At 41.5% G+C, this 144,179-nt stretch overlaps 2 protein-coding genes across 4 annotated transcripts; one reads left to right on the forward strand and one right to left on the reverse strand.

Annotated features, from left to right (window-relative positions):
* Window positions 1–603: 603 nt before the first annotated feature.
* Window positions 604–65,915, reverse strand: CMC1 (C-X9-C motif containing 1). 3 transcript variants are annotated; one of them, XM_061586417.1, is made up of 5 exons: window positions 65,789–65,897; window positions 64,116–64,179; window positions 53,973–54,065; window positions 16,759–16,849; window positions 604–835 (listed from the first exon to the last, which is right to left on the reverse strand). In XM_061586417.1, exons 1-5 carry the CDS (start codon window positions 65,792–65,794, stop codon window positions 715–717), a joined length of 375 nt encoding a protein of 124 aa, XP_061442401.1. In that variant the 5' UTR covers window positions 65,795–65,897; the 3' UTR covers window positions 604–714. The 3 variants fall into 3 exon arrangements, with proteins under 3 accessions (XP_061442401.1, XP_061442402.1, XP_061442404.1); XM_061586418.1 differs by lacking the exon at window positions 65,789–65,897 and adding an exon at window positions 65,734–65,782; XM_061586420.1 differs by lacking the exons at window positions 604–835; window positions 16,759–16,849 and adding an exon at window positions 41,285–41,469 and having other exon boundaries at window positions 65,789–65,915.
* Window positions 65,916–75,060: 9,145 nt separating this feature from the next.
* On the forward strand, window positions 75,061–77,165 carry LOC133365124 (uncharacterized). Its single transcript, XM_061586558.1, has 2 exons — window positions 75,061–75,109; window positions 75,927–77,165. The coding sequence occupies exon 2, from the start codon at window positions 75,935–75,937 to the stop codon at window positions 76,670–76,672; it is 738 nt and encodes a 245-aa protein (XP_061442542.1). The 5' UTR covers window positions 75,061–75,109; window positions 75,927–75,934; the 3' UTR covers window positions 76,673–77,165.
* The last annotated feature ends 67,014 nt before the right edge of the window (window positions 77,166–144,179 follow it).

The raw sequence follows: 144,179 nt of genomic DNA on the forward strand, positions 1-144,179 counted from the left end.
CTAAAAAAAATCAACCAACTTCTTAATTTCTCTTTGAAGAACCCATACAAGAAATGTTATTTGCATTCTATCCAGCTATGAAACTTCACAGATCTTCTCCTAATAGATATAACCTCTTTGAAAGATTCACAACCAGCAAAAATTCCACTGCTCTCAGCAAAAGTTAGTATCAAACAAATAATAGAAAAAGCATTTTGGTGAAAGGTGCTTGGCTCCATTACTTGCAGAAAATAGTTACTTTGTAACTGTTGTAGCTCTCTGAGGCAGGGTAGCAGCTGGAATATCTTGAGGGAAAACTTGTATACGCTTCTGCCTCTTTCTAGTAATTCTGGCCTGTTATAAGCCACCTCACATACTTCAGTCTGTAGGCAGAGTATAAATACTCCAAGGAGAGGATGGATTATGCACAGAGCTTTTTTTAAAAAACAAACTTAGTATTCTGAAAAAAATACATATTTAGCTTAAGGTGACTGAGAATTTGCTTCACATTAACTGAAAATTTCTACTGTGTGTAAAGTTAATTAACTGAATGGGAGGAGCTTCTTTTGCTGCAGGACCATACCTTCTGGCTTCCTGTATTATCTAGGTAAACTTAAAATATAATAGCATAAAAGCTCTATTTATTTTAGTAACAAAGGGATTGTAGATCTATTCAATTCCATTATTTAAAGGCATACGAAGTTCATGTTTAAAAGCCTAAGCGAAAACATATGACTACGTGCTCGTAGAAAGCTTCTTCTGCTTTTCAGCAGAATGGATTCCTATTGCTCTATACTCTTCCCTTTGCTTCAAATATTCAGCCTTGCATTCTTCAAAAAACGATGGATCAGAGTAGCTGGAAGACAGGGAAAATGTGATCGTTAGATTTAGTAATTTCTCTGTTCAATTTTACTACTTAAAGTAGTAAATTTTGAACTACTTAAAGACATGTACAAAATGTTGCAGGGAAAGCACTCACACCATAACAATACTTAATCTTTGGTAGATATTCTATGTGAGTATATAATCATAGCTGGTGTTTGCTTTCATTTTTAAGAGAAGCCAACTCATGAGCCTGTTGTTGTTGTGTGTAGGGGAATGTTTTCAGGTTTCAATACCTGCACTCCTTATCCACCTAACCACATATATGCCTGGACTATACTTGTTGCATTGCCTCAAAGGATAATTGGGGGATAAATCAGCTCCCTTCCAATGCTTAGCAGTTTTTTAAAAAAATCTTACTTCAAGTAACTGGGGGGAAGGGTAGAATAGAAGGTATTGTTGGTACTCACCTGAAAGATGTTTCTGAGAGGCACTAGGACACCACCAAGTGGGTTATCATCCACCAATAGCTTGAAGAGGCAGGAAGAACATCAGAGCTTCAGTTTGCTTCTGGGAAATTCGTCCACCAGGAGCCTCGTTCACCTTCTAGCCAAGCTTGACTTCAAATTTAAAATCACATTAATCCTTTCCCCATTCACACTTTCATATCAGTATACAGCTTAGTAACTATTTACCATACCCGCACATGACTCTCTCCAGAACCCTGCAAGTGTGTATGGTTTTTCTTTTTGTAGACTTTTTTGTGGCATTTATCAGTCAGCTAAGGGTGGGCCTTGGTGGTGTCCTAATGCCTCTCAGAAACACCTTTCAGGTGAATACCAATGGTACCTTCTTGAGCGGCACTAGGACACCACCAAGTGGGATATTTTAAAGCCGACACTTCAGTTCCTGGGAAGGCCTGGTTGATTATTTGTCAGGTAAAACATGCTGGAGGACCTGTCTGCCAAAGACAGCCTCTGCCGGAGCAAACACATCTATTTTGTAGTGTTTTATGAATGAGTGTGGGTTAGCCCATGTTACCGCTCTGCATATTGTTGGAATAAGCAAACTTGCATGTTCCCCTGTAAAAAGGGAGATGTTCCTTCTGACTACTATTTGGGGAATATCTCTGTGTACCTGTATACAGTGATGTAACTTCCTAATGGGTGGGGTTAGTTACCTGGCTTCCTCCTCCTTTGTCTGGGGATTTATTGTACATTCCTGTATATTTTCCATTAAGCTTGAGGAGAGAGAAGCATCCACATGCTTCTCTTCCAAGATGATCATTATCATGGATTGAGACTTCTACTTTTCTATCTAAGCTAGAGCCTATATTTCCTGAACATGTGAAAGGTCGTGAGTAAATATTCTTTATTCTTTTTACCAAAGAAGATCGTTTCTGTTGCTCATTTTATTCAACTAATGTGCATATGTAAAGGTGGGCTGGTTTATTCTCAAACTCTGCTGTTGTTACTAATACTTCTGCTGGAAAATAGGACTATAAACAATGTTCCTAATTTTCATTGGTTTTAAAAAGAAAAAAACCAAACACATATCTCCTGCAGTGGAACATTTGTGGCAAGTGCCACTGTTGCTGCTGCTGATCTATCCCTGCAGGGGGTGTTATCCTTTGAGATGTGTATGCCTTGGCAATGCGCCTTTAACCACCTGGACAGAGTAGATGAGAATACCTTCTGTCCCATAGACAATAGGTGAAAAAAGCCAAATGGACTCTGATTTCTCAACTGGACCCATCCTAGAGATATACAGTTTTATTGCTCTATGATGTCTAGAGAATGCCATGCATGCTCAGAAGTGTGTCTAAGATCTGGGCTAAAGGTAGGCAGGACTAATTCTTGCTATATGTCAAAGGCCAAACTGACTTTGGGCACAAATGCTAGGTCTGTGCACAGTGCCACTATATCCTTGTGGAATATACACACGTTTTTGACTACTGATACAGCCTGCAGTTTGGAGACTCTTCCTGCTGATTTAATGGCCACTAAGAAAAGGACCTTGTATAACAACTGTTTCAGTGGGCTCTCCTTCAAGGGCTGGAGGTCACTGCAGCACTCTCAGTACTGAGTGTAAATTCTAACAGACTAATAAACCTGACTAGTAAGCACTGTCTCCCCTTTGAAATTGCTTTAGATATAGATGTAAACACATGGATCTTGACATCAATAGCCCTGAGGTAAATACTGATGCTTGCATTCTCAGTGTATTTGGTTTTAGTCTCATTTTCAGTCTATCTTGTAGAAAGGCCAGTTCTTCTAGGAGGCCCACTTTTGAGGCTTGTTCCTTTTTCTTCTTGCACCAAGATACAAACTTTCCCTATGTGTACTGATAAATGTATGTTGTGGACCATTTTCTGGAGGCTAACATTGTTGCCACCACTTCTGGTGCCAATCTTGCCTTCAGCAGGCATTGGCATTCAACTTCCAGGTGGTCAGTTTCAGCCATTCTGGTTCTGGATGAATTATTGGTCCCTGTGTCAGTAAAGCCTTGATTACTGGTACAGTCCACGGAGGTTCTACAACTAGTCGCATGATTTCTGAGAACCACAGCCTTCTATGCCAAAATGGGTCTATTAGGACTACTGATGCTCTCTCTTGTTGCACCCTCTTTAGTATCCATGTTATCAGAAGCGTTAGCAGGAAGGCTTATAGCAGACCCATGGGTCATGAACAATTTAGTGCATCAGTGCCTTCCACCTGCAGGGATTGGAACCTGGTGTAGAATCTTTTGAGTTTACGATTGTCTGATGCAAGAAGGTCCACCCTCATCTTCCCGAAATGCTGTTGGACTTTATTGAAGATGTCTGTTGAGACAACATTCCCCAGACGTTAATTTCTTGCGACTCAGCCAATCTGCTAACACATTATCTGTTTGCTGTACATGTTCCAAGACCAGTAACTCCAAGTTGTTCTCTGCCTATGCCAGTAGAAGAGTTGTTTCCACCTTCGTGCCTCCCTGCCGATTTATATGAGCTTTTGTTGTGGTACTGCTCATCCAAACCCAGCACATTCTTTAGTCCCAGGGCTGACACAAAGTGACATAATGCTAACCTTGCTGCTCTCAATTCCAGCCAGTTTATACTCCGGCTGGCCTTCATTTGGGTCCAGGAGCCCTGCACTGTCTGGCCCCTGCACTGTGTCCCCTGTCCAATAAGACTGGCATCTGTGGTTATGGTTTCCTGCACAAGCTCCCTTAAAATCATTTCTTTCTTGGTGTCTATTTCAGCCCCTCAATGTTGTATGCTCTGAGTTGGGTTGAGATGCCTGTGCTCTGTGTTTATAAGGTATCCATGGGCTCTAATCAGCTGAAACCCTGGCCATCCACAGGCTGGTCTATAGTCTTGAGTTTTGATCCCAAATCTTGAGAAACCAAAGGGCTGGTATGGTTGAAAATGCTTTTGTGACCATTTATCAGCCTTCTTTTGATTTGTATTCAGAATTGCTTTTTCCCCCCTTTGGTCTCGACCAACACCTTCTCCAACATATGGTCCCCTAACAGCTTCTTACCATCAAACGGCTTTGTCACAAGAATCAAGCAGGAGCATGGGCCTGCCTCCCAATGGCGCAGCCATACTATTCTTCTTGCCACTATTTCTGCTGCTATGGCTGTGGATGCAAACCGTATTGCATCCATAGATGCATCTACTATAAAGGCTGTGGCCCTCATAATCTTGAGGCAGGTCTTTCTAAGACGATCCAGATCTTGATTTGGCTCTGCCAAAGTGTCTTTGTCCATAGTTTGGCTACTCTTGCAAAAACTGATGCTGTGCATGATACTCTTAGGCCAATGCTGCTGCTTTGTGTACTTTAGTGTAAAATCCAGTTTACGTTCTGTCATATCCTTCAATTGACTGTCCTCTTCTTTGAACGGGTAATTTGACAACAAACGGCTTGTTATGACGGCTCGGCTAATAAGCCCCATGTTGGTTCAAGTGGAATCAAGGAGGTGCAAGGCCCTGGAGCATTCTGGACTATAATTCTCACCCCACACCCCGTTGCCTTGCTGGTTATGCATTCCTGAGGTACTGGGCAGCACAAGGTCTTACTGTGGGCAACAAAAATAACCAAGAGAAACTGAAATAAATGTTATCTTCTTCCTTGGCAGACTTCCCTCAAGCCCAGCAGAACTATCCTATTTTTCAAAGAAAGCACTGGAAGAAATCACTGAGTTTTCTCAGTGTCGGCTAGAAACACACACACACACAAATGAAATCACTGCATACCCAGACCCCTCCTTTTTCAGGGGAGTTGGAAGAAAAAAAGTGTCTTTAAAAAGCAAGGCTTGAGATCCAAAGGGAGGTAATGGTGATCTGAACTCCAACACGCGTAACTACGCTCTCAAAGAACTCAACGAGGGACTGCAGGGACAGAACAGGCAGGAATTCTGTGTCTCGGCACAAGCCTTGAGGCAAACGGATTCCTTCCTGCTTTGGGGCCAGAGCTCCTTCACATTGCTTCAGCTGTATCCCACTGCCCACTCTCCTACCTGTCACTCCTTATAATAATAGGGTCCTTTGATCTCTTTAGTTTAAAGTTGTAAATGGGTTAGGATATTAATGATTAATGCTGTCACGCACCCAGTAATTTTGTGATGCTATTCTTCTCTTTTCTCTCAATAAAAGAAAGCTTTGCTTTAGTCTGGTTTGGACATGCATCTCTTGGGTTATACACACACCATTTAGGCACATTTCAGGGCAAAGTGCTTGTTTTATCCCTAGCAAAAGATCCCCCTCCTCTCAAGGTGGTGTGTTTCATGGGACATGTGGGTAGCAGGTTCCCACACTCAGGTTCCCAAGGACACGTGTCGTAACAGGCTCGTCCATATCCGGTACCTTCAGCTGATCCATTATTTCTTCTAGCATGTAGTATTTGTTTGTGGATGACAATGATTTCTTCTGTTGTAATGGTGCTTGCCACCATGCTCTTATTAGCTTCTTTTACAGGTTTGGCACCTTCACTGCTTTCTCAAACTCCTTTGTTTCTGGCAAAACTGTTGCCATCCTGGCTGACGTGGTTGGTGTGAGTTCTGGTTCTGTTCCCATTAGCTCCAGTGTCATCATGGCTTTCATGAGCATTAGCTAGAAATGTGCATCCTGAAATAGTCATGTCAAAATTTCTTCCACATCTGGGTCATCACTCTAGTCTGGGAGGCTGCTGTGCATTTTGTTTTCCCCTTCTCTGTCATCCAAGAGTGGATGTCCTGCTCTTTGTTCGGTTGAATTCTCTCTCACTTGACTCCTAGAACTACTGGGGGAAACTGTAATTGGCTTAGAACATCTAACAGCACTGCACATGGTTGTGCATTGCTGGGTTGAGTGCATTAATTACAATTAGTATCAGGCCCTGGCACATTTCTTGACAATATCCATGCTATTAAGGTGTGAAATCAGTGCTGGAGGTAATGACTAATTTTCCTGCTGCTGCTGTGGTACGCCACGTTGACCATAATTGCATAAGGCCTCCGTGTGCCTTCATGGCTCATTGGGTTATAAAACTTGCTTGGCTGTAGTGTATTTGTTTGGCCACCAGGTGGTGATTCAGTCCTCATACTGTGATTTCCATTTACAGGGTGAACTTGTCGCTCCTCACCACCAGGGGGAGCAGTCAGAACTACATTGGGTCCAGGGTGTTGTAATTTAAGTTGACCATAGGGGGCAGCAAACTCAATGGTGTTTGATGGAACTGAGTTCTCTTGACGAATACCACTCATCTGGTTGCTTGAATGGGAACCTGAAGTCAATGGTGTTTGTAAAACTGGAACCCTAGCTCTTCTTCTGATTCAGAGAGCTCTTCCAGATCTAAGGCTTTTAATCTAGCCCACCTGATTTGCCTCACTGTGCCTTGATCTTCACTAGTTTGTACTATTGCAGATAGGCTTTGAATCTTCAATTCTCTATTTTGAGCCACTACCACAGTTAAATTGAGAATTTCACATGTTTCAAAGCTAGCTGCCATTACAGCTACTGCTGAATCACTAACTCCACAGTCCCCTGTTGGTGGGTTTTTAAGCCTCCAACGTGGTGGGAGCTACTTTTAGCACTGTGGCTGAGACCCTCGGTATGCCTGGAAATTTCTTTCTCCCCTTTTCCGGTTTTAGTCATGCTTGCTTCAAGTACACAGAGAGGCTTTAATTGGAACATTAAGTACTGAAGTGTTTACTCCCTGGGTACAGATAGGAATTGGGAGCTAGATGAAACAGCAATAATTCCCCCGAAAGTGGTCCCAAACATCCATGTATGCACTCTATTTCAATTATAACTTTTTAATGGACTCACTCAAAAACTCCCACAGATTCAAAGGCCAGAAGAACTTCAGCGAAAAACAACCTGTTCAAGCAAGGTAGAAAAAAATGAACTGAGGCTCAGGGGAGGAGTTTCCCAGAAGCAACCGGGAGCTCTGTTTTTTTTTCTGCCTCTTCAAGCTTTTGGTAGATGATAACCCCACTTAGCGGTGTCCTAGTGCCACTCGAGAAGATCAATCAATCATTTATTACAGTCAAAGACCAACACTACAAAATATTAAAAAAATAAAATATATCAATATTATACAGAGAAAGAAACGAGGAGCTGCAACATAAGATAATATGGCACTAATGGTGTTGGATAAATACACCAATGGACAAAAAGCCCCCAAAAGGTTAGCTATTATTATTGCTTTCCATCATCACTCTCCTACACGTAACAGCTGATGCACAAAATCTTGCCACATTAGCTGTGACCTGCAGGTTCCCATCTGGCAGTAAATATTCTAAATAAAATGCCTCAGACCTCCCTGGGATTTTTTGAAGAATTGGGATGCTGAGATCAAATTGGGAGTCCTGATAAAAAAGGCAATACAGCAGCACATGAGCAACAGTTTCCACATCTCCCACGTCACAGGGGCATAAGTGCTCTTGTACTGGCACCTTGTTAAATCTGCCTTCTAGAAGCACAGGAGGTAAAACATTGAGCCTACTGAGCATGAAAGCTTTTCTATACTTGGGAATTGACAAATTTGTCATATAATTTGTAATTTGTAAACATTCTTGCATAATCTCCATAGTTAAAATAAAGTGTGGCCAAGTTCAAATTATTTTGTAGGTCAATGTCCATGATTCGCTGGGAGACAGCAGTTTTAGCTTGGGTATAGCCTAATGCCATAATAGCGGCAGTAGAAAAACCCAAATACAGCAATTTCACAGACAGTTCTCTTTTCCATCTAGATTGAAAGGGATCTGTCAAAGTTAAAGAAGCTAAACCAACTGAAAAAAACATCAGCTTTAGCCAGAAGTTTATCTTATATATCAGTGCACGTGCCTCTACAGCGTTTTGGCCCACCTCCATCCGCACAATTATATTTGGGACACATAACAGGGTTCCTAATATTGCTAAATTTAGTTTGTACAACCTCAAAGGGGGCAAAATCATCAAAAACACATAGCTGGGAGCTGTACAACATCTGGGCTATAACCTTTTAGCAAAAAAACTTGGATGGTTGCGGGGATATATTGACCACCTTTGGTATAAAAAAAGGAGTGCCTTTGTGCTTCTCTGGGCATTTGCAATGGCATTTTTTGTTTGAACTTTCCATGAACCTGTTGAATGAAAGGTTACACCTGCATATCTATAAATAATAACCTGCTCAATTTGATGGTCATTAATCTGTCATCGGTTCTTAGTCCTCCTCCTATTAAAAATTAGAACCTCATAGTTAATTGTCAGTCATTCTTCTTTACAAAGAACTTAAAAGACATCTCAGACCAACACTCAACAAAGATACCGCATCATCTGCATAGGGAAGGACTGACAAGAGTCTTTTTGCCAATTTGGGAGGATGTGAATTTACCTTTGCTAAGGATTTAATCAAAGAATTAATATAGAAGTTAAACAGAGTGGGAGCTAAAACGCATCCCTGTTTAACTCCATTAAAGGTGGGAACAGGTCCTCTTAAATGACCAACACAATCACATTTAACCCTCAAGTGTGTGTTTTCATAGAGGCTACGCATTAATATAAGGAGTCTCCTATCAATGTTTGTGGCCTCAAATTTTTCCCATAGTCTATCTCTTGAAATCAAATCAAACGCCAATTTGAAATCAATGAAAGCTGCGTGAAGCCCCTCCTTCGTTGATAAGGCATACTTTTCAACAAGATGTTGAAGAACAAATCCTTGATCAACTGTGGAGCATCCCGTCCTAAAACCGGCTTGCTCGTCATCGAGTATGTTTTCTTGTTCTAGCCAGTTTAATAGTTTCTCATGCAAATGAGAAGCATATAGTTTGCTGATCATACTTAGCAAGCTAACCTGTCTGTAATTTGCAGGACTGGAACTTTTTTCTTTTTTGTATATTGCGATAATAACAGCCAGCGCCCAGTCCTCTGGGATGCATCCTGTGTGATCTATGCATGTAAATAATAGCACTAGGATAGGAGCCCACCACTCTATATTTGTCTTAAGGAGTTCTGGTGGAATATTATCGCTCCCAGGTGCTTTACCAGCTTTCAATTTAAAAATAAGGTTTCTGACTTCTTAGGTGGTGACTAGCAATCATTCAGGGAAACTATTTATATTTGTCTTTGATGTCTGGTGACAACTTTGCCACATTGCATAGATAGCGCTAAAATATAATTTCCAGGAATATGGCTGTCCATGTTAACTGTTGTTTTCGGGCAGCCCCTCGAGACCACTCTCCAAAAAGTTGCAGAATCATTTGCTCTTGTCGCTTTGATTAAGCTTTGCCATGTCTCCCTTGTGGCCTACTTCTTTTTTACTTTAATTAGAGCCTTATATCTCCTCTTTAATTGAAACCATTCGGGGTTAATGCTGGCAGATCTTGATCCCTATATAACTGGTATTCTTTGGTTAGGGATTTTTTCATGTCAATACATTCATGATCGAACCAGTGTTTCGGTTTACTAAAATTTGGTCTTGCTGGAATTTTAGCTTTTAAACAGTTTTGTAGGGAGGAAATCAGATCTTGAAACAAGATTAGCACTGCACTCGGGGAATCTGCTGTTAACATAGCTTCGCGATGACATAGACTATCTTCCGAGTACAACAACTCTGTTAAAATGTGCCCTATCTTATTTGACCACTTGACAAGTGTAGCTCTTATCTCTGCCTCAGAGTTTAGCAACAATTCATAATCTGCGTAAATGTTTTGAGATCCTAGTTTTAAGGATAAAACCATGGGTAAGTGCTCGCTCTCAATATGCTTGCCCATCTTGCAACAAGACACTAAATTTAATAAATCATATGAAACAATGAAGTAATCAATTGTAGAGGCTCCCAACCCTGAAAGAAATGTGAATTCACTGTTACTATCATTTTCTACACTCCCATTTAGAATGTCTAATTCCAGTCCGTTAACCATTTGCATTCGACAAAGGCCAGCATAATTACAGCCCTTATCTTTGGACTGTCTAATGGGAACCATATGGGTCTCCTCATTGTTGGGCAGGCATTTGTGGAAATGGGGGTACAGTGCATGGTTGTTCTGACCTATTCTGGCATTTAGATCACCTGCCACTATCACAAAGGATTCTGGATACAAAGCAGCCAATTTGGTAATATACTCTTCTAGTTTGGACCAATTTTCCTTGATCTGCTGTTTATATTGCTGCAGGGGCAGGTAAACGTTTATTATCAATAGGCTGATGGACCCATACTTGATAACCAAGGAGTTTGCAAGGTGAACTAAGGGGACTGGTATACTAGGGGCCACTCGAATGGCAGTGGATACCAGCACCCCAAGACCTCCCTTAGGGCAACATCCCCTAGAACTGTGGTCGGCATCAAGACAATATGCAGCAAAGCTATTTCAAACCAGGCCCTCCTTTGCCCACATTTCCTGAAGCAATATAATATCATGCATATTTATAAAGCCCAAGAAGGTACAGTCGGCTTGCTGCCAACCTGCAATGTTCCAGGACAGTAATGTCAGATGGATCCTGGGCTGCTGTGGTTTTTGTCATTCCTGGCCTGCCATGGACCACTGGGGATTTTTCTGGGTCTTCACACTTTCAATTTGGTCTTTGTTCATGTATTCTTCCCTTTGCGGGCACTGCCCACCCATGTTTTCTGAGGAAAAGTCCTTCTTTCTCTGTTTGAGATTTTTTGTGGGGAGCATCTCGAAGGTTCCAGATTCTTCCTCTAAGTATTCAATTGCTTCAGTACTAGAGCTCAGCTTGATAATATTTGAATTCACCTAGGGTACTTGATTTACTAAGCAACCAACAGGGTTAGTTGACTTTGCTGGTGAACCACATTCTTCCTCCTCTTGGAATCTCATTTCAAGCCAGGTGGCAGGCTCGTTATTCTGAGTGTTTGTAGCAGGGCTGTGGAGTCGGTACGCCAAACCTTCGACTCCGACTCCTCTATTTTTCTACTGTCTGACTCAAACTCCACCCAAAATTGCTTCCAACTCCACAGCCCTGGAAAGGGCTGTAAATGTCTTTTTAAATTGGAAGCTCTCATAGGAGCATTTTTATCGCTGTTTGAATATGCGCTGATCTTGGCATCACAGCATTTGTCTTCATCTGGGTCCTGTGTCATACACTGACACACAAAATGTTTTCCATCTTGAGTTATGGTGAAATGCTCAACCACAGCTGACTTCATGGGAAGCTTCTTTGACATTTTGAATTTATATTTTAAAAAATTTGTCAATCAAAATTTATTTTGAAGCCGGAGTCGGTACATTTCTACTTCTGACTCCGACTCCACGACTCCGACTCCACAGCCCTGGTTTGTAGTTGACATTGTAATGATTAGGTCATTCCTAATGGGACTATCCTTTGGTGGTAGATTGAGCTCTGCAGTAACTTGAAAACTCAGGGTGGATCTCTGTACCTCTACAGGCCCTAGGGCAACTTCTTCACTCCTTTTTGTGTTTTCAAGCAGTTGCACTAAATCACCATGTTCCCTTACTTTGTCTGGGCAATCTTTTGTCCTTATCTGCTTGTCTACCAAATACTTTTTAAAGGTCTAGTCTCAGTGTGATTTCATCTTGGGCCTCTAGAGGCAATACACAAAAGGAGTCCAATAACATTTTTTCTTAACGAATTCTTCCTCCTCAAAGAGAGGTTGCCTTGCTACGTGGACCCAAGCATCTTCACGCCCATTGTGCTCACAAGTGTGCAGGACTTCATTATTGTTAGATGTTTCAGTAAAAGTATCAAAATCAATTATATTGTTGGGTCGTCTCTGCAACTGAGGTGGTTTCTGAGCTTATTTTAAGTATGTAACCAGAGCCTGGGGGGAAGCTAGGTTCTCAAAAAATCTTGAAACTGAGATATTGGTCTCAATAAAGGCATCTCTAGAAGCAAGTACAGCACTGACTAAACTCTGTTCTCTAAAGGTAGTCACTGCCCGTTCATGAGTGTAGTTATAAAATAGGTATTCCACATGTACTATATCAACTAGAGAAAATAGGCCCAGGAGAACTGTCTCCAGGATTTCCAAAAGATGGGATTTACGTCTGTGCTGAGTTAATAACCCATTAGGTTTGGGGTAGTTGTTTAAAACTATCTTTTGACGATTCAACACTAAATTTCAATTTTTGCCAGTTTGGGTCTGCTTTTGAAGATTTCTTGTCAACAGAGTATGTGTCCAAGGATATTGTACATCAGTCTTCCACACCTGGGCCTGAGATTGTATTGGTATAGTGTGCTGTGTGGAGGAGCTAAACTTAGTTTCAGAAAGGAACTTATTGTTGACCTCCACAAGATCCTTACTCTTAACTTTCTCCTTGATATTTAGCTCAGCTTCCTGTTTAGGACTTTTCCTGGTGTTTTGTTCAACTTTTTGCATAGGGCTTTTCTCTAATAGTTTTTAAAAAATTCAAAATCCAATTTCTTATAGTGTGTTGACTTTGTATTTTAATATTTTTGCTCTTTTTAAAATTATTTATCCCCTTCTTTGAAATACTGGGCCTTTTCATGGTCGACATTCTCCTGCACGCTTTTCTGTTCAGTACAGTTTGCCTATTTGTTTGGAGTTACACATATCACACAAATCCTTTTTCAAGCTTCCACCATTCTTTTATGTGTTTCCACCAGAGTTATTAAAAGATTGTTGCCCACAGATAAAAAGGATTTTATGTGTTCAATCTCTTTCATCAGCAAATAAATCCAACCCTCAATTGGTAAACAATCACCTTGTGGTGACTCACTTTGAGTTGAGGGATCATTTTGATTTATCTTTTCTTCATTGATGGTGAGCTGCTTGAATTGCTTAAGCATTAGATCATTTAATTGGTTATTTAACTGATTGTTCTTTGCGAATGACTGAATTAACCCCACGGATGTCTTATGCAAAGCAAACGCCAGCTCAGCTGCTAAATTTGCGCAGGTTAAGGGTTCACTATGATCTTGAGTATTTCCTTTACAGTCTAGAGTCCACTCTATGATGAAACTTGGGGTACGCGAGGGCGTATGATCAAGCTCTTTTATAACTTCTCTGTTTGTAAAAAATTGAGTGATTTTCGTCTGTTGTTTAGGTTTGTTTAAAGGGATGTACCCTTCGAGGGGGACAATGCCCCGAGTCCTGTAGCCTTTTCTGGTGAGTACCATATATTTTAATGCAAATTCTGACACTGGCTTCCCAAGGTGCAAGTTTGAGCTTTTAAAACTGTTTAAACTACTTAAACTGTTTTCAGCAGTATAAATGCATCTACTCCAATTTACACTGCTCACTGTTGCTTGCAGCTGGAAGGGCACCTTATCTCTTGTTTCTCTCCTCTTCTTCTACTCAAATCATTATATTTACAAAAATAAAAGAGAGACGTCCTTGTTTTCTCTTATTAAGCCAGCAGAGCTAGCAGAGCTTGTTCCTGCAGCACAGAGGTGAGTAAGAATATAAAAGGCTGCCGTATACCAGATATAAATCTTGTCGAGCTCAGACAAAGTTAAAATAACTGGAGTAAAAGTTTAAAAATTAAAAGTTTAAAAATTAAGTTTTGAAAAGAAGTAAAAAAACATACATACATGGTGTCCTAATCAACCTCTTATCGGCAAGTGTAATAAAATGTGGAAATTTGTGGATCTCCAACCAAACACTCCTGCTCAGGCGCCATTTTTCCACCCATCCCCACTCAAGAATATATGATAAAGTTGTACGAAGAGAAGAGTACAGAGGAATGGGACTTCAGTTTCCTTTCTTCCCTCCCCCTTGCAGTCCTCCATACACCCTCAATCTGCCTCAAAGGTTGGGGGCAGGCAGGCAGGCAATGAAGGTGAAGCTGGACTTAGGGTCGCACAACCCTGGATTCCACCCTGGGTCAGCCACCAAAACTGGCAAGTTCAATTTAAGCAGTGGAAGGATGCATCTCACAATAGTTGTGAGAGGGGAGAATTTAAGGGCGAGTTGAAGAAAATGTGAGTAACTTTTCCAGATCAGCATATTATGTATTAAGAATAGGTCCATTAATGATTTACTACTTTTTTTGCCAAGACATTAGCTGTGTTTCAACCTTAAGACAAACCCTATGAGGAGAGACTAAAAGAACTTGGCATGTTTAGCCTTGAGATGAGAAGACTGAGGGGAGATATGATAGTACTTGAAAGGCTGTCACACAGAGGAGGGGCAGGATCTCTTCTCCATCATCCTAGAGTGCAGTGCACAGAATAATGGGCTCAAGTTACAGGAAGCCAGATTTTGACTGAACATCAGGAAAATCTTCCTAACTGTCAGAGTGGTACAACAATGGAACCAATAACCTAGGGAGATGGTGGGCTCTCCAACACTGAAGGCATTCAAGAGGCAGCTAGACAGGCACTTGTCGGGTATGCTTGAAGTTGGATTCCTGCACTGAGCTGTCGGAAGGCAGAGCTGGGGTCCCAATCCCAGGGAGCTGGATCCCGGAGAGTTGGGAGAAGAGTATTCGGATGGATGGCAGAGGGAAGGGGGAGGAACTTCCCCCCTTTGGAGCGAAGACGAAACAGAGGAACTGCCAGTGATAAGGTCGCTTAGCGACGGGGAGCCTGAGCCCTCCCTGGACATTCTCACGCCTCCCCCTCTTTCAGGCTCAGAGCAAGAGGGGAAAGAGGGAGGGCTGCTCACAGCCGAAAAGCGGGGAGGCAGTTTACCATCAGCCCCTCCCCTATCCCCCATCCTGGAATCGGAAACTTCAGAAGAGGAGGGGGTGATGCTTCCCCCCTCACCGCGCACACGCAGACAGCTGAAAAGACAGGAGAGAAGGGGGGGAAGGCGGGCAGTACCTGAGGGGCAGTTAAGGAGGAGCGAAAGATTGCGCGCCCGTTTGGCCCCTTCTTAAAGAACAGGCGGGAAGAAGTCCCTTGCTCTGTCAACTTTCTCCCAATGCCGCAGGACCTGTATCCCTGTATTGCTTCATGAGAAAACGCAGTCTTTGTTTGGACATTACCCTAATAAAACACAAATTAACTACAGCCGTTGGTCTGGTTCCTGAGTCACATCCTGGGCCTGACATGAGCAGGGGATTGGACTCAATGGCCTTATAGACCCCTTCCAACTCTATTACTCTATGATTTCTGGTCAGTAAACAGTTTCAAGTTTTACTGTTAAAATAGGTCCAATACCTTTAAATTTAATCTCACTCTTCAGATCTTTCATATAATTAAGGAATCATGGGATAATACAAGCTGCATTTTAACTGCAGCAATTTTCTTGAAAAGCTTTGGGTTTTGTTTTTTTTAGAACTACTACATGATACATATAACTGCATTTTTAGCATTTGCCTGAAGATCTAGGCTGTTTTTCCATTTTCTTAGTGTAAAAAATGGAAGTGGACTGCCTTCAAGTTGATTCCAACTTATGGCAACCCTATAAATAGGGTTTTCATGGTAAGCGGTATTCAGAGGGGGTTTACCATTGCCTCCCTCTGTGGCCGAGAGGCAGTGACTGGCCCAAGGTCACCCAGTGAGCTTCATGACTGTGTGGGGATTCAAACCCTGGTCTCCCAGGTCCTAGTCCCACACTCTAACCACTACACCACACAGGCTCTCTTCTTAGTGTAAAGTACCATTAGTGTAAAGTACCATTAATAAGCATCAAGCTTTCTTAATACTTGGCAAGATAAGCAGGGTCACTTTCATATATAAACTAAAGCAACAAGCAATAATTATGCCACAGTATTTCCCAATGTGTCTAGTTGTATCTATTTATAGCTTTCAAATATATTGCAATATTTAAGTAATAGTGAAGATTGGAATATGACATTCATTACCCCCTTCAACATGCACACAAATTGTGACAGCACTGCCTACCCAGAAAAACACAGAATCGTAAGAGTTGGAAGCAATCTCAAATGCCAACCAATCCAACCCCCTTGCCAATGTAGGAAATCTACTTCAGCATCCCCCAACCTACCCAAATTCTTCTTAAAATGCTTAAAAAACAAAGGAGGATCTCCCACCTTCCAAGGTAGTCTCTTCCACTGTTGGAAGTGGAAGTTCACATACTGTCAGGAAGTTTTCCTAATGTTTAGTCAAAATCCCATTTCTTATAATTTGATCCAGTTTCCACCCCGAAGCAACAGAAAACAAATTTGTACCATTATATGTATGTGACAAGCCTTCAAATATGTGAAAATGACTATCATATCACCTCAATCATCCTTTCTCAAGGCTATACATTTCCTCACAGGATTTGGTCTTCAGGCTTTTTAAGGCGATAGGATGCCACGATGGTCTAGGGGCTTTTTATAAAGGATCAGATAAGTGCACCAGAAGGGTAACTTCCTGTACAAGTTATACTAGTAAACATACAACATTTAGTTGGATACAGTATGGCACCTGTTACTAAAGACTGAGGCCAAGACCAGCTATCTTACCAGCTTCTAGAGGGCACTGTATTTCTGGTCTGATTTTAAAAATTTTTTTATTTCTGGTCCAATATTCAGAAACTGCACAGCAAGAGGTATTAAATGACTCCTCTTTTAACTATTGCTTGTTGTGGACTTCTCTCCCTGCATTGTACTTACTAGCCAGTGAGACATTCTTTCAGGGCTGTGTTTTCCTCTCTGCATTTTATCACCATCAGAACACCCGAATCTTGACAACACTGGGTAAATGCTGAAACAAAATTTGAGACAAAGGGGCTGTTATACTGAATAAAGTGTCAGGAGAAAATACCTTCAAGTTGCTCTTGATTGATCATCTAATGTAACTGTACTACAGCAAAACACACATTCAGATCAGTGGTGAACTTTGTTTCTTAAAAATGGTATAGTTTACCAAAAAAAATTACCAGAGGCTATGCAAGTAAGTGCATAGATTGGTACAGCTTGAGTGTGTAAGTACTCTTGTGGTAGAGGCTTATCACACAACTGTACCACCCCAGAACACATGTGGAATGCCACTTATTTGAAATTGCTATGTACACTAAAGCACAATACTCAAATGGTAATTTTTGGATACTAGCAGCTATGGACAAATTGAGTACGATTACCATCAGGCCCTGCTTTTGAGCTTCTGACTGTCACAGTGCTAGAGACAGTACCGGTCTCCAGGAATCTTGGCTTGATTTAGAAAGACAGTTCTCATTTCAAGTGCATCTGCATTAAGATCTTCCTTTGAAATAAGGTTTTATATCATGGGCAAAAAAGTTGTGGCCCTCAAATGTTGCTAGACTCCAGCTCCCATTAGCCCCAGCCAGCATGGCCTACAGTGAGGAATGAAGGGGGGATCTGATGGTAATGGCCATGCCCAGTTTGTCCCCAGCTACTGATATTTAAGAGACAGTTTGAATATCAGCTTCCCTTTCCCTGCTTTATGTGTTGTGTAGCATTTTGCCTAATGGCTAACCCTTATATATACAAGAAGATTTAGACATGTGGATATTTTTCAAACAAGCAGTTTTGCCCTTGGACTGTCTGAGGACTGTACCACTAAGTATGGCAGAGGCAGAGAACCTCCACCACCTCAGGGCTCCAGTTGGGCCCCAATGCCAGTTTTTTTCAAAACCACCCCACCTGTCAATCGGTTGACATCACTCTGACGGGCAGGTTATAGCATGTAGAAGTTTTAAAAGAAAAACCACCAGTCTACTCTTCTCAATCTTTGCACCATAGGAGTTTTATAGATTTAACAACTAGTTTATTACAAAGTGATATAATCTTCTATACAAAAGGCACTAAAACCTACAGTACTTGCTTCAAAAATAGTACAAGATATGCAGTGTTTATTTGGGGGCAGAGGTAAAACACAGTATATTTTGCCCAAATAAATACGCTGTTCTTTATCAAATGGGCTCGGCACAATACTTTGCTAACTGGAATAACAAACACAACAGATAACAACCCTTTACCTTTTCATTTGTGTTAGCTTCTGCTAGGGAAGTTGTGGGATGGGGCTTGAATGGGGCTAGCTGTGGACATTTTAAAATACTATCTGCAATATTACAATACTCTGCCATCTCCCCAAACTTGCTGAATAATGTACTCCCTCTTCACCTATCCCTACCCACCCTTATATCATATTTTACTAGACCATAAGGGGAAAAAGCACTTCCTCTCATTCTTCTCAGGAAGCCCAGTCTCATACTGCCTCTTGCCTGCTACATAGCCTCTCTAAAAATATCAGGCCCACTGTTTTTTCCCCCATGCAGAAGCAACAAAATGGTGCCAGTGAGGATCTGTGCTGCAGCAACTGCTGGAAACTAATGTGCATTTCTCATGACTGCCTAGTGATGAAGCCCAGTCCAGCTCAACTTGGAAGGATTCCAATTCTATCAATACCTTGGTGCACTAAAAAAAAAAAGGTGGGGAGTGAAAGAAGGGCATCCCTTTTCTGGCTGTGTCTGTTTTAAGGCAGTTTTATCACTACTCTCCAACAGCATCATTATTTCAGTCATTATAACTTGCATTGGGAAGCTGTCCAAGTCACCAATAATGTGTAATTACATTAGTCAAGAATAAAATAAGTCTGCACAGAGAAGTATTTTCTCACTCAGTGACCCAATCTGATCTTCAAGCTTAGCCACTCCTGGCCTGCTGCCTCAAGCTTTTTGTAAGGTCTTTCTCACTTGTTTAGCAGCAAGGTTGTAATTAGGATTTCCCCCTTCACACTATGAAACAAATTAACACTGCTCATACTTGGAGTGATCTTCAATACTACTAAACTATTTATGAAACTGTATTTATTCTATCACAAATTCAGGAGGTGAAACCCTTCTCCTTTTCATACCGCTTTCAACAAGTCAGAGTCCATGTGATAACACAACTAGACTTTGATTAGCATTTTGTACTGCTGCTAGTCCAATGAACCACTTCACACAAGGCTATTTTCTTTTGCAGATATAACGTCCATGTCTGAAAGCCCATTGTGTCTCATAATGTGCAATAAACATACATGTATTTTCTCACATATGCAAAATCCGGAAGGTGACTGGCTCTTGTATGGCTGTCACTCAGGATTGCTGGCATGCAAAAAGCATTTCTAGCATCTTCTACATAGCCTTAACAAGAATTGGCTCAAAGTGCTCAGACGGCAAGAGCGCTATTCTTTATGCTTAGAAAATATCTGAAAACGGACCTCCAACATAGGTTTCTATTGGGCTTGCAGTATTCTAGTAGGGTTGAATAGTGAATCTAAATGAGAGCTGCAATGTTTAAATGGGCTGGATTAAATAAATGAAAGAACACTTTTGATCAGCTAAAAAGGTACCCTGCTTAATTGGATTTTTTAATTAAAAAATACAAGTATATTTATAAAAACTGCAAATGGCAAGCACAATGTTAAGGGGCATTCTCTTTTCTCTCACACAATAGGGCAGGGATGGGAAATCTGTGGCCCTTCAGATGCTGGACTCCCACCAGCCCTAGCCAACATGACTGAAGGTAGGGGATCAATACGAGGTATAGGCCATCATCATCTGGAGGGTCCCATCCTACAGTAAGGAATGCCTCTAAGATTTTATTTAACAAAGTTTATATATTGCTTAATCAAAAATATCTAAGGGATTTCCACAATAAGAGGCCTACTATGACAATAGATATACATTATCTAAAAAAAAGGATGCTTCTTGCTTCAGTCTGTTCTTTATGGAAATTTATGCACACTGAGGAATGAATCAAAAGACTCAGGCTTCTATCATATATACATTTATCTGGGAGCAGACTCCATTCAACTCCATAGGGCTTACTTTGGTGTAGTATGTTGGATTGCACTGTCAGAAGTAAGATGTCTTCTCTTAGGTGACATTCTCACTTTAAATACAACTAACAGGGCTGCATGCTCCGTATTAAGACATGTCAAAGTTCTCTGCTGGTAACCAAAACTGTGACAACAGCAAGATCTAGAAATTCAGGCACCTTGCATTTTAAAACCCTTGCTATCACATCTTGTACATGGGTTCTTAAACTGTGATGGCGACTGTCATGAACCTGCATATGTTCATGAGTTATTAAAAATAATTGTATGCAATACCTTGGCTCAAGCAAAGAACTCTGGGAGTTTCAACCGTTAAAAAAGACAGGCCTCTGAAAGAGTAGAATGTTACGTTTCGGTTTCCAGCTGAAGACGGTTAAGGGAAGCCTAAACAAGGAACACCTGGCTATCTGTGCTGATTAGCAAGTGCCTGGCCTTCAAGGCCATCCTGGCTTGTGAATTTTGAAACACCGTTTGGGAGGGGGGCCTGGAAGGCGCGCAAAAGTGGAGAATCATCTAGAAAGGGATTACATCAGTCAGCCCCTGATTGGTTAATTAATTTTGGACCGTTGGGATTCTTTTCCTTAAGTATAGGGCTGGAGACCCATAGCCTTTGTTCCCTCAGGAAGGTTCTGAAAGGTTCCTTCTGAGTGTTGCCTACGGGAGGTAACCTATGCAGGGTTCCATTGTTTTGTGAATGATACCAATCTCTCTTAGGAGAGACGCCACTTCAACCATCTACCTCATGTGTAAGTATCAGGTTAGCAAGGTTGTTATTTTCTAGTTGTGTGTATGAACTCTCTTGTGTGTACCTAAACCCCTGTTTGGCTGTATGGTCTTAAAGGATTACTTGCTGCTGTATTTTAATGTGCACTTATATATTTTTGAATAAAGCTACTTCTATTTAACCTGGTGTGTTCATTGAGAGAAAGGGTGGTTCTCAATTCAGCACCTTGACCAACTCAGCTACACAACTACCAAAGAGGGAAAAGGAGTAAAAGCTTAATTCTAATTTGTGGGGTTTAACCAGAGGTTTCCTGACAAGGAGTGTAACTTGGCTCTTGTCTTATAGGACCTTGGTTTACCTATTGTCTGGGCTCAGAGTTCCCCTAGCTCTGAGTGGAACCAGTAACAGGGGTGGTGGCAGCCTACTTTCTACCTTGCAGGGTTGGTGTTGGTTTACACAGCCTTGGCAAGGGTGAAATTTGACAGCTGGTTTCCAGATCAATTGCCCTAAGGGTGGGAATTGGGTCTGAAGCATGACTTCTGGTGCCTTGAGGGGCTCAGGGGCATGACAGCGACCAATGTACTTGAAGCAAAGCAAACATTTTATTGCATCAGCAAAACCACATTCAGTATTAAATTTAACAAGTGCCTCAATGCACATCACATAGGTACATTGTTTTGTATCAACATAAGTGGATAAAATAAGCAGGAAAAATGTTGATGGGACTCTCAAGCTTTAACACTTGGTCTAGAGAGCAATTGGATTTCTGCTTCCCACTGGCACTGCCCAAACTCTCTTCTTCCTTTTGTAATCAATTCCTCCTGAAAGCTGTGAAGTAAAATACACACACATACACACAACATTAAATAAAAGCTGAAGACAACAGGAGGTCCCTCTCACTTGTTAGCTCACCAGCTTCAGTTGGTTAAAGGTGTGATGTCCTGGTGAACAAAGACTGAACTACTACAGAGAGCACAGCACAGCTTCTTGAACAGCCTGGCTTGAGCTATACAACAGCCATGGCCGCACATACAGAAAGCATCATTACAAAGTGATAAAATTGCTTTCAGCGATATAGCTTTAATGTTGTTAATGCTAACTAAACAGGAAAAGAAAAGAGAGAAAGGGGCAGACACAAGAATCCCACCATGTGAACATGCAACACAACTTAATTGCTTGGCTTCTGAATCCCCAGGCTCTTAAAATCTCTCTCATACTGGAGAGAGGGAAGCCTACGTCAGACTAGTTACCAATGTTAACTAGAGACTTTCAATGAGTCTAAAAACACTGCACCTCTCATTTTTATTACCCAATTCTGAAATTTCTCTTTAGTTTTTCATGCAGAAAATTCAGAATTGCTTTAATTAAAATCCACTTTGGGGAGGGAGAAAAATGGATTCAGAAATCAGGTGGAATTTCAGATAAATAAAACTCCCAAACATTGAGATTAACTTTCAGGAAATCAACCTCCTTTCCCCCTCCAATTTCCTGTTTTACTTCTTTCCCATGTTGTTGATACACAGCTTAACTACACGAAGACAGATCAAACACAAATAATATATTTCAATGTTTTCACTATATTTCCCAGATGCTACCAAACGAGGTAATAACTGGAGGGCACTACCCTTTTCACAATCAGATTGCAGTCTGCTGACATATATTGCATGCTGGGTGAGGAACTGTTGGCCTTTCGGGTCTATACTCGCACTGCAAGGAGGGGAGGGACAAGGCCATCCAAAAATCCATAAACAGTTATTATTTTTGAGCCTACTCTTTCAAAAAAAACCTCACAAGGCTTGTAGTAAAATAATGAAACTTAGTTTCCTGTGGTTTTTTTTTAAAGCTACCATATAGCAGATGTTAAAAACATATTGCTTCTGTATGGCTGCATATTTGTGTGGCTTACCTGTTTAGAAATGTCACTTTTCATTTAAAAAACAAATTTCATTTCTAGCCTTCATGATGTAGAGATATGTTCAGAAGTGTAGTGACAAAAAAAGCTATACACAGGGTAAAGCTCTCTCATTTCATAAGGGTGGGTTCACACAAAATGTTCTTCTCACAAGTGTATCCTTGGGACACATATATAAAGTATGAACGGAATGGTCACAAATACAGCCAGCGACATAGTCTGCTGGACAGACTGGCTACTGTGACCACCCATTTTACACCCTATACCACCCATGCAAATACACACAAGCACAGATGAGACTGCCTGCATGTTAAAAACAAAGCACATTGTGTGAAAGACCCTCAGATTTTTACTACCTACCTGGACTGATAGTTTACCAATAAAAAGTCTTAGCCTTTGCATTGTCTCTTTGGTGTCAGTCTTTAGGTCTCCTGCTGCCTCAAAACTTCATCTTTTCTCTGTACCTACTCCATATGGTAGGATCTGTCTTCCAGAACACCTGCATGATATCATATCGCTTATGTCTTTTCCCATTAAGTCTTCTATACATACCCCTAGATCCATATCCTACTCTAACCAAGCCTAAGTACATGTAGTTGACATTAACACATTCTACCACATCTTGTTCTGCCTCCATCTCTTTTTTCTTTACTGTCTCCCCCTGACCCAGTGTGGTGTAGTGGTTAAGGTGCTGGACTATGACCTGGGAGACCAGGGTTCCAATCCCCACACAGCCATGAAGCTCACTGGGTGATCTTGGGCCAGTTACTGCCTCTCAGCCTCAGAGGAAGGCAATGGTAAACCCCCTCTGAATACCACTTACCATGAAAACCCTATTCATAGGGTTGCCATAAGTCGGAATCGACTTGAAGGCAGTACATACATACTGTCTCCCTCATGTTAAACTTTAGATTGAAAGCCTTGTAGGACCATGTCCGCTTATACTTTACTAAGCACCATGCAGATTGATGGGGCTACATAAATATTAACTGCAGTGTAGCCTTTTTGACTGTGGGTCCAGCGAAAATATACCTAATAGTGCACCTGCAAAAACATTTATTTATGCCACAAGGTTTTGGAGGTACCACAAGCATAGATGGATAAAGCAGAATGTTAAGATTGGAAAGCTGTTCGAACACTTAGCGTATGCCAATAATCTCATGCCACAGACTCCTATTCCAGAGTCCTATTGCCCTGTTGTGATCACATTAATGGCTTCCAACTATATAATGGTAACTAAATGCTTATGATATGTGAATCCAGGCATCTTTAGTTTTGTTTGTTTGGGTGTGTATGTGCGTGTGTGTGCATGCATGCGCATGTCTTCCCAGCAAGTAATGCAGTTAGCTTTTACATTTCAGTCAATTTGTACTGCTATAACTACTGGTCAGTCACTTACTGGAGTAAATTTAATGATATATATAGACACACACACACACAGAGAGAGAGAGAGAGAGAGAGAGAGAGAGTTATAATAATATGCTATAATACAGCTATAATATTTTTGTGGGGGGGCCCCCGGCAAGCCACTAACAGTAGCACTCCTTCATTTGACAGCATATGAGCTAAACCAGAAGGGATGTGTGTGTGGGCTTGTCCAAACCTATCAAATCAATAGCTAGGATTTACAGCCAAATATCCCATGTACAAAGCCACATCTTAGCTCTCAGGTATCTATCTACAAAAAGGAGGTTTAATGCATACCTATACAAGGATTTTTTAAGGGGTAAGGTTTAAAACTGAGAAGTTACATACTTTTTAATATACAGAATGGGCTCCTACTACTGGTTATTTTCGTACATAAAATTTAGACCAGCATTTTTTTGGGGGGTGGTGGTGGTGAGACATTTACAATAAACTCTTACTGCATTTAATTGTTTTTGGAATAAGAAAGCTAGCGCTAATCTCATGTCAAATTACTTAATACCATCTAATATTCTTTTGAGAATATTCAAAGTACTTTAAAATATGTTAGCTCCAGAATCCCTGCACCAACCCTGTAAAGTAGGTCAGCGTTGTTATCCCCATATGCATTTTATTTAGTATTCACAGAGTTTATATACATTCCATATTGCCCAGACAGATTGTTTTTTTTATATATACAAAACATAAAATAAATTATGAAATAAACCTTGTGGAATGGTCCTCCTGGACCTAAGCAGGAAATGCATTCATTTGGGGGAAGCTGAATCATCCCATGGAATGATACAAATGGAAATTACTACCTTTTTTAACCACTTTGCTAATAAAAGTTGCTGTTCACATTAGAGAAACCAATCAAATATTTAAATGTTCAAAATGTTCAAAACCAAGTGTCACACAGATATACAGTGCCTGGCAAAAATAATCAGACCCCTGACCCAGTGCTTTCATATTACTGAATTATAAATGACACATTGTAATTTTGTTCTGTGTGATTTTATTTTGAAACAGTGAAACTCAAAATCAATTACTGTAAGGTGACATTGGTTTTATGTTGGGAAAAGTTTATAAGAAACATAAAAAAACCTGAACATCCCCTGTGCTTTGGAAGCTCCCAGTTTACAGAGATGAAAGAAATTGCCCTATTGAGGACATAATTAACTTACCATTGGCCTCCACCTATTAAAGTTGCTGTCACATTGTCAAGATAAAAACCCCACTGTTGAAGGATCATTGGTCAGGCTGGGGATCTGAAGGAAAATTAAGACCAAAGAGCATTCTACAGAAGTGAAAGATAATGTAATACAAATGCATAAATTAGGAAAAGGGTACAAAATAATATCTAAGTGTTTGGGTATCCCAGTGAGCACAGTTGTATCGATAATCAGGAAGTGGAAGCTGCATCACACCACCCAGACGCTGCCAAGAAAAGGCCGTCCCTCAGAACTCAGTGCTCGAACAAGGAGACTTGTGAGAGAAGCCAGAGGCCAACAATCACTTTGAAGGAGCTACAGAGTTCAGTGGCTGGGAGTGGAGTAATGGTGCACCAGTCAACCACATCAAAAGCTCTGCATAACACTGGCCTGTATGGGAGGGTGTCAAGAAAGAAGCCATTATTCAAAATGTACCATCTGAAAGCACGTCTGGAGTTTGCCAGAAAGCATGAGAGTGCTCCAGCTGCCATGTGGGAAAAGGTTTTGTGGTCAGATGAGACCAAGATACAGCTTTCAGGCCAAAACTCAAGTCGCTATGTGTGGCGCAAACCTAACACTGCCCATGCCTTAAGACACACCATCCCTACAGTGAAGTATGGTGGTGGCAGCATCAATCTGTGGGGATGCTTCTCATAGCAGGGACTGGGCATCTTGTTAAAATTGAAGGAAGAATGAATGGAGCAAAATACAGAGAAATACTGCAAGAGAACCTACTTCAGTTCACTCAAAAACTGAAGCTTGGGAGGACATTCACTTTTCAGCAGGACAATGATCCCAAGCACAACGCCAAAGCAACACTGGAGTGGCTCAAGAACAAAAAGGTGAATGTCCTACAGTGGCCCAGTCAAAGTCCTGATCTCAATCCCATTGAGAATCTGTGGTGCTATCTGAAAATTGCTGTCCACAGGCAATGTCCAACCAAACGACCTGGAGCAAATCTACCAAGAAGAACAGGCCAAAATCCCTCTGACACTGTGTGCAAAGCTGGTATATATCTATCCCAAAAGACTTAAAGCTGTTATTGTTTTTAGCTTTTTGTATTTTTTGTATTTTGTTGTATGTTATTATTGGATTTTATTGTATATATTTGTACTACTTTGTTGTACACCGCCCAGAGAGCTAGTGGGGCGGTATAAAAATGCAACAAATAAAATGCAAATAAAAAATAATTATTGCAGTGAAAGGTGGCTCTACCAAATATTAATGTGTGGTGGTTGAATACTTATGCAAGCAACATATTTCAGGTTTTTCTTACAAACATTTCCCAGCATAAAACCAATGTCACTTTACAGTAATTGATTTTGAGTTTCAGTGTTTCAAAATAAAATATACAGAACGAAATTACAATGTACCATTTGCTATTCAGTAATATGAGAGCATTGGTCAGGGGTCTGATTACTTTTGCAAGGCGCTGTATTATTTAATTACAATTCCGCCCATACACTCAATAAGTAAACCATTATCTATCACCATAGTAACACTGATGATCTTAGGACCTGCTCTGTAGTTTATATAAAGGGTTTACAATTTTACTACTTAAGAGCTGGTCCTATGGAGGTGTTATCTCACCATTTATATTTTCTTCAACACTTATGATATTGCTATCACACTCTTAAAATAGGAAAACATCTACCATGAACCTGAACAAGCTTAAAGTTATACTCCCACACTTTTGAACAAAAAAGAGGGAGAAGTATATCCCCCTAAGATTCACATCATTCTTTTTTCCATATAATTCAATTTGGGGGTGAGGAGAGAGAATCAGCCGTGATTAAGCACTATGAAGTGTTTTGGGTATTTGAAATCATGTATTTTGTAAGACATCTAGAGGAAGATACTTAATGACTGAAACTATAAACAAGCTGGCTTTTTTATACACAAAGTTATGTCTTTAACTTTGTATTAAATTGCGATTTATTAGCTTGTTATTTTGAAGATTACACATTGTGCAAAGAATGGATTTATGGGTACACTTAATGAGGCAAGCAGAAGGTATGGCAAACCTGAAAATACTGTTTTGCATTGTAGTGCACAAGCTATTTGATATTTCTGACACAGTACAAAAGGCAGCTTCTCTGTAGATTGATCATGGTTCAGTTAACATCACTGAATATCTAATACCTCCAACTCAATTAATTCTCACCTGATTAAGATCAGACTGATATTCAAACTAAATCATCTCTCCAGTCAAGTAGAAATCAATATTTCTTATTTTACTTTTAAATTATAGCAACAAATAAAATATACACATCATCAGTGTGCCAGGAATGGTTTTCCCAGTCTGGCCCACTATGGCATGCATAACAGAGCTGATTAAAGAATTATTCCAATTTGAACAAGAACATATAGAAAAACAAGATTAAATCTGAATATGGTGAGTAGGAAGGAAGTAATTATAGGGCAACCAGATTGGCATAGCATAAACTCTTATTCTCTAAAAGTTTGCCTCATTTGTCAGATCTGAACATCCATTTGTGTTCATGTTCATGTCAGCTGCATGATGAATAATCCCATATTAAACAGTAATCTTTTACCCCCATCCTCAGAGGCCCTAGAGTAAATTCAGCACATCTTCCTTAAAACAACTATTTCAAAATTTGGCAGATGTATGGGGCACTCTATCTAGAAGGACAGGAAACAAAAAGACCATTTTCCCCCCTAAAAATCAAATCCTACTAATATGTAACAGGATTTCCCCCCACTCCTACAGTTAAGTGAGCCAGTGTGGTGCAGTGGTTAGAGTGTTGGATTAGCACCTGACAGACCAGGTTCAACCCCCCACTTTGTCACAAAGCTTGCTGGGTGACCTTGGGACAGTCTCTCAGCCTAACATACCTCACAGGGTTGCTGAGAGGGTAAAATGGAGAGGAAGGAAACTATGTACGCTACCTTGAGCTCCTTGGAGAAAAGATGGGATATAAATATAATAAGTAAATAGTCTGGGTCAGGAGTAACCAGCCTAATGTCCTCCAGATGTTTTATTTTATTTATTATTTGATTTATATCCCACCCTTCCTCCCAGCAGGATCCCAGGATGGCAAACAAAAGCACTAAAAATACTCTAAAACATAAAAACAGATTTTAAAATATATTACAACAAAACATATTTAAAACAAAGTGTTTTTTAAAAACACCTTTAAAAAAGCTTTAAAAACATCCTTTTAAAAAAAGCTTTAAAAAACATATTACAAAGCAATTTCAACACAGGTGCAGACCTGGATAAGGTCTCTACTTAAAAGTTCCCATTATCCCTGACCACTGGCCATGCTGGCTGGGGCTGAAAGGAACGGTAGTCCAAAACTGCCTCCCCCAGGTCTAGAACCACATAATCTAGCTGTGCCAGAACAATAGTACAGTAAGGTCTACAGGAAAAGGGCTGAGGAAAACTCACAAAAAGAGATTGGTTCCAAGTCTTCCATTTCTTTCTGAACCTTCCTCTACCAGAAATCCATTTGCTCTCAGGTTGCCAGGTCCCCCAGCTGTAATTAGGTCTTGAACATTCACAAACATAATTTCTCCTTCAACACTGACTCATCCATGTAAATGTAAATGTACTGCCTTCAAGTCGATTCCGACTTATGGCGACCCTATGAATAGGGTTTTCATAAGGCTGAGAGGCAGTGACTGGCCCAAGGTCACCCAGTGAGCTTCATGGCTATGTGGGGATTCAAACCCTGGTCTCCCAGGTCATAGTCCAACACCTTAACCACTATGAGGTGTTTCCATGCTAGGCACGTATCATGAAAATGCCACGTTTTGTTCACTTACTTTTTATGGGGCACCCACACAATGCTTTCAACCAATAACTGTGGTCCTGTATTTCCCTTATGGCTCTTCCATCTTTTCTCAGATTACAGAAAATCCAAATTTTTCAGGATTTAAGAGTAGCACAATCCTGAAAGATATAGATGCCTTTAGTGCTACTCTTTTTTTAAAAGAACGTAAAAATATAAGAAGAGCCTGCTGGATCAGGCCAATAGCCAATCTAGTCCAGCATCCTGTTCTCACAGTGGCCAACCAGATGCCCATGGGAAGCCCACAAGCAGGACCTGAGTGCAAGAGCAGTCTCCCTTTCTGCAGCTACCGGCAACCGGTTTTCAGAAGCATACTGCATCTGACTATGCTGGCAGAGCACAGCCATCATGGCTAATAGCCGTTTAGCCTTTTTAAAAAGGTGAGGCTTTGACATAGGCAGTTACGAATTGAAAAGACCAAGAATACATTATAATATTTGCAGTGGATGCCATTTTATGACCTCTTTTTATATATAAAAATAATTAAGACACTTTGCCTCTTATAATTTTTTAAAAAATGAAAGAAGTACAGCATTATGGTAGTATAGCACTATAGAACCATAGTAAGTTAACATTATAGTAGTATGGTGTTATAGCACTTTACCTCTCATTTACATAAAATCCTTAAAAGCATTTTAGCAATAATTAAAAGCCTGATTTTTGGTTTTTTAAAAAATAAACAAGGGAGCTTAAGGTGACTTCCACCACAAATATAGTGCATGTGTGTAATGTTTCAAATAGTCCTATGTTTCAAGTAGTTCTGTCCAAAGCAGCTTTGTCATGCCTATTATGGGACAGAACATAGTGGGGTGTAAACATAGAAGACATCCAATACTCCTGATAGCGTGAAAAGTCAATTGCAAGACCACTTCAAGCTTGCAATGTGACAGCAAAAGCCACCCATCTGGAAGCAGACTAGGTCAAACCATTTTGCTGTGCTCATGAAGTACTCACAGAAGTCACAGGTGTGACGAAAGAGTGCTCACGTTGAGCTGAAGTAGTAGTACACCCATAATACATGAATTAACTGAGAATAACCTTTCAATTCCCCAAAAACATTTCTACACAAGGATGAAATGTATCCTTTCATTGCAGATCTTTGGGAGGGGGCAGACAAAGTCTGTATCAAGCAGACTTCCTGATTTGTTTGCAGGAAGGTGTTAAGGTCATCAGAGGGGGTCCTTTTGGTAGTTCGGCCACCCTCAGAAGTTTGAGGGATGTTGGCCTGGGAGAGGGTATTCTCCATTGTGGCCCTTAAGTTGTAGAACTCTCTCCCCACCAAGACGCATCTGGCAACTTCCCTGTAAACTTTTCAGCAAATGCTGAAGATGCATCTTTTTACTCTGCCCTTTGACCCTTGGGATGTATATTTTTAGGACCCATCCTATTTTGTGATTGTAGGTTGTTTATAGTTGTTTTTAATGTTGTATTTTAAAACTGTTGTGACCCCCCCCCGGGGATCTTTGGGTGAAGGGCGGCTAATAAATGATGATAAATAATTATTATTCATCTTAGTGGGGTGTGACGACCTTCCCTGGTTCTCCCTGTCAGGTTCCCACCTGCTTGTGGCTACTGCCTTTCACTAGGCACCACCAGGGACACCACCAGTCAGGACCGTCCTTTATATGGTTTCTCACTCCGCTCTAGCACAGATCTCACTAGATCCCACTGCTAGGCAGCACCACCAGTCACGTCCTATAACCAATACTCCCAGAGACTTTGCCCGAGTCTCTCTCTAGCTGGTTACTTTTGTGACTGAGTGCTTATGCTGTTCCCAACCCCCTTGTATCTTTATATAAAAAGCATACAACTCTGGGTTGCTCTGGATACTTGACTTGTTACAATTTCTCCCTTCACGGCTGCCACCATTAGATACTGTTTCTGTTCAGCCTTGGTAATTACCTTGCCCTCCCTTCTGGTCTGTATATTCCCCAGCCAAGGATCAGGCCTTTGGTAAACCAAAGAAGTATTTATTTACTAATAACAGGAAATAACAAGATTACTTTAGGAATGTTTCACAAGCGTATGGTTTCATATATGGTTACTCTTTATGTTTCTGTTCATATATATCCTCTTTAAATATCCGCCAAATCCAATCCAAACTTCCCTCAGAACTCTGCCAACCAACTCAACAACCTCTCTCTAACCGACTCTCTCTCCAACTCTCTCTCCCCCTCATCACTCACCAACCTCCATTTATACCTTCAGCCAGCCAGCCACTCAGCCAATCATCATCCAGCACACTTCAGCTTCTCACCCATGTACTCCCCCCTTCTCTCTCAGTCAATTACCATACATCACCTAATAGACCCACACTTACCATATTTACAGATGCTAACTTACAGGAACATCACATGGGGAGGTTAGACAATGTTGCCTCAAGCGTTATCATGCATTTTCCAGTGTATTTTCCAATTAATTTCCTTAGTCTGATCTTTTGGGAAAATGGTTTGTTGCACATGCCCTCCCAGTCAATTGTAACTGTGCAACCTGAATTTGCCATATGTGATAGAATCCCACTCAAAAATAGGAACAGATTGTAGTTGTCCTGTGTGTATGTGTGCACACGCACAAGCACCTGTCTAATAATGACTGTGAGGCATTAATAGGGCAATTCATTACTTTTTCTCTGAATATTTGCTTTAACTATTTATATGCAATCCTTCAACAGTACTGCCAGAGCAACTTACAAAAAGAGTACAAAAGTCACGCTAAAAATCTAACAGACACAACATATTTAAAAGCTTGGGAAAATAAAGACATCATCATCAGGGACCAAAAAGATAGTACTGCTGATCCCAGGCAAATGTCTTTGGACAGACAATGCCATAAATGGGGCATAACTTATTATGAGAGCCCTCTCTGCTCACCATTCAACAGATGGCATTAAATGTTCACCCTCAAATGGTATAAATACATTTATATACTACATTAAAATCCATGTAAAATATTGTGATCAGGGATGAAGCCACTGAAGACCTAACCACAGACCTTTTATCTCACAGAAATGCTACCTGGTTGCATTCAGCTGGAACAGCGAAAACACAGTTTTTCCAGCCCATGTCGTAAGATTACCCAGATAAAGCCAGTGTGGTCCCCATGTGCAAGTTTTCTATTAGCATCAGACAAATTCAAGCAAGCTCCTGCACAAGACAACACTAGCTTAGGGACAAAAGGGATGGAAAGGATGCTATTAGGAGGTAGCCCAGCCCCAGGCTACGGTTACTTGCTCTCTTTTCAACACAAAGAACTTCAGGGAAAGCAGGGAACCCTGCCACTTCACACTATTCCATCTTTTTGGCAGAACAGCATTTGCTAGTTATCTCTTACTAACTTCAAGCCCCTTTCTCAAGGCCATCCATATCTAACCACAAAATTTGCATTTTCCTCGAGATCCATACATAACCTGTTTGTGGTCAGATCATTGGGAAAACCCGCTTATCAAGCATCCATACGTGTGGACTTTGTTGTTGTTGTTTGCTTTAGCATTGGCCACTCCCCTTAATCCACCCCTTTTCAGTGATTGGTCCATAACGGCCATTAGCTTTTTGTGCGCTTTTTGGGAAGAGCACAGAAACATATATCTTTTTTTTTATTCCCACGTATGTGCAGGTTTGTGGATGTGCAAAAGGGCAACATTAATTCCCCCCCCCCAAGTGAAAGCAAAATAAACGTCTGGGTTGTTACATATAACATAGTGCATACTAAGGATGGGAGCTGCTGGTTACTCCCGATTCCATTGAATTTGTCGAACTGGGAAGCAAATCCCTTTCCATGTTCTATTGTTTCCTACTATCTGCTGCTGTTACTGTTTTGAAAGGGCTTACCTTCTGCCCAGTGCCTCCTCCTCCCAAATTGCATTAGATCCTCCACCACCCATCATGGGAGAAAGCAAGAGAACCTCAATCATTCAGTTTCAAGTTAGCAAAGGGAGGACCCAGATTAGTCAGTTTCAGGATCGGAGGGAAAGAACACAATTTACAGTGCTGCACTCACATTCTCTCTCTCTGTCTCTCTCTCTCTCTCACACACACACACACACACACACACAGACACACACACACACAGACACACACACACAGACACACACACACAGAGAGAGAGAGAGAGAGAGAGAGAGAGAGAGAGAGAGAGAGAGAGAGAGAGAGAGAGAGATCTGGCTGCCTGGAGGTGAGAATCTGATTTCCCCTACCTCTCGTTCCCCAGTTTGTGGCTCTTTGGTATGTTTGGCTCCCCCTCCCATCCCCATCAGCTGTTGGGCAGGAAAAGAGAGGCTTTGCCTGCTTCTGGATCGGCTGCAAGATCAATGCCACATTAAAGCACTAGAGCTTGCTCCTCTCCTCTCCCTTCTCCCTAAGGAATCTCAGTTAAAAACCTCCTCCTTAAAACTCGTGTTTTCAATGAACTGTTTGTGTAACATCACAAAATAGCTTTTAAGTGGAAACATTATTAAACATTTGATTGTACGTTTGATTGCAAACTAGTAGGTTTTTAAAAAAACAAAAAAAAAACCAATGAGATACAGTTGCAGAAGCCAAAAGGAGGAAGTACCCCAGTTCATTACCAGAAGCAGGAATGAACTGTAAGAAATGTCCTGCCCAGAGTGAGAATCATGAAATGGAGGCGAGACTGGAATTAATTCCTGTTTTATTAGAGTAACATCGAAAGCAAGGCATCTCATAGTTTTCGCTAACTAGCTCACTGTAATCCCTAACTAGACTACTCAGGCTTACTCTGCAGCATGTAAGGGGAGTTGACTCAGCACCCTCATCAGGGGGGCGCCGGCTTAAGTAGGAAAGGTTTTCGCTCGTAATCTCTGACTCCTGTGCGGGACCTCCCTCTGGCCAAGCCTCTTTTCTCGGCAGCACACACGAGGTGACAGAGGGCGCACACACGTCTGCTCATCAGACAGTCTAGACTCCTCAGGTGCTGGCTCCATTGAAGGGGGAGGAGATGTTTCTGGCAGGGAGACATTTGAAGGGCCAGACAAAGAATCCTGGGGTGGAGTTGGCACGCGCAAGAGGTCTTGCTCCAACGGCTCTCCTGGGTCGCTTGGCAAGGGAGGGGTCTCCACATGAGTGGGCAAATTTCCTGTGGGAAGCAGAGAGTGGTTGGTCATGTCTCCTCCCCCCAGATCTTCAGGAGCATCCTCCACATCTGACAACTCTCTCATCTGCAGGGCTGGGGGTGCGCCCTCAAACAGCTCCCCCCTAGAGTCACTCTGTGCTGGGAAGGGGCCCTGGGGGTCCCCCACCTCCTGATCCAGGCCCCCCTGGGTCACCTGGGGCTCGACAAGAAAGGAGGAGGAGGCATGGAGAGGAGAGATGGGGTCTGGCATATGACAGAGGAAAGCCCATGGACTACCTATTGCAGGAAAGTCCCCAGCATTGCGTCCAAGTTCACAGACGTTAATGTGATTCATTATCGGTTTAGAAAAGCTTATCATGTTTTTTTAAAATGAGTGAGCTTAATGGATGAAGCTTCTGAGCTATCATTTTCTTTTTGTGCCTCTTTATAATACCTATATGATGTGTAAGTGTACAACAAATGTTCTCTTGGGCCATTTGTCTTGTTGTGGCAATCTTTGCCCTAGATTCTGGAGGTTGGAGACACTTCTGACAGTCAAAATTGTCACCACAACACAGTTCAAAAGATTTTGAAATCCCTCATATAATGTGCCCAGCTGTATCTTAAAACAAATGGTTCTTTGGCATCCCAATATTAAACCCCCTAAGAGAGCTGGTGTAGTATAGTGCCTGAGAACAACAGCTTGGGACAAGTCCCTCTTTGAAATCTTGCCTCAGCTAAGAACCCACAAGCGGCCACTTCAAAATTACTAAACTAAAGAAACTTGCTACACTCCCAATGCGTTTACCCCTCCAATGTATTTACAGAATGTGAGAACATGCCCTCTTCCCTTGCACCCTCCTTTCTAGCACGCTAAACAAGCCCACTAGGGTTATTATTCTCAAAAACATTTGTGTTATAGACTTTTTCTTCCTCACTTCCCAACATCTGTAAAAACGAGGCAGGCTTTGTCAAGAAGCAGGTCTACACTATATGACAAACAGATCTTTTTAGCCTATTAGACTGGTCCCTTTCAAGAGCACCAATACATTCCAAATTCATTTCTTGTCTCCATATTTAGAATTCTTGACATCAAGCATCATAGCATCAGCCTCTCAAAGAGGCAGAACTAGAACACACACACAGTTTCCCTACAGCTATCACCCATCAGTGGCTATTGCTACATTAACCTGTGTCGAACTCAAACATAGCAACATAGCCTCAGTCTCAGTTTTCTCATATCCTGTAGGAAGAACTGCCATGATTGGAGGAGGGCAGATGGGCAACAGCAGGTGTGGTACAGAGTCTAAAATGTAGACAGTTCATAGCACTGAGGCTTCTAGTTGTAGCCTTAAATTGGTCTGCTATAAGAAAACTTCAAAGCTTAGTGCCTGTATCCAAGGCAAAAAACAACAACCCACCAACATGCTTGGTAGTGAACACACCTCCTTTCACCACAAGATGGGGATAAAACCGATTATATTTAACTCATGCTTTTCAGTTTATCTTTACAGATGCTTTGGTACTCCAAACCCATGCCAAAGCTGTTTCTCTAATCTGAGTCATAACATTCCATGATTCATTAACATCCCTACTATTCTTCATGACATAATACTTTTTCAACAGAAAAGGTGGAAGACAGAGCCTTTCCTACCTATTTAGCTGAAACAGCAGCAGCTAGCAGACCCACATCTAAATGGAGCTCCTGGGATTTTAAAAAAGCAAGAAAATGTCGATCACATGTTTTTGTGCACTCATCAAGCATCATACTTAAAAGGTGAGGCTATAACTCCTTTAATAAAGAAGTATAATACACATTTATTAATCATTTCCCATAAAATATACTGAAGCAATTTCACATCACCAATAAAAACAATTACATAATCTCATATATAAAAATAATTTTAACAACACAATCAAAAACAATTTCATATGTAAAAAACATTTCATATCCAATACAGACTGGAATACAAATCTCCACTTGAAAGACTTGCTGAAAAAGGAAAGTCTTAGTCACCGAACGGACAATAGACATGGTATCTATTTGATGTGTACATGAAGTACAAGGCGTAGCCATGACCAATGCCACACAAGACCTTCAAGTGAAGAACACATGATAAATACTTGAAATAAATAAAAATATAAATAAATAAAAAGCAATTTGCCAAAGTCAAAACACTCTCAAGTTTAAGTAGTACATTATTCATTCAATTTACCCTAAACATATATTAGTTAAATTACTGTGCTTTCCTAATTGTCGTAATCACTGAATGGCATCCTTGACTGCTTTGCAATGCCAGGTGTTGGCCTCGCTCAGAGCCCCAATTAAATAGGAAATGCATTTGGGCATGGAATACGTTTCTCATCAAGGAGAGTATCCCCATCCTGCCTTTTAAACTGAGTTTTTAAAATTTCTGTAGCTCAGAAATGAGCTGCTTTCCCTCATTTAAAAGAGAAGGGAGGCAAAGCAGAGAAAGCATAAAAATGGGAATCCTATTGGTACTGTAAAATATTTCAGAGGGAATACAGGATGGAGTAGACAGGGAAGTTGTGTGTAAGAGCTACTTTGTACATGACAGGCAAGTGCCAATACAGTTAATGCAAGCGACTGCACATCCTTTTTCAAGGCAATAATGTGAAGAAAGGACACTGCCTCAGCCACTCATGGCCTGGCTACATCCAGATTATGCTGTATGTGGGCCTGCTTTTTAAAATGGTTAAGAAGCCACAGCTGGTGCAGAATGTAGCTGCCCAGCTGCTTGTGGTGGAGCCAACCTGTCAGAGCAATTAACACCCATTCTATAAAAACCAGTTTGTTTCCAGGTCTAATTTAAAGACCTGGTGGTTACCATTAGAGCCCAAAATTATTTGGAATCATTTAAAGCCAGCACCCCTATGAATCTGTCCAGACACTAAAATCAGCTGCAGAGGCCCTACTCTTATAAAAGTCAATTAGTTTGGAGAGTACAAGAGACAGGGCCTTTTCAGTGATGTTTGTGTAGAACTCCCTCCCACTGGGGGCATATTTGATTCCTCTCTTAAGTTGCTTTTAAATGGGCCTTAACAAACCTTTCCATTCTAATTGGCTTTTAATTGATTTGGAGTTCTAAGACTGCTGTTGCTTCGCATTTAACCTTTACTGATCTGGATTGGGATGTATTTAATACTACTGTTTTAAGTTTAATGCATTTCACATTTGTTTTATATTTTCAATTTGTTTTTATGATTATTATTTATGAAATTGGTTTTAAAAGTATTAATACTAGTTTGATTACATTGTAAGCTGCTTTGTGGAGGCTATTTGCCTGGAAAGATGGGATATAAATAAATATAAATGTAAACAAATAAGACCTTGGGTGCCTTCAGGCTGTCATTATTTTGTGGAAGGGATTGAAGCACATACCAGAATTTAGGTTTGCACAATTGAAGCAGATTACAGCACTCTGTTGCTCTAGCACAACAAATCCAGTTTAAAAAAATGTGGTCAAGAAAGTGACAGGGAAATGCAAAGTGTTGGATGAACAAATGATTAACAGGAAGATATATAAACATCCCATTAACAAATCAGGATGAATGGTCAATAAACAGGTTGTCTGGAGGAGCCCCTAATGTGTAAGTCCCAATATGGGAGGTGCCTGTACTCCTGATATCAGGCACATTACACTGAGAACACACACAAGCCTGCCTGCAAGGGAGATGCATGGGTTCCCACCTTTGCACCCAGAAGCATGGGAAGTGGGTCCATGAGTAATTCACACATTCTCTGTTGCCATTTCCATGTGAAGAAGCTGAGACAGTCAAGATGGCAAAAAAAGTAGGAAGGGCAGACTGTGGGACCCCAGCATACAGACCAGAGGAGAAGACTATACAACAGAGTCAGGAGTAACGGAAAGAAAAGCCACAAAAAGTGATATAACCACTCACATGAGAACAAGAATGTAATCATAAAAGCAGATGAGAATCAATGAAAATATCTATCATACACAACATTTTAAAATATATTGGGAATGCTGGGTTGGACTCAGCCTAATCTGAACTTAAATCTAATTGAAATCAATGGAACAAGTTAGTCATGACTTAACTTATCCAATTGATTCCACTGAGAATTAAGTGCAACTAGCTTACATAGTAATCCTAACCATATCTATTCAGTTCTACCAAATTCAATGGGATTTATTCCCGCGTAAATGGGGTTAGGATTGCTGCCTTATGCTTAGATCCATCCAGACACATGTACTAAATTTCCTTCCTAGAATTTAAGACTCTGGAAAAGATAAGCCATTTCACCACTTGATTTGTATTGCAATTATGAAAAGAGTTGCAGACTGTTTGAAGTTTTGTACTTTACCGCTGTCAAAGTCAAATGATTGCAGACTTCAAACAGAAAACCAAAAAGTGCTAGCCTAACATTTCCTTTGTGGCAGTAGAAAAGCCCAATACATACATCCAAGTCCTAACACTTGGAATAGGACCACTGATGCAACAGAGTTCCCACATTTTGTGTTCAAGATCCGGATATTAAGAATTTCCCCCAAATAAGTTCATCTAAAAAAACACTATATGATCATCAGAGATAGTTCAGACCTCCCTCCTAGCTAGTGTAAAACTGGATGAGAGCAAAACTATTTCGAGGTTGTTGAAATAAAATGCCTCTAATACTTCCTAACACTTGGATAAATGAGAGTCTCTCTCTCTCTCATACATAACAAAATATCCTGTTTTTAAAACAACGACAAATATGTGTTCCAGTGTATTTCTTTTTAAAACAACGACGACAAAATATGTGCTCCAGTGTATTGCTATATTAAAACCTCTAGAGGGCAACTACGTTTCAGGGTAGATCTTCCTACACAATCAGTTCCTTAATAATTTTTAAAAGTTTTCTTCAAAAATTTTCAAATTTCATCAAGGCTTTGTTTCCAAGTATGCAACGCTATGTATTCTTACCTGCAAAAAAGCCCCAATGAACTGAAATGGACTTACTTCTGAGTATACTGTACATGTATAGGTTTGTGATGTAAACTGCCTAAAATCACTAGGGGATGTACAAAGTTAATTTAAAAAACTGCAAAAGAAGAGTTGCAGTGATTATAGTCAAAACTATAATCTTGGGCTTATAGAGAGACTAACTGTTTTTTGGCAAGAACGTTAGGAAATAACATCCCTGAGAGAATATGGTGGAAGATCTGTGTGTTGATTATATAATTTCCTCCATGGTCATCTATGGGAGACACAGTACAAGTTAAGCAACCAACACTCATCCAATTTTTTTTTTAAAAAATGCATTTTTAGATTTTGGAAATGGCACAATGAAGCAAATGTTTAGCAAGCTGAACCCAAGCTATACAGATAATTCAAAAGAAAAACTAGTACTTTTTTTAGCCAGTTATTTGAAAAATTACTTATCTTTTAAGCAATTAAGTCATTGTTGCAAACTACTTTGTTGCTGCCAAAATTGTATTAATTCATCACTGGAAAGCTGCATCAACCACAGCAATTCTGGAACAGTTAAAGTTCCACATATCATCAAGATGGGTAAATGGACAAATAAAGTGTGATGAAGGAACTCCTCTGAAGTTTCTGTGCAACTAACTGAAAAATGCTGTCCATTTATTCTATACTGGAATACTCAATGTAATATAATACTGAAAATACATTTAACTATTTTTTCTTATTTTTCAAAAAGGAAATAATCTTAGAATACCAGAGAAATGTTAAAATAAAAGGCTTAGTTACATGACATTTCATAGGTTTCTATTAAAGTCACCTACTCTATCAGTTAGCAGCTGATTTAGGCAGGAAGCCATATAGGTTGACAAAAAACGTTACCAATTTGCTGGCTATTTTTTTACCAAAATTATGTTGCTTTTGCTTTCTTGCTCAGCAAAATTTAGTTCTAAAAATACTTCCTGCTATGCCAGTTATAACTAAAGAGAAGTATTTTCCATCTGACAAAGCTGATTATCAACACTTTGAATATACTAGGAACTAAAATATACATATCATTGATTCTTCTTATATACTACTGCAATTAGTTCAGCATGGGACTCACTCGAGCAGTTCATAGTACAAAACCAGGGATGAGGAAGCTCTGGCCTTCCAGATGTCACTGGTCTCCAACTCCCATCATGCCTTGCCATTGGCCATGCTTGCTGAAGATGTTGGGAATTGGAATCAAACATCTGAAGAGTCACAGGTTCCCAAACTGTGCTGCCTTAATAAAAGCCATACGTGTAGAAATTCAACATGGAGTTTGTGGCAGTTTCCTGGTGGTTCAAGATAATGTACATATCCTGTAGGCCAATAACATATGCATCATATTTCAAAAGGAACACTGTGTTTTTAGCTAGGCAAGATCTGGCTGAGTGGTTTATTTTATGCATGCCACATCTCATTCTTCTGCACATGTCTCAAGTAAGCCAGAAAAGAAAGGGTTTATGGAGTACTAGTATGTCCTAGAGAGGAATGGTGCATCACATATGGTGGAGGGAGTCTAAGCTTCACAGGCAGAGCTTGGAAAAGCTACTTTTTTGAACTACAACTCCCATCAGCCCAATCCAGTGGCCATGCTGGCTGGGGCTGATGGGAGTTGTAGTTCAAAAAAAGTAACTTTTTCGAGCTCTGTTCACAGGTATGCAATTCTTTGCAGTATCTGCAGTTACAGGTTAACATTAAAACTTATTTACATGATTGAAATACACTGACAACTTACCGAGAGGTAACCGTGTTAGTCTGTTGCAGCACAACCAATAAAGAGTCTTGTAGCATAAAGGCTAGCAACTTTTATTATGGTGAAGTTTCATAGACCACAGAACAAGTTTGTCAGTTTTTAAGGTGCCACAAACCTCTTTGTTGCTAAGAATCCAACAGAATTTTGAATTTAAAAAAAGTAAATTTCTTTCTGTGATGAAGCCAGGTAGTAGGCACAATCCTATGTCTACTCAGACGCAAGTCCTATTAAATTCAATGGGGCTTACTCCCAGATAGGTGTGATTAGGACTGTATCCCAAGCTGTGGAAAACTTGAGAGGAATAACAGTTGCTTTATGAGATCTATTGATATCACTTGTTGGAAAGCCACTCAAGTAGCTAGTAGCTTTGAATGAACAATGAGAATTACTTAAATGGGTAGCTCTTTGATCAAAAGCAAAAGCAATTTTCCAACACTGAAATAATTTCCATGAAAGATGTAGTGGATTCAACAGCAGGAAAACAACCTATTTCTAGTGTGAAAGCAACCTTAAGGCAATGTAAATAATTTATTCTCTATATAAATATTTACACATATGTACAGCAGATATAGTAGAACCTTTTTGGTGAAATTTCTCTCCCAGCACACAGATGACCACATCTGTTCAGACTGTAGAATGAAAAAAGGGGGACTGAAGTGGCTTCTCGCAGAATTCTTTACTGTAAGAAATGTGCAATAGCTATAAAGTAGATTTCTTTACTGCAAAGCATAAGTAGTTACTATAACTGAGTTTCTGTGGAAACAAACTCTTTTCATATTTTCATATACTGTTGCAAGCATTCATCAATAATGTGCATTCCCACGCAGCTATCATGGCAACATGTCACTGCTATATTATTTTTGGAGTGTTGAAGTGGCATATGCCACAGTATTTGCAGATATTTCTATTCTCACTTAGATGTGCAATACTAATTGCTCTGAAACAGAATCAACTAAAATCCTCAAGCCACCAACAATGACAGACTAACTAATATAAACAAATAATTGAGTGGTACATTAGGCGGGGGGGGGCAGACAGAGAGACTGGAGAATCAGCAGATGCTACCTCCATATACCAAATTCTTTTTGGTCAGATTTTATGGTTTACTAAGGTAACTTCTAAATGCTTTCCCAGATGGAAGCAACCTGGAATGTCTACAACTCACCAGTAGAGCAGGTATTCTGCATATGTAAAGTCCCAGGTTCAGGTCCCAGAGAGAGGGGGGGGGGAAGAGAGTGAGGAAGCATACAGTGAATACAAGGGCTCTGCAGCACCATCTTCTGAAACCATGAGGCATTTTGGGCAGCAGGATGAAATCTGGAACATTCTCAAGGAAATCTGGCTAACACCTTCCAATACAGAAATGTTTTGCAGATGAAGTCAAAACAGGAAAATCCAGAGCTAGGGGGGAGGAGGGAAAGAGACCGTATTGGCATAGGATATTTACACACCGCTGAAACTTTTTCAGCATGGGAAGTTGAATTGGTAGGGACCGTAGTTCTGGGCAACTCTTCATTGTACACATGAGGGAAGGGATAAATGTGACCATGACAAGCCATCTCTGACATCCACATTTTGATTATGGCATTTGTACAGAGGCCTACATGCAGAAGTGTGATCCATACCTTGAAATGTTATGGCATACAGGTCATGCAATTGAATCCTATTCACGCTGTGGTCTGCATGTGTGGATATAGAGTACTTGAAGTGGTGCAGGACAAGCTCATGTAATCACAATTCACACCCCTACCTACACAGAACTAGTTTACAATTCCTGTTATTTATTGTTTATACTACCCTACCACCTGAAAGAGTTCTGGGCAGTGCACAGTCTAATAAAATACATCCATTTACACATGATTAGCAAAACATCTATAACTACAAAGCTAAATGCAACTGTGCGACTTCTCTTAAGTTACAAGCACAGTTTAATAAGGTCCCCAAATATAGCTGTCCTATCCAATAAACACTACAATTGGACTACAAAACTATTATGCAAAGTTGCTAGATACTGCACAACTTAAATGCTTTAAAGTAGTGGGGGGGTTAGACTGGAGTGGTTCTAAAGCCCTCTTCAATCTGTGTGAAGTGATCATATGATGGAATGGTCATAGAGACGAGCACACTTAGTTCTTTTCAGATTGTAAAACCTACAGGAAGCCTACATGAGCAGAGGAGGCTCCCTGCTTCAGAATGTTGCCCTCCAACTTGGAGAGGGTAACAAAATGCTAAGGGCATGAAACTAGTGTGCTTCTCTCTCTGTCTCCCCATCTGATTACACAGATTCTCAGTGCCTGAAGAGGGCTTCCAAGAGATCTGCGAGGAGAAACAAGCCCAACTGTTGTGCAGTATCAAAAAAAAATCTGTTTCAGCATCTGTTGAATTGTCTTGATGACTCACAAAGGGTTTGGACATTGCAGAGAGAAGGTGGCATACTCCAGTTGCAGATTTCTCCCATTCATCCACCTTACTTTGAAAGCATTCCTTTCAATCCCTTACCCTTCTCAGCTCCTTTGCCCTTCTGACCCACTGTTTACTTAATTGATAGACCTCTTCACATTTTTTAAAAAAAACCTTTTGAGCTACTTCTCTCAGCATCAGATTCTTATTGGATTTAGCAATGCAGAATATAATTCTATGTATAAAGCATAATTTTCCCCCTATGCATGAAGGAATGCATGAACGCACCTTTACACTAAAATCTTGGACATTAAATGAATCAGCAACAATGGAAGTAAAGAGAAATCAGAGAAACACAATACACAGGCCATGTATACCTTCCTTTTTCAGGAAATAAAAGTTTATTACCAGCTGTGGCATATTTGGGCATTTTTAAACCAGAGATAAAGCAAAAATGCTGGACTCAAAAACCTAGGTAACACTGAGATGGTGGCACTCATCTCAGGATGATGGCCATATTCTGGAAGGGAAATGTTTCATTGCTTTTAAGAGCACTCTAAAACTGGTGATGGTTCAGTAGATAGTTTATTTCTCTATTCACTGAAACACTATGATGGAATGAACTGCATCTGTGGAACTTCTATAATCTTAACATGACTAAAACCCTCTCTCCCTTTTGAAACATGTTTACTTCCTACAAAGATAATAATGGGAAACATATGTAATGGAAGCAAGGACCAGCCTCAGTCATATTATAGGTCAGCCTAGAAAAGAGGTCTTACATGTCAGCAACAATATTCGAAGGGCAAGATGTTGCTGCATAAGAAACAGAGAGGGTCTGAACTTTTCCCAGAAATCCTCAATGCGGCTTACTTTCAAGTAAACATGCATAGGATCAGGCTGCATGTGTTTATGGCCTCAAAGAATATTCCTGCTTCTGAACCTAGATACTCACGTTAACACATCACCGCACTGCTCGCATATCATCAGAATAGCTAATGATGAAGATGTACTTAATTAACAAGCTACTGTTTAAGCCTCAGGAGTTGGCTGTATCAGAGTTCTTGCTGTGGATATTAATGCAAATATATTCAGAGAATGTGTCAGGATTAAACACCTCTCAGTTAATGGCAGTGTTTTAACTTGATGGCTTAACTACCTACATTACAATGATTAAGATAGTAATGGCATATTGACCTCAAATTACTCAAGTCTCAGTTAAAAACCTAGACAAATGTCAATTGTTTAAAGAATCAAAATGAAAGATAATTGAGGAGATATAAGTAAATCTGTCATCATCCTTGCCTTCTTGGGACATTATACTAAAAATCTGGATAATTATAGAGATGCAATTAAAACTTTATTGAAGGTAATATAAAATTTAAGGCAGTGCTGATAGGAATACGGCAACCTGGCTGAAATTGATATTCATTAGGATACTCCTTATATGAATAGGAACCATTTGGACTTGGGTGTCTTTATAAGAGCCCCAGCTGGTAACGGTTGAAGGTTAATGCCTTACCCCATTCTGTTCAATTTTCTGTCCTAATTAGTCATCTAAATCTATAGCTGTGAGCACCAAGTGTCTGTGCTCAAAAGAAACTAATTAATGCTAGCAAATTAGATCAAGTCCAAAGATCCAACAGCCAAACTCTTAAACGCTCCTTGTTAATAGGAAGTGTAGCTGTCAATAACTGCTGTTGGTAGCTATAATGAGGCCTCTTTCTTTCAGTGAAAGTGATTTCATTTCTCTTTGTCCTCACAAAAGCTGTTCCATTCCCTTTAAGAAAAAAAAATACATTCGGTTGCAGTGGTGATGTTAGCTGTCTGACCCATTTCTTGTGATCAGCTGGGTTGAAATGACAAGAAAAAAACATGAAAAGGAAACCAGGAAAAGTCTCCCCAACCTCACCTTACATTTCAACCAAGTTTCCTTGGAAGCCTAATGCATGCTTGTGAATATCTAGGTTTTCTTCATCACTGAACACAAGTATCTAAATGATCCGTGGCGGCATATAACTGTTTAGTTAAAACAGAAGGTGATATTATCCACAACAGAAGTAATTGGATCCAAAGCTTCTCTCTGAACTGCAGTTTACATAGAAGAATACACACTGAGGATTCAGCATGGACCGTTGTCTACTCTGTAACATGAGATGTGGCTATCTGGGTTTATTTCACTTTGCATATGCTGAAAGACATGCTCCCTGAATTAAATGATGTAATAATGAGCAATCAATGTAGCTTCTCATGGTATGGAGTTCAAATGGCTACATATCAACTATTTAACATATAGCCCAACATGCTGTTAGTTTGACAAGCCAGCTTCACAACCCATGGTTTGAAGTTAGCTCATTTCAAAACTGATGAGAATTTATTATAAACAACAATCCCTGGGCTCAGATAACACAAACTGAGATTCAGGGGAAAATAAACTGGATACTGCCAAAGTGCTCCCTCCATCATGCAGAAAAGGAAAGGGGCAAGGGAAAGAGTGCAAGTGCAGGGCTCCAGTCACACACATGATGCTAAACCACAGAGAACACAATCTCTCTTCCACTGTCTTCTCCTCTCTTATCCCATACTGTGTTAAAACAAAACTAAAATTAAACAAAAGAACAACAGTGATGCCACCACTAGTATGGCTCTGACTTAAAACATGAGCCAAGCATTAAAAGAACAACCTTGCAATATAAAGCAAGTGAGGGATTCTGCAATAGCGAATAATACACTACTTGGCTCTTAAGAATTATGTAGCTTTATGTTGTTTCTCCCAAATAGGATTGGCAAGGTTTTTAAAAGGGGTATCCATTTAACTTTTTTCAATCTTACAGAAATAATATAAAACAGTAAATTTACAGATTTTTAAATACTGCTTGCCAATTTGCTAGCATCCCAGGCTCTTAATTATTCATTCATTATATGCATATCCCACCTTTCCTCCAAGTAGTTCAAGATGGCATACTTGGTTCTCTCTGCCTCCCAGTTTATCCCTACAATAACCCTGCAAAGTAGGCTAAGCTGAGAAATAGTGACCACCCAGTGACCTTCATGGTGAAGTAGGGATTTGAATTCAGGTTTCCCCAGTCCTCACCTTAGCAGTGGACGGCATGGTGGGGCTGCACCACTTACCTGACCTCTGTCTGGCTGAGTCACTGCAGCATACTAGGGACGAGTGGGAGGGGCACAATGGAGAGATTAGCACAGTGCAAACACATCAGTGGAGCCAATCCAGTGCTCCTGTCACACATTTGCACCACACCCCTCCCCATCCCAGTATGTTGCAGCAACTCAGCTGTACATCAGCTGTTGCCCAGCCTGAAACTCTACGCCACTGCATCACTCTGGCTCTCTTAGAACCTCAAGCCCTCACAGCAAACTATGCTAACTGCACTTTAGAACCCCAAGTAATTGTGCCCAGATATTTTCTCTGTCCCATGCTCTGAAGCATATTATGTTCAGTCAATATAACCTGGTTTTTTTTTTTAATTAGTAAAGAGTAAGTGATGGCCATAAACATATCCCAGCATGAGGCTACTAAGTATTTCACATATTTCCATATCTATGTTTCTGATGAGAGTACACCAAGACATTTATGAGGTGCTATTTCCAGTGTCCTTGGGCATTTAAACAGGCAATGCCAACATTTGTCCAGGCTTTAAGATTGCTTTCCTTTTGCGGAGCTTGATGTGTCAGGTGCAAGGGTCATGCTCTGGTGTAGGTGGCCCCTAGAGGGACAGATATGATCCCAGCTATTAGTGGATTGTTGATTAAGTGTGTATTACTAAAACAATGGTTGACATTGGCCTTACTCTACTTTAGGAAAGTGTGAAGTGGTGTTTCATCCCATCAACTTTATTACATATTAATTCAGTCCCGGAGAAAGGAAGAACAGTGGCATTTGGAAATGGCCCTGGCAGGAACAATTTCCTAATTCTACCGATTCAGCTTGGCCAGGTATTTACAACTGCATGGGATTATTTAGCAATTCACAGATATCCATAACTCGCAGATATTCACATTTTAATAAAAGCAACTGTATTCAGAATATTTATACTGCCCATTTGATCACTGAAGACCTGATAAAAACAGAAGATGCTCCGCTTTTGAATTCCTGATTTTCTTACACAACAACTGCCAATACTAAATTCTGCCAAATACTAAATTGAGGACAAGACACAAACAGAAAATAATTTATATTTTGGGTGTTCTAGGGACTGACTGTCCAACCTGAGCATTGTTACTTACAAAATGATTTTTGGCATTCACAGCTCTCCTGTTCTGGGAGAAACCAGACTACAACTTCAAAATTGGGCCCTGGGCTCCTGCTGGGATGAAGGCCGGATATAAATCAAATAATAAATAAAATTGTCTGACCAGATTAACTGTTCATACCTTTTAGTTAGCAGGAACCACAAGAGAAAATAAGGTTTGAATGGGATTGCCCACCTAATTTGCTCTCTCACCTCAGTTGTTTTATTTATCCAACCAAAAGGTCCTATGCTCAGGAAAATAATGCAAGTTAATTTGAGCAAAGACTGCTCTGAAAAAAAGCTTATATTCAATATGTATCAGTATAATCTCAAGCTTCCCCAATTTGTTTTGTAATCAGACCATGTACTGAAGATTGCTTACCATAGTTTACTTACCTCTCAACAAGCTTTCATTGCCTGTTGTACTCAAAGGGGATTGCAAAATGCAGGACCAGCCCTACCATTACACAGAATGAGGCAACTGCATTTGGTTGCAGATGCTGAGGGGCAGCATTCCTGTTAAATGGAGGACAGAACCGTGTGTGCCACACAACCTCTTCTATACCCCTTAAACTAGCTTGCTACTGTCAGGTGCTATGGATGATGCTATCTCATTGCTAGTGTTGAAGCAACATTCAACTGCCAGTCTAGCTGGCTTCTACATGTGGAATGGTGAAAGGGTGCCATCTTATCCTTCACCTTAGGCACAAAATGCATTGGACCTGCCCTGGCAAAAAGATGAATTTCCTCTTTCAAAAGCATGGATATGGACAAAACCAGGATTCTAAATTCCTTTTATTTATTGAGCATGTAGTTCCTCCCAGAAAGAAATATCCTGTCCTTGGGCACCAAAAAACAGCTTGGATAAAAGTGCCCTAAACTGCTGCCAGAAGGCACACAGGAGCACTCCCTTTTTGGTGACTCTCCAGGAAAACAGAATTCTAAATTTACCAAGAACATCTCCCCCAACACCCTTGCAGATTTGATTTGGTAGATGGATAGCGTATCTAAGAGGATATTACTAGTTGAGCTTAAAGATCATGTTGATGGAACGTCAGGGGGACATGTTGGGGCCAGATAATTTAGGGCTTCCTAGGTCACCATCAACACCTTCAATAGAGATTAGAAGGCAACAGGAACCAGTAGAATGAAGACAGGCACAATGTGCTGTTGCTAATCCATCTCCTTCAGAAGGCAGGACACAGCAATCTGTGCACATACAAAAGCCTCCAAATAATCATCAAGGGCAACCCTACATAAAGCACATTTTAGCACAATTTTTGAAAGCATGCCCAAATCACTACTGTAACTGAAGTATTCAGATTTTAGTGACAGCAAGCCTAGCAGACGACAAGGACAGTTCTTGCAAACTCATTAGTGTCCAGTGCATGAATGATCTTCTAACATGGAATTTGAATGCTTTTGCTCTGAAGTGTCCATTTTATTTCTAAAAAAGGTTAATGTGCAAATTACACAAACTTGAATAGAGAGTCTATGTTTAAGACAGACCTGTAAGCAAGGTTGGTTTAATACATTATATAGCTTGATCTCGGAAGCTGGAGAGAAAATGAAAAGCCTGTTTGCAACACAGCAATCAGATTAATAAAAATATACGGAAAGGGAATTCGTCTTGTTTGTGTTTTAGTCACACCTAGACAACATGATCACAACACATATGTGGAAGTGTAAACTTGAACGCTGTGGATTTTACAATGTATCACAATTATATGAACACCTGTATTCAATATTCCATAGCTTTCTTAACAGATTTCATTGCAGTTAGGGATTAAAATGAAACTTTTCAATGTAACAGCAAAATCAACATGAGAGACACCAGAACACCCATGAAATCAGCTGTTATTTGGTATGGAACATACAATGGCTTTGATCTTAAGTTGCTCTTTTATTCCCACAAAGAGGAGCAATTTCTGTCCAACTCCTCCCTCCCCCATCTGCAGTCCTCCGCACCACATCCCACATCATTCCCAGGGCTCCCCCAACTATCAGGAACAGATTTTCAGGAAAGGGAGAGTGCTCTGTGATCACTGTTGGAAAAGAAACTTAGAATCCAAGGGGTCACTGTTGGAAAGGAAAGTTAGGATCCAAGCCATTGTTTAGATGTGTTAGTAGAAGTTAACAGTGTATAAGAGCATCCATATCAATTGTGAATGTTGCACGAAAGGCAATATTTCATGTCATTCTACTTTGAGATGCTATTCTAAACTTCTTCAATTAAGGTTGTGTTTGATAAGTGATTTATTATGCTTCAGTCATCATATTGTTATTCACATACCTATCATTTATAAATCTGTATTTAGAAAAAACCACACACCAGTTACACTAAGGTGTTTCGAGAATTTGCTTCTAAAAGGAAGTACCTTGTAGAAGAGGTAGCTTCTATTTAGGATTTAGAGCCATTGTTGCTGTTAAATATTTTGGCACAAAAGAAGCTCTACTTATCATACCTAGTTTATCTGGACTAGGAAGTGATGAGGAGAGGGATCACTTCACCCACTTTCATATGAATTTGAGGGTGATCACAACTCTGCTTCAGTGCTGATCAACTGCAAAACTATTCATTATTTTATTTATTGATTTGTTAAAGTTATATCCCGCCCTTCCTCCTAAAAGGAGCCCAGGGTGGCAAACACTAAAAACATACTAAAACATCTTAAAAACAGAAGACTTTAAAAACATTGAAAAAAACATATAAAAAAGTAATTCCAACAGACACAGACTGTGATAAGGTCTCTACTTAAAAGGCTTGTTGAAAGAGGAAGGTCTTCAGTAGGTGCCAAAAAGATAACAGAGATGGCGCCTATCAAATATTTAAGGGGAGGGAATTCCAAAGGGTAGGTGCCACAACACTAATGGTCTGCTTCCTAATTGTGCAGAACGAACCTCCTGATAAGATGGTATCTGCTGGAGGCTCTCATCTGCAGGGTGCAGTGATCAACTGGGTTTATAAGGAATAAGATGATCTTTCAGATATCCTGGTCCCAACCTGCATAGGGCTTTGTACACCAAAACCAGAACCATGAACTTGGTGTAGTAGCTAATGGGCAGCCAGTGCAATCTTTTAGCAGTGGGATAACATGCCCCAATAAGCACTTGTGGTGCCACATTATGCACCAGCTGCAGCTCCCAGACCAACCTCAAAGGCAGCCCCACATCGAGCGCATTACAGTAATCCACCTTGGAGGCTATCAGTGCATGGACAAGGTACTTCTCTATTCACAGAGAAGAGCTTCTGTTGGCTGGCACTATATCTGATGGACACTTGTTACACAGATCACCCATCTCATTTTTTAAATGCTATGCAAATTTTTCTAATCTATTGATGATTTTATGTATTCCAAACCCAACGTTCTTCTAACCTCCTTCATGCGAAGCTTTCTACACATCCTGGTCATTTTTGTTTTCCACCTCTGGAAATGTCAAGTTTCTTTAGGGAGGGAGGCTTTACAGAAGGGGAGGACTATGGGCTCCTGCTGGGAGGAACGGCGGAATATAAATCAAATAATAAATAAATAACATAAAATAAACACAGCACCCTCCAGATAATGTTTGATAGCAGATCCCAACATGGCCAATGGTCTGGGATGACAGGAGTTGTACTTCAACAACATCAGGCAGGCACGACATTGGCTACCCCTGCTTTAAAGTAGGATTTATTATATTTATATCCTGCCTTCCCACAAAGGAGCTCTGAGCAGCATTTTAGCTTTACTTCAAAGCTGGAAGTATTCCTAATAACCCCTAACATTATTTCTCTTCATGGTGGCTGCAGCTATTGGGTTAATCATTTTAAGACCAAGTCATGATGACTCTAGAATACCTTTTTTGGTACCAGCTACCAATATCTTGTGCCATTATAAAATTTCTTAGTTTTTAAGCTGATATAAGACTCTGCTTCAACGGACTAACATGGCTGCCCCTCTATATCTCATAGAAGTTAATGGTAAAGCTCCCACTGATAAGTAGAAAAGGGATTCATATGTATATTGAACATTCTGTGTTAGGCATTAGTACACCAGAATTATGAATATTACTAAACTACTAATACTAACAAATATTTGGAAAAAATCTTACATGCACAAAAACATCACCAAGCAAAGCATTTAACGTTGTAGAACCCAAAACTATACAATTTTTTTTTTTAGTTTTTCTTGCACAGATTCTGTTTTCAGCTATCCTTAAGTGCTTAACTTGGAAACATTTACTGAGCATGTTAAAGAGTAACATACAATCTTACTTTGTACATGTAACCATTGAAAAACAATAACACAAATGTAAAAGAATTGAAACAGGGTCTTGCATATACAATTTCAATAGGTATGTGGTTGTTCTTTTGCTTTCTATTACATGGAACAACTCTTTAAAATGTGTTTCTGGCTTTTCTTCTGACAAAGCAAAGGAATAATCAAACAGATGCACACACACACTTTAGGTGGATAGATCTCATATTGAACACATTACAATACTGAGCTACTTGTATTCTTTCTAATACTACAATAAATCATGATCTCTAGTTCCTTAGGTGTCAAACATTTCAATAATAAACACCTGAAACAGATTTAAGGTCTCAAGTCACTGATTGTCCTTTATGCTGATCTGCATACCCAAGGTAACAGCTATAGTGCCTGGAAGTACAGGAACTACCCCCAGTTATCTGACCTACTTCCCCTGAGTGAATGCTTTCAGCCTCTCTATTTTTCTCCTGTTCACAGGACTTAGGTTATTTTGCAATTTTCACAACATCACACCTCTTTCCCCTGTAATTCCAAAACATATGGGGAGTTGCTCTGCATGTTGGCAGTTCAGCTGAATGCAGAGATGGGAGTCTTATGCCATTTTCTTCAATGTTCTTGTTCCCTCAATTGCCATGCACTACTAATCAAATTTAATTTTTCATTTTATGGCTCAATCTACCTTAAGAACACATAACAAATGTACACAAGGATTCAGAAACAGCCCTAAACTAAGAGAACTCTCCGTGCTAATTAAAGGCAACAAAGAAAAATACAGACTGCTATTATTATATACAGGGTCAGTGTGCAATGCTCCTTACCGAATTTAAACAGGCAAAATATAAACAGGTCCCTGTCCTCAAGGACTTTCAGCTTGCTTTCTGCTGCAGATACCTTCCTGGCTGCCACTGGAGATTCCTCCACCTCCACCTCTGAGGATTATTGAAGTATGTGAAGGAGGATCTTTCATAGCCTCAAATGCACCAATGTAATCTGGTGTACAACAGTATTCTCAAGACCACTCCAACTGAATCTGAGATAGTACAATACTAGATAATCATAATCAGCTTCTTTTTCTAAGGTACGTGAATGGGAATCATTGTAGTATAGAACTGGGTTAGCGATTCCAAGTGGATTGCTGCATTTGACAACTTTAAAAATTATAATGCAACTTCTCCACTAACATGCTTGTCTGAGGATATATAAAGATTAATTGGGAAGGGAGATGGGTGAAGGAACAAGGTTACACCCTATACAGCAGGCCCTTACTTATACAGTGAGTTACGTTCCAGGCCCCCGCAGAAAAGTGAAATCCACCATAAAGTGGGACATAGTGTGCAATCAGCTGTACTGTACAGCTGATTGTGCACTACAGCTAATCGCTGTCAGCTGTAGCGCGGGGAGCTCTAGCTGGACAGCCACCAGCTGTAGCGCACGATCAGCTGGAGAGTGGGGAGCTTCAGGAGCCAAACGCTGTCAGCTGCAGCATGGCGGCTGTAGCTCCCCGCGCTACAGCTGATCGCCCCGCTAGGGCCGTATTAGCAGAACGCCAGAAAGCAGGGCGCCGGAAAGCGGGGCCCTATTGTACTGTTAAGGAATTTGCAAACAACTGCATATACCCAAAGATTTTCAGATTGCCTGAAAATCAAGAATAGCTGGCAATGACCTGGCTCTCTAGCATAAATTCAGTGTGAGTATTTGTCATCTGGGTTTATCATTGCGTTAAGTTGCAGCTACAAAGTTACCAGAGTAAACAGTGTGCTTAATTTGTTTTAATCTATTTTGTGTTGCAGTAATAGTTACGCTCCTGTCCAGTGTGGCATAGTGGTTAGAGTGTTGGACTACGACCTGGGAGACCAGGGTTCGAATCCCCACACAGCCATGAAGCTCACTGGGTGACCTTGCGCCAGTCACTGCCTCTCAGCCTCAGTGGAAGGCAATGGTAAACCACCTCTGAATACCGCTTACCATGAAAACTCTATTCATAGGGCCACCATTAGTTAGAATTGACTTGAAGGCAATCCATTTCCATTTTTCCCCAAACAAAAGCACTGAATGATCCCTTCGTTCATTAGGGCATCCATGTCACAACAACCTCATTTTAGCAAATTATTTAAACTCAGTATTATCATTCTACAAAGAACAGTCCTGAGCTTACAATAAATAGAAGAGATAAAACCATACACCTACATTCACTGCTTCTATGGCAGCCTGGAAAATGATAAAATTCAGGTCACATAAGTGATTAGATGTCATATTTTGATGAATTTCACTCTCACCTTGCACTTTATCAGAACAGAGCTCCCTGGCCTTCTCCCTCATCAATTTTGGAATCAAAACATCCTTTTCCACATGTCTGAGCTTTGGCTCCTCTGCAAGAAAACAATAACATTTCCTATTTAGATGGCAAATCGCAGGTGAACTGAAAGAAAAAGAATTTTGTTTATAAGTGACAGAGTCCTAAAACACAATGCATGCCATCAATCTATCATAACTTCCAATTATCAACAATTGAGATGTCCCAGTGGCAACTAATACAGAAGCACTGAAAATTACAACATTTTTATTTATCACACTTGTAAATAATACATCTAAGAGTTTGACACACCCGGGGTCATTCCCATTTTTATCCTCCAAAGAGTTAGTGACTTGCCAAAGCTACCTAGTGACAAGGATTTAAACTCCAGTGTCCCTAGTCCAGTTTCACTACTATACCTTTACCACACTGTCTCATGACAATTTTTTCACAGGTAGGTTTTAAGAATATGGACCAATCACATAGAAAAAGCAACATAAATACATTCATCTTTATATAGTACCTAACATCGAGATACAAGATCCAGAACCAAGATAACTTTAGCTCAGGGATGGAGAATCTATGGCTCTCTTCATGCTGTTGGACTCTAACTCCCATCAGCCCCAAACCAGCAAAGCCAATTGTCAAGGATGATGGGACTTGTAGTCCAACAACATCTGGATAGCCACTGGTCCCCGTTTTTTCCTGTGTGCTTTTTTCCCGGGCCTTCACATCTCTATTCGCCATCTCTGCTTTAGCTAAAATGACAAAAGCAGAGGGCATGCATCACAACAGCTGAATCAGCATCCCTTTGCAGAGCAGCCAAGGCAAAACTGAAAGTAAACAGTAAATAATCAAATGAAATCTTCCTTTAGCGTTCAAAATTATAAGAGAAGGGGCCCTAAAAGATAGGAACATAGGACATACCAGGTCAGACTGTTCATTTAGCCCAGTATTGTCCAACTGACAGCAGCTCTCCAAGGATAGTACTTTTCCATCACTTGCTACCGGATACTTTCAACTGGCGGTACTCTACCACAAGGTATGGGCACTTCCCATACATGGGCAGAACATGATGCAGCCACCTTTATTTTTCAGCCAAACAGCACTAAAGTCACATGCATATCAAGGAAATGCATAGAGCAAACTGCAGTTTATCAAAGAGCACTTTCACATCAAAGGTGGCCTATGACATCCTCCATGTACATTTTCCACCTAATTGCTTGCTGCACTGTCACAGAACACCCTAGGTGTTCATTTCACACTTACCAGCAGCCCACAAGCTAACATCTCATAAGTGTGCAGGGGCTGCCACCAGGCTCACAGCCAGGGCTCATGTGGAGGTGCCATTTGGGAGAATGTGGGGGGCCATATACACAGCCCCAACACAGGCAGTGTGTGCAAGGTCACCCTATGGCACAAAACTGACTGTTCGCACACAAAGTCCTAAGATACCTTTTCCAGATTCCCTGTGGGGAACGAACAGGGAATCCATGAAAACGGACTGTTTTGCACTCTATGTTAGAAAGCTATTAAACATTACAGGAAGTGAGAAAAGGCAAGCAGTTGAAGTTGTTAACCAGTCCTCTCTGGGCTCTTTTATATGCAATTCATATCATGACTTACTTTAGAAGAAATGTCATTATTTCAATTACTTAGGTTCACTTTTTCGCATTTTATTAAGCTACACTATTCAGATAGGCTGCATTTAGGATACTGGCTCATTCCTGAATCAGTTCTTTAAAAAATCTTCACTGGTCTGCAGTTCTGAAAGTTTATGGAAAAGATGGAACAATTAGTATAGTGTTGATGATGCACACAACAATGAATAGCTCCTTCCTCTTCTATTTTGGTACAGTCATCATATGCATTATTATAAATATGTATATTTGGACAGATTATGACATTTACTTCTAATGCACAAATAACTTGGTTCATTTTAGTGTCCATAGTACAGCAAATAAGTAAGAAGTTGATAAGCACAACCTTGCTGTATTCTGAGTAATCTTTTGTGAGGAAGCCAAAGGGAGCATAATCTTTTAATCAACTTAGGCATAGCAATTTGTTTGGTCACCTATGGTGAATAGTGTACAAAGGGGAGCATTTTAAATTCAAGAAGGTGGTTTTTATTCTCTTTTTCTTTAGCAAACCATCAGCGTGTCACATATGATCAACAAATGTGGGAGTAGATGAGCCAAATAAAATTGCTCATCACTTTGGTGGGTTCATTTCCAAAGCTGCCTTTAATGATTTCTAGGCCAGAAGAAGAATGCTATCATTTTCTGAATATAGCTAAACCTATCGATTGATGTCCACATTACATTTTTATGCCCAAATCTGCCAAAGGAAACTTAAAGGGAAGCATGTTGCACCCACACCAAGTCACAATGAAGTAAAATCACAGTAATGCAGTCCTTTTACATCACAGTAGTATCATCAGGGCACCAGGGCTTCCACTTTGGCTGTAGTAAGTTTGCTATAAAGACAGAATGGCATGTTTAACAACTGTGTGGCACAAAACCACCACATTTGCTGCAGTTTTAACGTTTCTAGTTGACAAAAAAAAGATAACATTAAACAGCATCAACGAGCAAAATGGTGGGTAGGGAGAATGAAATTATTTTAAAAGGTCTAGAATTTTTTTTTAAAAAAAGATCTTCACATGGTGCCAAAAATGCATGAAAGCAGACGCCAAGCAACCATCCCTTTTTATTATTGTCATTAAATTTACCAAACAAGCTAAGAAATGCTTGGGGAAAACATTTCAAAGCCAGGACACCACAGGCCTGTCACTCACTGACCAGTACCTGTGTCATTTCAGAAAGGGGTGCGTAGGAAGACACCCCAAAAAAAGGCTCTCTGGTGACCAATGCTTGGGCAGATACTTGAAGAAATGCCCCCCCCGGTACCCATTCCCAAGCTAGAGAGGATTTTAAAGCATTTTAAATTGTGCATGGACACTGACTGACAGGCAAGTGAAGTTGTTTCAAACATGACAAGAGGTGCTTGCTAAGGATTGCCCCAGTTAGCAGAATTAAGACAAACTAACTGAAGTTTCTGAAACATCTTCAAAGGAAGTCTTTCATATAACGTATTGTAGTAAGCTAATCTGGAAGTTAGCAGGGCACAAATGATTTTTGCCAGGCTCTCTCTACCTATATGGGGGTTGCAGCTGATGCACCTGCCTAACCTGAAAAAAGGTCCTGCATGCCATGAAGGCCACCTGGAGTTCCAATGGCAGGGCTGGGTCAATCAGCACTCCAGACTAGGGACTCGATCCTTTGAACCAGTGACCTTCCAGATGGTGTTGGATTCCAATGCCCATCAGCATCAGCCAGCATGGTCAATAGGGGAGCTGTTGTCCAGCAACATCTGGAAGACCACAGGTTAGCCCCCTGGCTTTAAAGGGAGTGCAACCCCATTCAGAACAAGCTGAATATCAACTTCCAAGTCATATAAAGTATCCACCAATACTGCCTCAGCCTTGTCAGGACTGAGCTTCAGTTTAGTGGCCTTCACTCAGTCCATTAATAATTCCAGACATCAATTCAGCACTTGTACTCGGGAAAAGGTGCATGTTTTGGGACATGACATTTTTTTCCCCCTCAACAAAGAAAAACCTACAGATTGCTTTCTGGTGGAATAGGTCAGAAGTTAAGGGGAGGCAGCCATTGCTAAATATGAGTGGCTTATTAGAACTTTGAAACTGTCATCCTATCAGCCATTATGCAACTTGTGGTACAAGGCAAAAGCACTTCCTTGGGAGATTTCCCAGTGAGAAAAACATGAACAGGACTAGGCTGCAAGCTCCCTGGACCTGCATTTCTATATGTTGATTTCTCAAAATAGCTCAGAAAATTGTATATATCTGTGTTTTCCATTAGTTTCAAATTTTGAGATTTTACTACCTAAGATTCGCATCAATTCAAATTAAGAGAGAGAGCAAAGATGACAACACCAGGGGAAAAATTTCAAAGCTTTAACTTCTCACTATTCTATCATCACCTTGAAGTCAATTTTCACCTTTTTCACTGGCTGAATCTGTTATCTTACATTTTGCTTTGGGGCTCATGTGTTCTTGCAATATAGCAGTACTGGATTATGAGAATAGTGACAAGCATGTTTGCTAAAAAAAAGTCACAATGCTTATATTCTTGCAGGTTGGGAATCAGATTTTGTACCAATTCTGTAACATTTGGGAAAATATAGAAGAAAGAATATGAACAGAGAGAGTGCAACTACATATGTTTGACTAATTCAAATATAAAACAGTACGAACAGAATAACCAGTAGAGAAGGAAAATGTAAAATAATGCTGGTTTCTGCAAGTAGTTTCATCTATAGATATTTTAGAATAACCAATGTAACTGTTGAGAGATGACTGATCAGACCGCCTCTTTGGACCTATAGGAACTTCAAAGATGTTGCACAAGATTTTGCAGTTATGCATTCTCTTCTAGCCGTTTGCCAATTTTTAAAAACCAAAACATTCTACTCTGAGCCATGCACCTCACTTACACAGCATCCTACTGTACACCCTGTAGCAGCAGTGGGGAACCTTTGGCCCTCCATGTTGCTGAAATACAACTCCCAGCAACCCCAGCAAGCATTGCCAATGCCCGGGGATTATGGGAACTGTAGTTCAGCACCTTATGGAGGACCAAAGATTCTCCACAGCTGCTCGATAGGAACATACTATATTTAACCTCTTATTTCCTTCAGAACCAATCAATTCAACAGTGAACTGGAGATGCCTGTCCAGTATGAGCAGGGCTGGCACCAGAGGGCAGCCATGTCAGGCCCTGGCCAAGGGCTCCCTGAAGGCACCTCCTTAGGTTGGGTGGGTAGCACTCCCTTCCATGATCTGCAGCAGTGTCGGCTCCCAACCCTGGCATGGATTGTGAGGGAACTCCTAGGCACACACCCCTACTGCTGTGCAGGCCCGTGACGCCCACCTGCATGCCCGACCTACCTCTCCCTTGACGTAAATGCTGGTTGCACTGTGGGCACAAGCCTGCCAACAACCAAGATGGCAACCAAGGTTTCCCTAAGGGGCCAATGTCCCTGCCGCCGTGTTGGTTGATGGCAGGGATGCACGTGCATCGCATGCACACATGCCATCCACCAAGATGGTAGCAGAGGCATCAGCCCCTTAGGGAAGCCTCAGTCGCCATCTTGGTTGATGGCAGGTATGCGCACACAGTGAAGGTAGCATTCACCAAGGGAAAGGTAGGTAGGTGGGGCTTGCATGCAGGTGCCAGGGCTGGTGCACAAGGGCTCTGGCATGCCTGGCACCGGCCCTGAGAATGAGATTTGAACCCATAATTGTCACAGACTGATAAGAACTGCAAAAACAAAACAAGCTTTCTCCATCGTATTCCAATACTGATCAATATGAGGAGGATGGAGTGGGGTGCAAGAAGATTTATCTAGAAGAGTTACCTTCCTTCCATTCCAAACCAGCTTTTCCATGTGGTTCAACCTTCAATTAGTACGCATAGCTATTAAACACAAGTTGGACCCACAACAAAACGTTGCAGTGTGGAATATTCCTGCTCAAGTTGCCAGCCATTCCCTTTCCTAGTATGTGCCATTCAAATCCCCCTCCCCACCACCACAGGCCGTAAGCATTCTTTGACCACGAAACACATTCCGACTGAGCTATGTTTGGGATTTTTGTTTCTCCAAAGACTTTTTTAGTACTTCTGCAAAGCTTGGGTCTCCCAAACTGGCTAATGTCTTTTATTCATATCTGGGTGTTACTGTTTTGACCAGATAAGGATCCACACTCAGATAAGTTAGTTCGCTATTTATATATAGCAAGAGACTATTCTGCTGCAAGGCTCTGTGAGTGACATGCAGTAACGAGCAATATACAACATAAAAATAACGAAGGCAAAGAATAAGAGAAAAACAACTAAAACGCTATTTCAACTAAAGCCCTTTTAAATAAGTGCTTATTTAAGTGCTGCTGAAGGCTACTAGCCTTCCAATTCCCATCAGACCTAGCCAGCAAGTTTAACCATCAGGGATGATGAGAATGGTAGTCCAGTAACATCCAGAGGACTACAGATTAGCCACTCCTGATTCAGAGACACTAGATCCTGATAATCAAGGAAGCTTGCACACCAGGTAAAGCTGGAAAAAGGCCCTCTTGACTGCAACCACCACTTGAGATTCCTAAAATAAAGCAGCACTAGGGGAAGAGGAGAAGATACACCAAGGCCTGGCAGCTCCCTACAGCAACCTGTTTTCCAAATAAGTATACCTAGGACTGCAGCATTAGTAGAAGTCATAAATATGACTCAGCAAGTTACAGATTGAGCCAAGTGGCTTGCAAAGTAGACTTTAACACAAAGCACTTTTTCTCTTTGTAAGAGATACACCACATACATCACTGCCACATTCATTGTAACCTCAAACAGAGATATACATGACAGCAAAGATAAAGTGGCAATGGCAGTCACTTAAGGAATTTAACATTGCCAAAGCCAAACACAGCATTTTCAGCACATATTGCTGCTAGAGAGAATGGTCCCAAGAGGAAGATCTCTAACAACCGTGTATCAGTCATACACTTATTAGCACATCACCAACCACAGGTGAGAATGTGCCTTGACAGAACTGGCATGGTGAACTCCTCAAAAATAAAAAAGTGTGTGTTTTTATAGCAAGGGTGAAAACATCAGAGAGGTTTGCACTCCCTTGTATGATACTGTTGTAGTGGGGGGGGGGACAAAACAAATAAATAAATAAATATGCAAGCTACGTGATGAACATAAAATATGTAGCTAGAATCTGGATGAGAATAGCAACAACCGAAGCCAGCACTGCTGGGCCAGTATATGGTTCAGTAACTAGAGGGTTAGCTTTTTGAGTGAGAAGCAGGCCTGGGAATTCTATGCTATATTGCCACCCCTCTCCTGCAGCAACTTCCCCAGCCCATGTTAAACATGGTTAAAGTGTACACGGGCACTGACGTTAGCCATGGTTAATGCTCGCCTGGGTTTGCTATTAAATAGTGTTTTGAAACCAGCTTCAAATACTTTAGTGTTAACCACAGTTAAGTTTGGTGTTAATTGCTTTGAAGTCGTCAGATCCTGTTTTAGGCAGAGTGGGTACAAGGTATTTCAGATACTCTTAAGAAATAGGCAACTCCTCATTATGGCTAAAATAATCGAGGAAATAAAACAGAAAGAGTTCTGTTTGTTTTAAATAAAAACACAGAAAAGTTGGTATGCATGGGTATATTACACAGGAATTGAAGAGCTGTTGATAAAATATTTTGGAGAGTCAATTCTGAAGAAAACCCTGATGACAAAATAGTGAAGTCTCAACTGTTAATTTGTACAATACTACCCTTCTTCCCCTGACATATTACTTCTTGATCAGAGAAGACAAACCCATAAGATTGTGTTTTGTCAGTCCCACAGATATAGGTTAACCATCCTAATTTTCAATGGACCAATTAAAGGGCAAAGCTAGATGCAACTTTACCTGAGTGAATACAATTAATGTGCAAGTTATTTTTTTTTAAAAAAACATAAATAGCAGCTTTGGGGGTTGCAAGTAGCATCTGGGATGGATGGGGAAAGTTTAATTTGCACACACACACCAACCATAATCATAATGAAAATTGCCTTCCTGAAGTTGCTATTTGCAAAGGAATGGAAGCCTGCATTGGCATACCCAGCAAAGCCATTAACAGTTAAGAAACTGTAGGAAAGGTAAGATTGTGATGTTATACAAGTTAAAGATTATCTACACCAGCTGCTAATGCTTGAGAGAATTTAAACAAATGATTGCATAATAAAAAAGGCAGAGCCCCTACCCTAAGAACTTGTTATAGAATGACCTATAAATAGTATAAACAAACCCACAGGCAAAAAGATCAACAGAGATGAGCACACTCTACCGAAATGTCAGTATATCACAGATTCACAACTAATGAGAGATTTGTCAGATCTGTCCCAGAGGTGGTATACAAACTGTGTATTTCATCATCTTTCATTCCACCAATGTTTGGCTGGTATAAGATTCTTCAGGCTTGCGAGTTACACTCAGCTCTTCACCATACTCTATAAAAAGAAGTTCTTGACACTCCAAACCTTACACACTCCTATACGAGGAAGAAATTGGTTCAGCAGAAGACAAATTTAGCAGATATAAATTACATTAACAGCATAATGCCCTGTTAGTTAACTGTAAAATCTGACCAAAAATCAAATGCACAAAGAGATGTTAATACATTTATCACTGTGCCCTGTAAGCACATGCTTAAAGAAACAGCACAGAGGTTACACATTCAGTTACTGCTCTCATGGTGCATTTACACTGGCTAGGGATTATGGGAATTGTAGTTTAGTAACATCTGGAAGCTCAAAGGTTCCCACCCCTGATTCATAGACAAGGCTTTCCAGTCATAACAAGATAGTCCAGCACTGGTACAGCACACAAAAGAAAGAAAATTCAATACCAGGCCATTATGGAAAACAGAAAGAATGTGTATCCCATATCCCTCTCCAGACGGCACCTTTACCTAGTCTAGGAACAGAAACTTGTCCTTGATTAAGCAGAAAGGTTAGGGCTGGACAGCGGTATCTACTCTCCATAAATCTCTGGCCTGCTGAGTACCTTCATGTGGATGTCAAATGTGGAGGTGAGACAACCAGGCTCTGTGTGTCCCATAGCAAGGGGTGGGGAACCTATGGTCTTCTAGATATTCCTGGACTACTACTCCTAAGACCCTCGAGCATTGGCTATGCTGGCCTCCAACAATATCTGGAGGGCCACAGTTCCATTGAAAAAGGACCCCTTCATGCCTACTGTAGCCAGGATCATGCCATTTATTCTAGACCTGGAGACAGAGTGGCAATTTCTTGCACTTCCTCCCATCTATGGCTGCCACAATGGGATGATATATTGCAGCAGTGGTGTGGTGGAGCAGGGTCAATGATATCATTTTCTGGAGCACTATTTGCCAAATAAATAAGCTTCTCTCAAACAGAAATCCATCATGTAAGCTAAGCAGATATTAGCATGTATGGCTAAACCACTACTTTTATTTTGAAAACAAAAACAACCAAACCCCCTTTATTAAGACAAACCAAAATGTCACAAAATAGTGAGTCCACCAGGAGTCTTCCTTAGGCTGAACATTAAGCAAAGCAAGAGGGTGGTGAAAAAAAAGCTGGTTTGGTATTAAAGCCATGTCTGCATTGGTCAAAAATTATTTTTTGTTGTACAATTTTAGAAGGGGCATGGCTAAGGAAGGAGGGCTATCAGGGTTGTCATAAAGAATGCCTGCACTCCAGAATTTACCCTGACACCACTGTATGGCAGTTTACTTTTATTTATTGCATTTGTATACTGTCCCATAGCTGAAACTCTCTGGCCTTTTAACACATACAAACAATTGTGCTGGCGTGTTGTTAAATCTAGAAACTGCAATGTGTGTTGTAGCCACACATATTGATTCTTTAGTTTAATTATGTAGGGAAAACACAGAAAAACTGTTTAGTATTATCACAGCAGTATGATGCTTTGTTTTCAAGAGACTTCCTCCAGAACATGATTACATAATGGCTTTATTCCTCTTTTCTAAAGGAGCATCAAAGCAGAAGTCAATAGTAAAAAAATTCACAGTGTAATCCTATGCATGCCTAACTCAGATGCAAGTCCAACTGAGTTCAGTGGGACTTACTCTCAAGTAAGTGCATACAGGATTGCAGCCTTAGCCACTACATGCTTAAAAATCGCCACTTAACTACATGTAAACTATATCCACCCATCGGTGTTTCAATTGCCACAGGCTCTATGATAGGATGATTGCAAAGGAAACAAGTATTCTGGAAGATTCGATATCACTGTTTTGACACTTGTCCATATATCTGTTAAAGTTGCCAACCACTGAAATGAACTTTTCTCATACCTTGGTGAAGCCATCCAGCATTTCTCCCCCAACCCACCCTGGGTCAGACCCTAGCACAAAAACTGTGTATTCACCTAAGGTACACAGACATATATATGAGGGTGGGAACTAGCCCAAAAGCAAAACAAAAACACCCTTGGGATTTTTAATCCTTAGTCAATTGGACAACTCTACAAAATGGAAATGTCTACCTACCGCCACTTGCTTTGTCATGGCATGGGGAGGCTGCAGAAGGTTCCAGGTTCAAATCCATGCATCTCTAATTAAAAGAATCAGAAAGGAAAAAAGGTAACTAGTGACAGGGAAGACGTCTGGCTAAGACTCTGGAGAGCTGCTGCCAGTTACAGCAAATAATACTGGGCTAGATAGACCGATAATCTGATCTGGTTTAAGACAGCTTATGCTCCTATGAGTGTTTACCTACTTGCCAAGATATATTTGTACAAACCACACCTAGCAGTAATAGTACTCTAAAAGAAGGGGCCACTGCTAACATACAAATAAAATGTACAAGTGAATCCTAAGAAACAATGTGAAATAGCAACAAAGACACTAAAAGCAGTACCCAAGTACTGTGGCTATTTCACTAGCCCCTCTTAGTATTGGCACAATTTAGAGACATTTGATAACTAGTATAGTGTAGCTGAGCTACAAATCAGGAAGTCTCTGGTTCAAATCCCACCTCTGCCATGAACTCCCTTGGTAAGCCACTACCTCTAGCATCAGTGCTTCTATCACCACTATGTAACATAATAATACTAGGCTTATTTTATTATGTATTATAAGTATTTTTATACCACCCTTCACTTAATTTCCAGGGTGGTTTCCAAAAAGATTAAGTCAATTAAAGTGTAAATACAAAAAACAAAAAAAAAACTAAAACACACAAAAACAGTATAAAACCATCAGCAGCATTAAAATAGTATCTAAAAATAGCTTGGGAAAATAAGAAGGCCTTTGCCAGGCATCATAACAACAGGCAGATGCCAGACAAAACTTTCTGAAAAAGAGCAATCCACAACTGGAGCACCACTAAGAGATATCCAAGCTGTTTTGTAAAGATTGTGTGTGTACTGCCTTCAAGTCAATTCCGACTTATGGCGACCCTATGAATAGGGTTTTCATGAGGCTGAGAGGCAGTGACTGGCCATCATCCCATCACATTAAATCACACGCCTTAACTTTGGCTTCCATCATCCCACTTATAAAAAAATGAAGAGAGAAGAAGGGAGGGAGGATGAGAGGCTGGATGGTCTGCTGCTGTTTTCGCCTCTTCTATTGACACCCCCTGCATCAATGTAAGTCCTTGCCTAGCTGTAGCTTCTCTGACAGAACACTTGCTTTTTTTAGGCAATCCTAACTCCATTTACCTGGGAATAAGCCCCACTGAACTCAGTGGGATTTACTTCTGAGTAGACATTTTCCCTCAAGCACATTGCTAGCACAAAGAAGCTCCACTCCACTTACTTCTGAGTAGACCTTTTTAAAATTCAAATGTGATTTCTCCAAAGCTTTTCCTCTCCATTTTTTTCTCCCTTCTTTCCTCAAACTCAATCACTGCCAGCACACAGAAGCATTGCACTCAATGGGACTTACTTCTGAGTAGACTTTTTTAAAAATTGCAGAGAGTCCTTCAAAGCTCCCCCCCCGTTTTTTGCCTCTCCCCCCCCCGTTTTTTGCCTCTTCCCCCCCCCGTTTTTTGCCTCTTCCCCCCCCCGTTTTTTGCCTCTTCCCCCCCCCCGTTTTTTGCCTCTTCCCCCCCCCCCGTTTTTTGCCTCTTCCCCCCCCCCCCATTTTTTGCCTCTTCCCTTCCCTCAAGCTCATTTGCTGCTCCAGGCTGGTCTCCCTTTCCTCTTCCTTGCACTTGCCTCCATTTTAGCTTTATTCTTCCTTCCCTCTCCGTGGCTCCAGCAACTGACGTTTTTCTTCAGTCCATTTCTGATTGGCTGCTGCTGCTGCTGCTAAAACAAGGCTCAGGCTGTCCCTGGGGAGAAAAACTAATTGCTCACGATCAGCTGCACAGGGACAGCGTGCAGGGAGAATCACCATGTGAGCAGAAGACGTCTTTTTTCAGGATGTCTGTACACGTGGTGATTTTTGAAATCACCACGTGTAGACTCTTTCTCACAAGCAGCTGTACCCAGGTAGAGGGGGCTTCTACCTGGGTACAGAGTAATGTGTGAATACCACTAGTGTTAACTATGAAACTATAGATAGCAATAGAGATTAATTATCTATTTCAGAAGTCTCAACACCTTTTGCTTCTGAGAGAAAGGAGAATTATAATCTGTTCAAAAGGTGTGGTTATAAAAAATAATAATAAAATAAAGCCAAACCACTCTGGTCAGTGAGTTGAACAAACATGGTCAAATTGCACCTCTTCAAAACAGAAGCTGTATTTAACTTTTTTTCCTGAGTCAGTTTCTATGAAACACATTCCGTCTTGAAGAAATATGAAGCAAAATTAAATTTTAATGGCATTAAAAGGCTGAGGGTGTTTTGAGAAGTAATGGCAGTTTTCTGATATATCATGTCAGCCACCATTTTGTCATTATTTTCTAAAACACTCGTTGGTGGGACTCTTCCTTTGTTAGTTCACCCTAGTAGACTTACCTGGAGTCAACAGGCACTTAGGGCAAACCTCCAAGCAGCACTTGGACAGCTGGGGCTAGTCACTGTGTAAATTTCCCACAATGCCCCAGAGACAGTACACCAGGAGCATTGTGTGAAATTAAAATGGTGACCAGACCCAACCAGTTGGTAATGCTCGGAGTGCTGGGACAGAAAAATAAAATTAAAGGGGGACCTAGAACAGGATCATCAGTAAACCCTGGGGCTCTAGTAGTTGTTCAAGGATTCCATGTGTGGACAGAGCCATGGATATTCTATGGATTGATGAGAGAAACTGTATGTGGCACAGGAAACAGTGCACTTGCTAAATGGTGTGGGGCAGGAATTGAGAACATGTGACTCTCGAGATGCTGTTGGATTCCAACTCTCATCAGCCCCAGGCAGCATGATCAACGGGCACACATCATGGAAGTTGTAGTCTAGACTCCAGCAATATCTACAATGCCACAGCTTCCCATCATTGGTGTAGGGTTTAACCTGTTTCTTGATGCACGTTTAACAGATCAGGTTCACACATACGATCTGCTTTTAGCATTAAATCAAAATAAGTATTTCCTGGTAAACTGGAACATGTGTCAGTTTCCCTTTGAGCTGAAACTAATGCCCAGGAACCAGGACTAACCTCTATGGCTCAAAATCGGGAATCAATTCCTCAGAATTATAGGACTTACTAATTATGGTCTTCTCTAGAAATGTTTTTGGAGTGATCACTATAGAAGCAGTGGCGGACTGGGTCTAAAAATATTGGTTGCTAGGAGACAAAGGGGGCCCACCGACAACTATAAGGCTATCATTTAATTTTGGAAAATTTGGGGTAAAAGGCACAATTAATTAATTGTGAAATAAATGTATATTTTTAGTAATTACAGTGTACATATATTGTATATACTGGCAGTATACAGTAGATACTAAATGTAAATACAGATTGTTATAATTGAATTTTTAATTTTTTAAGAAATTTTAAATAAATGGTGGATAGTTTGCTTGTAATGAACATTTTACACATTAACAGGTAGTTCAAAAGCATATTTCATGCAGTCCACTATATTAAGAGCAATCGTTTGAATTCACTAGATGATTGTGCAAATCTGTCAATAATTATTTCTGCATCCAATTCATCTAACAATTCCTTTTCACTGGATAGCAACATGTATGATTCCAAGATCTCCTCAGACAGTGAATTTCTTAGCCTTGTCTTTATGATCTTTAGCTTTGAAAATGTCCTCTCACATTGGACTTGAGTAACTGATAAGTGTGCAGATGACTTTATAAAGTTCATAAAGGTTATCATATGCCTTGTCATGAAGTCTGCTGGATGCCAGAATTTTTAGTACACATGATGGGCAAGTGCTACATATTTTACACTTGTTGCAACTGGAATCCATATTCTCACCATCATTAAGCAATAGCTTTAATACATCAAAGTTTGAAGCAAAAGAAAACAATTCCAATATTACTTGATTGCGCAGTCGCAATAGTAAAGATCCGAGCCTATATAACGTATGCGTCGGCCTCACAAGACCCGAATCAGACTTATTTTTTCAGAGTTATTTATTATATTCTTAAATATAAAGTATCCTCGAAAAATGATTTTATTATTATTTTTAATTAAAATAGTAATACAGCGTAAATTTTAGTTGCATACAGTAATAATATTGGAACTTCTATTATATTTTCAAGCTACTAAAAGGTGATTAACATTTTTAACATATTGTCTAATGTTAAGGGGCCCCACTTCATCAGGAGCCCACAGGGCCCACTTGCCATCGGGCAAGCTGACACCCTGACCTGTCCGCCACTGTATAGAAGCATACATGACAAAAGTGTAGTATCAAAACTGGGTGTTCATGTAAAATGTTAAACTCCTGGGAATCAAATAACCTGCTTGGGGAATCTTTCTTGGATCCACCCCTACAGTTCGTCATGGAAAGCTGCATCAGTTAGGAAGCAACTCAGTAACTTGATCTGAGAGAAAATAGTTCAGTGCTGATTTAGGCCATATATTTTATGGGAAGAAATGTCACTTGCATGTTTGCTGGACTCCAGTTTTCAGACTGCTTTGTCCTTAAGAAGCGATTATTTATATATAGCCCAGCCACAAACTATTGTTTTCTTACCTGTATAGCAATGTGTGTATGCCTATAATATGCTGTAAGTTGGGTGGGAAACCTCTGGCCCACAGGCCAAATTTAGCTTGCCAGGCATCTCCATTTAGCCTGACGTTACACACTTATTTATTTTATTTATTTATTATTTTATTTATATCCCACCCCAGAGCTTGGAAAAGTTACTTTTTTGAACTACAACTCCCATCAGCCCAATCCAGTGTCCATGTTGGCTGGGGCTGATGGGAGTTGTAGTTTAAAAAAGTAACTTTTCCAAACTCTGTCCACCCTTCCTTCCAGCAGGAGCCCAGGGTGGCAAACAAAAGCGCTAAAAACACATCAAAACATCATAAAAATAGAGATAGGGATAAAAGAGAATTGGAGTGGCCACTATTTTGTTTCCCCACATATCTCTATTCTGATATGCTTTTTCAATTTAGAAAAAATCAAAATGGCCTCCTCCTTCACCGCTCACTGGGGGCCACCACTATAGTAAACAGCAGTGAATATTTACAAAGAAAACGCTTTTACAAAGCCAGCAGATTGCTCCTCCAGCTCATTTTTATTATGATGGCAATGTTGTTGTGGTGATGGGTTCGGTCTCTCCCACATTCTTCTTCATCAAATAATAGTTGATAGTGAGGCTGGTTTTTTTAAAAAAAGTGGTAGGTTACAGGATTCCTTGGCAGTTTGAAGGCCTTTTGATCTTTTTTTTAGGCAGGCAGAAGATTGTTATTTCTCTTAGGCTGGTGTCTGTTCTTTTCCCTTCTCTTTCTCTTCTATCTTAAAACCAGCCATAGAAAAGGAAAAGGATATTTTCTCTAACGAGTCTTGCGGGGGGGGGGGATTTCATCTGCTCGATTTCCTTGCTATTACTTCTTTCAAAGAGCTTTCCACATCTAGAGAAATAATCTGTAGACGCTCTGTTTCCTGGAAAACCTTTTTCTGGATATTGTCTATGTGAGTACTCAGTATATTCCATGCGTGTTTAGGCATTTTGTTCTTCGTAGTCCAAAGCCTCTTTGGCAACTGGGAGCGAATTGATCGCACTGGTGGCTTCCGCTTTCTGCATCTTTTTACAGATCTCACAATTCTCTTTTGAACACTTCTTCTGGCCTGTTCCCTATATTGTGGCCTCCTACACACTGGTCTCCTTGAAGCCATTATATTTCTTGTACCAAAGCTGCCTATGTCTGAATCTTCATTGAATCTGTACTCTTACAAGGCTACATATTCAAATGAGCAGACACTTCTGTGCCCGGTGATTGGCTGACTAGACAAAGACCCTGTGAAGTACTTCATAATACCTGATACCTGCGCTGAAATGAAGGAGATCATGGTTTGGTTTGGCTATTGGGGCTGTGTCTGGGACTTGCCTCATTTCCTTTGCGTGCTCCAGTTCCCACACTCCCTCCTTTGTGAGAATTATAGTATGCCATGGCATCTGAATCGGGCAAACTTTGGTACTTCAAAAAGTAGTATTGGTATTGGTAAATTTTATTGCATGGCCATAGGCTGTCGCAAATACAAACAAACAGCCGTCACACTTATTAAAATCACTCAGTAGAATACTAACAAGTGACATTTCTTCCCATAAAATATATGGCCTAAATCAGCACTGAACTATTTTCTCTCAGATCAAGTTACTGAGTTGCTTCCTAACTGATGCAGCTTTCCATGACAAACTGTAGGGGTGGATCCAAGAAAGATTCCCCAAGCAGGTTATTTAACATTTTACATGAACACCCAGTTTTGATACTACACTTTTGTCATGTATGCTTCTATAGTAATCACTCCAAAAACATTTCTAGAGAAGACCATAATTAGTAAGTCCTATAATTCTGAGGAATTGATTCCCGATTTTGAGCCATAGAGCAGAGCTTGGAAAAGTTACTTTTTTAAAACTACAACTCCCATCAGCCCCAGCCAGCATGGCCACTGGAGTGGGCTGATGGGAGTTGTAGTCCAAAAAAGTAACTTTTCCAAGCTCTGCCATAGAGGTTAGTCCTGGTTCCTGGGCATTAGTTTCAGCTCAAAGGGAAACTGACACATGTTCCAGTTTACCAGGAAATACTTATTTTGATTTAATGCTAAAAACAGATTGCATGTGTGAACCTGATCTGTTAAATTTGCATCAAGAAACAGGTTAAACCCTACACCAATGATGGGAAGCTGTGGCATTGTAGATATTGCTGGAGTCTAGACTACAACTTCCATGATGTGTGCCCGTTGATCATGCTGCCTGGGGCTGATGAGAGTTGGAATCCAACAGCATCTCAAGAGTCACATGTTCACCATTCCTGCCCCACACCATTTAGCAAATGCACTGTTTCCTGTGCCACATACAGTTTCTCTCATCAATCCATAGAATATCCATGGCTCTGTCCACACATGGAATCCTTGAACAACTACTAGAGCCCCAGGGTTTACTGACGATCCTGTTCTAGGTCCCCCTTTAATTTTATTTTTCTGTCCCAGCACTCCGAGCATTACCAACTGGTTGGGTCTGGTCACCATTTTAATTTCACACAATGCTCCTGGTGTACTGTCTCTCTGGGGCATTGTGGGAAATTTACACAGTGACTAGGCCCAGCTGTCCAAGTGCTGCTTGGAGGTTTGCCCTAAGTGCCTGTTGACTCCAGGTAAGTCTACTAGGGTGAACTAACAAAGGAAGAGTGTCCCACCAATGAGTGTTTTAGAAAATAATGACAAAATGGTGGCTGACATGATATATCAGAAAACTGCCATTACTTCTCAAAACACCCTCAGCCTTTTAATGCCATTAATTTTGCTTCATATTTCTTTAAGACGGAATGTGTTTCATAGAAACTGACTCAGGAAAAAAAGTTAAATACAGCTTCTGTTTTGAAGAGGTGCAATTTGACCATGTTTTGTTCAACTCACTGACCAGACTGGTTTAGCTTTATTTTATTATTTTTTATAACCACACCTTTTGAACAGATTATAATTCTCCTTTCTCTCAGAAGCAAAAGGTGTCAAGGCTTCTGAAATAGATAATTAATCTTTATTGCTATCTATAGTTTCATAGTTAACACTAGAGGTATTCACACATTACTCTGTATCCAGGTAGAAGCCCCCTGTACCTGGGTACAGCTGCTTGTGAGAAAGAGTCTACACGTGGTGATTTCAAAAATCACCACGTGTACAGACATCCTGAAAAAAGACGTCTTCTGCTCACATGGTGATTCTCCCTGCATGCTGCCCCTGTGCAGCTGATCGTGAGCAATTAGTTTTTCTCCCCGGGGACAGCCTGAGCCTTGTTTTAGCAGCAGCGGCAGCAGCAGCAGCAGCAGCAGCCAATCAGAAATGTGCTGAAGAAAAACGTCAGTTGCTGGAGCCACGGAGAGGGAAGGAAGAATATAGCTAAAATGGAGGCAAGTGCAAGGAAGAGGAAAGGGAGACCAGCCTGAAGCAACGAATGAGCTTGAGGGAAGGAAAGAGGCAAAAAACGGGGGGGGGGGAGAGGCAAAAAACGGGGGGGGAGAGGCAAAAAACGGGGGGGGGAGCTTTGAAGGACTCACTGCAATTTTTAAAAAGTCTACTCAGAAGTAAGTCCCATTGAGTGCAATGCTTCTGTGTGCTGGCAGTGATTAAGTCTGAGGAAATGAGGGAGAAAAAAATGGGGGAGAGGGAAAGCTTTGGAGAAATCACATTTGAATTTTAAAAAGGTCTATGCAGAAGTAAATCCCACTAAGTTCAGTGGGGCTTATTCCCAGGTAAATGGAGTTAGGATTGCCTAAAAAAAGCAAGTGTTCTGTCAGAGAAGCTACAGCTAGGCAAGGACTTACATTGATGCAGGGGGTGTCAATAGAAGAGGCGAAAACAGCAGCAGACCATCCGGCCTCTCATCCTCCCTCCCTTTTTCTCTCTACATTTCTTTATAAGTGGGATGATGGAAGCCAAAGTTAAGGCGTGTGATTTAATGTGATGGGATGATGGCCAGTCACTGCCTCTCAGCCTCATGAAAACCCTATTCATAGGGTCGCCATAAGTCGGAATTGACTTGAAGGCAGTACACACACACACAATCTTTACAAAACAGCTTGGATATCTCTTAGTGGTGCTCCAGTTGTGGATTGCTCTTTTTCAGAAAGTTTTGTCTGGCATCTGCCTGTCGTTTTGATGCCTGGCAAAGGCCTTCTTATTTTCCCAAGCTTTTTTTAGATACTATTTTAATGCTGCTGACGGTTTTATACTGTTTTTGTGTGTTTTAGGTTTTTTTTGTTTTTTGTATTTACACTTTAATTGACTTAATCTTTTTGGAAACCACCCTGGAAATTAAGTGAAGGGTGGTATAAAAATACTTATAATACATAATAAAATAAGCCTAGTTATACAGCCACGAGAGTGGCTCTATACTATAGCCAGTGGGGATTTTTCACATTCCGCAATGTTAAATTGAAAATACACCCCATGCCATGCTGATGCTTCCCATAAGCTCATTTCAAAACAAAACCTTACATAACATAGTCCTGAACTCAGAAACGCTTGCTTAACAACCCTGTCAATTTTCCTGGCGATACACAAAACAGTCAGAGAGAATAGAAAGTTCAAACTGTAAAAAGAGAAAAACCTCAGAGCCCTTTTGGACTTTTTTCTCTGAGAGTTATAATCTGTTGAAATTCATTAAAAATCAGCCATGTTCACAGAGTACCTGTAATCCTAATACTGGCGTTGCCCCATACTCTGACCTTCATCTGCTGCAGTTTAAAAGTTTAAAAAATGTCTGGCTGATTTTTAATTAATTTAATAAAGTTTGGCTGGGACCCAATGATAGTGTGGAGCATGCTCAGTAAGAACCAACTGTCATGAGTTCTAAAAGCCTCACAGCTGCTGGGCTTGCCTAATCAGAGGGCCACACCCACAGCAGACTTTGATTTCATGTGAGACAGTTATGACTTCCCTCAAAGAATCCTGGGAAGTGTAGTTTGTGAAGTGTGCTAAGAGACTACTATTCCCCTGAGAGAATGGTTAACAGTCAGCCACTCTGAGTGAAGGTCTGTGGGGGGAACAGAGCATCTCCTAGCAACTCTCAGCACCCTTCACTAACTACACTTCCCAGGATTCTTTGAGAGAAGCCATGACTGTCCAAAGTGAAATAAAGGCCTTGTGTGAATGTGGCCAGGGAAAGCTTTGGTTTAAATTTGGGTGGGAGGCTACATGTTTCTGCTGTAGAATATAAAGGTGTGGGAAAGCCTGAAAAAGAATGATTCTGTTTACAATGTTTTCCTTTTGGAAAGGAAAGGGGCTTCCCTTCTGCCCAGTGCCCACCCACCCAATCTCCTCCCCTCCCACTCCCTGCCCCTTCCCTGGGTCAGTGTTGGACTGGTTCGAATCCCCACACAGCCATGAAGCTGACTGGGTGACCTTGGGCCAGTCACTGCCTCTTAGCTTCAGAGGAAGGCAATGATGAAATCATCTCAGAATACCGTTTATCATGAAAACCCTATTCAGAGGGTCGCAATAGGTGGGGATTGACTTGAAGGCAGTCCATTTTCATTTTCAAACATGATTGCATAGAAATAAATCCCACTGAACTCAAAAAATATGCAAATGATCAAACCCACCCTCCCTTCTCTTTCCTCCTATCCCCTCCTCTTTCCCCTTCCCTCCCCCTTCCTTTGCCCCTCACTCCCCATCCCCTTCCAATCCCCTCCTTCCCCTTCCTCCTCCCCATGGTCAGTTTTACCTATCTTAAACATGATTGCACGGAAGTAAATACCATTGAACTCTATAAGCTTGCAAATGATCAAACCTGCTCTCCCCTCCACCTTCCTTTGCCCCCCTCCAATACGCTCCTTCCCACTCCCCCTCCTCCTCCCCCATGGTCAGTGTTTCCTATCCTAACCAAGATTGCATAAGAGTAAATCCCATTGAAAATAAGCATGCAAATGATCAGACCTGCTTTTCTCCTCTCCTCTCCTCTCCTCTCCTCTCCCTCCCCTGCCCACTCCACCCCCCTCCCTCCCTCCCTCCCTCCCTCCCTCCCCGGTCAGTTTTACCTATCCTAAGCATGATTGCATGGGAGTAAATTGCACTGAATTTAATAAACATGCAAATGATCAAACCTGTCCTTCTCCTCCCCTCCCCATCCTGACTGCTCCCCTTTGCACATGTTACCAAATTCTTCCGAGCTACATAGGAAGTGGATTGGACTGTGAAAGACCAACCCAAATGGTGTTTGCAGTTTGACCAATTTGTAGGGCAGTACAATATCTCAGAGAGGAGTTCAGGTCTCCTGCTCCCATGGTGCATTCACTATAGCTGCCCAATTTCCCTGCTTTTTAAAGTTTGATAGAATAGCTGTGTGCTATAGGTATGTTCTTAAACCACAAGGTTTTTTGCCTGTTAGTGAATATTATTATGTTACATTGTGGTGACAGAAGCACTGACGCTAGAGGAAGTGGCTTACCAAGGGAGTTCATGGCAGAGGTGAGATTTGAACCAGAGGCTTCCTGATTTGTAGCTCAGCTACACTATACTAGTTATCAAATGTCTCTAAATTGTGCCAATACTGGGACTTCCGGGAAGGGTTGCTTTGCCTGTGCTGCCTCTGAGCGAGCTCTCGTCTCAGAAGAAGCTTTTTCAGCTCTAAAATCAGTCACAACGTTCTTTTTGACTGATAAAGATTTTCTCCCGGGCAGGGAGAAACGTAGAGATCAACCCCAAAGCCTGTTTTTGTGGGGAGGACTGGATTTCATTTATTTATGAAAGTTCAAACTGCAATGCCGGACAGACTTTCATCAAGCTCTAGCTGATTATAGCGACACGTTTATTTTTTCTTTAAAGAAAACGGACTCTAACAGGCAGATAAGCATCCTTCTTTCTATCTTCTTTTTTTACTTGGCTTAAATTGGTGCAGCAAAAAAGAGATTTGTCAATGAATCAGCTGTGAAGAACTCTTAGGTGAGTTTTGGCTTTTCGCTTTCACTAACGAAATTAAGGAGGAAAGAAATCGAAAAAGCTTATTTTTGTTTTTATCACAAAAAGCTGTCCTGGAGGTGCATTCTAAAGATATCAACGGAAGAGGGATTTCTATTTCGAGGAGGGGGGAAAAAATTCTTTTTGGTCTATTTCATTTTGACGAATCTGCTTGTTCACGACGCCACTAATTTTTTTGATGTTGGGAACTAAGTTTGTTTTGTATTCCTGAACACATAGAGATAAGGCAGGCTGTATTGTCTACACTGATACAAGCAAGCCTGAAATATTAACCCAATTGTGGCTGAAATAATTTTTGTCTCTGTAGTTTTAAGAATGACAACCAGGAAAGTGAATGAGACCATGGAAGAAATTATGTTTCAGAAAATATTGGGTGAGATTGAGATAACGAAACAAACCCTGAGACAGGGTAGTCAGGAGATGAAAATTGAACTTAACAAAATGACGCAGGAGCTTAAAGAAATAGTGGATTCTGTGAGAGAGGAGTTTGATGGGATAGGGAAGCTACAAGCCCTGGAGATTGGAACAAATGTGAAATTTGAAAAAGATTTGGATTTTATGGATGTTAGAAATAAAGTTGACTGTTTGGAATTCAACGTTGTCTCTGAAGAAATTAATGAAGATTTTGGTGGTAAAGTTATCAATGTCTTGGATAATTTTCTGGACTGGAATGATGTGATGGAGTTTGACATAGAAAAAATCTATGGAGTTGGCTACAGATATGTGACAGTGGAGAAACTCTTAAGAGATGAGCCAGTGCATTTTGTAAAAAAGAAGAACAGAGATATGACTTTGCAGCAATACTTCAGTAACATATTCAGAATTCTTGACTGGAATGATGTGATGGGGCCTGACATGGAAAAAAATTATGGAATTAACTACAAATATGTGACAGAGCAGAGATGCACCCAGAACAGAGATGTGACTTTACAACAATATTTCAACAACATATTCAGAATTGATGGCAAAGACGTATTTGTGATGGGGGAAATTCCCATCAGACTCTTGTTATATGACTATGGCTATGACAGCAAGATCATCATGGGATACTGATAATGGATGAATGGATACTGAAACCACTGGATTTAACAGGAGTATTGAAGATGGAAGATGGAATTAATATTGATAATGGAAGAATGGTTATGGAAATTATTGGACTTAACAGATTTGACGAGATGGATTAATTGATATGTTTACTTGGACTATGGCTATGACAACAAGATTATTATGGGATATTGATAACGGAAGAATGGCTACTGAAATTACTGGACTTAACAGGATTATTGAAGATGGAAGATGGAGTTACTATAGATAATGGAAGAATGGCTATTGAAATTATTGGGCCTAACAGATTTGAATTAGATGGATTAAGCGACATGTTTATTTGGAGAAAAATTGAAAGATATATCTTTCAAGAAATTGAAACCTCTCTTTGACTTTTTGTGGAAAGAATAAAATAATGTTTATGAGATTTGATGATTAATTAAGATAATTACTGGAGGAAAGTGATTTTATAATATAATTTTAGAGACAGGATTGTTATATATTCTAGACCTATAACTTGATCTGCGACAAATCGGAAGTCGACATTTTATTTTATTGTTTAATTGTTTTTGTTTTGTTTTGTTTTTTCGTCTTTGAAAATTTGAATAAAAATTAATGATAAAAAAAAAATTGTGCCAATACTAAGAGGGGCTAGTGAAATAGCCACAGTACTTGGGTACTGCTTTTAGCATCTTCGTTGCTATTTCACATTGTTTCTTAGGATTCACTTGTACATTTTATTTGTATGTTAGCAGTGGCCCCTTCTTTTAGAGTGATCTTCCTTTCGTAGAGTTTTAGCAAATATATGTTTCTGTGATGTTTATAATGGTTCTATTTTTAGTATAGTATTTTTAGTTTTCGCCTCTGCTATTGACACCCCCTGCACCACTATGACCCAGGCACATTAACAGGAGAGCTAGCAACCACGTCTACCTGCTTCGCCACGGGCAGGCTCCATCTACAGCTTTCTTCTCTCTCTCTCTCTCTCTCTTTTTTTTTTTAAAAAAAGCACTGCTGCTACTGAAGTGGTGGCGGCAACAAAAACATAGTCGTAGTCACAGTCCCTTAACCTTAGGTCAAAATACTTGGTGCAGGCGCACGCTGCCAAATTTCAAGCTCTAGCGCACAACCTATACGTCACGGGCCGAACACTCTTGTCGTAAAGCGGTACTACGGAGCATGTGTTAAAGAGAGGGGGCGAGGAGGGAGAATAGTAAATTAAAAGGAGGGGAAGCAATATTAACATTGCGAGAGCGCATGTGTGTTGAAGGCTAACTGTGGGTGGAGATGGGGCGGGAGTAACAAGAATAACTGGTGAATGCAAGATAGCTCTGGCCTTATCTGTGCGGGCTTCTAATGGGAGGAGTCTCAGAGAATAAAGCATAGTGACGTTTTCCTTTGGAAATGTCGCCAGAAGGTCCCTTGAGTAGGAAAAATGGGGAGATGGGCCAATGAATCTCTGCTGTGGGGAACTGTATATATTATATACGCGCGTGCACACACACACACAGGTAAACAAGCATCCGTACTTTTATTACGTACATACAAATCCTGTAATTCATGCATTCAGTACCGGGGGGTGGCGGACAACTCATATGAAGAAGATAGTTCCTTTGACCAACATAAGCAATGAATTGGGACTTACCACCAAATTTATCAGTTAAAAAAAAAAGATATTAACCTGATAACCGTATTTTCGTACATATACTTTTCATGGGTCTGGAAAGGATTAAATATGTTGATTTGATGGGCGCTCTTGTTGAGTTACACTAAGGCAACAGCTATGAGGATCGCCTCATGCATTTCGGGGGTTTAGAAGGAGGTGCCCCAGTGCCCTTTTTAAGGAGCTGTGCTGGAGCTTTGGGCTCCGCGAGAATTCCTTTTAGTGTGTCAAACAGCCTTTCTTAGTGGGAGGGCCTGGGTGGGTTTTCCCCTGTAGCATTCACACAAACTAGTTAGGTCACAATGACCCCTCTGTAAAGAGTCCCTTCTCCTATTTCTTACAGCTGCAATCCTAAAAAACATTTCGTAGGAAACAAACCCCATTGAATTGTGAGTAATTGTGCATAGGATTGCACTGTGAGAATTGTAGCAGTTTGTTAAAATGGAATAACTTTTAGGGAATGTGACAGAAGAGTTTCCAAATTAGGCCTAAATTGGGCCAGAATGAGTTTCTCAGCACATGTCCAAAGACTAACAGACAAAAAAAGTTTTGGGAACTGCTGGTGATGCCTGAAAAGTGCAGTTTCTAAACATCAAATAATATGTTTCCCATTGCACAAAATGTGGCTGTTCATAAATAGCTCCTGCTTGCACTCATTTCTGTGTTTGTCTACCATTCATATTGTCATTTGATTAGTTAATCACCCATTTTCTAAAGTGTGAATGTGTTTTTACACTTCAACCAAGACAGTGTTAACTATGAAACTATAGATAGCAATAGAGATTAATTATCTATTTCAGAAGTCTCGACACCTTTTGCTTCTGAGAGAAAGGAGAACTATAATCTGTTCAAAAGGTGTGGTTATAAAAAATAATAATAAAATAAAGCCAAACCACTCTGGTCAGTGAGTTGAACAAAACATGGTCAAATTGCACCTCTTCAAAACAGAAGCTGTATTTAACTTTTTTTCCTGAGTCAGTTTCTATGAAACACATTCCGTCTTAAAGAAATATGAAGCAAAATTAAACTTTAATGGCATTAAAAGGCTGAGGGTGTTTTGAGAAGTAATGGCAGTTTTCTGATATATCATGTCAGCCACCATTTTGTCATTATTTTCTAAAACACTCGTTGGTGGGACACTCTTCCTTTGTTAGTTCACCCTAGTAGACTTACCTGGAGTCAACATGCACTTAGGGCAAACCTCCAAGCAGCACTTGGACAGCTGGGCCTAGTCACTGTGTAAATTTCCCACAGTGCCCCAGAGAGACAGTACACCAGGAGCATTGTGTGAAATTAAAATGGTGACCAGACCCAACCAGTTGGTAATGCTCGGAGTGCTGGGACAGAAAAATAAAACTAAAGGGGGACCTAGAACAGGATCGTCAGTAAACCCTGGGGCTCTAGTAGTTGTTCAAGGATTCCATGTGTGGACAGAGCCATGGATATTCTATGGATTGATGAGAAACTATGTGGCATAGGAAACAGTGCACTTGCTAAATGGTGTGGGGCAGGAATGGAGAACATGTGACTCTCGAGATGCTGTTGGATTCCAACTCTCATTAGTCCCAGGCAGCATGATCAATGGGCACACATCATGGAAGTTGTAGTCTAGACTCCAGCAATATCTACAATGCCACAGCTTCCCATCATTGGTGTAGGGTTTAACCTGTTTCTTGATGCACGTTTAACAGATCAGGTTCACACATACGATCTGCTTTTAGCATTAAATCAAAATAAGTATTTCCTGGTAAACTGGAACATGTGTCAGTTTCCCTTTGAGCTGAAACTAATGCCCAGGAACCAGGACTAACCTCTATGGCTCAAAATCGGGAATCAATTCCTCAGAATTATAGGACTTACTAATTATGGTCTTCTCTAGAAATGTTTTTGGAGTGATTACTATAGAAGCATACATGATAAAAGTGTAGTATCAAAACTGGGTGTTCATGTAAAATGTGAAATTCCTGGGAATCAAATAACCTGCTTGGGGAATCTTTCTTGAATCCACCCATACAGTTCGTCATGGAAAGCTGCATCAGTTAGGAAGCAACTCAGTAACTTGATCTGAAACAGTTCAGTGCTGATTTAGGCCATATATTTTATGGGAAGAAATGTCACTTGCATGTTTGCTGGACTCCAGTTTTCAGATTGCTTTGTCCTTAAGAAGCGATTATTTATATATAGCCCAGCCACAAACTATTGTTTTCTTACCTGTATAGCAATGTGTGTATGCCTATAATATGCTGTAAGTTGGGTGGGAAACCTCTGGCCCACAGGCCAAATTTAGCTTGTCGGGCGTCTCCGTTTAGCCTGACGTTACACATTTATTTATTTTATTTATTTATTATTTTATTTATATCCCACCCTTCCTTCCAGCAGGGTGGCAAACAAAAGCGCTAAAAAACATCAAAACATCATAAAAACAGACCTTTAAATACACCAAAACAAAACAACTTTAAAAACATATTTAAAAAGGGTTTAAAAACATACTGTTTAAAAATATATATATTAAAAAGCATTTCCAACATTCTTCCTCCAACATATGTGACATCAGGTGTAGGGCATGTACTAATGTGGCTACAAAGGAACAATCTGGAGTTCAAAGTGAGCTCCCAATTGTTCCTTTGCTGAGGAAGGCCACCTGATTGGTGTGGTGAGCAAGCCTTGCTCCAGTAACAACAAGCAATTTCCACTGAATCCGCTGCTAGCAGTAGTTTCAATGGAATCAGCTCCATGCTGCTCCTATGTGCCTAATAACCATGTGGCTGTTGGGTGCTCATGAAGCTCTGTGCAACAGACTTTGACAGGTGGCCAGGGCAACTCACCTGTCAATTATGTGACATCATAATGTTGACATGTGAGTTATCCCACCCACTTGTCAAAGTTAACCCATGGAGGTGGAGTGCAATAAGGATCCTACCCACCAAGCCAAAAAAGTTCCCCAGTTTGTTGTTGACTGAAGATTCCAATTACAGTCTTCAGTTGCATTGTTCCTAGTTTTTATTTGCATACAGGAATAACAAAAAACAGAACGTTCAGTATATGGTAACATGAAGCCTGTTGGTCCTTAGTAGAATCTTTTCATTTTCACAGAATTCACATTAAGAACCCTCAGTCCATGAGAAATAAATTTGAAAGCTGTTTCATACAACCATGTTATCAATTTGCTGTTTTCATGATCAGAAATAATGTGTGAATTACGTCTTATCAGTGATGGCTTATCATCCTTCATGATTTTATAAAGCAGAAACAGAGATAGGCTGGATCAACTGACAGCCATTCACTCACATCAAAATTAGCCGCTTTGTGGGGTGAGTTGGAATTCTTTTGTGGGATAAAAGAGAATTGGAGTGGCCACTATTTTGTTTCCCCACATATCTGTATTCTGATATGCTTTTTCAATTTAGAAAAAATCAAAATGGCCTCCTCCTTCACCGCTCACTGGGGGCCACCACTATAGTAAACAGCAGTGAATATTTACAAAGAAAACGCTTTTACAAAGCCAGCAGATTGCTCCTCCAGCTCATTATAGTCAAGAAATGTAATGCAAGTGTAATGACTGGGAGGGGAGATATCAAAGTACTAATGCAGTCCTGTGCAGATCTAATCAGAAGTAAGCCCCATTTCAATAGGACTTACTCTCAAGAAGTATCAGTGAAATGATTTGGAGAATCAAAGTCAGGGGTGGTACGATTCCATGAAACCATTACACACACACACACACACACACACACCCCTGGTGTATTTCCTTGGCATAACTTGCCTCAAAGCATTTTATTTATTTATTTATAGAATTTATTAGTCGCCCATCTGGCTGGCTGTCCAGCCACTCTGGGCAACGTACAACATAGGCATATAATACCTAGACATTGAAAAAACAATGAAGATAAAATCTAGCCCACCCCAAAAGCCTGCCTGAAGAGCCAGGTCTTCAAGGCCCAGCGGAAACTCATCATAGAAGGGGCATGGCGGAGATCATTTGGGAGGGAGTTCCACAGGGTGGGGGCCACAATTGAAAAAGCCCTCTCTCTAGTCCTCACCAGTTTGGCTGTTTTGACTGATGGGATCGACAGAAGGTCTTTTGAGGTTGATCTTGTTGGGCGGAATGACTGATGATGCTGGAGGCGCTCCTTTAGATAGAGTGGGCCGAAACCGTATAGGGTTTTAAAGGTCAAAACCAACACCTTGAATTGGGCCCGGTAAGCAACTGGTAACCAGTGCAGCTCTTTTAGCACTGGAGTGATATGATTGCGCTTGTGGCTGCCTTTAATGAGGCGCGCTGCCGCGTTCTGTACCAGTTGCAGCTTCCAGACCATTTTCAAGGGTAGCCCCACGTACAGCGCATTACAGTAGTCTAGGCGAGAGGAGACCAGGGCATGTACCACCGATGGGAGCAGATGATTGGGAAGGTAGGGGCGTAGCCTCCGTATCAGATGGAGTTGATACAGCGCTGCCCGGCACACAGCCGAAACTTGAGCTTCCATGGACAGTTGGGAGTCAAGAATGACCCCCAGGCTACAGACCTGGTCTTTTAGGGGCAATTTTACCCCATTGAGCACCAGGTCCAAATCCCCTAACCTTCCCTTGTCTCCCATGAACAGTACCTCGGTTTTGTCAGGGTTCAGCTTCAGCTTATTCCTTCCCATCCAGCCACTCACCGATTCCAGGCACTTGGATAGGGTTTCTACAGCCAACCTCGGTGAAGATTTAAATGAGAGATAGAGCTGCGTGTCAGCCGCATATTGGTGACACTGCAGCCCAAATCTCCTGATGATAGTCCCCAGCGGCTTTATATAGATGTTAAATAGCATCGGGGAGAGGATGGAGCCCTGTGGCACCCCACAAGTGAGAGGCCAAGGGTCCGAAACCTCATCCCCCAATGCTACTCTTTGGTGCCTATCAGAGAGGAAGGAATGGAACCACTGCAATACAGTGCCCCCTATGCATAACCCCTCCAGGCGATCCAGAAGGATACCGTGGTCAACGGTATCAAAAGCTGCTGAGAGGTCCAGGAGAACGAGGAAGGTGCACTCACCCCTATCCAACGCTCTCCTCATATCTTCCAGCAAGGCGACCAAGGCTGTTTCAGTCCCATATCCAGGCCTGAAGCCTGACTGAAATGGATCCAGATAATCCGCTTTCTCCAAATGTGCTTGCAACTGCTTCGCCACCACCCGCTCTACCGCCTTGCCCAAGAATGGTAAGTTTGAGATTTGGTGAAAGTTGTTCAAATCTTGGGGATCCAAGGAGGGCTTCTTTAAAATTGGTTTTATTACTGCCTGTTTGAGGGCTGATGGCATTATGCCCTCTTCCAAGGATGCATTTACCACCCCCTTGATCCCCTCACCCAATCTGTTCTTGCAGCTCATAATGAGCCACAACGGGCAAGGGTCGAGTAAGCAGGTGGTTGGCCTTAAGGTTGAAAGCACCTTATCCACTTCATCAGAAGGAAGAAGCTGGAACCAATCCATACCACCGGAAAACCACTGGCCGACTCTGGCTCGCTCACTGTATCCATAGCGTGCGGAATCGCACTCTTTAGACGATCTATTTTATCTGCAAAGTGCTTTGCAAACTCATCACAGGAGATCTTAGAATGTTCCACAGGTTCCGAAGCAACTGGACCGACCAGGCTTCGAACCACTTGGAACAGCCTCCTGGGACAGCACTCTGCAGACACAATAGAGGCAGCATAAAAATCCTTTTTTGCTGCCCTTATCGCCACATGGTAGGCTGCTGCAGCTGCTCTAACCCGTGTCCGATCGTCATCAGAGCAAGATTTCTGCCACCGGCGCTCTAGCCGTCTCACCTCCCGCCTCAGAGTTCGCAAGCGTGGAGTATACCATGGTGCCGTCTGAGCTCTATTCAAGGGGAGAGGGCGTTTCAGAGCCACTCGGTCTAATGCCCTGGTGATCGCCTTATTCCACTCCTCCACTAGCGTCTCGACCGAGTGCCCATCTGCAGGCTCCATAAAGTCCCCAAGTGCATTCAGGAATCCATCAGGATCCATCAAGCGCCTGGGGCGGACCATCCTAATGGGTCCTTTACCCCCACAGAGGGTGTGTGGTATCGAAAGGTCTACTCTCACCAAGTAGTGGTCTGACCATGACAAGGGGGTAAGAGATGTAGCCCCCATTTTCAGATCACTCCCCTCCTCTCCCAAGACAAATACAAGGTCAAATACAAGGTCAAGGTGGGCCCCATGGGAATAAGGTGCAGCTCCCAGGAAGCCATGGTTTCCATGAAATCCCGAGGTGCCCCTGTGAGGATGGCCTTAGCGTGTACATTGAAATTCCCCAGTACCAGCAGTTTGGGGATTGCACCCGCACATCCGAGACCACCTCCAGCACCTCAGCCAGGGAGTCAGTCGTGCAGCAGGGTGGGCGGTACACGAGCAGAATCCCTAAGCTGCCCTTTGGGCCCAACCTCCAGTACATGCAATCAGCAACCTTGGTCTCATGAAAAGGAGGTCTGGTGAGAACCAGGGACCCCCGATAGATGACAGCCACTCCTCCTCCCTGACTTCCAACCCTCGGCTGCTGCGCATATAGGAACCCAGCTGGACACATGGCCTCAAGAATGGGAGCCGCAGCCTCATCCAGCCAGGTTTCCGTAATGCATGCCAGGTCTGCGCCCTCATCCAATATCATGTCATGGATGAGAGATGTTTTTTGGGCAACGGACCTGGCATTGCACAGCAGCAACCGAAGGATAGAACAGGGAGTCCTGCATCCCTCAGCTATCTTTTGGTCTTGGGCAGGCCCAGAACAAGGAATAGATATTACGTATCTCTCCCTAGTTCCTCTTACCTGACGTGGCCTGCCACTAGCACCCCACCAGCATCTGCCTCCCAGCCTCATTATATCTTGGCCTCCCACCCTCCCCCCATTACTTCCCCCTGTTTTACACATGCTGATGCTGGAGTCTGCAACTCAGGCAGGCCACCCACCCTCAAAATCACCCAGAACCCACCCTTAAAACCACCCAAAACACGTTAAAATCCCACAAGCACACCAGAGACCCACCCCCTAACAACAATTAATTTAAAATCACAAGAAGAATATTTAAAACTAACCCCCAAGCCTAACCCAAAACCAGAAAGTCCTCCAGAAAAGCTGCATTTGAATGCTGGAGGGTGGGACAGGCAGATGGAAACAGCCTCCCCTGGTAGCAGCAGAGTCTCTCTCCCTCACAGTCCTTCTCCAGAGATGGCTCCCTTTTGAAGGCTGGAGGGTGGGGCAAGGCAGGTGGAAGCAGCCTCCCCTGATGGCAGCAGAGTCTCCCTCACAGTCCTTCTCCAGAGGCAGCTCCCTTTTGAAGGCTGGAGGGTGGGGCAAGGCAGGTGGAAGCAGCCTCCCCTGATGGCAGCAGAGTCTCTCCCTCACAGTCCTTCTCCAGAGGCAGCTCTCTTTTGAAGGCTGGAGGGTGGAGCAAGGCAGGTGGAAACAGCCTCCCCTGATAGCAGCATCTGAAGAAATAATTCGGAGACGCTCCGCTTCCCAGGACACTTTCTTGTGGATGTCATCCACATAAGAAAACAACATAGCCCAGGCATCTCTGGTCATTCAGATCTTCCTAGTCCAGAGTCCTTTTGAAGACTTGTTGCCAATCCTTCTCACTGGTGGTTTTCGCTTTTTGTATCTTTTTACAGACCTCATGGTTCTCTTTTGAACAGTCTGTCGTCTTCTGGCCTGTTCCCTACTCTGGCCTGTTATTTCTCTCAGGCTGGTATCTGTTCTTTTCCCTTCTCTTCCTCTTCTGTCTTAAAACCAGCCATAGAGAAGGGAAAGGATATTTTCTCTAACGAGTCTTGCGGGGGGGATTTCGTCTGCTTGATTTTCTTGGTATTGCTTCGTTCAAAGCGGTTTGCACATCTAGAGAAATACTATTTAGATGCTGTGCTTCCTGAGAAACCTTTTTCTGGATACTATCTATGTAATTTCTCAAAATATTCCATGCGTGTTTCGGCATTTTGTTTTTCCTAGTCCACAGCCTCTTTGGCAACTTGGAGTGAATTGTTCTCACTGGTGGCTTCTGCTTTCTGCATCTTTTTACAGACCTCATGGTTCTCTTTTGAACAGTCTGACTTCTTCTGGCCTGTTCCCTACTCTGGCCTGTTATTTCTCTCAGGCTGGTGTCTGTTCTTTTCCCTTCTCTTCCTCTTCTGTCTTAAAACCAGCCATAGAGAAGGGAAAGGATATTTTCTCTAACGAGTCTTGCGGGGAGGATTTCGTCTGCTTGATTTTCTTGGTATTGCTTCGTTCAAAGCGGTTTGCACATCTAGAGAAATACTATTTAGATGCTGTGCTTCCTGAGAAACCTTTTTCTGGATACTATCTATGTAATTTCTCAAAATATTCCATGCGTGTTTCGGCATTTTGTTCTTCCTAGTCCACAGCCTCTTTGGCAACTTGGAGCGAATTGTTCTCACTGGTGGCTTCTGCTTTCTGCATCTTTTTACAGACCTCATGGTTCTCTTTTGGGGTAAGTTAAATAGCTAGAGTTGGCAATCACTAATCTGTCCAACCACTCACAGTGACGGACGATAGCTTCCCAGAACTTAGTTCTACTCTGTGAATGTGTATAATCTGGTCCGAGATGTGATATCTGGAGAGCACAGACGAGAGTTTGTTAAGCCATCCTCTGCCAGACGAAGCTGATATATAGCAGGCTTTCAGAATTATCTTAGATGGAGCGTTTATTATCGCTCCCCAGAATGTAAGCAGGATGTTATGGATGCACGCACTGATTGGGGGCAGCCCGGTCTCTGCTCGGAGAAATGCCATAGGGGTTCCATAGGGTAGCCGTAAGAGCTTTTTGAGGAAGCTATTTTGGATGGTCTCAATACTGGCTAAAAGAGACTCCTCCCAGCCCCATACTGCAGCCCCGTACAGGATCTGCACCAGGACCTTACTCTGGAAGACTTTCAGTGCCGGTGCCACCAGGTTACCACCAGTAGACCTATAGAATCTAAGGACCGCTCCAGATGTTCTTAATGCTATGGTTTTCATGGAGGCGAGCTGTTGTTTCCAGGAAACAGTATCCTGAAACTGGATACCTAAATATTTAAAGGTACGGCACTGTTCAATTGGGTAATTCCCAATGGACCATTTAAATTTCTGGTGGCGTTTCCCAAAGACCATTACCTTCGTTTTTGCATAATTGATCTGAAGATGTTCCTGTTTGCAGTATTCATTTAGACTCAGTAGCAGTCTCCTCAGACCGACGCGAGTAATTGATAGCAGGATCATGTCGTCTGCATATAGAAGCAGTGAGACTTTCCTATTCCCCACTGTAGGTGGGAAAAAGGTCAGTCCCACTAATTCTGAGACTATATCATTAAGATAGAGGTTGAATAGGGCCGGGGTAGAAGGCAGCCTTGTTTTACCCCTTTGTCAACCGCTATTGGATCGGTTAGAGAGCCAGATGGGCCTACTCTAATTCTAGCATTTGTGTTAGAATACAGTTCCTTAATTAAGAACACCAACCGCTTATCGATATCAGTTCTAGCGAGCTTGGCCCACATTCATGATCTGTCTATCGAGTCAAAGGCAACCGCCAAATCTACAAAAGCAGCATAAAGATGTTTTGTGGGACCTTGGATGCTCTGTCTGGCTACATAGTAGAGGGTGAAGCAGTGGTCGATGGTGCTTTGCCCTTTTCTGAACCCCACTTGTTCCGGACAAATGACCTGATTTGTTGCTTCCCATTCTTCTAGTTTGATCAGCAAATGTTTACTATATAATTTGGCACCAATATCCAATAAGCTAATGGGTCGATAATTACTCGGGTCTTGTTTCTCCCCATGCTTATAGATAGGGATAACAATACTCTGTTTCCATCCCTCGGGAAATATCCCAGTAGTATTGCAAAAAGTAAACAGCTTGGCCAGGATGGGCTCCCACCATGATGGAAAGTTTTTAAAGAGTTCAGGCAGTAGCATATCCTCCCCTGGCGCCTTACCCAGCTTTAATGTAGCAATAAGAGAACCAATTTGCTCCACTGTGACTGGAGGCCACCACGGGAGGACATCCAGCTCAAGGGGAAATCCGGGTTCGTCCCTGGCAATCGCGTCCGTGTAGAGCCTACTGAAATGCTCAAACCAGACCGATGCCGGAATTTGGCCAACTACTACTTGGTTGTATGCCCGCATTCCTTTAGCCACTAGGTCCCCAAAGAGCCTCTCATTTCAATCCCTAATCGCTAGTTCTAATTGAAGCCATTGTGATCTTGCATAGATGTCTTTTTTCTTTTTTATCAGTGATTTGTAGGCAGCTCGCAGGCGCACCAAGCGGTCTTGGACAAACGCCCCAGGATTCCTAATAGCCAACCGAGCATAATTCACTAAACATCTCTTGGCACATTTGCAATCCTGGTCAAACCATCTATTGCCTCTACGTCAAAAGGCCTTAAACTGTTTTTTCTGAGTCATTGTGGGTCTCATTTGGGCAGCAATTAACTGATAGGACTGGATAACTGTTAGAGTAAACAAATATTGCATGGTCACTTTAAGGGATATTTGGGGAATATCCCATGTACCTGTTTACCATAATGTAACTTCCAATGGGTGGGATTTAGTTACCTGACTTCCTTCTCCTTTGTCCTGGGGGATTTTTGAATATTCTCCATCACTGCTGATCTTCCTACCTTTGACAGAGGCCGCATGGCATGATGCTGTCTCTAAGAGCATCCATTACCAACACCAAGATGAACTGAGACCTGTATTTTCTTTCTTCTAAGCTAAAGCCTATGTTCTTCTAAACATATGAGGTTGTAAGTAAACGTTCTTTTTTCTTTTACCTAAAGGATTGTGTCTGTTGTTATTTATATAGAGAAAGGTGGGCTGGTTTACATTCTCATTCCGCTGCTTGTATTTTTACAGCTCTGCTAAGAAATAGGACCAACCAAATTAATTCCTATTTCTGTGTGTGTATTTTTATAATACCGAACAGGTTATGTCGCCCAGAAATAGTTGAGAATTAAACCAGATTTTTTGGGTTTTATTTTAAGCATTTTTTGTGTGTTTTGTTTTCCCCCTTTGCTCTTTATCAGGCACCAACTTTAAAAGAGACTATTTTTGCTGCTGATACTTCCTTGAGTTGTTTAGCATAACAAAAAAGCTCTTCTCAGACCAGGAAGAATGTATCAGCAAAGCAATAGAGGTTTTTCAAGAGGAATGCCTGAACTATGCTATTATTTTTGACCAGTGGAAGAGTAGAATCATGATTATTTTAGCAGCAGAGAAAGTCATTTGCTGTATTCAAGATCCTAAACCAGAAGGGAATGACCAAGAAGCTAGCGCTTGGCAGGACAAAGATTCTCTTGCAAAAGCTATAATATATGATTCTCTGAAGGATGAACAACTTGTTTATTTAAATGACTGTAAAAGTGCCAAAGAGATGCTAGACAAACTTCAAACAGCTTTTGGATTTCAAAGCTTTAGATGCCAAACCATGTTGATTAAAGAGATAGTGAATTTAAAACTGCACACAAAGGAAAATTGTGAAAAACATATCACTTCCTTGTTGCTTATTTTTAACAAATTGAAATTGGCTGGGCTTGATTTTAACCATCAACAGAAGTTGGGTTTTCTTTTGGGATCCCTTGGAAAGAGATTTGATCCTTTCATTTCTCTTCTAAACCATGATCCTGAGATTCTTTTTGAACAAGCTCTTGCGAAACTCAGAGAAGAATGTTTGATTCAGAGAGACTTGAATGATAATGGATCAAATTACCTGGCTAGCAGGGATAAAGGGAAGGGAAAAGCCCCTCCCAAGAGCCAATCACAATGCTGTTTTTCATGTGGGAGGCGTGGCCACCTGGCCAGGGACTGTGACTCGCCCCAAAGTTCAACAGCCAATGGCAGCTCTCCCAATTTTAAACAAAGAGAACAAAGGCAGCATGCTTCATATAAGGATAAGCAGGGACCTGGCAGAGAGGAATCCAAAGAAACCAAAGGAAGAAATTTCCTTTTAACGCACAAAAGTCTTGCGGCTAATAATTACAAACAAAAATCAAACGATTGGATATTAGACAGTGGATGTACAAACCACAGTTGTTATAATGAAGATTTATTTGATGAAATAAACAGTGATACTGAAGGAAGAATCCAGACTGCCAATGGTCAATATATGAACATTAATGGATCTGGATCCATTGCTCTTAGGTGCAAGGTATCCGATCAAACCATAGTAAATGTGGCAGATCATGTTTTATATGTCCCAGACTTAAATTGCAATATGCTGAGCATCTCAGCTTTAGACAAGAAAGGATTTGCAATACGTTTCCAGGATGGAAAGTGTACAGTGACCAAAGATGATGAATTGCTTGCACTAGCTTATGAAAATGATGGTGTTTATGAACTGAGTCTTACAGCTGAACAAGCAAACACAGCCATGGTGGACAAGGAAGAGACCAGCCTAGAACTTTGGCACAGGCGACTGGGACATCGTGATCCAAAGGCGATCCTACAGCTGCAAAAGCAGAACCTTGCCACAGGTATCAAGGTAAACCAACAGAACCATGATAAAGCAAGCAGGTGTGTAAATTGCATTGATGAAAAGGGTGTTAGGCTCTCATTTCCACCAAGGACTGAAAAGAGAAGCACCAAGGTGCTAGATCTCATACACAGTGACCTCTGTGGACCATTTAATGTACCCTCACTTGGGCAGAATAGATATGTTCTAATTTTTGTGGATGATTTTTCAAGGTACTGTGTGACTTACTTATTGAAAGACAAGAGCCAAACGCATGAGATGCTGAAGAAATACATCTGCATGGTGAGCACAAAGTTTGAAAGGAAGCCGAAAGCTCTACAAAGTGACAACGGTGGTGAGTTTATATCGCACCAAACACAAAATTTCCTGGAGGAACAAGGCATTTTGCACAGGAGGACTGTCAGTCATACTCCACAGCAGAATGGGATTTCTGAAAGGAGACTTAGATCTCTTCTGGAAATGACAAAATGCATGCTTGCTGACGCTGATCTACCCAAAAGGCTGTGGGGTGACGCGATAGTGGCTGCAACGTATATCCAGAACAGATTGCCAACCAAGGGCACCACACACACCCCATTCCAGTTGTGGGATGGCAGGATTCCAAACCTGGCACATATCAGAGTGTTTGGAAGCATTGCTTTTGCCTACATAGCAAAACAAAAGAGGCAGAAGCTAGATGCCAGAACAGAACAGACTATTTTGATAGGATATGCTCTTGGTAGCAAAGGCTACAGAGTTATGAACCTAAAGACAGGTGAAGTCAGCACAAGACACGTCTGCTTCGATGAACGAAGCAGAGCTGACAAAAGAGGGACTGTGCTAGATTTCTCAGAAGAGCAAGAACACCACGTCCAATCTCTTATAGATATGCCAGTACCCACATGCGAAATACCAGTGACATCACAGATATCTGCACAACCTGACCCAAGCCTTAAACAAGAGGAAGAGGCAGAGATTGCAGATAGTGATGATGAGGCTGAGAGAGGCACAGACGCAGATGAGAATGATGAGATGACTGGACTGGAAGATGCTGCAGAGCCAGACCAGATCCCAGAACAAGCTCCCAGATCCTCATCGCGAACCAACAAAGGTGTACCACCTCTACGCCTGTCCTACCTCGCAAAGTCAGTGCTACCCAGAGAACCATTGACTTGGGAGGAGATCAAGCAGATGCCAGCATCTGAGGTCGCTCAGTGGAGAAAAGCCACTCAGGAGGAGATGGATGCACTGCACAAGAATAAGACTTGGACCCTGAGAGAACTTCCACCAGGCAAGAAAGCCATAGGATGTAGATGGGTGTTCAAGGTGAAGCAAGATGCAGGAGGAGAAGCTGAACGCTACAAGGCAAGACTAGTTGCCAAAGGTTTCCTGCAGAAATATGGAGAGGACTATGATGCTACTTTTGCTCCTGTTGTCCGACACAGCACAATAAGAATGCTACTAAGTGTGGCAGCCTCCAAACAGATGCACGTCAGACACCTCAATGTCAAGACTGCCTTTCTGCATGGAGAAATAACAGAGGAGTTGTACATGCAACAACCTCCAGGTTTCGTGAACCAGAAGCAAGCACATCTTGTATGCAGACTTAAAAAGGGCCTGTATGGACTCAAGCAAGCTGCTAGGGCCTGGAACGAGAAACTGGATAAAATGCTCAAGGAGCTAGGCTTCAAGCAAGGTGAGGTAGACCAATGCCTGTACACCAGAAGCAAAGATGGACATTTGACATATATTCTGATTTATGTCGATGACTTCATCATGGCGACGCAAAGAGATCAAGACTACAGAGAAGTTGTACATCATTTGAACAAAGAAGTTGAAATCAAAGAGCTAGGCACTGCAACATACTACCTAGGTATCCAGATTGAAAGGGAAGCAGATGGCTCCTACCTACTCAACCAAAAACAAAAGATTGTTGATCTTTTAGAGACTCTAGAACTCAAGGATGCCTATCCTGTAGCAACGCCTATGGCAACATACTTTCTTAAAGACAATGATGTAGGTGAACCTTTACCAAATAATAACAAGTACAGAACAGCAATAGGGAAGCTTTTGTACTTAACTACAAACACCAGACCTGACATAGCAAGTGCAGTAGGGATCCTATGTAGGAAAACTAGCACACCCACACAAAAGGACTGGATTGCTGTAAAAAGGGTGGCCAGATACTTGAAAGGGACTATGGACTTTAAGCTGAGATTGCCAGCTAATAGTGATCCAAAGCTTGTGTGTTACACTGATGCTGACTGGGCTGGAGATAGCTCAGACTCCAAGTCAACTAGTGGTTTTCTGTTCACGTATGGAGATGGACCTATCTCCTGGGCTAGTCACAAGCAAGACATAATAGCATTTTCTTCCACAGAATCTGCATATATAGCTGCTGCAGAAGCCTGCAAAGAAGCCATTTGGCTCAACAGACTACTAAAGGACCTTGGAATAAAGGTGCACAGACCTATCCAGGTGATGGAAGACAACCAAAGTTGTATTAGACTTTCTCAGACTGAGAGAATCACTCCACATACTAAACATATAGCTATAAAATATCATATTGTACGTGAGTTGACAGAGAAAGGATTCATCAAGATGAACTACTGTCCAACTGCAGAGATGACAGCTGACATCTTGACAAAGCCATTACCAAGAGACTGTTTCCAGAGACTTCGTGTCAAGATGGGCTTGTTAGATTAATGCATGCAAATTTGAGGAGGAGTGTTAGAGTAAACAAATATTGCATGGTCACTTTAAGGGATATTTGGGGAATATCCCATGTACCTGTTTACCATAATGTAACTTCCTAATGGGTGGGATTTAGTTACCTGACTTCCTTCTCCTTTGTCCTGGGGGATTTTTGAATATTCTCCATCACTGCTGATCTTCCTACCTTTGACAGAGGCTGCATGGCATGATGCTCTCTCTAAGAGCATCCATTACCAACACCAAGATGAACTGAGACCTGTATTTTCTTTCTTCTAAGCTAAAGCCTATGTTCTTCTAAACATATGAGGTTGTAAGTAAACGTTCTTTTTTCTTTTACCTAAAGGATTGTGTCTGTTGTTATTTATATAGAGAAAGGTGGGCTGGTTTACATTCTCATTCCGCTGCTTGTATTTTTACAACTCTGCTAAGAAATAGGACCAACCAAATTAATTTCTATTCCTGTGTGCGTATTTTTATAATATCGAACAATAACATTAGTCTCTGTTTCCAAGAATTTGTGCCTAAGCGCGAGTAGGACAGAGCTGCTCAGCAGCTGAGAGACAGACGAGTGTAATACCAGTGACCAAGACACCCTCCGTTCAGCTACTTGAATTCCCTCCAAATTTAGTAAAGGATCAGCGGGGGGCTCTTGACTCTGATTCATGATGACCAGAAGGGGAAAATGGTCACTTTCAATTCTGTCCAGCACCTCCAGTTTACACACTTCTGGGTACAGGGCACATGATACAAATATATGATCGATCACACTAGCCCCCCTGACAGTATGGAACATAAAAGCACCTTTGGAAACATCTATCGGGGAACCATGTAAACACACCAGTTGATGCTGCCGAGTAAGGTCCCCAAGTCTGTAGCCTTGCTTGTTGGAGGTTTGGTCCTTTAAAACTCTATTGCACAGGGACATCATGCTAGCGGGGCCCTGATTCGAGATCCCCTCCACCATCCCTGAACCCCCCATCCTGGCGTTAAAATCACCACATAAAATTAGTCTATCGTGCGGGAACTTGCACTCCAACTGGGTTAGACATTCAGCTAAGTGGTCCCAAACACACCCTGCATCAACCCTCCTTGCTAAAGCAGGTGGGAAGTAGACATTTAGAATAATAAGGGGGCCCATAGGAGATCTACCTAGCCTCAGCCCCTGTATGTATTGCGCACAGTTCGTATTCAATACTTGTGTCTTTACCGGCAAATCCACTGATATAAGAATGCTAAGACCGCCTCTGCCCCGGCCTTTGGGTTTAAGTTTAACTGCCGGGCTCGAGAAGGTTTGAAATCCCCTAAGGGATAAAGAATAATCTTTCGTTACCCAGGTTTCCTGCAAACATACAATCTTAAAATCTTTAAAAAAGGAGCTCAGGTCCGCCTCCCTGAGTTTGCTGGCCCAACTCATTATGTTCCACGAGAGAATTGAGAATTGTCATTCCGGGCAAATTGTTTCTGCTATTTCAGCGGGGCAGACACAGCCATTGACTATGGGGAGTCATGACGGTGGGCGAGGAGCACCAGGGCCAGGCTCCAGATTTGTCTTAGCCTGGGTACTCTCTCTCATCGCATCAGCAAAAGAAAAGTTCAGATGCCTAAAATTTGTTAAATCAGTATGGGCCATTTGGAGGGGGTCATCCAATCCACTTACGCCCTGTAGTTGTACAGTAGCTCCTAATTCTGACTCCTCCGACTGCTGGGATCTGTGCCCTGTCCTTGTACTTCCAGCTGGAGCCAAAACTATTGGACTTCCAGCGCACAGGCTCAGCCGTTCCATAGGTGACTGCACTAGCTCATGCAAAGCCACATGACTTTCCCCTGCAGCCGTTTCTCCAATGGTTCCCTCTTGAAAGTTCCCGACTTGAGCTGGAATACTAGAGACCCACTCATGAATGTCCGTGAGACGTAGTCTTAGCTGCTCCAGTCTAGTAAGAATTTCTTTCTGATCACTAGATGGCAAGGCACCAAAGGACTGTAGTAACAGGAGCTCCTCGTTCTCCAAAGGTTCGACTTCCCTTTCCTCTTTTTGGCACACAGGATGTAGTTGTAACTGCGTTAGTCCTCTTTGGGACATCGGTGCGCTGGCTCCGCTCCCGTCGTTACTTTCTGTTGGGGCCCAGGCAATCAGAGGGCCACACAAAGTCTTGACCTGGGCCTCTCCCCAGGTACGAGTGGTTCGTGGGTTTAGGCGGGGTATTAAATCCAAAGGCGGGGCCTGATTTTCAAAGAATCTTAATATTATGAGGCTTGGATTAACTAGAGCAGCCTTGGCACGTAAAATTTGCAAGGCTGTTGGTTGAGATGAAAAGGTAACCACCACTCGTGCCCTTCTACCATCAAAATATAGGTAATCCACCTGTTCAATATCATTTACTGAGAGAGGATATGGAAACAAAGCCTTTAGGGTTTCCACCAGGAGGCTCTTCCGCTCTTCTGGAGACCTCTTGCCCCACGGTTTCGGGTAGCTTGTAAAAACCAGCTTTTGCTGGTGCAAAACTAGATTCCATCGAGGGGGCCGGGTAGGGGAGACCTTGGCCTGGCTTTCCTGCTCCTTTTGGAGTGCGTCTAGCCACAGATCCTGGAAAGGGATGTAACTGTCCTGCGCACTGAGTGAAACATTTCTGTGAGGGGCCAGAGCCGGGGGAGGTGAGCACAATTTAGACACCTCCCTTAGTTGGGAGACTGGCGCTTCCAATCCGGACTGCTTCTTTACTGCTGTCCTTGTTTTCTTTACACTCTCAGATGGTGACTTATCCATCAACTCAAATAGTCTCTTGTAATTCATTTTATTCCCTCGTGCGTGGTTTTGTGGCTTTAACTTTTTGCTCTTTTTCACCTTATTTGCTGTTCAGCCGTGATTTCGGTTGGTACTCACTTTCCGAGACTTCTTTTTGTGCTGTGCTGGGGCCATTAGTCATGTGGTCTTAGAGGTAGGTGTCATCACTGTGTTTATCTGTGGAGCACCATGTTTTTGATGTAGATTAGCTAAGGTTGTTAGAAGCTGATTACTTTCTTTTAAGAAGGTTTTCACATGCTCCAATTCTGACACCATCAGAAACATCCACCCTTTGAGGGTGAGATCCAATTCTGGGGTAACTCCCTGGAAAAGATGCGGATGTAGGACCAGGGGAGGGCTATCCGATTCTTCCTTATCATATAGGTTTTCAACTATAAGGTCCCCCTGTGAATTTTCCGGCAACAAAACCCTCCAACCTGGGAGAGGTGACTGCATAAAAACCTCCGTCCTCTTTGCACGATTGAAAGAGTCATTCTCTTGTCCATCGATAGGGGGCATAGATCGACTACTGCCTAAAGGGCCTTTTTCACTAAATGTGTTAAAGCTCTCGGCCAAGGCCAGTTCCTCAGCCAGGTTCAAAGCTGGGGTATCCATTTTTCCTTGCACAATAACTTTAGTGGAAACAGACCAATCCAGGGGTGCTCCTTGCAGGCCTTGCAAAGTATCCGTCACCCGCCGATTTTGTTGGCTCATTGCGAAAACGTCTGTTATTTTTTGCTGACCGCCATGTTCTTTGGACATTTTGTCTGCCTTCCGTTGGCGACCTAGAGTTGCAGCCTGCTCCTTCCTCCAGCTCTTTGGCTTCTCTGAAGATAAAGTTTCGAAAGGCGGGGGGGATCCTAAGGCTTTCCTCGCTCTCCTTGTCAGAGCCATAATTAGTAAGCTCTTTGTAGCAGTTCAATCACACTGTTCTAGTGGCCACTAAGGAAGTAATTACCTTCCCGTCGTAACTGTTCTTAGGGGCCAGCTATGTAACTCATTACTTCACCAGGCCGTCAGCTCCTCAATTATTGTCCGGCAATAAAAGTGTATATCAGTATATGACAACACTGCACTGGCAAGCTGTTAAGGAAGCACACGGGGGAGTTTCAAGTTTCAAGGCTGCTGGCAGAGTGCGTAATGGCCCATTCGTTTTCTGTCCAGGAGAGGGTTTAGGCTGTTTCTACTGTTTATGTGTCGCTCTGCTGATAATGCTGATAATGCTATAACTAAAGAGCTCATTAATATGTTTCGCCTGTCAATTCGCCTGTAAATTACGGAGGAAGCAGAAGCTCACCCAACGCCATTAAATGCCTAACCGGAAGTAGTACAGCATGTCTCCAAACCAGAATTTAAAAACATGGTTTGAACTAGGTTTCCCATTCCACTTTGAAAGCAAACTATGGTTTATGGCAATCTTCCCCAACCTGATGCCCTCTAGATATTTTGGACTGCAACTCTCTTCAGCCCCAGTTTGCTGGCTGGGGCTGATAGGAGTTGTAGTGCAAAACATCTGGAAGGCACCAGGTTAGAGAAGGCCATATTATGCAAATACAGTTTGCATAATACAGATAGCACCTCAAACTATAGTTTTATCAGATATCACCACAAACCATAGTCTTTACAGATTAGAAAGCAAGGGAGAAAATTGAAAACTGTGAGTGAAGGAATGAGTGCATGAGCCCAAGGCATGACCAAGCAACCAAATAATGTTTTATCCAGATCATTGTCTTAGTAGTAGCCTATCATGGCCTAGAACAAAAATTATTGCATCACATGCTAACATCAGTATAGCAGCACAGGCTGATTTAATTTTTTTGTAGACCATATTATCTCATTGTTCCTTTGTTGTCATGACATCTTACCTCACAGTACTGTGCTCACATCACATTCTTTTCTAGTTACCCAAACTCTGTCCTCACTTAACCGGGTTGCCTGATCATAAATAAGAATAATAGACAAAACAGCATATTTGTGAATCTTTTCTTTGAATGAGGTTATATATATTTATTCATTATTTATATAAAAATATTTTATACATAAAAATAAGCTGCAAAAGTGGCTTACAATACATTAAAATAATAATGATGGTAGATTACTGGGTTTCTGATGCCAATGAGTGAAACACCACAACTTGTTTGGAAAATAGAACAAGCCTTTAAAAAAAATGTCAGGCTCATGCAATGCAAAATATAGTTACATCAACATAAAGCTATAAGAACAATTCTTTGTCTAGGACACTGATTCTCAAATGGTGCGCCGGGGCACACTGGTGCGCCACAAGAGGTGGCTAGGTGTGCCACGAATATTATGAAAGTATATTATTATTAAGTTATTTTTATTCATAGTTTAAAATAAATTAATATATTTTTTAAATTTTGTACACGAAGTGCGCCAGAAAATTTTTATATGTTTTACAGTGCTCTGCGAACCAAAAAAGATTGAGAACCACTGGTCTAGGACTAGGGCAGGGACCTGGTGGCCCTACAGATGTTGTTGGACAGCTCCCATCGTTGCCAGCAGATTCCAGCTGTCATCATTGCCAGCCAGCATGGCCAATAGTCAGGGATGATGGAAGTTGCAGTCCAACAACGTATGTGCCCGTACCTGGCCCTTAGGGCCTAAAGGATAGAAATATTTGTTATAAATAAATCCATAAATAAATAGGACCTGGGCCAAAGAAAGACAAAGGATTTCACATACTTAGTTGAGATAGCAAAAGTGTGTTATGTAAATTTGTATAAATCAGCAGAAATCGTCAACAGTCTGAGATGTGTGTGTGCCAGTGTGTGCGTTTATCTAAGTGGCAGGCTTTCACCCTGCATTAGGATCACTGAGAACACTTAGTAAAATAAGAAAAACTACTTTATTTATAGAAATACATAGTAGATAGGAAAGGCATACCTAATTCTAACTAAGTTGGAGGCGCAATGCCCAGATGTGGGTATTGCCCTCATGGCTCAGGAGAGAGAGCAAAGACAAAGATGTCTCCTCTCTCTCGGACAGTCTGAAGAGAAGAAAAGGAAAAGGGCGGAAGGAGGAGGGGCAGATAAGTCAGTCTCCGACTGAAGGAAGTCAGTCAGAGCATCACAGGTAAAGGTAATCAAGCCTAGCCATCTAGAGGACTCTAACTCTATCTCCCTTCTGGAACATAAAAAAGAACAAATCAGGAGTTGCTCTTGCCCCACTTCCAACAGCTGCAGCACAAGGAGACTGAAGAAGACCTGCCCTGGGAGTGAATATCTGGCATTGTCCCGTTCAGAGTGGGATTCACGAGGCTGGTGCAATTAAATCATGTTTTATTAAAGTAATGGATACATCAAAAGCAGTGCACTTCATAGAAACCTCTAGGCTAGCTCACTAGAATTCCCTAACTGCACTCTAGACATGCTCTGCAACATGTGAAGAAAGTTGACTCAGCAGCTCAACCCAGAGAGCTGCAGTTTTAAGTAGGGAAAGTTTTAGATCGTAATCTCTGACTCCTTCGCAAGTCCTGCCTCTCTCCCATCCGCTTCTTGAGGCGTCGAGAGCAGGGTTATGGGGGGTGCGCTTCCAACGGCTCGTCCGAAAGAACTGTCTCCTTAGCAACAGGCTCAAGGTCATGGGGCGGTGACGCGCTTGAAGCATCCCGAGAGCCGCTTGGTAAAGGGGGAGTCAACACACGCTCTGAAACATCTGCCAACGGCTCATCCGACCTGTCTGGGGGCGGCATGCTCTTCTCTTCGGAGACCTCGCCATCTGTGGAAACTGGCCCGGACTCAACCTCACTCCCCTTCCCAAGGTCTTGCTGAGACTCAACAACTCCTGGGTCTTCCGCGCCTTCTGACAGCTGGGAAACCTGAAACTCATGTCTTCCCCCTCCCTGGGCCTTGTGGGCGAGCGGAGGCTCAACAGGCATCTGGGTGCTTGCTTCTAGCTCCTTTGGGCTGCTGTCTGTCCAGACAGCTGAAGTCCCTGGTAAGTGCTGCAAAGACTGGGACCCCCTGCCTGCCCCTTGCTCCAGAGAGAGGCTGCAGTTAATCTAGCAGCCCCTTGTAACAGCTGTTGGCTGGGCCAGGAGGCATAAAAGCCCAGCTGCCCTTGGGGAGCCCCTTAGGGAGTCCTGAGGGTGAGGGCGCTACCCTCTTCTATTACTTTTTCTTGTTTTGTATTTCTTAATTTGTTTTCTGTTAAACCAGTCTGGAGGAGATTGGTGGCGGGGAGGGCGTGTGGCGCATGTGTAGTTCCTGCACAGGGTGGGAGCCTGTGCAGTGAACTGAATGATAGGAGAAAGTCGCCAGATGCCTTCAGAGTGAGAGTCTGTAATTGGCGGAAGGCTGGCCCTCCCTGGGTGTGAGACAGGAGGGGGGAGTAGATGGGCCCTGTGTGAGTAAGTTTGAATGTGTGTGACTGTTCCCAATCCTCACAGAGGCCTACTGGGATAATTCGCTCCGACAGGCTTTGTTAGTGGGCTCGTGTTGGGCCCATATTAGGTATTTAGGAGGAGTCTTAGCACGGAGGAACATGGGTGATGCCACCCCAATTTCAGTGATTACGGGCAGAGGGAAATATAGCCATGGGGATGTGGTGAATTACCATAGAAAGCAAAGGCAAGGCTATCTGCGCCTTGTTCCTTGCTGCCACTCCTCTCATGGATTGGTTCCTCATTGCTCATCTGCTGTGCCCACTGGCCTGTGTGTGTTGTTGTTTAACGCCAGATCGGTACATAATAAGACCACCCTCATCCATGACTTGATTGTGGAAGAAGGTGCCGATTCGGTGTGTTTTACCGAGACCTGGGTGGGTGACCTTGGAGGAGTTGATCTAACCCAACTTTGCCCACCTGGATGCTCAGTGCAGCACCAGCACAGGCTGCAGGGACGGGGGGAGGAATTGCTGTGGTCTACAGAACTTCCATCTCTGTCACCAGGAAACCACTCTGTCTTGGAGCTGGCTGTGAGGGCCTGCATCTGGTGTTGGGCCAAGGAGACAGAAACTAGGGTTGCTGCTGGTGTATCATCCACCCTGCTACCCGGCAGCTTCTCTGACCAAGCTAGCAAAGGTCATCTTGGCTGTGGCACTGGAGGAGCCCAGAACGATAGTGCTGGGTGATTTCAATGTCCATGCAGAGGCTGCCTCTAGTGTTCCGGCTTGGGACATAATGGCCTCCATGACGACCATGGGGCTGTCTCAAGTTGTCACCGGTCCAATACATAGGGCAGGGCACACCCTCAACTTGGTTTTCTTCAGATGAAGGAAGGGGTGGTCTGGAGATAGGGGGTGGTGGATGTCACCCCATTGTTATGGTCAGATCACTTCCTGGTGAAGTTTAGACTTATGGCTCCTATCCTTCCCTACAGGGGGGGTGGACAGATTAAGATGGTCCGCCCCCAGAGACTAATGGAATCCACTGGATTCCTGAATGCCCTGGGGGAGTTCCCAGTAGATCGAGCAGGTGACCCTATTGAAGCCTTTGTCACGCTGTGGAACAGTGAGGCGCATCGGGCTCTCAACACAGTTGCCCCCGAGTGCCCTCTCTGGCACTGTGGAGCCCAGCTTGCATCTTGGTACACCAGTGAGCTAAGGGCAATGGAACAGGCTGGATGACTGCTAGAGCGCAAGTGGCGGAAGGCGTGCTGTGAGGCTGATCAGGCACCAGTAAAACATCATAACCATGCCCACTGTGTGGCAGTGAGGGTGGCAAAGAAGGCCCACTTCTCTGCCTCCATCGCATCCTCAAGTAGCCGTCTGGTGGAGCTTTTCCATATTGTCAGGGGTCTGTTGACATCAACTCCAGGAAATGGAGTCTTAGACCCTTCGGAGGCCCACTGTGAATTGTTTGCAAGGCACTTTGAAGGTAAAGTTGCTCACCTCCGTAGCAGTCTTGATGCCCCATCTACATATACTGTAGTCCCCAATGAGGTGTCCAGTGCCACGTCTGCTGCAATTTCTTGGGAACAGTTTCAGTTTATCCGGCCTGATGACGTGGACAACGTGCTTGCGATGGTGCAGCCAGCAACGTGTCTTCTCGACCCTTGCCCTTCCTGGCTTATTAAAGCTTGCTGAGGGGGTCTGACCGAGTGGATCCAGGGTGTGGTCAACGCATCGTTGTGGGAGAGAGTGGTTCCAGCTGCCTTGAAAGAGATGGTGATTCGACCACTCCTGAAAAAGCCCACTCTGGTCCCATTGGTTTGTGATAACTACCGATTGGTTGTCAATACTCCCTTTTTAGGGAAGGTGATTGAGAGGGTTGTAGAGCAGCAACTGCAAGTGCTCCTGGATGAAACAGATTATCTTGACCCATCCCAGTCTGGGTTCAGGCCTGATTATGGGACTGAACCTGCCTTGGTCGGCCTGACAGATGAACTTTATCGGGAGAAGGACAGGGGGAGTGCAACCCTGTTATTCTTACTTGATCTCTCAGTGACTTTTGATACCATTGACCATGGTATCCTTCTGGGCCGACTTGGTGAGATGGATATTGGAGGCACTGTAGTGGTTCCGATCCTATCTCCAGGGTCATTCTCAAAGAATAGCATTGGGTGACTGTCTTTCGGTCCCCTGGCAGCTGTGCTGTGGGGTGCCGCAGGGTACCATCTTGTCCCCCATGCTGTTTAACATCTATATGAAGCAGTCATCAAGAGCTTTGGGGCGAGGTGTCAGCAGTACGCTGATGATACCCAGTTCTATTTCTCTGTAACATCTGAATCAAGAGAGGCCGTGCGAGCCCTGGACTGCTGCCTGGACTCGGTGGTGGGCTGGATGAGGGCCAATAAACTGAGTCTGAATCTTAGCAAGATGGAGGCACTGTGGGTTGGTGGTTCCCGAGTTCGGATAATTGGTCAGTTGCCTGCTTTGGATGGCCATTTCTGGACCAGGGTAGCCTGACCACTGTTGTCCATGTACTGGTAAGCTCCAGGCTGGATTACTGTAATGCGCTCTATGTGTGGCTGCCCTTGAGGTTGGTCCAGAAGCTGCAGCTGGTGCAACATGCAGCGGCGAAACTGCTCACTGGAGCAGGGTATCCCCAACATGTTGCCCTGCTACTGAAAGAATTGCACTGGCTGCCCATTTGCTACCGGGCCAAGTTCAAGGTTCCAGTTTTTGTGTACAAAGCCCTATACAGCTCAGGACCAGGATACCTGAAAGACTGTCTTATCCCTTACATACCTAGTCAATCACTGCACTCTGCAGGTGAGGGCCTCCTGCACATACCATCTTATCAGGAGGCTCGTTCTGTACAATATAGGAAACAGACCTTTAGTGTGGCAGCACCTACCCTGTGGAATTCCCTACCTTTGAATATCAGGCAGGCGCCATCTCTGCTATCTTTTCAGCGCCTTTTGAAGACTTTTCTTTTTCAACAAGCCTTTTAAGTTGAGAGCTATCCCAGTCTGTGTCTGTGTCAGAATTGCTTAATATGTTTTTAATAATGTTTCTAACCCTTTTAAAAAAGTTTTAAAATGTTTTTAACACTGTTTTAATGTATTTTAAGATTTGTTTTTATGATGTTTTAAAGTGTTTTTAGTGCCTTGTTTGCCGCCCTGGGCTCCTGCTGGGAGGAAGGGCGGGATACAAATTAAATAAATAATAATAACACATTTGATTAAAATATGTTTATCTCAATCTTTACAGATAGCACAGAACCACTTGCCTTCATTTAACTGATGAGGGGCAATGCAGGATTGCAGCACTTAAACTGGAAATATTGATTCATGTGATTTACCTTAGAACAAGAAAGTGATTTTTATATTTGTAAAACCTCAAATAACTGTCTGGCTCTTTCATAATTTCTGATTTTATTTTGTCATAAAATATGCCCCAAAAGAGATACTGAGGCACTTATTTAGGAATAAACATTTAAGCTATTTAGGGGGCTCTATGAAAAATTAAGGAAGGCCATGACTTGACATTGCTGTTGTTTCTGAGATAAATGATAGGAAGAAGGGGGGAGGGAGGTTTATACTATTTCCAGTCTTCTTTTGCATTACAGTATTAAAAAAGGGGGGATGGCATTAATCCAGTTTGTAAATAATCTTTTGTAGGTCATCTTTGTGGGTAATTGGTACTGAGGCTAAACCCTATCACCAGTCAAATCTATTTTTCTTGTGCATTCTGTCTACAGCACAGAGATGTAAATCTTTTTCAGCATCTTAATCTGTATTCAGATAAGAACCAAAAGACTGATTGCAGTCTGATGAATCAATTCCCATGATGAGGCATAAGCTTGTGAATGCCTAAGTTTCATCATTGTCTGAAATATAACATCAGATTATGGAGTAACATCCAGATTTTAACCCATACATTTTTAAGTCAAGTAACTCCAATCCACTGTAATAAAATTCACAAAGATCATCACTTCAACAAAACTTTTATTGTAAAAAAAAGTTGCCTTAGACCAGTTGCTGTTTACTTGGCAATATGTTACATACATAACATAGGAATGTACAAATTTCGCTGTATACTGAGTCTTGGTCCATCCGGCTAAGTAATGTCTGCTCTGATTGGCAGAGTCTCTGCTGGTCTTCAGATAGGGAACATTCCCAGCCCTACCTGAATACACCAGAGATTGAACCTGGGACCTTCTGCTTGTAAGGCAGGTGTTCTACCCTGAGCTACAGTCCTCCCCCTAATTCTGCTAATTCTGAATAAAGCGGAATGTGCATGGAAACTCAGAGTTGCTTGAAGGCTGAGATGTGCAGCAACTGAGGTTAAGGCACTATGCACATGCTCTGAGGCAGTCTCTTCTTCAACCAATTTGTTTTATTTATATTTCATCCAGATTTGTGCTTTCTGTCCTTTCATTTTGCTATATTCCTGCTCCATCTACCTGACCCCTCGCTATATACCTGGACCTTGCCCTTCCTTGCCAGTTGATATGCCTCTTCTTTCATCTATAGAAACCCTGCAACATCAGGAACTTCCCATGCATTTCAGTGCTTGGGGGTTAATAGTGGGTAGGTTTTGAACTTTGAAGCCACTGAATGTTTCTGGCGTAGCTTTTTCTTTAACAACTGTATGAATAATTATTTTGCTTTAGGTCGCAATCCAGGGTTGTAGTCCAGCTTCAGACCATACCCTTTGTCTGGGATCTGTGAATATTCACCCGTGTGAATAATACCTATAAATTCTGTTGCTGCCATTACTCCTTCTCTTCTCTTATTATTTATCTCTTATTGTGATCCTAATGCTCAAATGATAATGTTCTGGGACATTGGGAATTATTTTCATGCTTCTCAGATTAGAAGTTCTGTGCCCAGTTTTCTTTAGTTTACTATTGGTAAATGTAAAGCTGAAGTTTTTCAAAGTACCAGAAAAAAAAAATCTCACTTTAATGTTAACACTATGTTGTATATCCTATTTTAAGAAATATTGTTCTCTGTCTTTACTGGAAAGGCAACAGAAGTATAACATCTCTATAATGTTTTAGTAAAAATTAATATTGTCACTTCGATGTTGCCAAGTGTTTGAGGATTGTGAACAATTATGCACACTTAAGCTTCCTTGGGATTTATGGAATGTGTGTGGAAATAACTTCATGCAGTGTTACAGCATGAAATTTCAGGAACTGATAAAAGTCAAATGTGTATTTCTAAAGTAATGCAAATCAAAGTAAGTTCTACAGGAAGAATTATTTTAGCAGTCTTTCTCTAGTCTAAAGGACTAGACTAGACCCAGCTCTTAAAACTATGCATTTTAAAATCCATTTTCTTCAGGTTTCCTTAACACGAGTGGCTTCTGTAAAAGCAACAAGAAATTAATTTATCAGTCCCATATCTGAAAGTGTACCCCTTTCTCAAATTTAAGAAAAATTGAATAACTGAAATGTTTTTAGTTTGCAAAATATAATAGAGTACATATGGCTGCAATCCTATGCCCAATTTCAGGCTTGAAAGTTCTGATGAAAGCAAAAGCACTTGCATATAGACTCTTGTGTGATTAGCTTTCTCTATTCTCTTTAGTGAAATATCCTCCATTCTTTGAGAGGTTTGTATGAGAGGCTGAACAAGAAGAACCGAGAGCAAAATTCACCCCACAAGTTTCTTCTTTGACAGGATTTTACATTTGAGTCTTTTTACAAACATAATAGAGAGTCCTTTTATGACCACTTACATCATCAGAATATGCTTTATTTAAGTTGAAAATACATCTATCAGCAGCATAACAAATCTGGCTGCTCTATTCTAGTCGCATGTGTACCTCTATCTTGGGTCCTGTGGGGCTCTTTGAAATGAATACTGCAAACACAATTACAAAATTGTTTTTTTATATTAAGTAATAATTGAAAAGAACATAACACAATATATGCCAACAGAATATATCATATGTCTTCATAACTTAATAATCCCCAAAGTCCTATGCATCCAGCAAGGTATCAATGAAGAAGTTGCTTGTAGAAGGTCCAGGAGAGAAAGTTCAGAAGTTTCCCATACACAATCTTAAAGCCCTAAATAAAATATAAAATGAATTCAAATACATAAAGCCACACAAAAAAAGAATTTACTCTTCCATTCCCTTTTACACACATAATTTAAAACCCCATTACCTAATTCAAGGTGACAAGGGCCTAATCCTTACTCCTTGGCAATAACAGCTCCTTTTCTCTTCAGCCCTCACATTTGCTAGTCTCAAACTCCCAAGTACGATCCTTCCTTAAGGTTTCTCCACCCACTGGACCAAACCAATAACCCATAGGGGTTACAGATGCAGTGTGGAATATGAAGTTACTGAAATCTTCTGTTTTAGAGAATTCTAAATCAAAGTAAGAGGGGGAACTCAAGATAAATGAGGCTCAAAAACAGAATGGCAGATGAGGCGATGTAAAGAAAGTGGCTGGCTAATTGTATTCCCTCATGAACCCAGTCCAAATGGACCAGACAACTTGAGTGCATAATAGAGCACATGTGCCACTGTTTGAAAATCTCTGGGAATACTAAGGGCCCTTGTGCCACCCCAATGGAGCTGAAATTGTAGCGAACAAAATGCTGGAACCATGTTGTATTATCAAAGGACATGGAACCACTTACTCCAGCTAAACACTTAGTGCTGTCATGCTGGTGTGACAGAAAATGGCACTAAAGCACAGACGAGTGGCTATTTTAGTCTGGATAAATATACTAGTTTGTCAAGCCCTGTTCTTAGAAGATCAACAAATAACGTTAGAGTCATTTGTAGATATAGCTAAAATAAAATCACATATTTTGCTTATAAGTAATTTGCCTTCAATATTTGGGGTGTGTGTGTGAAGGAAGCATATTTTCTTCAGACAGTTTGAAGTTATTTTACTAGATGTACTCTCATACAGATGTGCTACATGGGAAAGCAGAACATCATCCATTGGATGGCTTTGTAAATCATTTTAAAATAAAACAAAAAAAAGAGTGAGCCAGGTTTATATGTGAGTTGTAGGCCTCAGTTAGTAAGAACATGTCTTCAGAATGTGAAGTACTTTAATCCTAGTAAAGTTAATGAATGGAATGTATGCATCAAAGATAGAGTACTCTCATCTGAATCAGACCAATATAAATACTTGTTTTAAAATATAACTGGTTTTTTTTGTTATTTTGCCTTCCCCATCCCATGTCTGTCCACAAACAAATTTCAGCAATAAGAGGATTTCTAGATCCTCTGTATGCTAGATTTTAATCCAATGGGCAAGGAAATTCTGTGGATTAGCACCATGTTTGGCTGGTTCAGATGTTGGGCTCATGTACTCTTCTTGCATGGCACTGAGGAGTTTAGAAGCTTTTGCTTCCGTTTTAGATTAACTGCAGTTTGCCATGTAGTCTGAATTTGAGCAAACTATAATTTATCTTAATTAGGGTTGACAGGTCTCAGATATTCACCAGGAGACTTCAGATTGTTGGGGTCCTCTGCAAGTCTCTGGGTGAGTCACCTCAATCTCTGGATTGTCAGTTTTCATTTTTTTTAAAAAAGTAAGTTTCTAGCTGGTCTGGTTCAAGAGATATACACCAAAATGTCAGACACCGCCTCCCACAACTTCTGTTAATGCTGGCTGCTCTAACCCCATCCTTTCAGATTTGTAGCCAATAAGTGAAGTCAGGGTTGTGATTGACAAGGGATTTGTTGACCTCCAGAGAATAGCTGGAACCCATTGCAAGTCCAGAAAACTGTTGTCTTTTCCTGCTTCTCTGAAAATCTCATAAACTGAGTAAGTATTTAGCTTTCAGCAGTAGCAAATATCTCTTTCTCTTTGTGTACATGTCAGGAAATGTAGAATAAAAAAATATCACAACAGGATCTTGGTAGATTTACTGTAAACAATTTCAGTTATGATTACAATAAAAGTATATATGCAGGGGGGTTTTAATTGCAAAAATATCATCTTTCAAATAATATTTGAACTGAAATTTAAAAGAAGTGTACATGCGACTTGTTTAAATTTTCCTGGGGTGTTGTAGAGGGCAGTTTATTTGTCTAATTCATAGCCTGTTTTGAAAACCTTCCCAATCTGAAACTTTAATCTATACTTGCTTTTCTGGGAGTAAAGCTGCAATACTAATTCCACAAACCATGAGTTAACCCCATTGAATTCAATAGGATTTACTTTTGAGTAGATATGGTTAGGATTATGCTGTAAATCAATAGGACTTTTGAGTGAACATAGCAAAGGATTGTGTTTGTATTATAAATGTTTCTCTTCTCCTCCAATCCTGTTTTTAAAGCAATTAGACAGGGCTTACCTAGGTGTCACTGCTTTTATTTAATAGGAAACTAAATAAAACGATCTCCGCCATGCCCCCGCTGTGATGAGCTTCTGCCGGGCCTTGAAGACCTTGCTCTTCAGACAGGCTTTTGGGTTGGATTTGTTGGCAAGTAAAGGGTTCCTGAGAGTATTTTTTCCATGGCAGAGTTACAAGGCCAAGACGCTCAGAGTCCGTGCAGATCTCAAGGACAAGTATCCAAGGCAACCAGCTGGCCTTATCTATAAGACTTGGCAGATCTGGCCAGTTGGTGTGGGGGTCGAGGAGTTTGTACAGAGAGAGAGCTTGTGATATATTCTATTGTCAGTAAAGTGACTCTTAAAACTTATTACTTGTCTGGCTCATTGCTTCAACTGGCATCTAGCCTGTCACTATACTGTTCTGCATCCTGGGCATCTGCTTGCACCAGATACAACATCCAACAAGTGGTAGCAGAGGATGGTTACCTGGTGCTGATGGTTACCTGGTGCTGAGGATTGCAGAAAAGTGGCAGAGAAAAGCCAGAACTGCAGACCAGCAAGTAAAACAGCAGAGAGACGGAGAAACCGAAAGCTGAGCTGAAAGCTGTGAGAGAGCCGTGGGGGAAAAAAAAACCTGACTGAAGGACAGAGGTGAGAAGCTCTAATTACAAAGGCGGTGAACTGTGAAAAGTGAAAGTATGTCTGTTACGTTATCGGCCGGGATTCCCTTGGAAAGGCTGACAGGGAAAAATTATGGCACTTGGAAACAGAGAATGCAGGCTTTTCTAGTGAAAGAAGACCTGTGGAAAGCTATCGCAGAAGACCCACCCACCGGGGTGCCTATTCCAGCAGATTGGAGAAGGCTGGATGAGAGGGCAAAGGCGTTAATTGTTCTTGCTATTGATGATTCTCAATTACTGCACGTGCGTGATGCAACAACGGCAAAGGAAACCTGGGAAACTTTAAGAAATATTCATGTGAAAAAGACTGCCAGTTCTAAAATATATCTTGCCAGAAGATTGTATCAGATGCGCTTATCTGGAGATACAACCATGTCAGAGCATTTGTTGGAAATAAACAGACTGTTTACTGAGTTGTCAGAACGTGAAATTGAACATTCTCAAACGCAAAAAGTGTATATCACATTAACTTCACTAGATTCAAGTTATGATAGTCTGGTGAGCTCTTTGGAAGCAATGGACGATGCAAATCTCAATATGGATTATATAGAAGGCAAACTTTTACAAGAATTCCAAAGGAGGCAGGAAATGGCAAAGCAGGAAAAGACTGAGTCTAAACACAACGTGGAAAAACAGAACAACAAAGCTGCACAAGAGAGACTGTATGGACAAAAGGCGTGTTATTTTTGTGGTTCCAGGCAACATCTTCAAAGGAATTGTGAAGCAAGAAGAAGAGAAAGAGGAAGAAAACCATGTGTACAGGTGATCTATGCTAGTAAGAATAAGCAATGTATTAACAATGAGCAGGGAAACAACTGCAAAGATTTATGGGCAATTGACAGTGGGGCAACAAATAGTATAATCAAAGATAAATCTATGTTTCATACATTTTGTGACGTAGAGGATCATGTAATAATGGCTGATGGATCTAAGAAACGGATCAAAAGTAGGGGTACAGTGAAATTAGCAGGTTTCAATACCATTATGACAGATGTGCTGTTTGTTCCTGATATCGAATGTAACATTATGGCTGTGTCGAAACTCAATGAAATGGGGTTCACAGTAATGTTCAAAAGGGGTTCAGTGCATGTAATGAGAGGAGAAAAAATATTCATGAAAGGAATAGTGAGGAACTCATTGTTCTTCTTACACGTGAAACAAACAAATCATGTACTCATGTGTGCTAATAAGAAACCCCATAATAATTGTGTTCATTTATGGCACAGAAAACTAGGCCATATAGGATATGAAAATGTGGTGAAAACAACAGAGAACAGTAATGATGTGACATTGAGAAACTGTGAAAAATATGTAGACTGCCACGTGTGTAAACAAACTAGGGCAGTTGTGGCTGCAAAGAACAAAGAAGCCATGCCCAGCACAAATGCACCTTATCAATTAATACACGTGGACTTAGTGGGGCCATTTCAACCTACTCAGGGGGGTGCAAGATATTTCCTGACAATAGTTGATGATTTTTCAAAATTCTGCACTGTTTATTTACTAAAAGCTAAAAGTGAAGCTGCAGAGAAACTGAAAAGATTTATTACAAAAATTGAAGTGCAGTTTGGTGTCAAAATACAGAGAATAAGATCAGATCAAGGAGGAGAGTTCTTAGGACACTCTTTTACTGAATACTTGGATAAAAGAGGAATAAAACAGGAGTTAACAGCCCCTTATAGTCCTCATCAGAACGGGTTAGCTGAACGCTGGAACAGGTTGCTTCAGGACTCAATAAGATCAATGCTATGTGACTCCTCTTTAACACAAGGTTTCTGGGGAGAGTGTGTTCTGTATTCAGCTTACATTCAAAACAGAATATTCCATAAGGCCACTGGAATGTCTCCTTATCAGAAATTGTATGACAGAAAACCCAGATTAAACCATTTGATTAGGTTTGGAGCAGAATGCTGGGTACATGTTCCCAAAAATAAAAGGACAGGGAAGCTGCAAAGGAGAGCAGACAAAGGGTACATGCTGGGATTTGAAAACACGTATTACAGAATATGGCTGCCAAAACAAAGGTCTGTAGTGTTAAGCAGAAGCGTGCAAGCAATAGAGCAGGATTGGGAAGACAAAACATGTGGAGTTGGGAAACACTGAAGGTAGTAATGAACAAGAACAGGCAGACACAGTACCTATAAAACAAGAAGAAACAGGCAGCAGTAGTGAATCAAGTTCTAGCTCTGAGAGAGAAACAGAGGAATCGCCTGACACAGACACTAAGGCAGAAATACAACCACACAGATCAGAGAGAACAACAAAAGGTATTCCACCTGTTAGATTTAAAATAAATTCCATTAAACATATAGACTTCAGTAACTGGGAAAAGTGGGATGATGGAAATCATGAAGAGTAATGAAATGTAATAAAAGTGATGCTGAGATTCTAGTGCAATGTAGTAACTGTATTACAAATGATGCTGATGTAAACTGAAGAAAAAGAAATGTATCATGTGGAGAAAATGACATAAGTAAATGCAAGAAATGTAAATGTAAATGACATGAAAAGAAGTGAAAATGTGAATCTGTAACATAATCTGAAATGTATTGTTGAAATGTGATATAATGTGTGAAATGCTAAGCAAGAAGGCTATGGAAAAAATAGGTGGGGGAATGTTGGCAAGTAAAGGGTTCCTGAGAGTATTTTTTCCATGGCAGAGTTACAAGGCCAAGACGCTCAGAGTCCGTGCAAATCTCAAGGACAAGGCAACCAGCTGGCCTTATCTATAAGACTTGGCAGATCTGGCCAGTTGGTGTGGGGGTCGAGGAGTTTGTACAGAGAGAGAGCTTGTGATATATTCTATTGTCAGTAAAGTGACTCTTAAAACTTATTACTTGTCTGGCTCATTGCTTCAACTGGCATCTAGCCTGTCACTATACTGTTCTGCATCCTGGGCATCTGCTTGCGCACATACAACATCCAACAGGATTAGGTTTTATTACTACTGTTTGAGATTTTAATGTTTTAATGTATTTGTATGTTCTTATTCTGTACGTCGCCCAGAGCGGCTGGGCAACCAGCCAGATGGGCGACTAATAAATCTAATAAATAAATAAACTAATACTGATTTTATTTTATTTTTAAATGTTCTGCAATGACCAACTAGTATTGACAATAAACTATTTTATGATTTGTATTTTTACATTTCCAGAGTAAGCCTCATTGAATAGATTGGGACTTGCTTCTGAGTAAACATGCATAGGATTGCACTATAAATATATTTACAGATTGTGTAAAAAATAAACGTCTTTGACAGTCATGCTTATATAAATATTTCTTCATACTATGTCCCGATAAGTACCTGATTTCACACTGTGGTTTTACATCATTATTTCCTCTACATTTTAAGTGTGCCCTTCTTCCTTGGGGTGGTCATGGTCCCCCTCTGCTGTTTTCACTCTGAGGGGCAAATTAGGCTGAGAGATAGTTAGTAGCCCATGGTCATCCAGTAAACATTGTAGCTGATTTCCATTTAAAAGTTTAATTAAAATGATTTACATGCAGGGAACGTTTATTAAGTAGATCCACATAACACATTTAAAGCATATCCAACTCACATTTAAAGTGCATGATGTCCCCGAAATAATCCTTAGAAGTGTAGGTTCCCCCTCACAATTATAGTTCCCACCCTTAACAAACTACAGCTCCCATTATTCTGTGGTGGGATTCATGTGCTTCAAATGTGGTTTAATTGAATGGTGTGGATCTGTCCTAGGTGTGCTGTGGATTCATTAATGAATTGAAAAGAACAATTTTAAAAGATACTTTTTTAAACAAGGAAAGGGCTATAGCTCGGTGGCAGGGCACATCCTTTGCATGCAAAGGTCCAAAATCCAATCTTAGGAAAAGATGATTGCTTAGAATCCTGGAGACCCAATGCTAGTCCATGTCATTAGTACTGAGCTAGATGGTACCAAATGGCCTGATCTGGTATAAGGGAGATTCCTTTGTTCCTGAAAGAGGAAAGAGACCCAAGGGCCACAGTGACTCCAAAATTTATTTATGTATTTTATTTACAACATTTATATACCGTTTTATTGTAAAAAAAAAAAATCAAAGTGTTTTACAGAAGGAATTAAAACAATGAAATTATTGGCAAAAACAGTAAAAGTCAGGTATTTAAAAACATTCAAAATAATAAAACCAACAATGAGTTAAAAAGAGATAAAAATGCAATAGGTTCCACATTACATACCCATTATGTCTGGGTAGGCTTGCCTAAACAAATATGTTTTTAGCAGGTGTCAAAAAGAATACAATGAAGGCACCTGCCTGATGTCAATAGCATCCATCTTTACTCCTGAGTGGTTCCATCTAACATCTCCACAACACTAGGCTCCCTTCTTCCTACAGTGGCCTTCTTGTGACTGGCCTGGCCTGAAGGCACTTAAACCATTAAATATTCCCTATCCAGCTCCCTAAGCAAGTGAGAAGGAATGATCCCATTACTTCAGCTGGATCTGAGAACACCCTCTTTTAGCTAAGATTTCTATCTTAATTTCCAATCAGATATATTTTTTTGAGTGGTATGCTCCAAGCAACTGTGGTTAATGCTTAATGTATCATGCTTAGCTACATCACTAGGGCCCGCCCATGAAATCTCAGGTTATCGTATTTCCTTTGGTTAGCAGTGTTGTTGGTTGGTATGTAAATTGAATTCTCCGGCAGTCGAGAACAAGTCTTTATTTTCTGTAAATTTGTTTGAGTGATGTTTGTGATGATCCTGTATTAGTGTAAATATGGTAAGTGCTGTTTGTATAGGAGATACATGGTAAGTGGAATGAAAGAGGAGGGGGGAGTGAATGGGCAGTAGAATGCTGGATAATTGGCTGAGTGTTTAGAATGGCTGAGAGTATAAATGGAAGGATGACAGTTAAATCTGGGTAGACGGTGATCGTGAGTGGGTTGTTTTGGTGGGTTTTTGAGACGAGATTGGGTGGAGAGTTGGTGGATGTGAGGAGAGTGTGGAGTTCGGATTAATACTAAGACCAGTACCTCAGGAATAGATGAAACCATATGCTTAAGTGCCTTTATAAAGAAATCTTGTTATCTCTGTTATTTAATAAATATATTTGGTTTACCAAAGGCCTGATCCTTGGCTGGGGTTTCACAGACCAGAAGGGAGGGTAAGGTAAATACCAAGGCTGAAGGGAAACAAATGGTGGCAGCGGTGAAGGGGAGAATATAACACCACAAGTATTCAGAGCAGGGAGAGCTGCCAGACATGTACATGATTAAGGATGCTTATTTTATTAGTTTTACTTTAAATATATGTGATCATTTTCTACAACAAAATGGTGCTTATTGTACATTTATTTAGCATCAGGGCAACAAAAACAAACTCACTTTTATTCTCTGTAGCCATGATGGTGCTTTGATTTCAGTGGGTTTAAAATGTAAAGTTGCGCATGATCAGAGTTTTGTTTTTAAGCAGGGTTGGCAAACCTGGTTTTTGTTTTGTGTTTTGCTCTAACAAATCAGAAATGTAGGAGTGGTTGGTAAGTATGGAATAGCAGCCAGGGAGGGGAGAAGAGAAATGTTCACCATGTGCTTCACAACTGAAATAATAGAGATGAGACACCCTTGCAGTTATGCTGGTTTCAGTGCATGTCCGGCTCTGTTTTCTAAAGCCAGAGGTGCACAACGTTAGTCAAACACTGCCCCTTTTTAGCTCCAGTGTGTTTCTCCATGAAATCAGCTTCACACAGAAATCAAAACTGTTTAGTATATTAACTTGTTGCCACTCTGTGGTGTGTCCAGTGAAAACACTTTGCTGTATGTTGGGCAGAGTAAGTGATTGGTCTGACATTTTGCTGTGGGCGGTCCATCAGAGGGGAAGGGAGATGTTCCTAGCCATGGGCAAACACATTTTAAACACGTTTTAAATCTAAGCCAGAAAAAATATGTGTCTGCAGCCTCATAGGTGTCTTAAGTGGGAGACCATAAGACCATTAAGTCCAGAGTATAAGAGTATCTAGCTCAGTAGTCTTCAACATGTTCACCGCCCAGAGAGCTGTTGCTAGTCGGGCGGTATATAAGCTTAATTAAATAAATAAATAATAAATTCAGACCCAGAACCCATCTTTAACACAAACATGCATTTGGGTGAGCCATTTCTTAATATTTTACCACATATTCCTATGGAGGTGCTATTGTGGCCCACCTTAGATCAGGTTGTGACCAGGTAGTGGGCCCCAACCCACCAGTGGAAACCTGTGACCTAGTTGCCCCACTGAGTCCAAATAATACAATCTTACAGCTCAGGCTCCAAATTCAATTACTCTCAATAGGAAAGCAGTTCAGACTGTGTTCTTAGTATCAAAATATATACGTTACAGCCAGTATAACTCTGAAAAACTTGTCATTTTTAAATGGATACAAAATGAAGGCCTCAGCCCCGTTGGTATTGAAAATTCCCTTTTTACTCATGCTGTAGCTTGAGACAAAAGATAATGTACATCATATGATAGTTTTGCTGTGCCCCTTCCTTGCTATCATTGCTAAGAGGTGCTCTTTGAGAATAACCATATCTTCCCTGGAACAAACCCAGAGCAAGTGTAAACTAAATTTATATGCTGTACCATGTACACAAACAGCTTTTCCACAGGCAACACAGACATTTCAGAATGAATTCATGCTGATGGAGCACTGGAGAATAACATGATGCCAGCCAAGAGAATTGACAGCAGGGCATATATTCAGATTCCTTTAAATTTTTAAGATCATTGTTATGTATTTCTCTACTAGGGTAGGACAAAGTATCTTGGCAGCAGTGCTGGCATGCCCTCAGGATCCCCAACAGCATTTTAAATTATATTTTATGCACTGAAAGAAAGGCTGAAGGTAAACCTTTAAGGTGTCTGCACAATCTATAAATAGAGGGGGTACTGGCTATGATTTTATCCTAAGCTTTTCACAGAGCCTTTTCTTTTTTAAAATGTTGTTATAATCACTCATCCCAAGCAGCAATGATGCTTTTGTGGTCATGTGCAGTCAGCCATTTGAATTCCATTCATCTCAAAGGTACTTTAGCCTCTCCCTGCTGCCAGACAAAACATAACCCAATTGCAATTTTTCTTTCTTTTTCTTTTTCTTTTTCTTTTGTGTGTGTGATGCTCCTGCAAGCACCTGGTTAGGAAAGAGGAGCAGAGTTCCTGTGAGGGACAACAGCACTTATTATGGCCCTATCTTTTCCTCTTTTTTTAAAAAAAACCTACTGGATATATGTTCCAGCACAAGATAAAGAGGTCCCCAGTCTGAAAGAATTAAAGCTGCAGTTTTTAAATAAAAGAAACCAATGGTCATAAAATGGTAAGGGGCAGCTGTGGATAGATTTACTACCCTTGACTTTTTTTTTTCAATAAAACATAGATGACAATCACTCCTTGAGACACTGCAGACCCCATAATGCCTCCTAGTGGAAGGTATATAGATCTTATTAAAGATTGGCCTGGCATTAAAGAATATCACCACCAGGCCAGAGAGCATGGTGTCAGAGCTGTCAGGATCCATACTTCCAGCATCATAGATCTTCCTTGTCATGATGGTTCCAATAGGACTCCCCTCCTACCCTCCCCCCTGGTATCACCCAAGCACAATGTTTGTCATTTGTTCTGTATTTTATGATTTTATAATTTTATGATGTTTCAGTGATTGTATTATACACTTTATGGTCAGTTTATAAGCATTCATATAAATATAATATGAGTATAAAATTAAAAATCCAATACCGGCTGTAACAGCACCACAAGGTCTTCATGATAACCTTACTTGTGTGTCAGTGCCTGTTGAAGACATTTATTTAGCCAACCATTTACTGATCATAATACCTAGCTTTTAATAATATTTTCTTGTTTTCTTTTTCTACTGTTGATTGTTATAGTTATGATTTTAATGTTTTCCGTAAACTACCCAGAAATTTGATAATGAAGGGCAGTTTATTACAGAGCCATGAGAGTGGCTCTATACTATAATCAGCATGGCTGTTTCGCATTCCGTAATGTTAAATTGAAAATACCCCCCATGCCATTCTGATGCTTCCCATAAGCTGATTTCAAAACAAAATCTTACAAAACCTATAGTCCTCAACTCAGAAACGCTTGCTTAACAACCCACTACATTTTCATAGTGATACACAAAACAGTCAGAGAGAATAGAGTTCAGAGTGTAAAAAGAGAGAAAGAAAAAACAGACCCCTTTTTGACTTTTTTCTGTCAGAGTCCTCATAATCTGTTGAAATTAATTAAAAATCAGCCATGTCCACAGAGGACCTGTAATCCTATTACTGACCTTGCCCCATACTCTGACCTTCATCTTCTGCAGTTTAGAAGTTTAAAAAAATGCCTGGCTGATTTTTAATTAATTTAAAAAAATTTGGCTTGAAGTGAATGATAATGTTGGGCATGCTCAGTAAGAACCAACAGTGTTCTAAAAGCCAGATTCACAGCTGCTGGGCTTGGCTAATTAGGGGGCCACACCCACACCAGACTTTGATTTCATCTGAGACAGTCATGGCTTCTCTCAGAGAATCCTGGGAAGTGTAGTTTGTGAAGGGTGCTGAGACGAGACTCCTATTGCACTGACAGAGCTCCAGTGGCCAGACTGGTTGAACAGTCAGCCACTCTGATTGTAGCTCTGTGAGTGGAACAGGGCATCTCCGGGCAACTCTCAGCACCCTTCACTAACTACACTTCCTAGGATTCTTTGGGAGAAGCTATGACTGCCTAAAGTATAATAACGGTCTGGTGTGGATGTGGCCAGGGACAGCTTTGGTTTAAATTTGGGTGGGAGGCTATGTGTGCCTGCTGTAGAATAAAAGGTGGGGGAAATGCTGAAAAAGAATGATAGTGTTCACAGTGTTTTCCTTTTGGAAAGGAAAGGGGCTTCCCTCTGCTCAGTGCCCATCCACCCAATCTCCTCTCTTCCGCAGAGGCACATGTTACCAATTTCTTCCAAGCTACAGAGGAAGTGGATTGGACTGTGAAAGACCAACCCAAATTGTGTTTGCATTTTTACAAATATGTAGGGCAGAACTATATCTCAGAGAGGAGGTCAGGTCTCCTGCTGTCCTGGTGCATTCACTATACCTGCCCAATTTCCCTGCTTTTTAAAGTTTGATAGAAATATCTGTTGGCTATAGGTACATTCTTAAACCGCAAGATTTTTTGCCTATTAGTGAATAATTATATATGATTAATTAATTAACTACAGCAACCAAAGAATGCACCAGTACTATGATGAAATACTCTAGTCCCAGAAGATCTACAAAGATGTTATACTCTTAGATGTTATAATAGAAAATGCTTACAGAATAAGCAGATGGACCTCAACAAAAAGACACTATAAAGTGCCAGTCAGATGTTAAATTGGGCCCTTCACACAACCCTGTAAACTCTCCACTTTCACATTTTTAGCCACCCCTAGCCTCTCACTCCAGGGGTTCCCTGGTTCCTGTCTCTCACTTAGGAACCAGGCAATCAACTTCTAAAATAATCCAGAAGATGGCGCCCCAGTCCCTCATGGCTTCCCCAAGAGATGACCCAAAGGGGCAATCTCCTTTGGTGTTACCTCACCAGAGTCAGCCTTTATTGGCCCTGCCTGAAAAGCCATCACTGATGCAGCCTCCATGTCGAAAGATGTCACAGGGAAGACTCTGCAGCCAGCTTTTGCACTGCTGTTGTTCCACTGCTAATTGATGTCACTGGCACTCGCACAGTCCAAATGGAAGTGGTGAATGTCAGTCACATGTTACATATTCATTGTCCTTTGCTCCTGCTGTTTCCACTTGTATTGTTCTGCTGCCATTGCTCTCACATTTTCCGACGTAAGATGCAGAATACTATGTCCACCTGGAGGGAAGACATGTAGACCATGCAGGACAAATTTGTATATTTACTATGGGGGAAAAGATTGTATACAAAGATCTGTTACTAGGAGAAGTCATGCAAATGTTATCAGAAAATTAAAAGAAGTCGACACACACGTGATAACCCATGTGTCATGCATGGGTAAGAAATAGACAACCATCTCAAAGGGGCAAAATTCCAAAAGGACCCTTAGTTCCTCTGTCTCTTTCCTATCTATGCCCATTCCACATCCATGGTAAAGTTGTATCTATTAATATAAAACCAGGGATGGAGAACCTGTGGCCTCCCGATATTGATGGAGAACTCCTGTCAGCTGTAGCCAGCATGGCCATCCCTGATTTTATCTGTCTGTCTGTCTATCTGTCGTCTGTCTGTCTGTCTGTCTGTCTGTCTGTCTGTCTATCTGTCTGTCCCATCCTTCCTCCCAGAAGGAGCCCAGGGCAGCAAACAACACAGTAAAAACACTCTAAAACATCTTAAGAACAGACTTTAAAATATATTAAAACAAAACATCTTTAAAAACATAATTTAAAAAATCTTTAAAAACATTTTTAAAAAGCTTTAAAAACATATTAAATTCCAACACAGACACAGACTGGGATAAGGTCTCTGCTTAAAAGGCTTGTTGAAAGAGGAAGGTCTTCAGTAACTCCCAAAAAGATAAGACAAACTGTGATCCAGGGAGATATGAAACCGATTTCCACTTGTGGCTTGTGCTCACCACATTCACATAGCACTGTTACTTAAAGTGCTTAGAAAGTTTGTTTCCATGATTTCCCCCCCAACTGCAGTCTAGGCGCTGCTTTTCTTTGACCACATCATAAATTTAAAGTACTACTATACCACTTGAAACAGTAATGGCTTCTCCCAAAAAATCCTGGGAACTGTAATTTGTTAAGGGGGCTGATAGTGACCCTTATTCCCCTCACAGAGCTACAGTTCCGAGAGTGGTTTAACAGTCAATCCCTCTTCCCAGAGAATTCTGGGAACTGCAGCTCTGTGAGGGAAATAGGGGTCTCCTAACAACTCTCACCACCCTTTCCAGACTACAGTTCTCAGGATTCTTTGGGGGAAGCTATGACTGCATAAAGTGGTATGATATGGCTTTAAATGTATGGTGTGAATGTAGTCTAAGCCTCCAAGAAAGGAAGAAGAGATGAGTACAGTGTTAGGGATGGGGGCATAAAAATAATTTGCAAGAGAAATCTATTCTTAAATTTTACTCTTTTTGGAGGCATATTTTGTGTTCTGAAATAATTTACCCAGATGGCTTTTATTAGATAGTAGTGAGGAGGAGGATTTCTAGTGGTTCAAATTATTTCTTTCTCTTTCTCTCACATGCCCATTTACATCTTATGTGGACTTTATTGGAATCAGACTTTTTAAAAACTAATTTTCAAAACGGAGACATGCTGACCCACTCCACATGTGCTTTATACAGCATATGGCTGAAGTAAAGAACATCATCTCTTTTGTTCAATGGTGAGGGTTTAAAAAAAAATCCTTCTGGTCCTTTTACTTTCCTGGCCTTCGAATAAAGCTAATTACAAATGGAAAAAAGTTGGAACTGGTGGAGAGTGATCATTTAAAGCCATTTCTTTTGCAGAATGGAACAAAAAGAACTACCAAGGGCATGGATAGGCCTTGAAAAAAAGAAAAGAGAAAAACCATCTAATGAGGATGTTGAGATAAGTGCTTGTGAAGAAAACTGGCAAAAAAGAGCTTTTAGTCTAAAATCCATAAGTAAGTGGGCATCAGATGGGTACTAGAACATTTATAATAAGAGAGGCCACCAAGCTGTATCCTTCTATGCAAGAGCTGCAACCTTAGAAATCTTCTTTCTTAACAAGCTACTTTCTCCCCTTTTCAAATATTAATTTTAAAAAATACTTGAAAATTAAGGAGTTTTATTCAAGTCTTTGAATCCATTATAGAGGCAGGCACCATCAGTAGATCTGCTTAGATTTATAATTATGAAAGCAGGCCAGTTCCTCGCGCTGTATGCATGGAGAAGCTCTAAGTGGTTTGGACCTCTGATCTCTTAGGTGAAACTTACAACTTGGATGAAATGTGTACTATAGAGGCACAGCTTTAGTGAGAAGAGTTACACTGTCTCATTTTTCAGGCTGCTGCTCCCACCCTTGGCCCTGAATAACTGGGGACTTGGATCTGCTTGGTATACAAAGATGTGTGCAGGCCAGGTATTTGAGGCTCAGTCTAATTATCCGAGGACTTTGTCCTCGAGCATTGTCTGATTCAGCATTTAGTACTGCTCTTGTAGGGCATGAAAGAGAAGGGGGAAAAACAAATCTGAAAGGGAAACGAGATAAAAGGAGGAAGAGGTGAAAAACATCTTTTATAGCTCTGTGCTCTTTTGATGTCTCCCATCCATTGTAAGCTCTGTCAGTGCTGAGCAGGAGGGATGCTTGGTTCTGACTGACAGAATCAGTCAAAATGACCACCTATCCATATGCACCCAACTGCCCCTGGCCTTGTTTTTTTCTGTGTGAAACCACAGAAACTATTTGTAAACTATTTGATTGGCTTGGGCAAGCTAAATGCTATAATCTCCTTGGTCTATAATTAACAACCAAACTGATCATTAGGTTAATTGTGTCAATGCAATTAATGTTCTTTTTTATTCTTAAGTAAACACCATCCATGGGGGGGGTGAAGGGGAGCTGAGCTATCTTGGGGATGGAATGGGGGAAGTTTAATTCTTGCTCCCCTTGCTGTAGTCCTGAAAAAAAATGCCCCTCCAAAGCTGCTAGTTGCATTTCAGAGCAAGCCTCTGTTGGCACTAATGGAGGCTTTCTTTGAAATGCTTACAGTAGCTTCAGACTGCTAAAGAAAAGCAGAGTATAAATATAAATAAAAATATAATAAATAAATATATTTAGTGTGCAAAAGCATGAGCTAATCAGTGCCTGGTTAAAGCCTCACTTGAGCCACCATCTCATCTGGTGCCATTAAGCAAGATGATATCTGTCTTAGGGCCAGACTAGATGTGATACAAGAGATCCATGAATAGGCACTTTCTGTTTTGTTTCATTTTCTTTTGTTGGTAGCCATGGAAGGCAGAGGGCAGTTGGGATTGGTACTGCACTGGAACGTTCCAAGGCAGTTTCTACCAGGCTAGTTTCCTTTGCGGGAGAGTACTAGAGACGTATAGAGCCTTTTGTAATACACTGTTTCATTACAAATATATAGGTTGAGGTGCCAAACAAGCATAGGGCAGCAGTGCTGGACCTAGAACAGTATCAGTATCTCTGAAGTGTCTGCCAACCAGTTCCAAACATATAGCACTTTCATTCTGTGGGCAAAATAAAAACTGTTAAAAATGTCCTTTGCAGCTCTTCTTAAAAGACTAGTTTTAGCCCCCACCCCCAGGCAGGAAGGTGTGATATTTTCCATGACCTCATAGGAGGACCCCATTGATAGGACCCTGTTGTTCATTAAGTGCCAGACTATATAAAAACCTAAAAGGATGACTATATTGAATAACTGAATAGCATGGTTATAACTTTCATTCCATATTTTCCTCACCCAGAGCTTGGAAAAGTTATTTTGTTGAACTACAGCTCCCATCAGCCCAATCCAGTGTCCATGCTGGCTGGGGCTGATGGGAGTTGTAATTTAAAAAATAACTTTTCCAAGCTCTGTCCTCACCTCAATAGTAGGATAACATAAATGTATTTATTAAACCTCTCCACGTACTGATTGTACCTAAAAGCATACAAACAATAGCCAATCAATAATTTCAAACAACAATATATCAAAAGGAATTCATCTGGGACTATTTCAAATATAGAAAGGGAATAAACTGGAAGAACCTTGCCTTGGTGAGGAAAGAATTTCCTTGTCCATTAGCTGGATTTAGCTTTAATGCTACAACTAAAACTTTGTCTGTATAACTATAAGAGCAAAGACCCGCTCCTTACATACATTTGCACTCTATGAGCTGATGTCAGAGGGTGGGGCTATTTGGTATGGCCCCGCTCCATATTCTCATAGTCATCAACATGAGAGCTGTAGGTGCCTCCAGCTGTGCTCAGCCTGTACTTTTGTAAATGTAAACAAATATCACAAAACACCTAGGGGAGTGGAGGTGGTGGAGGCCTAAAGGGAGGGGGCAGAGAAAACATGGAAGGCAATGGAAAGAAAGATGGCAGAACCCAGGTAAAGAACACTAGGGGGAACAGGGACTCGGGGGGAAGAAAGACAGGGCAAAATTAGCTGAGAAGAGAGGAGGGAAGGGAAGGGAAGTTTGCCTCTGGCACTTGCCCACCACTCAGCTATAACCATTATTACTACAGTTCCATATACATTGCCAACACATGAGCACATTTAGCTGATAACTAATAAAAATTAATTAAAACCAATGCCTCATATAAAGTACATATTATTTTACTACTTCAGCTTCAAAATTTGTCATAAACCAATGCATTTTAAAATGGACCATGATCAAAACCATTTGTTTGGTTTTTGGAGGCTGCTATACCTTAAAATGACAGTGTGACATCAATTACCTGAGCCTCTCAGAAAACAGAAATGTGCTTTCCAATACCCCTAAGGTATATTCCTTTTCAGTAATACATACTACATCATGTTTTATTAGCTAATTAAAACAATGTGATGTTTCAGAACTTTTGAAATAAATGAATGTGGTTTAAAAAAAAAAACCTTAAAGTTAATATGTACTGATTTCTTTCATCTAAAATGCACCCCTGCCCCAAAATTAAAATCTGAAACACACTTCAAAACATTATTATACAGCCACAAGAGTGGCTGTATACTATAGCCAGCATGGATTTTTCACATTCTGCAATGTTAAATTGAAAATTCTGATGCCATTCTGATGCTTCCCATAAGCTCATTTCAAAACAAAACCTTACAAAATTTATAGTCCTGAACTCAGAAACGCTTGCTTGACAATCCTGTCAATTTCCATGGAGCTAAACAAAACAGTCAGAAAGAATCAAGAGTTCAAAGTCTAAAGAGAGAGAGAGAAAATCTAGAGCCCTTTTGGACTTTTTTCTGTCAGAGTTCTCATAATCTGTTGAAATTAATTAAAAATCAGCCATGTTCACAGAGGACCTGTAATTCTGTTACTGACCTTGCCCCATACTCTGACCTTCATCTTCTGCAGTTTAAAAAATGCCTGGATGAGTTTTAATTAATTTAATAAATTTTGCATTGAACTGAATGATCATGTTGGGCATGCTCAGTAAGAACCAACTGTCAGTGTTCTAAAAGCCAGACTCACAGCTGCATGGCTTGGCTAATCAGGAGGCCACACCCACACCAGACTTTGATTTCACGTGAGACAGTCATGGCTTCCCCCAGAGAATCCTGTGAAGTGTGGTTTGTGAAGGGTGCTGAGAGGAAACTCCTATTCCACTGACAGCGCTCCAGTGAACAGATGGTTTAACAGTCAGCCACTCTGATTGAAGCTGTGTGAGGGGAACAGGGCATCTCCTAGCAACTCTCAGTACCCTTCACTAGCTCCCAGGATTCTTTGGGAGAAGCTATGACTGCCTAAAGTATAATAACGGTCTGGTGCGGATGTGGCCAGGGACAGCTTTGGTTTAAATTTGGGTGGGAGGCTACATGTGCCTGCTGTAGAATAAAAAGGTGGGGGAAACCCTGAAAAGCAATGATACTGTTCACAATGTTTTCCTTTTGGAAAGGAAAGGGGCTTTCCCTCTGCCCAGTGCCCACCCATCTAATCTCCTCCCCTCCCTGCCTTTCCCCCAGTTCAGTGTGGGACTACGACCTGGTAGACCAGGGTTTGAATCCTCACACAGCCATGAAGCTCACTGGGTGACCTTGGGCCAGTCACTGCCTCTCAGCCTCAGAGGAAGGCAATGGTAAAACCACCACTGAATACTGTTTACCATGAAAACCCTATTCATAGGGTCGCCATAAGTCAGGATCAATTTGAAGGCAGTCCATTTCCATTTTCAAACATAATTGCACAGAAATAAATCCCATTGAACTCAAAAAGTATACAACTGATCAAATCCACCCTCCCTTCTCCTCCCTCCTATCCCCTCCCCTTGCCCCTTCCCTCCCCCTCCCCCTCCCCTCCAATTCCCTCCCCCTCCCCATGGTCAGTTTTACCTGTCTTAAGCATGATTGCATGGGAGTAAATACCACTGAACTCAATAAGCATGCAAATGATCAAACCTGCCCTACCCCTTCCTTTGCCTCTCCCCCTCCAATCCCATCCTGCCACCTCCCCCTCCTTCCACTCCCCTCTCCCCTCCCTTTCTCCTTCCCTCTCCTCTGCCCTCCCCCTCTTCCTCCCCCATGGTAAGTTTTACCTATCTTAACCATGATTATATAGGAGTAAATCCCTTTGAAATCAATAAGCATGCAAATGATCAGACCTGACTTTCCCCTCCTTACCCTCTTCTCTCCCCTCTCCTCCCTTCCCCTCTTCCTTCTTCCTCCTTCCCTGCCCACTCCAGCCATTCCTCCCTCCCCCACAGTCACTTTCACCTATCCTAAGCATGATTGTACAGGAGTAAATCCCACTGAACTCAATAAACATGCAAATGATCAAATCTGTCCTTCTCCTTTCCTCCCCCTCCTTCCTGCTCCCCTCCCCCTCCTCTCCTCTGCCTTTCCTCTCCTCCTCTTCTCCTCCACATCCCCTGTGGTCAGTTTCACCTATCGTAAGCATGATTGCAGGGGAGTAAATCCCACTGAACTCAATAAGCATGCAAATGATCAATCCATTCTTGGCAAGCTTGCACAGGATCCCATTTCCTACGTCCCGGATTAAAAAGCAGAGAAATTCACTAATACGCAAAAAATCTTTGAAAGACCAACCCAAATTGTGTTTGCATTTTGACAAATTTGTAGGGCAGTACAATATCTCAGAGAGGAGGTCAGGTCTCCTGCTGTCCTGGTGCATTCACTATAGCTGCCCAATTTCCCTGATTTTTGAAGTTTGATAGAAATATCTGTGGGCTATAGGTACATTCTTAAACCGCAAAGTTTTCTGCCTATTAGTGATTTTTTTTGGAGTATGTAAGAGTTAGAATAACGTGTCCTTACAGGAGCCCACATTGGTTAAGGTCCAATAGTTGCTCCATAAACAGAAGAGAGTTGCACTCATGGAAGTGATAATTCTGAGAGTGCTACTCTCCTTCTTTTAATAGAAGCTCCTTCGATGAATGGAGTAACTATGATGGATCCCATCATGGAAGAAGTATTCTGCTGGAAGAAGACCTTCCATGAACACAATTCACCTTCTATCAATAGAAGCTCCTCCAGTGAATTGAATGACTACTCTGGGTCCCACCCTGTGTTTCTGCCAAACTAGGCAATCCACGAAATGTGTAAATGCATTTCATGGATCTATTTGTTTTAATTATAAAAACATTAAAACATACTAGGGCAGATCCACACCATGCATTTAAAGCACATTCAACACCCATTTGAAGCACATGAATCACACCACAGAATCATGGGAACTATAGTTTGTTAAGGGTGGTGGGAACTATAACTGAGGGAGAAACTACACTTCCCAGGATTCTTTAGGGGAAGGCATGCACTTTAAATGTGAATTGGAGGTGTTTTAAATGTACTATGTGGATCTGCATTATTTCATAAACTTTGCCTGCATATAAATTATTTTAATTATTTTTTACAACGGAAATCATCTACAAAGTTTACTGGGTGACCATGGGCTATTTACCATCTTTCAGCCTGATCTGCCCCTCAGGTTGAAAACTATAAAGGAGGATCATGACCATCCCAAGCAAGAAGGGCACACTTAAAATGTATAAGAAATAATAATGTACAACCATAGTGTGAAATCAGATACATATCAAGACATAGTATGAAGAAATATTTATATAAACATGCATGTCAAATATGTTTATTATTTCACAACCTGTAAGAATATTTATAGTGCAATCCTATGCACGTTTACTCAGAAGCAAGTCCCAATGTATTCAACAGAGCTTACTCAAACAGAGAAGCATGCACAGGACTAAAACATCAAATGATAAGGAACTTCATTCATCCAAACCAAAATTGAGTATCATGCCACTGTAAGCTGTTTTACAACTGTTTTATATTTGTTTTATGGTTATTGGATTTTAAATGGATTTATTTCTTTTTATGACCTGCCTTGGTTTCCTACCCTACCTCACAGGGTTGTTGGAAAGATTCCACAGATACACACACATACTGGGGATGTAAAAATGCATACACCCTATATAATAGTTTATTGTCAAAACCAGTTGGCCATTGCAGAACATTTTTTTTTAAAATATCAGTATTAGTTTCCTACCAAATAAAAGTATTGACCTTTGTGTGAAGGGTGGGTAATAAATTATAATTCTAATAATAATTTTAAGTAACCCCTGCCTAGTTGCTTAAAAAAAAGGATTGGAGGGGGAGAGAAAGATTTACAACACAATTCCTTGCTATGTTCACTCAAAAGTCCCATTGATTTACAGGACAATCCTAACCATGTCTACTCAAAAGTAAGTCCTACTTAATTCAATGGGGTTTACTCCCAGGTATGTGGGATTAGCATTGCAGCTTTACTCCCAGAAAAGTGGGCATAGGATTAAAGCTTCATATTGGGAAGGCTATGAAATAGACAAAAAAACTGCCCTCTTCAACAGCCCAGTAAACTTGTTTAACTCCTTATAATTAAAAAGTATAACATATTGTTAATAGCATCATGAGCTGCAGCATGTACACTTTTTCAAATTTTCTGTTTAAAAATTAATTGAAAGATAAAATGTATATATGCTATACAAAACCAGCACGTACACTTTTATTATAATCATAATAACTGAAATTGTTTACTGTGTATACCTACCAAAATCCTCCTGTGAACTTCAGTTCTATATTTCCTGGTCTATTATTATAGAAAGGCAATATTGCTAGTTGAAGCTCCAAGACCTATTATTGAGGGAACAGCCTTAGGTCTGTGCTACAGCACTTATTTTGCACACAAAAGCCCCAAGTTCAGTCTGTGGCATCTCCAAGCAGTGCCTGGAAAGACTCCCTGCCTGAAACCATGAAGAGCTGCTGCCAGCCAGTGTAGACATTACTGAGCTAGAGGGACCAATGGCCTTACTAAAGGCCTTACTAAAGGCTTACTAAAGCAGCTTCCTATGTCCCTCTGCTGGTGGTGACTGCACAGCATTGGGATAATCCACTAAGCATCAATCATAAACATAAGGCTGTCTGAACAATGCAGCAGTGCTTGATAGATTGTACATTACAGGGACACAGTCTTCATAGTTTCCCATCACATTCTTGGGGATTAACTAATATTGTCTGTTAAATGAATTATAAATTATAATTATAAGCTACAGCACTTTAATCAAGGAATCACTTGGGAAAAGCCATGTTCAGACATGAAATTAAGAGTCAGTACAGGGGAAGCCGAGTGCTGCAAATTTATATGGATATCAACAAATCCATTCCTTCAAGATATCAAGCATGAAGACAGATAAAGTCAATTAATTTTTCCCCTGTCTAGCTTTTTCCTTTTAAAGAAATATTAAAAATTGATCTATAGCCTTGTTTTGATTCTTTAACACACAAAAATTGCACATCCAGTGGTTACAATCTGCAGTAATAAGACTGCACTACCTCAGTCCTGATAATTTATCTAATTAGTTGAATACTTTAGGGGTGTGTGTGTGTGTGTGTGTGTGTGTGTGTGTGTGTGTGTGTGTGTGTGTGTGTGTGTGTGTGTGAGAGAGAGAGAGAGAGAGAGAGAGAGAGAGAGAGAGAGAGAGAGAGTATAGAAAGGTTGTGTGTAAATGAAAACTCTAGTTTTCATTTATGTTGACTGCATTTATATTTTTTTGTAGAGACTGTGGTCATGAGACTAGTTCCTCAACAAAAGAGAAGATCAAGCCTGGGGTCAGAAATAAGCACGCATACATGCGTGCGCGCACACACACACACACGAGTTCCTGTGAAAGATCATGGAAAAGCAGATGTTAGTTTACGGAACACAACAGGATAGAGTCTGAGCACCCATTCTTCTTCATTCCTCTCTGTAAGAAGGAGATAAGTATCCACTCCATTCATCATTCCCAGCTGGATGGAGAAGAGGAGGGTAGCTCAGGAAAGTGTACTTTATCTTTTCCTAGAGGTAGCACTACTTCAGCATTGAACTATTGGGGCATGAGGGGAAGGGACAACATAAAATAAAGTCATAATCCATTAGGCTGGGAATAGTTCGAATGTTCATGAACATTCTGTGATGCACACCAGATAAGCCAGTGGTTGGAGGTTCACTGGCACCTATGATCTCCACTTTCTTTAGAAGTCTCACATACTAAAGTGATTAATTTCTTTGGGTTTTGTTCTTAATGGTGAGGGTTTTTCTGGGACTTGACTTTTCTTGCAGTTTTGGAAAACTGCATTTTAAAGTAAATCTGTTAGTGTTGTGCTTTAAATTGACACCTTATTCAAATCTCTACATCCATGACAATTGCCCTCAAATGCCTTCGATACAATTTGTTTTAATTTAGTATTATTAAACATGATTTATTATTGAATTATTTAAATGTATACCCATTCTTGAAGAGTATTGTTGTGGGTAACAATAGAAAACTGTACAATTAAAATTAAAACCTAACATTCATAAAGCCAGAGCCCTGTATTTCCTTATTCCAGCCATCATATTTATTTATACCCATTTCATAACATTTCCAAAGATGCTCAAGTTTAAGATGTGAAACAGGAGATCTGTAAACAGGTCTCTTTCTTCCCCACTAATGTTAAATGCAGTTATTGAAGGGAAACTGGATTCAGATTAGGACTGTGGCACTAGGTCAGACAGGCTAGTCCTTTTCTCCAAGCGATTTTCTGAATCATAATCCTCTACCTCTTCAGCAGCTGCTTTTTATCGTGGGGAAAAGTAAACATACAATCAAAACCCTTCCAAATGGTAAATTTTGGGGAAAGAAATGAGGCACTTGGTTTCAAGCTTAGCCTGGTCTCCAGAACAGACGCCATAAGGATGCCAGGCCAGTCACCAGAAGGCCATTTATTTATTTATTACATTTATATACTGCCCCATAGCCGAAGCTCTCTGGGCGGTTTACAGCAATTAAAAACATTAAAAAACAATGCAAAAACACATGCTAAAAATGTAATTGTAGGAAGAAATGAGCCTAGTGTTGTTGAGATGTTAGATGGGAGCACTCAGGCGTAAAGATGGATGCCCCCAAGAACGGCTGCAATTCTAAACACACTAAGGGGCTAAGCCTCATAGAACTCAATAGAACTTACTTCTCAGTAGATATGGTTTGGATTGTGTTGTTAAAGTTTGACAAGAGATCCTCTGCAAAGATATCCATATCCAAGAAGGGATCGCAACCCTCTGCCTGGAATGCCCTGCCCCTACCTTTTAACATCCAAATTTCTTTACAGATTTGAGGTCTGAGAAATTAGTAAAAGTGAGAAGATCCTCTATTCTTTTCTGTCTCTCCTGTGGGCTGCTATAAACTCACTTTGACAGCCAACCCAGTTCCAGTGAATAATAATTAACAGAGAAAACACACATGGTTTGGTCTACCTTCATAGGGAGCAGCCTGGGAACAACAACAATTGCAGTCATGCTGCCCAGTATGTGAACTTGCTTTTACCACTATTGGGCAAGAAACAAACAACAAGGTGCATCATTAGTGGGTTTAAGAGCATTTAGTGGAGCACATGGAACTGTTGTTGCTTCTATGGATGAAAGGGAGTGAGGATAAAGGTAAATGAAATGCAAACAGAAAAACAAAAACAAAAGACGTGATGCTTTCCTAAATGCAATACCATTTCCTAATTCCTATGAGTAAGGCAGAAAACTCAGCATCCCACAACCAGTTAGGATTCCTGACCAAAAAACAAAACTAAAAAAATCCTGTCAGTCAGTTAGCCAAGGTCACAGAAATCCCCATGCAGCACAACCTGACCTGGGGCTGCAGTTAGCGCAGAATGCTGTGGCATGATTTCTGACATGAGTGAGACCCTATCAGCCCATAATACCTTTACTCTGAAATCTGCACTGGTTGCTGATTTGCTACCAGACCAAGATCAAGGTATGATTTCCAAGTTACGGGTGCCACATAGTACTTGTTCTGCTCTTATAAGAAATCAGTCCTTTGACTCTACACTTCGGAACTCCCTGCCTATTGACATTAGCAGGTGCCTTCATTGTACTCTTTTCAGACCTGCTAAAATCATTTTTGTATAGGCAAGCCTACCCAGGCATGTAGACGCTATTATGTTTTTATCTATTTTAACTCATTGTTGGTTTTATTATTTTGAATATTTTTAAATACCTGTCTTTAACTGGTTTTGCCAATAATTGTATTGTTTTAATTCTTTCTATAAACTGCTTTGAGATTTTTTACAATAAAGTGGTATATAAATGTAATTAAAATACATAAACAAATTTTGGAGTCACTGTGGGCCTTGGGTCTCTTTCCATTTTTAGGAACAAAGGAATCTGCCTTATACCGACTCAGACTATTTGGTTCCATGTAGTTCTGATGATGTGGACTAGCCTCAGCTCTCCAGTCTTCCAGGCAATAGTCTTTTCCAGAAATTGAATTTTGGACCTTTGCATGAAAGGCAAATGCCCTACCACAGAGCTACAGCCCTTTCCCTGTTTAAAAAAAATATTTTAAAATTGTTCTTTTCAATTCACTAATGAATGCATACCTAGTGCAGATCCACACCATTCATTTAAAGCTCATTCAAAACATATTTGAAGCACACCACAGAATCATGGTAGCTGTAGTTTGTTAAGGGTAGTGGGAACTATAACCACTTCCCAGGATTCTTTAGAGGAAGTCATATGCTTTAAATACAAGCTGGACGTGCTTTAAACATATTGTGTGGATCTACTTAAGAAACTTTGCTTGCATGTAAATCGCTTTAATTAATTTTTTAAAATGGAAATGAACTATAAAGTTTACCGGGTGACCATGGGCTACTCACCATCTCTCAGCCTAATCTGCTCCTCAGGATGAAAACAACAGAGGGGAACCATGAACACCCCAAGGAAGAAGGGCATACTGAACATGTAGAGCAGTGATTCTCAAATGGTGCACCTCAGCACACTGGTGCGCCGCAAGAGGTGGCTAGGTGTGCCGCGAATATTATGAAAGTATATATTAAAAATGAGAAGAAACCCATTTGAGAGGGAACTGGTGCGTGCTGGGGGGTGGGTGGGATGGAAAAGGAAGCATGAGAAGGCTGCAAAGCTAGGGAGAGAGGATTTCCATGCTGTCTCCTTTCGGTCCCACAGTTCCCTCCCGCCTTCCATCTCAAGCCGCCTTAACGTGATTGGCTCTTAAGGGGCTCGCTCGAGGTGGGGGATTGCTCTGGAAAGCCTTTGCTAGAGCTTGGAAATTGATTGGCTGAAGGAAAGGTCATGCCTTGCTGCAGTCTTTTTCATCGGGCCATGTTGTGTGAGGAGAGCTGGGGGTAGAGCTTTGGTTTTACACGCCTCTCGGAAACCCTTCTCACGTCTGCCTCGGTGTCTTCAGGGCCACCCCTTCTAAGGGTGCTCACCAGGTTTCTATTATTTCTGAGGTGGGGGAAGGTAATGAAATAGATATGGTCTCCCCCGCACACCCTTGCCCTACTTTCCCATGATTTGTTCTGGATGGATTCAGGTTGTGGTGGACATCATCATCATTGTAATGCCAAAAATACTTGAGGTGTTGTAAGATTTTTTAAAGAGATACACTCTGCCCTCAGGTTTATAATCGAAAGGGCAAATACAATAGGATCCATAGCCAGTGTTTAATTATAAGCATTTCCATTTTTTATTTTATCTTAAAGACCCAGCCTTTATTTTTAACAGCATCCTGCCACACTAGACTTCTCAAGATTCTTTGGGGAAAGCCCTATGCTTGAAATGTGTGGTGTGGATGTGACCAAATATTCAGTGTGTGTATTATCAGAAAAAGCTGAATGTATGTGGGTATACCTGGTGTTACTGGTGAAGGTCCAGGTCCAGATCGAGGTGGTAGTAGGGCACACAGACCATGGTAACCCCAGTTATAAGGGGTGATCTCTCCACAAACAGGCACAGGAGTTTGGATAATGTTTTACAGTGCAATCCTGACTATATTCAGAAGTAAGACATCAGAATAGGACATGAAAGCTGTGCAAATATTATAATTTTATTTTATATATTAATATATTTTTAACTTTGTACACAAAGTGCGGCAGAAAATGTTTATGTTTTACAGTGCGCCGCAAACCAAAAAAGTTTGAGAACCACTGATGTAGAGGAAGTAATACTGTACAACCATACTGTGAAATCAGATACTTATCAGAACATAGTATGAAGAAATATTTATATAAGCATGACTATCAAATATGTTTATTATACAACCTGTAAAGATATTTATAGTGCAATCCTACATTTGCTTACTCAGAAGCAAGTCCCAGTGTATTTGGTGGGGCTTATACAAACAGCAAACTGGGCACAGAACTGCAACCTCAAGTGATAAGGAACTTCATTTACGCAACCCAAAATTCAGAATCATGCAACTTTAAGCTGTTTTGCAACTGATTATACTTGTTTTTATGGTGATTGGATTTATTTTGTATTGTGAGCTGCCTTGGTTTTCAGTCTGCAACCCTACCTCACAGGGTTGTTGGAAAGACCACCCACCCACCCACACCCCCACCCACACCCCCACACCCCCAATGTCACGGCTGACATTGCAGTGTATATATCAGGAACTAGACCACCTAGAAACTTTTTTTAATGGAAGTTGAGACTCCAGATATTAAAGTGACTCACCCAGAGACCTGGAGAGCACCCCAAAAATCCAGAGTCCCTGGGTGAAAACCTGACACCTGGCAACCCTAGTCACCAATATGTTTGGGCCTATGGACACATTTGGAAGGGTGCCACCCTCCTCTAGTTGTTTCTTTCACTCCTCTCCTGGGTCACTCCCCATCCTCCAATAGACTGAAAGTGTGTGTCTCACACACACACACATTCTTTGCTTTTCCATAGACCCTATGTTTCTAGTAGAATTAAAGTAGATCCCCTTTTGAATGCTTTTAAGCAGGGTCCCCCAAAACAAGCATCACATTAAAGATTGGTAGACTGTGCAGTTTGTCCAAACAAGTTAGGATGAAACTGTAGTTCATGATTCTGGCTTGTTTGATAAACCGCAGAAAAAAACTAACCACTGTTTCCATTTTTGGCAAAAATGACAACTACATTTAGTTGAGAATGGAAGAGGGGTGTCCAGTCTTTTCATGGCTGCAATCTCCTTTTCAAGGAAGGGGGGACCAGGCTTGTTTACACAAGGCTTCATTGTGATTTAACATTGTGTCTAAACAAGACTAGTGTCTGCCTACTTGTAATATGAAGCTTTCCATTTTTTTACTTTCTTTCAAAACATGAATTAGGCAATTAGATTTAGGAAATGTTAATCCTCTTGTTTCTCCCATTTTCATAAGCTTTCTTCATTGCATGGCTGCTGGTTTTCAAATTGAGTGTGCAAGGGTGTTCTTTATTATTTCACTAAAGTTGAAAAAGCCAATATAGGTTTCTTTCCCCCACCTTCTCAGAATTCAGCCATATTCAGCTATGATTAAAACCAACAAAGTCACAGTAAAAGTGAAGACGATTTTGGAAAGAATTGTAGCTTTTTGTGATGAAGACTGTCTAGGGTGGAAAATTATACACCAACAATTTTAAAAAAAAAAAACCTAAAACTGCTTATAACAATTCATGTACATAGATGCAAATTTAGACATAATTACTTTAATTTAAATAGAAATTCAATACAGCTCACCATATTGGGGAAGACTTTCATTTTATTTATTTATTTGATATATTTATATACTGCTTAATACTAAGATAGCCTGTAACAACCCTGTAGCCAGCCTTTCTTGTTAGGTGGGGCAATCATATTTCTAAGCTGGGCATTTTGGGGAGAGGGAGGCACATAGCACCAGCCAATCCCCCCATCACTGGTGGAAAGAATGCAAGGGTCAGGCCAGGGGAAAGGAAAGACAGTGACCTTCCCCTTCACTCCTCCATGTAGAGAGTGAGTTAACTTACATAATGGTCTATGTAAAGGTCAAGTTAACAGAAAATTTAGTATGAACACCAGGAATTAAATGACTGGCTTTTTTTTTGTTTCATAAGAAAAAAAGGAGGCATACCAAAAGGTGTTAAAACCTTCTTGAGGTTCCCTCCTTCTAGTCTTGTCCTGACCTTTAGATTTTCCTTCCTGTTGGACAATCACAGGAAAACATTTTAACTGGCTAAACCATATAAATGTCTAACTAGGTGATTAGAAACTTAATTGTGGTTGCTGGGTTTATTTTTTTGCCTAGAAACCCTAAAAAAGCCTCATGCTGACCTGCACACATTGGGAAAATCAGAAAGGCCTGAGTTACAGCCTAGGTAGCTAGCCAGCCAGCTAACTGTAGTGTGCCCAGCAGTATTTATTTATTTATTTATTTTATTACATTTCTAGACCGCCCTATAGCAGAAAGCTCTCAGGGCGGTGTACAACAAATAAAATCACAATTAAAATATGAGCAAGTGTGAAAAATATAACATGATAAAAATCCGAAATAGAATTGCCATGAGTTTATAAATTAAAATCCATATTAGGTTTAAAATTAAATTTAAAATGTTTAAAAAGCCTGGGCGAAAAGGTAGGTTTTTACCTGGCGCTGTAAAGATAACAAAGAAGGCGCCAGGCGTATCTCGTCTGGGAGGGCATTCCATAGTTCGGGGGCCACCACTGAGAAGGCCCTAGATCTAGTTGTTGATCTCCGGGCCTCTTTATGAGTTGGGACCCGGAGAAGGGCCTTCGACGTCGAGCGTAGTGAACGGGTAGGTACATAGCGAGAGAGGCGTTCCACCAGGTATTGCGGTCCGATGCCGTTTAGGGCTTTATAGGTAAGAACCAACACTTTGAATCTGGCCCGGAAACATATCGGTAGCCAGTGCAGCTGCACCAGGACAGGTGTTATATGGTCAAATTTCTTTGTCCCAGTGAGAACTCTGGCCGCAGCATTTTGCACTAGCTGAAGTTTCCGAACCGTCTTCACAGGTAGCCCCATGTAGAGTGCATTACAGTAGTCCAATCTAGAGGTTACCATAGCATGGATAACTGAGGCGAGATTCTCCCTGTCCAGATAGGGTCGTAGTTGGGCTACCAGCCGAAGCTGGTAGAATGCATTCCGTGCCACCGAGGCGACCTGAGCCTCAAGTGACAGGAGCGGATCTAATAAGACCCCCAAACTACGTACCTGCTCCTTTAGGGGGAGTGTAACCCCATCTAGGGCAGGTCGAACGTCAACCATCTGGGCAGAGGGCCCTCCCACCAACAGCATCCCAGTCTTGTTAGGATTGAGTTTCAGTTTATTAGCTCTCATCCAGCCCATTATCGCGGCCAGGCAGCGGTCTAGTACATCAACAGCCTCACCTGACGAAGATGAAAAGGAGTAGTAGAGCTGCGTATCATCAGCATATTGCTGGAAACGCACTCCAAAACTCCTGATGACCTCACCCAGCGGCTTCATATAGATATTGAAAAGCATGGGGGACAGAACTGAACCCTGTGGGACTCCATATTGGAGTACCCAGGGACTTGAGTAATGTTCCCCCAGCATCACCTTCTGGAGACGATTCCCGAGATAGGAGCAGAGCCACCGCCAAGCAGTGCCTCCCACTCCTAAATCCGTAAGTCGCTCCAGAAGGATACCATGGTCGATGGTATCAAACGCCGCTGAGAGATCAAGGAGAACCAACAGAGTTACACTCCCTCTGTCTTTCTCCCGACAGAGGTCATCATACAGGGCGACCAAGGCCGTTTCTGTACCAAACCCCGGCCAAAAGCCCGATTGAAATGGGTCCAGATAATCAGTTTCATCCAAGAGAGCCTGGAGTTGGCGAGCGACCACACGCTCTAGGACCTTGCCCAGGAATGGAACATTTGCTACCGGCCTATAGTTGTCCAAATTATCAGGGTCCAAGGAGGGTTTTTTTAGGAGCGGTCTCACCACCGCCTGTTTCAGGCAGGATGGGACCACTCCCTCTCGTAAAGAGGCATTAATCACCTCCTTGGCCCAGCCGGCTGTTCCATTCCTGCTAGCTTTTATTAGCCATGAGGGGCAAGGATCCAGAGCAGAAGTGGTCGCCCGCACCTGTCCAAGCACCTTGTCCACATCCTCGAGCTGTACCAACTGAAACTCATCCAGTAAAACAGGACAAGACTGTGCTCTGGACTCCTCATTAGGATCAACTGCTACAATAATGGAGTCAAGGTCCCGGCGGATGTTCATGATCTTATCACGAAAGTGTCGCGCAAACTCATTACAGCGGGCAATTGATGGTGTTATTGCGTCCTGGGGACCAGAGTGTAAAAGTCCCCGGACAACTTTATAAAGTTCCGCTGGGCGGTTAAGAGATGACTGAATAGAGACAGCAAAGTATTGCTTCTTTGCTGCTCTCACTGCCTTCACATAGAGTTTGGTAGAGACCCTCACAAGTGCATGATTACAGCCGTTGGGAGTTCGCCTCCATTTGCACTCAAGCCGTCTCCTTTCTTGCTTCATCACTCTTAGCTCCGGGGTAAACCAGGGAGCCAATTGAGCTCTGCAACGGAGAGGGCGCACCGGGGCGATCGTGTCAACTGCCCGGGCCATTTCTGTATTCCACAGTGTGGCCAGGGTTTCGACAGGACCGTCAATTCTATCAGCCGGAAAATTCCCTAGAGCCATCAGAAAACCCTCAGGATTCATTAGTCTCCGGGGACGGACCATCTTAATTGGTCCTCCACCCTTGCAGAGGGGAGAAGACAATGTGAGTCTAAACCTTAATAGGCGGTGATCTGACCATGACAAAGGAATAGATGTAAAATTCCTCACTCTCAGATCACCATCCCCTAATCCAGAGGCAAAAATCAAGTCCAGAGTGTGCCCCGACACATGCGTAGGGCCAGTAGCAAATTGAGACAGCCCCATGGCTGTCATGGAGGTCATGAAGTCCTGCGCTGCTCCAGATAAAGCGGCCTTAGCATGAATGTTGAGATCCCCCAATACCAAAAGTTTGGGGGAACGCAACAATAGATCCGAGACCACCTCTGTTAGCTCAGTTAGGGAGGCTGTTGGGCAGCAGGGTGGACGGTACACCAACAGTATTCCCAATCTGTCTCGCTGACCCAACGTTATGTGTAGACACTCTAGACCATTAGCCACCTGGATAGGGTGCCTAACAAGAGGGATGGAACTTCTATAGACCACAGCGATTCCCCCTCCCCGACCCTCGGATCTACCCAGATGCTGAACCGAATACCCAGGTGGGCACAACTGGGAGAGATTAATACCTCCCAGATCGCTCACCCAGGTCTCGGTAATACATGCCAGATCGGCCGCCTCATCCACAATTAGGTCATGGATGAGGGAGGTTTTATTATTTACTGATCTGGCATTGAAAAGCAGCAACTGGAGATCCGAGGTTTGGCTGATAGAACTACCAGCAATCCTGTGGGTGTGGGGAGGACCGGAACACGTCACAGCCACCAGTTGTCTGGGGCGAGTTCCCCTTAACTGGCATGTCCTACTCACAGCGCCATACCTCCCATTACCCGTCACTACACTAATAGGGGCCCCCTTTGGTCCACCCTCCCACAACACTGTCCTCTCGCCCAGGCACATAATAAAAATAAAATAAATAATAAAACTCATAGCATATACACACAATCACACACTCACTCATACAACCCACTCATACATTCAGACAGCACAGCAGCATCCGAGGGGCTTCAGCAACCGGCAGTCCGTAGTAGCTGATGTAATAGGGGCCCAAAAGCAATGGACAGCAGGCAATAGGTCTCCCAAGCCCCCTCAGCCAGCCGGCTTATATATCCCCTCCAAAGAAGGGACAGATGGAACAGTATCAGGCACAGCTGGCTGAGTACCTGAGGCCTGGTCCTGCAAGGTGCCCACGTGCAGAGCAGGAGCCCAAGAAGGAGAGAGCAGAGATGTTGACCAAGCAGCAGCAGCAGCAAAGCAGGCAGATGGCTCTCCCTCCCTGGGCGGTGATGGTCCTCTTCCCTTGCAGGCACTGGATCTCCCAAGCCCCCTCAGCCAGCCGGCTTATATATCCCCTCCAGAGAAGGGACAGGTGGAACAGTATCAGGCACAGCTGGCTGAGTACCTGAGGCCTGGTCCTGCAAGGTGCCCACGTGCAGAGCAGGAGCCCAAGAAGGAGAGAGCAGAGATGTTGACCAAGCAGCAGCAGCAGCAAAGCAGGCAGATGGCTCTCCCTCCCTGGGCGGTGATGGTCCTCTTCCCTTGCAGGCACTGGATTTCTACTCCTCTAGGGCTGTTTTCATTATTTGCCATCAAGTACTCAAGAGAAAGAACAGCCATTATGATTGCAAGTATAGTGAGTACAGAGTAAAGGGTAACTTAGGCTAGGTTTTTTTTCAGTTCACTTTAAACTATCTCTTTATTTCATCCTTTAGCAATATCCACTCAGTCTTGCTGTACATTGTAATAACTGCAGAATAAACACTCTTGCTTCTTACTGCAGGCAAACAAACACACTTTTTTTTTGCTGGCAAAGGAAAGTCCAAGGGGTGACATCTAACTCTAGCCCATAATACAAAGTGCCAATACTTAACTCTTCAAGGGTCATATTACTATACAGGCAATTTTTTCAGGATCACTTAAGTAATTATAGGATGACTGTGATCCTGAAAAATCCACCCTTGTTCAGGGAAAGTCTTGAGTAAGCAGACAAGGGGGTTCTTCCAGATGAATCTTTTTTTGTGGACTAGCCCTGCCTTATTCATATTGTTTAAACTGAAGCTTTCATTGTCTGTCATGTCACAAATTTAAAATATATTTAAAAAAAAATCCTAGGGGGGCATTAAGCACATCTCTGGAGTGGTGGTGCAGCCATATGCCACATCCTGGCTACAGGGCTAGTCTCTAAGCAGTTCACAAAATAACTAATGCAATAGATTTGGATATAAAAGGCAAACCATGAAACTGAAAAACTACATATACTTTGAGCAGGTGGCCTGTGTTCCTGCTCAGTCTACTGTGGAGGAGCTAACTGTGTATTGATGTGCAACTGTCAGGCTCATGCTGACCCTTCATGATTCTTTAACTTTAAACAATATTTGGACTGCACAACCCTTCAAATAGAGGACTGTCTCCTTTTAAACAGAGGACTATCCACTTGGAGAGATACCTGACCACCCTCCTTCTGCTTGTTTGAAATAGAAAGTTCATACATGTTAATAGAAGGTCAGTGAATGTAGTGCTTCTCTGATGTTGTTGGACTCCAGTTCCCATTATCCCCAACTGTTGGCCATGCTCAGTGGGGCTGATGGGAATATCTGGAGGGCACCATGTTGGCTATCCATGCCTTGACAAGTTAGGCCTGGAAAATACAAGCCATGCTCTTCACCTGTAGGGCCTAAGAAAGAGAACATAAAACCAGTTTGTAGCTTTTGTTCTCTGGGATCAATGCAACAACAATAGTGATACCTAACCATTTTAATTATAACCCTGAAGCAGTTGCAATGTGGCTTACTGTTTTGTGACAGAGAAGTGAAGATGCCTCTGTTTACTTGCCCATTCATAGCGGCTGTGCCTCAAGGGACATTTCTCCTCTCACCCATTCCTGTGTTCTCTTCTTCTGTCTCTTCTCCTGCTGAAATTGAGCATTGTCAGATGAGTCACACCTCTATGTGCAAGTCCATGAACCAATTAGTGTGTGGAGTAAATGATACACATAGATTGCGGGGAACAGGGTTCAGGTCAGGGTCATTGCACTCAGAGCTCTCAGACAATATGAAGGACATAGACCTGGATTACTGGCTGTATTGATTCAGGGAGAGGGGCTTTCATTGTCCTTTCTTTTAAGTCTAAAACTTCCTGTGATATGATCACCATTGTCACTAATTTGACAATATTGCTCTGTTTTGTAGTTACCTTCTATATAACAAAGGCCAATTTCTAACAACATGAAGATTTGAAAGTAGGGGGGCTTTATTGATGATTTATAAATGTATTTTGTACACCCATAACGCTAATTGTCAGGTTCTGTATTGTTTTTATTACTATTGTTTTGCATGGCTGGCAGCCTGATCCCTTCTCTCAATAGGTTTCATACCTGCAGGCATCATTTGTAAAATGAGAGTTTATGGGGCCTAATCCTTCAAGTGAGACATGCAGTCTAACCTGGAAACCAGGTCCCTGGCTCAAATAATGCTATGTGATAATATCTGCTCATAATTAACATCCCAGAAGAATATAAAGATCAAATAAGGAACAGATCTGAGGCTTTAAACTTAGTTGAAAGAGAGACAGAAGAACTATGGAGTGAAGTCAGAGACATTATCAGGGAAAAATGCAAAAGGACAATACCTCTAGTTAAAAGGAGAGAAAGACCTCAATGGATGACTGAAGAAACTCTTAAAATGGTTAAAGAGAGAAGGAAAGCAAAAGCAAGGAGATAGAAACAGAACCCTAAATGCAACAATACAGCGACTAGTATGTAGGGACAAAGAGAACTATTACAACAGATTGTATAGAAATAGAAGAGGACAACCATGAGTAGGGATGTTGAATAATCAAGAGGGGAACACATTGACTGACCGAGATGAAATAAAAGGAAGATGGAAGCAATACACTGAAGAACGAGATGCAAGGATGACAGATTCATTCATGGAGCAACCATATGATGAAGAATCATAAATTTTAGAATGTGAGGTAAAAGCTGCTCTAAAAATACTTGGAAGAAAGAAATCACAAGGAACAGATGGCATATCAATAGAACTGCTACAAGCTACTGAGACTGAATCTGTCCACATTTTGACAAAAACTTGTCAAGAAATATGGAAAACTAAACAATGGCCCACAGACTGGAAGCATTCAATATATATCCCAATTCCAAAGAAAGGGGATCCCAGGAAATGCAGTAATTATCAAACTGTTGCCTTAATATCCCATGCAAGTAAAGTAATGCTCAAGATTCTACAACAAAGGCTCTTATCATATATGGAGCGAGAAATGCCAGACGTTCAAGATGGATTTAGAAAGGGAAGAGGCACCAGAAAGTTAAAGAGGAAAGCACCAAAGCAGGACTACAGCTGAACGTCAAAAAGACGAAAGTAATGACAACAGAGGATTTATATAACCTTAAAGTTGACAGTGAGGACATTGAACTTGTCAATTATCAATACCTCAGCACAGTCATTAACCAAAATGGAGGCAATAGTCAAGAAATCAGAAGAAGGCTGGGACTGGGGAGGGCAGCTATGAGAGAACTAGAAAAGGTCCTCAAATGTAAAGATGTATCACTGAACACTAAAGTCAGGATCATTCAGACCATGGTATTCCCGATCTCTATGTATGGATGTGAAAGTTGGACAGTGAAAAAAGCGGGTAAGAAAAAAATCAACTCATTTAAAATGTGGTGTTGGAGGAGAGCTTTGCGGATACCATGGACTGCGACAAAGACAAATAGTTGGGTGTTAGAACAAATTAAACCAGAACTATCACTAGAAGCTAAAATGATGAAACTGAGGTTATCATACTTTGGACACATCATGAGAAGACAGGATTCAGTAGAAAATACAATAATGCTTGGAAAAACAGAAGGGAGTAGAAAAAGAGCAAGGCCAAACAAGAGATGGATTGACTCCTTAAAGGAAGCCACAGACCTGAACTTACAAGATCTGAACAGGGTGGTTCATGTCAGATGCTCTTGGAGGTCGCTGATTCATAGGGTCGCCATAAGTCAAAATCGAGTTGAAGGCACATAACAACAACAACAAACTCATAATCAGAAGTGTTTCCAATCCACTTTGGCATTATTTCACAAGTGGGCTTGCAATGAGATGTTGCAGTATAACCTAACCTGCTAGCAGGTGTGCCCCTGTCAGTCAGCCATCCATTCCCTTCTCCAAGAGTTTTCCATTTTTTCCTTTTCAATCCTCAGTGCTCATTCTTCATTTGATTGTTTTGGGGGTTTATAACCCTTTAGGTTTTTTAAAAAAGTTTTCTTTTTTACTTCTGCAAATCTCAGGGTTCCCCTAGGCATGCTGATGCCTCCTCCTTTCTCAGTGGCCCCATTTTGGCTCGATTTGTGTCAGCGCTTACCACCTGAGTTTGCTGTTACATGGAATGATGTGCCTCAGGGCTGATCTTTGGCACTGATATGGGCTCTAAAACCACACTCCTATGAGTCTTGCATCATAGTAAACCCATATATCTGCACTTAGATTTTCTTGAAATATATACCAGAACAACTTCCAGAGAGGCAGAATACAGGACCAGGAAATCAGTTTCATCAACCTTAATGGTTGAAGCCAGGGCCAGCATCAGGCATGACTGGGCCCTTGGGCACTACCTTGCCCTGGGCCTGCAGTGCCATAGTCCAGCACCACCAATACAGGTGGTGTGGGGCTAATAAGCCTGCCCATGCGCTCCACCTACCTTTCATGTTGTGTGAATGACATGCATGTGTAGCACACATGCCTGCCATCAACCAAGATGGTGGTGGGAATGTCAGCCCTAAGGGAAGCCCTCGCCACTATCCTGGGTGATGGCAGGCATGCGTGCACAGTGCACATGACATTCACACTGACAGGAGAGTTAGGTG

Source organism: Rhineura floridana, chromosome 10 (assembly GCF_030035675.1).
Source record: "Rhineura floridana isolate rRhiFlo1 chromosome 10, rRhiFlo1.hap2, whole genome shotgun sequence".
NCBI lineage: Eukaryota > Metazoa > Chordata > Lepidosauria > Squamata > Rhineuridae > Rhineura > Rhineura floridana.

Excerpts from the sequence above, each read along its gene's own strand:
- LOC133365124 (XM_061586558.1), top strand. The coding sequence starts at position 75,935 with ATGACAACCAGGAAAGTGAATGAGACCATGGAAGAAATTATGTTTCAG.
- CMC1 (XM_061586417.1), bottom strand. Across the intron at positions 16,850-53,972 it reads CTGTTCTGATAAAGTGCAAG|CATTTACCCAGTGTTGTCAA; the intron begins GTGAGAGTGAAA and ends ATTTTGTTTCAG. Across the intron at positions 836-16,758 it reads AAAGAATGTCTCACTGGCTA|CTACTCTGATCCATCGTTTT; the intron begins GTAAGTACAATG and ends CCTGTCTTCCAG.